A 143,668-nucleotide genomic window follows, 5' to 3' on the forward strand; every position below is an offset into this window, starting at 1 on the left:
TAGACTTATATGATGCAAGTTCCCTTTGAGTTATCCATGTTTCTGTAAGTAAGTACTCACCCATACTCCTATAAGGAACCTCAATCAAACTTTTAAAAAATTATTTATTTATTTATTTATTTATTTATTTATTATATGTAAGTACACTGTAGCTGTCTTCAGACACTCCAGAAGAGGGCATTAGATTTCATTATGAATGGTTGTGAGCCACCGTGTGGTTGCTGGGATTTGAACTCAGGACCTTTGGAAAAGCAGTTGGCACTCTTAACCACTGAGCCATCTCACCAGCCCCCTCAATCAAACTCTTTCACCAAGTTGGACTGTCATTATTTGGTCTGTAATTGGTTCCCACTCTAGGATGGGAAAATGTTCATTTGACTTTCCCCAAAAATAGTATCATACAACACAATTGGTATCCATGAAAGGGCTGACAAAACCAAAGATTAGCTGGAGAGCTGGGGGCAATGGTGGTGACTTCGTGGTTCCTGCAGTAGATGCTAAGACATACAACTGAGGCAGTGAATGTAAAGGTAGAATGCCTGTGAGGGAAGTCCTCAATATGGGGACCCTTCCCCCATGGGGAATGGAATGTTATGCCTCCTTAATGTAGTGGTAGATACATGGTAATTAGATGTTCAACAGGATAGGCAACAAGGCTGGATTTATCTATGACTGGAGTGTTTTGGAAGGAAATCCAAGGGTACCATCTTCCTCTGTTTGGTATGGAATGATGTCTCCTCAATGAATGGGGTCCACCTTATCCCCCCTAGGGATTGGGGATGCAGAGTCATCATGACAGTAGCATCATTGTAGGATGAGGAAGCAGATGGATCAAAGGGAATATTTATAAACCATGGAAGGCTAAATGGGGCAATGTCACTGTACCCAATTCTTTTCTGACTAAACAATTGATAAAAAGTCATGAAATCTTCTTAGACTATATTGGGCTTTGCAACCTTTTATTTTTTAATCATCCCATTAGTTTGGTTTAGCTGACCAAAGCTAACTAGAATTTTTTTTTCTAGGATAGATGGTGGTGGGCTTTTAGAGATCCTGCAACTCTCTGTAAAGTCTTTGTTGCTAATGCCAAACCTTGAGTGTCTCATAGATTTATAAAAGAGCCGTAGAGGCAATTGTTGATTTTAACAAAGACACAGATATGTCATCTAATGGGAAGGAGCACTCACAGAAGTTGAAGGATCATTGAGTAGAAAGCTCAGCATGGGAAATCATTGGCCAAGGAGGCCATAGAGAGGCCTCAGTGATATCACTGTTACTGTTGTTAGCTGCATACCAGAACTGGATAATATGACCCTATGGATGAAGACAATGCATGATGATAAGACACAGAGAAATAAGGCTGGGACTGAATTTAATATTCTGGCTTGTTCTTATAATGTTGGAAGGTACACTATAGTCTGCTAGGGGACAGTTGTCACCAACAGTCTTACTTGGTGGGGACCTTGCAGCTACACTATCATAATGTTACGAAAGATGTGACTATAGGAACAATAGTGACATGCACTGTTTAGGGTTCAACCGACAACTTTCTGATTGGATTTAAGGCCCACCCTACAAGAAGGAATTCATGTCTGATTCTGCAGTCTAGGGCAAAAACCTGAGACTGAGTAGGTGATAGTGGTACACATCTTTAATCCCAGCACTCAGGAGGCAGAGGCAGACAGACCTCTGAGTTTGAGGCCAGCCTGGTTTACAGAGAGAGTTCCAGGATAGCCAGAGCTACACAGAGAAACCCTGTCTCAAAAACAAACAAACAAACTAACTAACTAATAAACAAAACCCTGTGGCTACAGAAGTCCCTATAGGGAAACAACTGCTGCTGTTTTTTGTTACATGGATGTGATATGGCTCTGTCAAATTTCTCTCTAAGCATTTGTGCTCAGGCCCAGCCATAAAGCACCGTTGTTGTGACTGTAATTGGTCATAAAAGGTTGTTTCCTTTACAAGAGAGGGTAGGTTGCAAAGATTCATAACCACCAGTGAAGGGCCTGAGAACAAGAGGCTGTTGTGGCAGATTAGCCCAAGGCTAAGTCACCACTCAAAAGCTCAGAGAACACAATGGAAGGAGAGCAGAAAGAGCTGGAGGAAGGGGTAGAGTACTGTGTAGCAACTGAAACAATGCGTCCTGAATAGAGTCTCATTAGGACTTGAGAGGTTCTAAAGAGAGGCTTCTTAAGACTCTGGAAATAAACAACTCATAAGTCTCAGGAAGTCCCTGAAACTTAATCAGAGTTCTAAAGCTCCTCCCTCTCCAATGTTATATTATAAGAGTAGGCTGTCCTACTTGTTGAGTTGATGCAAGCTACCAAGAGATGGCCAGGGTTCTGGTTTTCATGAGACTACTCACCTTGGAATGGGCTTTTGGTAATGTAGCAGCCTTTGAGTTACCCATATTGTTGTAAGAAAGCTCTCACTCATATTTCTCCAAGTAGCCCCAATAAGCTCATTGGCTCACCAAGTTGGACTTTGATAGTACCCTTACTTTGGTCTGCTATTGGTTCTATATCTGGATTGAGAAGACTTTTGTTCACACTTCTCCATAAATAGTATCACACAACAGCTGCTTGGTGGCCACTGTCAAGGTGATGGTGCTTCTTGGCTGAACGACAGATGTCTAATGATAAGAAGGTAGAAGTAAGGAGACAGGAAGAGGGAAGACCACTATGAGGAAGTTAGGGGCATAGGGACTGAGAGCAGAGGCCTCAGCATCTCAAGAGGATAAACCTGCACTTAGAGGTATTTGACTACATTCACAATACTGCCTATATTCCTGTCAAATACCTTCCTTAAAAAATGTGGAAAAGATCTTGCTTGTCACCCTCTGTCCCTAGTGCTATCAACAAAGTTCTAAGACTTTTCTAAGTGGGGATCAGGCCCGCTCATGGAGAGCAACCAAATGCAGGTAAGCAAGAGAGCTGGAGCCATTGGCTTTGCAGAGGCCCTGGATGCTTCCCCACAGCGATTCTTGCAGGGCCAGTGTCATGGGGGCAGGTGTTTAACACGGTTTCAGTCATATCTTCTTTGGCCCACCTGACATGCTCAGGGGCTTCCTGCCAGAATTGGACTGCAGTGGGAAATGAGGCCATAGTGGGAGAAGGCAGAGACCAGCTAAAGAGGACCTGTGATCCTTCCAAACCCACACCTGAGCCCTTTGACAGGGTATGCACGACTTATGGAGGCCTGTCACAGAAGCAAGGAGCCAAGCTTGGGGTGGCAATTTAAATGCTTTTATTAATAATCTTCTTACATTACAAGGATAATGTGACAAAAGGAAAGACGCTGCATACAGATTATAAACCAGCATAGCTCTATTTGTATCCAGTGTTCTAGCCCCAACACACAGGTACTAGAAAGCACAGTCTGCCAAATAATAACATTGAGAATTGTTTTTAATAAAGAAAGTATTAACATATTAATATGTATGTGGTAATAGGCTCCTAGGAGTCCCCCCCCACCCCCACTTTTTTTTTTCTTTGTGATTGACATGAAAAATGGTTCAGCAGCTTGGGGGTGGAGAGGAGGAGAGAGATCAGGGCTGAAAAAGATTACTGGTTCTTCCAGAGAGGCCAAAGGGTAGACTGAGGGATGCCCTAGGACAGCCTGGCCTTTGTCTTCTCGTGAGCAGTATTGTGAGCCGTTGCCTCCTCTGCATGGAGACTGGTCCACTAGATGCCCTGTGGCATGCTCTCTCTCTCTGAGGTACAGTGCATTGTGGGATTGCTACTGGGAATGCCTATCCCCTGGCCAAGCTCTGACCCATTGTAGTGGGAGGAAGGCTTGGGCCATTGGTCCTGAACTCTACTGAGCCAGGCACTAGGAGGTGTTCAGCCCAGTTGGCAGCTAGCTGTGGCTCAAGGAGACGGGCATTGGCAGAGCAGACCTGGTCTCAACTGTGGTATGGGACTGGTCTGCTGGAGACTGAGGTCCGTTGGTAGGATGGTGAGGAGAAGCAGGGAGAGACCTACGAAGGCTCGGTATGGGAAATGAGTGTGTCTGAGGAGCCCAAAGGCAGGCTGCTCCTCGAGAGCAGGGAGGGCATCTGTCATCAGACCCTGTCAACTTCCAGGAGAGAGAAGGGAATAGAGGATGCTGGGAGCAAGCTGACTGGACTTCCAGGGACCACAGACATCCCTACCCAGCTTGAGGGGGGAGGTGTTGCCTGGGGACAAGCTGAAGAAGATACCCTCCCTAGAAAGAGTGGGTTTGGGTATCTGGTCACAGAATGAGAACAGTGTTTGTGAACTAAACCTAAACCTGCTGACACAGCGGAGGTGGTTGGGCTGCTTGGTTGGTTTGGGAAGAGGGGACAACATTGTCCTGAGTACAGCCAGCAGCTGCTGCAGCTGTGCAGAGTCGGGTGGGCCAAGGCCCTGCTCCTGAATTTGAGTTGCCATTGAAAATGTCAGTGTGCAGATATATCTCTTCCACCAGGTGGGGCCTTTGGATGGGGAAAGGCATCAAGTGCACCTGAAGTGCACGCCGCCCTCCCCAGCTCCCAGTGCTCTAGAGACAGTGGTTAAATGGGTGAAGGAGGCCAGGACTGTGTGTCAGAGGCTTGGCCTCCAGGGGGTAGGCAGGGGAGGCTTGGCCTCCAGGGGGTAGGCAGAGGCATTGGGAAATGGGACTGACATCGTTCTGGACCACGGTTTGTCCCGGGTGCCCCTTTCCCGTTGCCATCAATGCTGCTCACTCCTGATAGGGGCGGGTATTGGGGAGTTTGTGCAAGAGGTCCCTTCACTGGGGGTCAGGGACCAAGTCCAACCCCCTACTGCTAAGCAGCAGTGAGCAGCTAAGTGCAGGCTGGTGGTGCTGGGAGGTAGGGTACTGCAGTTGCATGCAGCTCAGGGCTATCTCCTTCCAATCTCAGCCTTTGCTGGCAGGAAAGGAGAGAAAGTGCATGGAGAGAGAGCCCAGGCTCAGCCACCCTCCTCTCCAACACCCCAAGAAAGATGCCCCCATCTCAGTGGCTAGCAACCCATTCTGATGCGCATTATCCCCACCTCCTCTCCAGAGCCCTGTCTCCTCCCCCCAAGCCCAACCCAGCACCAGGCTTCCCCGCCACCCTTCCAGCTCTATAGACTATTTTTATATCTATTTAAAACATAAAAATGTATAAATATATAGGATATTATTTATAGATATATAGACGTGATTTACTCTCTTACTCTGCATGTATACGTACTGTATATGTCCGTATATACAATTGATATGCCTTAGCATCAGTATGATACACTGCACATACCCCTGCCTCCATGCACAGCCTCCTGGGGAGACTGCATTGCATAGGTATTTCTAGGGTGATACCATTTGAAGGGATGGGGGGAGGGGAGAGAGTGCTAGATGGGAGAGGAGGGCCAGACTATTTTTCTCTCCAGAGAGCACTTTTCTCCCTCTCACTAACATGCAAAGATTACCTCAAAGACTCTTAAAGTGACCCTGACTAACAGAGGAGTAGAAAAGAGCATTCCTCCGAGTAGGAGGACCATGCACACCCGGCACACATTCCCCACCCCCTCAAAGAAGGGAGGAACCGTCAGGCTGGAATCCAGGGCAGTGTGTAAAGGGGTGATCCCACCCTAACTGTCGGCTCTGCCCTCCTTTCCTCACTCCAGAGGCCCTGTTCTCCCTGCTTCCGTTGCATGCCCAGTCTGGCTGGGCTGCTTCTTAGAGGAGATCCAGGGCACACATGAGCTCCAGTGAACCTGGGGCCTGCAGCCAAATGAGGTGCATGGATCACAAAAAGAAAAAAAAAAGCACAAATCCGGGTTAGAATTTAACCCAGACTATCCACTGAAAACAGGTTGGGATGCCTTCCAAGGGGGCAGAAATGAAAAAACAAAGGAGTGTTCTAGAAGACTTCAACCCATCCGGCATCTCCTGGCCCCCATCACCTGGCTCCAGGTGGGCAGCAAAGGACCGCCAGCTCAGGCTGGGTAACATCTTAAAGTCCATTTCTTCCTCTCTTCGGCCACACCCACCCTCTCCACACCTTCCCCCATCCCCTCCCCCTTCACACAAATGAAAGGCATTTAAAAGGTGCTTCAAGTCACTCCAAGGTCCTTGCTCAAAATCAAAGATCTGACTTGAACAAGTCAAACAGAAACCTCAGCAAAACAACGCAGGCTGGGAACACACAGCCAGAGCAGAGGGCAGAAGCTCTGGGACCTCAGATTCAGGGCTCCAGGCAGAACTTAACTACACAGAGTCCCGGAGCTGAGTGCACTCTCCTTCCCCAGTGAGGAGGGGGTAAGGCAGCTGGAGATGCCACAAGCAGACATTATAAAACAATAGCTCTGGCACCTCTGATGCCCGCACTCTGATGTCTCTGGAGGGATTCTAACTGGGCAGGAGCTGCCCACGCAGCTGAGTGGTCCACCTGTCTCAGTGGTCATTGTTTTCCTTTGCTGGGGGGGGGGGCACACTGTAACCCTGTGTTTCAGCAAGGTACCCATTTGGCACAATGGCCACAAGCCTCAGTCTTCAACACTGCCTCACTTCTTACTCTCACCAACGTGAACCAATGAAAGCCACTACCAGCCCAGAGAGAATAAGTCTCAGCCCCTCAGATACATTTCATTCTATGCCCGTGACTACCAGTTCTACTCCAGAGACTGAATTACAGTCCCTGTCCCATCAGAAATGACTGCATATACACTCTAAGCCCTACCTTCCCACAGTCTGTTAACCCAGCCAAGATATGGGGTGAGCCAGGCATATGGTTCTCGGGCCAGACATGAAGGGTGGGCAGACCCAAGCCCTTCTCCAAGAGGAGGATAAGAACAGGTCTGAAATCACAGGGCATCACAAATGGAACTCACTGGGCAGAAGCCCTGACCCTCCCAGGGAACATCCAAGCTGACTACAAGGGGTTCAACCTCAGTGTCCCTTAGTCATTCAATATCCCGAGGCAAAGTGGCCCATGGTGCATCTGTCACAGCCCTGCTTGGCTGCACAGTCACCAGCACCCAGAGTTTCGGAGACTGAGCAGAAGACACGTGTAGAGCTCAGCTTCTCAGTGGCTCTGAGGCAGAGGTCATTGCAGCAGAGGACAGAGGTGGGGTTGAGGAGACAGAGGACCAAGGAATGGGTGACTCTGAAGCCACATGATACTGCCAGAACAGCTCATTCTTCTAGGCCTCAAGACAGGTCCACTGATCCTGGGTATCTTGAGGAGACTCAGGTAACAATGGCTTGGCCTGGCAGAACCTGTCTCTATGGATGAGGACCTGAGTTCACTCAGCTATAGCTCCTTGGGAGGGAACGGTCAGTCCTGGTTTTACATGTCTGGCTTAGGACCATCTGGGAGAGCTCCCTTCCTGGGTGAGGGAGCCCCATGCACTGGGAAGGACAGATGTAAGGCAACTGTTGGCAAGAAGGAAGGGCCCAGGCCACGGTTTATGCCTACAGGCTGCCCATGAGAGACCAGCCTTGCCACCCATCCCTACTCTGAACCCACCTCGGCCTATTCAATTTTCAATAAAATTGTCCCAGACCAAAGTCTGTGTCTGTGAGGAGATGGGGTCCTGAGGCAGGAGCGAGGCAAGTGGAGACCTTGTGCTTCGCAACAGCTGCCCGTGTGGCTCCAGCTAGGCTTGGGCCGGGGTAGGAGGGGCAGCTGAAGAGAGACACAAACTCAGCGTGGGCAAGGGTGCTGAGGCTGGGGGATTCCCAGGCCTCTGCAAGGGGCTTTGAGTTTTCCTACCTAGTTCCTGCTAACTCTCCCTGCTCAGAGGGTGAGGGGTTAAGATGGGGACCAGAGTGAGATGAGGGGTGAAAGTCACCAGGTGGGGTGTATCAACTTGTTGAAGAAGGCAGCATTAAGAGACCTGGCAGTGGGACAGTTGGAAAGACCCAGATTTTCGTTTGTTCAGTTTTGTTTCTTGTTTTAACATGCTACATCACTGTTGAAAACAAAAACATTTCAAAAATAATATATAATATATATATATAATATTTATATCATGAAAAGCTATTGGCTAGCAGCAATGATTCTAAATTTATCTTAGCACCAAGACCATGGAGGCAAAGGGAGGCTCTGAGGGAGGACGGACAGACTGCAGAACCAGGAAAGGGTAGCAACGTGTTCAGTGTTAATGACATTTCTGTTAGGCCTCAGAGGTGAGACAGACCCAGAAGGAAGGAAGCTACCATAGCTGCAGGCCCCACCAGGGAGGTTGAGGGTACGGGGGCCTTTCCTTGTGGTTGAACCCCCAATACTCCACTGAAGGAGAGGGACAGTTCTCTGCAGAACTGACCATGGGCAGGTCCTTCAGACCTTCCTCCCTTCCCCAAGACAACCCTGTATCCACATTCTGAGATCTGCACAGACTACACAGATCAGATGTGGAAATTAGAGAGAAGTTTTTAACAGCTCATGCACATTTCTGAAAACTCTTTGCGAGGTATACTGGTAGATAAATGAACATTGGTCAGACTCCTCTAGTTTAAACCACTCTCTTCCCCGCTATGGGGGGAGGCGAGAGGCATTTCTAAAGCTTATATGTAGTTGCAAAGTGTGTGTGGTGTGTGTGCATGTATGTGCATGTGGTGTGTGTGTGTGTGTGCATGTGGTGTGTGTGCATGTATGTGCATGTGGTATGTGTGTGAGTGGTGTGTGTGCATGTGTGTGCATGTATGTGCATGTGTTGTGTGTGTATGTGTGCATGTGGTGTGTGTGCATGTATGTGCATGTGGTGTGTGTGTGTGTGTGTGTGTGTGTGTGTGTAGGTATGTATACATGCTTGTACCTTGAGAATCCCACCTCATTTCCTGTTTTCTCCTATTCTATAGGACATCTCAACTCTACTCAAAATAAGAAGAGTTCACAGGCAGAGAAGCACTGCCTGGTGTCCTGTGACCTTCCTGCAAGGCTGAGGAACACATTATCAGCCTTTTGCAAAAGGAAAAACCTCTCTAGGCACTCTCTGAGTTCTGGGTAGCCCAGGGCATGACTTTCGTTGATTGCTCTGCCCTTGAACTACAAAACAGCTGCTCCTTGGTTATGAAAAGAAACACAAATCCCACAACACATCCCATAATTATAAAGATGAAAACAATGTGAAAGTTGAATATACACTTTTCATTTTACCTGTATTTAGCCAAAAGAATCATGGTCCTGTTGGGAGTTTAGATCTCGTGGCTCATTGTCTCCCCAACAGCCCAAGATATGAATGGAAGTATATACTTTATCCTCCAGCGGCTGGAAAGGGGGAGGCATAAAGCTTACCCTCCCTCCACCCCCAAGTTTCAAGCTCGTATGTGAAAAAAAAAATTACGTTCAGTGTAACAGCTCATATCTTTAAACTCCAGAGGCCTGAAGAAGGGAACTGACAACCTAGGGTTGGCAGAGGTGACACAGGGGAGCGGCGACATGGGGGGGGGGTGGTGGTGGAGGGGAACGCAGCTGGCTCACAGCGGAGGGAGGTTGATGCATTTGACCATTTGACGGTGGGACAAGGGAAGGAATCAATCAGAAAATGAACAAAGAAAGATCTCCCAAGCTGAAGTCAGGTGAGGGGAGAAAGACCAGATAGTCTAGTCCAGAAATCCAATTCACCCTCATGGAAACCCAGATGTAATGTAACTGGACCAGGATGCCAATGAGGAGACCACAAAGTTCACCCCCCCCCCCGCCCCCGCCACAAAACCATACCAAAAAAGGAGAAGGCAGGCACCCAACCCCCAGCCCTCTACCAACACATGAGAACAGAAACAGAAGAAGCCACCTAAAAGTGACAAGAGAATCATCATTTAGCTTATGCCGCTTTGACTGTTTGGTGGGAACACGTGTGGCCCCAGAACACGCTCGTGTAAGTGAGGATGAGTTGCCGTGGAGGCTGCAGCTGCCAAGTGCGGAGACAAGAGTCAGTTGCCAACATTGCTCCTTTCTGAAAGCTGCCAGTGGCTTCTGGTGGACATAATTAACTTAGTCTTTAAAAAAATTTCAGTGTAGGTTTATATATATATATATATGTATATATAATATAATATATATTTATATAATATATCAAAGCTTATGAGTATAGATTAAAAAAATATTCACCGGCTTTGTGGCCTCTGGAGCTCAGGCCCCCTACATGTCTGGGTAGAACTCAGAGCCATGGTCCACCACATGCAGCATGGGCTTCTGCTCCAAGGCAGACATCCTACTGAGGACCTCGGCTGACAGTGTGTAGCTATTGCCAGACTTCTCCTCAAACCAGCTGTCCAGGGCTCGCTTGGCATCAAAGTTGGCGATGGGCGGTCCGTTCACAGCAATTGTCAACAGGTCACTGAGCTGCTCCAGGGTCAGGCGGGAGCGGTGGTTTTTGCGGACCCGCTGGAGGGCGCTCCGGCCTTTCTCGCAGCAGGCTGTGGAGGTGGGGAGAACTTTAAGGACCTGAATGATCTTGTTCAAGAGCGGAAACCTCTGCTTGTACTTGCAGATGTGGCTGAGGAGGTCTTTGAAGCCATTTTTGGTGTAGTAATCAGCCTTGAGGTCTCTCCACTCCATCAGCAGGCTCCCCCGGGGGTCCGTCCCTTCGCGGCACACATCCCGGGAGAAGGCAGGAATGGCTTCCAGGTGGTCGAAGATCTGAACCATGTCCTCCTTGCCAAAGCTCAGGAGCTCCTCGCTGTTCCTGGGCCAGGCCGCTAAGTCGAACACCTGGCAGGCCTTCACAAAGACCCGGCTTCGGGAGTCAAACCTCTGAGCCAGAATGACCTGTGTCTTCTGGCAGATCTTCTCTCTGATGGACTGGAACTTGGCTTCTGCCACCCTGAGGTTCTTCACGGCGATCCCATTGAAACTCTCTCGGAAATTCTCCTCGAATTCCTGCAGGTACTCTCCCGGGGAGTCCGCAAGCCGGCTGATCTCCTGGATTGCCTCCTCGATCTTGTCATCCACCTGTGACACCAGGAGGTACTCGCCCTGGAAGATGTAGGCCAGGCGTGACAGCACAGCGATCACGTCCAGGAGGAAGTAGATGAGCTTCATGGATTGGTAGTCCATGAGGAACTGCAGCAGGGCCAGGGCTATGGCTGAGGCGTCAGCCCGCTGTGTCTGGCTGCTGACATCCTTCAGGTGAGCCACCACTTCCAGGTAGTCCTTGATAAGGGCGTTCAAGACATTCTGCTCACCAATGATCCACCTCACGGCACGGATGTCCCCCAGGAATTCGGTCTCCTCGCACAGGGTGGAGGCCGTGGAGCGCAGCTCACACATGAGGCGTGGTGAGTAGCGGTAGAAACTGAGGAGCTGTTTCAAGTTGTTCTCCAGCTCCTCTAGGCAGGGCAGCTCTTTCCCACTGATGGCATCCAGGATCTCCAGGTGGGGCCGGTGCACCATGAAGGGCAAGCACAGCAGCCACGGAAGCGTCTTGCGGATGGTCATGAACATGCTGGCGCGCAAGCTGGCGGTGATGTTGGCCCCATCCACTCCCAGGCCCACAGTTGGCTTCTCGTCCTGTAAGCGGATGCCCAGAGCAGCAAAGGCCCGGTCGAGTGCTTGGAGATAGCTTTCTGTGCTGGAGAAGCCTAGCTCCTGCAGGGATAGGAATTCTGTGGCTGGGGGTCCATCACTGCTGGTATACTGCACATAGACGGCCACTGTGTCAGCCAGAAGGTCGTCACTCTGCCCATCCAGGATGATGCTGAGGCAGGGCGACTGACGGATGCGCTCCACCAGGTCTTCTCTCAGTGCCCGGGCGATGTGATGGATAAGGATCTGGCAGTCCCCCTCATTCATATACTGGTCCACCACCTTGAGCTCGCACTTCCGCAGCAGCTCTGCCAGGGGCCGGAAGTCGAGGTAGGGCCTCCCCTCCAGCGCCAGGTGGTAGGCGGTGTTGAAGAGCAGGGTCATGTTGCGGCACATCTCCTCAGTCTTCTCCGGGTGCATGCGCAGTTTGTACAGCTGCAGGCATTTCTTGTGCAGGTTGCTCTGGCTGTGCAGCTTGATGGTGTGGATCTTAAACTGCTTGGAGCCGATGATGAAAGCGGAAGTGCGTGAGGACTGAACCGTGTACTGGCGGCACACGTGACACCACATCTCATTCAGGGTCGGGGAGTACCGTAGGAACCAGAACTTTTTCAGCCACTCCTGCTTGAAGCGCCGGATGCGGCGTCCTGTGGCAGAGGACATCTTGGAGGGTTCATCGGTTGCCGTCATCACGTCGTTGGAGACAGATTCATCTGCAGAATCCACTTCCTGGTCATCGTCCTCCATGATGGCGGGGCCGGAGACCATACTCTCTGAGGCTGGAAAATAAGAGGGGAAGGAGAAGTTCGCGTGGGCTGTTGACAGCACAGACTCAGCAAGGGCCTCTGAGGGAGAGCGGGCCCCACAGAGATGGAAGCCCAGCCTGGAGTTGAGTCAAGGGTAACTCTACTCTCCACAGTGAGGTTACCTCCCCATGAGTTGCCCATGGTGTTCTTGGACGCTACTCACTATGCTCCATGCTGCCTGCACCTGAGCTCAGTTTTGATTTGTGGGTGCTTCTGGGGTGGAATGTTTTAGAAGAGGCAGAATGTTTGATGTCACACATTCAGGTTACACTGGAGGACCTGGCTCTGGAATGCCCACCGCTATGGTCAGGGTGAGCATGTGGCTCTTAACTGCGGGCAGCCTCGATATTGAGGCAAAATGTGGTTTTTACGTCCACCCCAACCCATTCTGAGGGTGGCTGAGAAGGGAAACCTGAGGGAAACAGCCAGGCTTAGCTGCAAATCTGCACAGAATCAAACCACAGTTCTTCCTTGGTCCAACAACTTGAAGAGATCCAGGCAGCCAGCAAAAAAGGACAGTCACACAGCTGTCGGCCCCAGGTTCTCTGGTTCCTCATCCTTCTAGAACTCCAGGCTGGGAACAGAGCACCATGTGGGTGGGACAGAGTCTGGAAGAAGTGGACGAGGCTGTGCTCCTGGCCTGAGTTTGGGGAGCTGTAAAAGCTCCCAGCAGAGACTGGGGGAAGAGAAGTTGGGTCAGGGGAGACAACAGTGGGCCCCGCCCCCAAGAGAAAACACCAGGTCAAGAACACAGCACACAGCCCTCCTGCAAATGGGACATATTTTATTGACAAGGAGGATATACAGGTTGGCACATGCAATGCCCTCCCTCCCCCGATCTTCAAGCCAGCCTGCCTCTGTCACCTGAGGGACTGGGCTCCCACCCCAAGAGGGGGCTGCCTCTGCTGAGTTGCATTCCTCTGGTCTCCTGGCAGGTGGTTGTGACAGAGCAGAGCGCTCTGGGCCACCCTCCACACAGTGCGCACGAGTGGCACTGCACACTCTTCCCTTTAACAGCAACCTCATCCTGAGGAACTTACCTGCAGGATCTGAGAACTCTGGGAGCTCAAGCACCTGTGGTGGCAGAAGGGAGGGCTCAGGCAGCTTTCCAGACTTAAGCATGTCTAGCTCCGCCTGCAATTCCCGCACTTTCTTTTTCAGGCGAATGCAGTTAGGACAAAAGGAGGTGGTAGGCAGCTCATGGGGGTCAGATGCCAGAGAGGCCTCTGCAGGGCTGTCAGCCTTGAATGATGTAGGCTCCTCCTCTTCATCTTCCAGTGGGCCCAGCTCTTTGGCCACCCTTTGAGGGACCTTCCAGTCCCCTTCCCCCGGGGTCCTGCAGATGCCTTGCGTCAGGGCAGCTCTACCATAGTCATCGTCCTGGTACTTGGGGACTTTCCGGATGACCAGGGAGGTGCTCAGGGCCAGCTGGCGGGCTTCCACGTTACCAGACTCCAGTGAGGCCTCTAGCACATCCTTGAAGATGAGATCTATTTTCTTCTTCTTTGCCTGAGGGTGTATGTCTCCCTCATCAAAGCTGCGCTTGTAAGGACTTCTGCCCTGCTTCAACACAGGGAACTGAGTGGGACCCCTTAGGTCTTCTGGGTTTTCCAGGGCTTGCTCAGCCTTCTCTCTCTGCAACCTCTTCTCTCCTAGGAAGGAAAACCAGGGTGTGAAGATGTGGGGGAAAGCCCCAAACAGAGAAATTGACAGGGAACAGAGCAGGCCTTCTGCGAGAGGATTGCCTGACACATCCACCTGGATCTGACCATCTGGGTCAGGTGAGACCCAAATGGAGAGAAGAACGGATCGTGGGCTCTAGAGTCACAGGACCTTTACAGAAAGGCCTCACATGGATAAATGCTACACTTGTGAGTTGGCATATGTCTCAAGCGGAGACTGAAAAGGAGTCATCATCCTATGGGGATGGGGCTTGCCATACTATGACCCCAGGAGACAGCATCTCACTCCATCTGACTAATGCAACAGCTTTCAGAGCTGAGTGTCTGTCTGCCCGCTATGGGACAAGCTATCCTTCAGACCTAGAGACTACACGGTGGTTGCAGGGCCTCAGTAGAAAGCACGGGGAAGCACAGGCCCTGCCTTCCTCCATGCTCATGGGCCCAGAGAGCCAAGGGAAACAGCCACCCTACAGCTGCTGCCTCTCTATTCTCCCAGCAGTCTAAAGATAAGAAATACACAAAGAAAGATGGGTCAAAGTCTTGTGGTTCTCAGTCATGGCTAAGGTTGAAAAAAGAAGTGGGGGTGCCTTGGGAAAGATTCCTAAACATACCAGAGTATCAGCCTCCCTCAAGATTAGGGCAAGGTAGTTGCGAAACCCAAAGTATTCTCAGATACAGCCATTTCCCCACCTGTCAAAAGATGCCTCTCTTTCCTTCATTTTTAATTACCTTGAAATGTTGGTGAGATCACCAATAGTAAGCTATTTTAGATCCTTTAGTGAGGCCAGCACAGACTGCTACAGAAGTGCTGGGATGCCCAGGGGGTGACATGCTGAGGAGAGTTGTTTCCCAGCCTTCAGAAGGTTCTGCCAGCAGAACCTGTGGGGTTGCGCAATCTCAAAGGCCACCTGAATTGGGCAGGGTCCTGGTGCTGCAACCTTGAGCCTCTGTTCAGTGTCCAGGCTTCTGTGAAAGGATTTGATAGGCCCTGGGTGAAGGTCAGGAGGCTCCATGCTTGGCCTCCCCCAGCTGCTTCCCTCACGCCTCTAGGCTCCCACAGAAAACAGCACAGCAGGGTTTAAGCCACTCAAGTCCCTATTCTGTCCTCACAGGCGCTGCTTAAGCAACAACCTCATCCCGGACTCCTGGCACTCGGGCGGCTCCCAGAAGCCCCTGTATCTGTGCCAGCAGAACTGCAGAAAGCTCGGGGGCGAGATGGAGCCCTTTAAAAAATGCCTTTTGTGAGCTGGAGAGACATCTCAGAGATTGGAAGCTCTGGATGCTCTTCCAAAAGACCTGAGTTCAGTTCCCAGCACCCACATGACAGCTCACAACCCTCTGTGACAGACTCTAGTCCCAGGGTACCCAGAAGATACCTCAAAGGGCAGCTGGCATACATGCGGTACACAGGCATATATGAAGACAAAACACCCATTACATACACTACATAAATCAAATTCAATTTTAAAAATGTAATGCAAGGTATTTGTGTCACAGGACAGGTGGGGTGCTCGCCAAGCTGAATCTCTGAAAAGTCAAGGGTGCCCTATTGCCTCGTCTTGGGCTCCCCAGACATCAGACCGTTGAAGATGCTGGGTGTTACATCACAGAAGACTCTCATTGTCTCTGTAATGGAAGATAAAGTCACCCATGTTTTCTAGGCTGAGCAGGAAAGCCTTCTGAACTTGTGGCTTCCATGTAAAATCCCTGGTCCACGGACAACCTTTAATAAAGGTCACCATGACTTCTATTCCAAATCCTCCACGACATTCATGGATAAAAATCAAAGAAAAAAATTTATAATCCCCACACAAATCACACAGATCACCTAAGTGTGTCGACTCGTATCCTTCAAAGATAACCACAAAGGAATAAAGAATATCCTCTCCAGGAGCTCTGGGCTCCACACAACACTCTTTCATTAAAAAAAAAAAAAAAAAAACGACAATAAGTACGATCTGGCTAAGCAGCCTCTGACCATGAAGATGCTCCTCTCTCTAAAAGCAAGATGCAGTGGTGCCCATCAATGGCCCCAGTGCTTGGGAGGTAGAGACGGAGGCTCTGGAGTTCAAAGCCAGCCTCAGCTTCATATGGAATTCAAGGCCAACCCGGGATAGATGAAACTGTGTCTCACAAAGGGGGCGCGGGGGGACTGGCAGATAGCTCAGCTGATAAGACGTTTGCTTTGCAAGTATGAGGACTTAAGTTTCAATCTCCAGAATTCACATTTAAAAACAACCAAAAAAAAAAAAAAAAAAAAAAAAAAAAAGCTCTGTGTTGTGGCAGGCACTTGCAATCCCAGTGCTGGGACGGTGGGTTCAGGTAGACCCCTGAGGTGCACTGACCAGCCAGCCTAGCACATTTTTCAAGTTCCAGGTCAGTGAGAGTTGTCTCAAAAGCAAAGCGATTACTGAGGAATGACACATGAGGCTGATTCATACATGCATGCACCTGCATATGAACACACATATGCACATACACAAACACATGTACACACACATGTACACACACGCACACACATATACATGTATAGCACATATACATATACACACACATGTACACACACGCACACACATACACACACAAAGCTAATATAGCTGTAATACCTTAAGTGACTGGGCAATGGGGACCTTTCTAAGCAGGGCTGATAGGTCATCCAAGACACATTTAAAGGTCTAGAACTCTGTACCTAACATCTAGCATGCATCCATCAGCTGCCAAGTCCCACGGTCACTCTCAAGGACCACTTCCATCACAGCTCCTGCTGGGTCCACTGTGGTTGCTGGTTTCTTCCTGAAGCCTACAATCCAGCCTGGTCACGGGCAGATAGATACCTTAATCCTGTATCTTCCAAGGCTCGCTCTCTCTCTCTTCTCAATCTTCCTGTGAGCCTTCATTTCCCCAAGCTCTCTCCTCTCTTTGAGATGTCCCTGGGTCTCAGGTCTTCTTGAGGATGATTCAGGTTGAGGTGCTTTGGAGAAGACAGGAAGACATATTCCAGAAGAATCCAAGATGGTGGGAAAGAGATGAATCTGTGCCACAGCAGCTGTGACCCATCTTGGTTTTCTTTTCTTTGGGTAATGTGATTCTTCTGGAACCCCCCTGGCTGTTTTTGTTCACTTCTGCTTTTATCGATGCAACTGAGGTTCACCAAACACTTCTGGAGGTTCCGAGGCCCACAGGAACCCTTCTGGAATTTCAGGAAGAGGCCAAACAGTAGCCACCCTTTATCCCAGAAGCATGCCATCCCAATGAAACCAGCATGGCCCAAGCTCAGCTCCAAAGGAGTCAGGAGATAGGCTTACCCACAGGTCTCTCAGCTCGCTGGCAACTGCCAGATGCTTTTGACTAAGTCAGACAGCTTTTGGGCACCCCAAGACCTGTTCTGCTTTGTCTTCCTAATCATCTTCACCTCAGTGAGTCATCTGCTCCCATCTCCTCCGCTCATCTTCTAAACAAGGCTATCCAGTGAAGAGGTTAGTTAAGATGACGGCGGAGAAGACGTTGGGCATGGCTCTGCCTCCGAGGACCAAATTGACTCTGGGTGTGTGAATGTACAGCTTCTGTGCAAAGATGGCTCTCTTGGAAAAAAGGACCTGGGTGCACCTGTGTACCCTGGCCAGGCTGAGGATGGCATCTACAGCTGGAGAGCCAGAGGCAGGGAGTAAGCCAAGTTCCTTTTAAATGAGCCATTCCAGTGGCACATGGATGGACAGCCAACCCACTATGTTCTCCCAGCCTGAGCCCATCTTCTCCTGTCCACTAGCCTTCCTCCGGTAGAAACCATTCCTTCATGCTGTGTATCATTTTGGCTCCCAGGAACAAGATCAACAACACCAAGGCTGGCTTTGTCTGGATAAAACTTAGATCCTCACTTCAGATGCCTCAAGTTGGAAAGCTGGCTCTGTCCTCATTAGTCACGTGACCCTGGGTAAGTCACTGCATTTCTGTAAAGCTCAGTTTGGACAATTGTACAATGGTGGAGCTGATGTCACGAAAATCACTGGTCTAGAATTTTACAGCCAAGGACTTAGTGACAGTCGAGGTAGAGATTGCATCAACGGTGGTAAGTACATTGCTCCACGGACTCTCAGAACATCTTGGCAGGTTAGTTCTCATTACCTTGATCCCATGGCAAAGTGAAGGCAACCCAGCTAGCACACAGGAAGTTATCTATTGAGGTACTGAGTGAGAAGTGTCTTTTCATCAGTTAGTGTTGGGGTAACAAGATTGGTGTTATTCAACTGATTTATTTGGTTGGGATTTGCTGATCTCTCAGGACTGCACACTAGAGAATTCCCTCGGGGTGGCCACTGGCTTACTTTGCTGAGGTCTTGCCTGTCCTGGCTCTTTGCACTGCTCGATACTGCATTCCTCATTGGTTTGCTTGGAAGGTTCCCAGAGGTGCTTTCTGGGCTTTTGTGGTTCAGAGTGGGTGTAACCTTTGCTGGTTGACATGGCCTTAGCCCCGTGGGCGTGGTCTTGGTCCTGTAGGCGTGACCCTAGCTTTGTGGGCGAGTCACTTCACAATCAGTACTGACCTAGACTTGTGGACTTAGCATTATGGGCATGTCCCTGGCCCTGAGGGCACACTCGCTCCTTCCCATGGCCATACTCACCCCGGGCTAAGTTGCGGTGGATGGTTTCCTGGGACATGCTATGCAGGCGCTTCATGTAGTCCTCGCTGTACCAGACCCGCAGCCGCTCTCCTGGCCGGATGTCTCGGCATGCCCGGAAGTAGATGCGCTCGCTGTGCTGGAACGCCAGGAGGTTCTGCTCCCTCTCCTCCCGGGAAATGACCACGTACCTGGTGGGGAGGGGACAGGTGAGAACCATGGGCCACACCTGGTTGAGTGCCTTAGGTGCAGGGCACAAGAGCTTAAAGTATGTGGGCACATAAGAAGAGCTGCTGTCTCATCCAGAGACAGCCAACTATAGAGCTGGTCCTCCTAACTTACATCTCTATTCAGGATCATGTTAACACATTCTCTGGACCCTAGGAACCTGTTTAATCTGAGACTGGAAATTATATCTGCCCTGCCAACCTTGAGAGTCACAGTCAACCCCAGACTCAATAGCAGGTGGCTATCCCTTCTCCTCTTTATTGACCTTAAAAAAAAACTTATTTTATTTTAATATTTTGTGTGTAGGGGTGTTTTTCCCGCATTTATGTCTGTGTACCATATGATAGAGCCCTCCCAGAGGCCAGAAGAGGCCATTAGATCTCCTGAAAGTGGAGTTACAGATGGTTGTGAACTACCATGTGAGTGCTGGGACTCAAACCTGGGTCCTATGAAAGAGCAGGCTCTTAAGCTCCAGCTCCACTTTCACTGACCTTTAACCTCAGTTAGGGCAGGGGGAAGCTTTGGGCTGTTTCCATATTTTGCTAGGCTTAGCAGAAATAACCGATCCTCTAAGAGTGACTGATGATAGCTCAGTTTTAGAGCAGCATCCTTATAGTTGGCCCAATAAGGACAAAGGGGGAATAGATAAAGGAGAGACAGCAGAAGATCGGCAACAACAGAAAGGCTTGGAGAGGCTGAGAAACTTGTCCAAAGGCACAGCTAATGATGCAAATTTGTGGCCTATCATTCCCTGAGCTACAACTCACAGTTTCCATGTGGGCCCGGAACGCATGGACTCAGCAATGCCCAAGACACCAATGAATCCACACCCCTCACCCAGTTTCCTTCAAATGACACTTCCAACATCCTGGAATCACCTTACCCAACTCCAAAACAGTGTTGCTGTGATGCAGAGTGAGACAGGTTGGAGCCAAAGCCAAGTATACTGTGCTCTAACAATGTGTCTCCCAGCAGAACTGCTTGAAGTCAACACACCCGTGTTTTAACCAGGACGGCCATCACTTTGGGTGGATCGTCTCTGGAATTGTCTGTACCTTCCAGGTTTCCTCAATAATGTTTGTGCTGCTTCTCTCACTCAAGAGGCAAAGAGAAAACATTCACACAGATGTCAGATTCTTTGCAAGGTGACAATGGGGGGCTGACAGCTCCAAGAACTTACACTGGAGACCGCTAGACCTGTGCCTGCAGACCTCCTATCCCATCTGCTCTTATCTGGACAGGTCCTGAAGAATCAACTTGACTACCCCAGAGGAGGCTGGCACCTTAGAAACACATCCCCTGGAGCCCAGTTAACAATCCATTCTGGCGACAGAGGACATTGTAAGCTGAGGGATGAAGACCCAAGCAGTGGGAGAGCAAACACCAAGCTCCTCCAATCTGGACAAGATCAATGGTGCTCACAGCCCTGGGTCAGCCGTCTTGCCCAGGGCCTTAGCCTCAGCACGCTTGCATCCCCACCTGTATCTTACATGAGCATCAGAGAGCCCCCTAACCCCATGAGCTGTGAAAATCTCATGAGGCTCTCCAAGCACCCAGCCACAACATAGTCAGCAAGGACAAAAGGCAGACCCCAAGACTGCAGCAACCATGCTCAGCCTTATTGCTCCACTCACAGGACCAGCCTCAGCTCCAAGTTTCCAATTTAACAAGAGTCTAGGATTGGTCCCAAACCATCCAGTGTAATGGTCAGGAGGACCCAGAATGAATGTAGCTCCAAGTTTTTCTGTTCCAGACACATCTGGAAGGTAGAAATCCCATTCTTGTGTTCTCTGGGGAACCACTGGTTCACAGAACACCCAAGAGCACCTTCTCCCTTCTCCCTTTCAGTTTCTGGCCAGCCATTCAATATTAAATGCCAGAGAAAAGGGTACATGGGGAACAAGTCACTATCACGATTTGCTGATTCAAAACAGCAATGTCTGGAGTGGGTCTAACCATTTCAAATGGTTTGCAGGCATTTCCCTTCGTCCCCCCTCCCCCTGCAATGTGGTTCTACCTAACAAGAGCCAGCATTTAGAGAGAGCACTCTCACTCAGTCTTGATACAGATCACAAAGTATTTCCAGCATCAGATCAAAATGTGTTGAGCATCTTGCATTTGGTTGTTTTAAAACTTGGCTTTTGAAATGAGATACAGATGGCAACTGTGGGTGAATCACAGTCACCGAGTCCCAGGACTTAACATGTTTATGTGACAGAACTTTCAAGAGAAAGTTTACTGCATCCAGCTAAGACTCAGGACCCATCACCTCTAATGAGGTCCCCTCCCTTTACAGTGGCGACACTCAGTGGCTTGGCACATTCTCGGAATTCTGCTGTGCTCATTCTTACGAAATACTGTCCTGTGTCACGTGGCCAAGGACCCCAGGGTTTCCAGGAACTGTCTCCTCCTTGTGGTCAAGACCAGTTGTCTACCAGGGGGTCTGAATTCCTAGCTCACACTCCCTTGTTGGGAAAACAGAGCAGGGTGGGAAACACCCGGGTCCAGGCTGTCCTGTAGAGACTGAGTTCAAGTCTGGCAGTTCAGAGTCAGGCATCCTAGAAATAAGTAGGTGACTGACAGTGGTGGGAAGGGCAGGGGTTCTGGACTGAATCTTCCCAGAAGATAACACATTGTTTTGAGTCCTGTCTCCTCACTAGCCTTGGGTACTGGACAGATAAGCACCGGGAGACAATTCTCAGGCCTCACCCACTGGGTCTTATCAAGTGCACCATATTTTCTAGCTGGGTCAGGAAATGACTATGGGTTCCGACTCAAGAAAGAAAATGGCTCAGGGAGTCGTCCACTTTGTTTAATGGGACTGACACAAGCCTGTCATGGCCAACGCAGCTTTCTACCAGAAAGGAAGTTGCCCAGGAAGACAGAAATGGGAAGACTGGACAAGAAGCTGGGCTCTGTGATGTCACCGGGTTAGGTCTCTGATATCCAGGCAGTTGCCCACATATGCTATGGGCTTCCTTTCAAGGCTTCCTTTTGGGAAGAGCTGGGACAGGCTCCCCATTCATTTCCTCTTCCTATTGAATATATTGAATATATTCTGGCTTCCTGGTCCCCACTGCCACCAAGACACCAAAATGGAAACCATTTCCATCTCAAACTGACCACTGTCCCTGGACTCTGACCTTGGTTCTTGTACACAGCCTTTAATGTGGCCTCTTCTTCCCCAACACCAGAAATAGAGGCCAACCAGTCTCACAGGTCTTGGGTATTAGAGGAGACCCAGGCCAGCTGCATCTCTGTATCTCCTGCCAACTGCAATCTTAATTTCCATGGTTATGCATTTTGGTCAGGAACTTAAGAGAATGATCTGGATTCCAAAGCCAAAGGTAGCTAAGAACTATTCAGAAAGTACATCATAGGCTACCATTTGAGGATTCCTCTCACGGAAGCTCTCTCCATGACAGGAGGTTAGCCAGGCTGACGGGTCAGAACACAGCTCTGTGGTGAGGCACACTCCAGTGAATCCAAGAGGAAGAACTCTGGTTCTTCTGAGGAGTCTTGGTAGGCAGGGCCTTGCCTTTCACAGGCAGCTACTGAGGTCAGTGGAGATGTAGCCACTACTGAGGAGTATCCCAGGATAACCCCTAATGGACAGCCAGGAGCCTCTCAAGTCTCCAGCCAGAAACTATTTCCTTCCCTGGAAACTGTAATACTTTGGGGGAGCATAAGGTTAAATTTACTTTTGATGTGCAGGAAAAATTAAAAGTTGACATCCATGGATGTTCAGCTGCCTTTGGCCTACAAGTCACTGCCTTTCGTTTGGAGGGCCAAGCATGGGGTTGAGCACGCCCCTAGGGAGTTTATGGAATCCAGAATATGCAAGGTCCACAGGGACCTCTTCCCCATACACTTTCCATTAGGCATCTAATCCCTGATTTGGAGGCTCATGGGGGTTCCCTGGGATAGGAAGAAAGAGAATACACACCAAAAAAAGATCCTGGAGCCTGGCTGTGTTCAAAGTGTGACATCTGATTCATTTTATTGCCATCTTAACAAAAAATATTTGAGAAGGCCAACTTGGGTTCCAGCATGGACAGGCGGGGCAATTCCAGGCACCAGGCTATTACTAGACAAGACAATATGCAGTCTGATGGATGGGGCAGGAACCACCAAAGAACCACAGATTGAGGCAATGGAGCCCAGGGCTCAGGGGCACAGCAGGTGCCATCCGTCCATCATCTCATGTAGGACGAAGCATGGTGTGTGTTTATAAACAGCGCTAGCAACAGCCTCAGTGAGCACTGGGTCCAGTAGGCTTCCAGGTCCACTCTGTTTCTTAGGGAGAAAGGGTAGGGTGTGAAAGGTCTGCTGGGGTCAGCCTCAGGCCAGGGATCGAGGTCAAAGCTGCACCTAGGTCAGAGTGAAGCCTTTGGCTTCTTTTCTCCTCCCTCACTCAAAGATCCCAGCTCTCTGACTGGGCCCCCTAAACAAAACTCAAAGCTACAAGTCTGTATGGCTAGGTGAGTATACAGCCCAAGCAAGCAGAGGCAAGGCATGCTGGGAGCTGGACAGGACACAGTCTCATTGGTTTCTGGCCTTATTAGGAGCCAGTGAGCGGACAGTCTGCCTGCTGGCTCCTGAGGCCAGGGCCCAGAACCTCCCCTTCATTGGCTGTGAGACTCAAGGCCATCACAGGCTGGCATACTCATCTCCACGCTGGTTTTGTTCCCTCTTCTAACTGTAGAAGCTGAGGCAGAGCTTAGGTGAGGAGCAGGATCCTCATCTATTATTAGTACTCCAGATCTGGCCTCTTGAAGAAAGCAGGCCAGGTCCCCACTATCATGGCTGTGTCATTTCTGAACCCTGAGATGTATGACAATGACTGGAATGACCAGTAATCAGTGATTGTAAAGACTGACTTGGCTTCCTGAGATGGCCTGCCATGTGCAGGCTCGGGGGGGGGGGGGAAAAGTTTATAGTATGCTAAGAATGCAAAATCATCTCTTTCCCCTCACCAGCACATCCCATTCTTCTCCCCCCACCAACCCCTCCCAAAGGCAAGCACAGCAGCCGAGCAACGCAGGGCAAGCACAGGGCCATGGCCGGGCCCCACCCACCCAGCTGAGCCAGCCCCGCCCACCCACAGCCCCGCACCACCTGAGAAAGGGCAGAATCAGGACCTGGGAGGTCAGCTCTGCAGCAGCCCTGAGTTGAAAGCAAGATTCTGTTGGATGCTGCCCCCTGCCCCAGCAAGGCCTGCTCCATAGGATACAGGATACAGGCCACGAGGAGAGCAGCCTTCTAGGCCAAGCAAGCATTCAAGCAGGCAGCTTTTCTTGTGTCTTGAGTATCTTCCTGAGATAAGGGGGTGGTGCGCCTGTACACCCGCTCGGTGAAAGCACAGGAGACTGGACTGCACCAGGTGAAGAGACGACTGTGCCCCACGGTCATCAGTCTTGTTTCTGGACACAAGAGACTCCCCCAACTCAAGGCCAGACACCACCGGCATTGCTTCTCCTTAGGCAAACTGGCCAGGTTAGAAATTGTGCTTTCTCTTCCGAGACCTGGTAGTCCGTATTGGGGCTGGTTCTGGGGGTGCTGGTGTAGGGCCCAGCAGGGGTGCCTGAGACTGGAAAGTGTGGTCCATGGGGGCTGCCCCTTCTGGCCCACGCTGAGATGCCTGAACTGCATCTCGGATCTCCATAAGCGTCTCACACATCTGACCAACACGGCTGTTCAGCTCAGCCATGGCCTGGCTGATGACATGCATGCTGCCGGCCATGTCTCGGTGCACAGTCATCAGCTCCTGGCAGAACTTCTGGAACATTTCAGTCTGATGGGCATGGGCATGCAGGAGATGCCAGTCCAGGCCCAGGGTAGGCGAGCTGGGATGTGGTTCTGGGGTCCTGCGGGCCTGGAGTGAGGGATGGGGCAGGACCTCTGGCTTAGGGTCCAACATCTTGGATGGGTCTGAGGAAGATGAATAGAGCAGCGTGGGCCTGGCCAGGGGGGCCTCTTCCTCTGGAGGACGCAGCAGGGGCATCCGGAGAGGCTGCTGTGAGGGCCCGGGAGCTTCCTCGTCTTCATCATCTTGGATCAGACAAGGAGAGAAGGACAGGTGATTACAAAAGGGTGGAGGGGGCAGCCCAGGTCACAGGTCACAGCTTTGAAAAGTCCCTGCTGGCCACCCGTCAGCCTACACTGGCACCACACACAGAGAAATGCCAGCTTCTAAGTCCCTGGGACGTGTAGGTCCAGCATCGGTAGAAGGGTGAGCGGGAGCTGGTTCCCTTCTTCCCACAGAGGCAGCTACATTCCAGGAAAGGATTGTCCAGCAAAGGAGACCCCAGCTCCAGTGGCAGCCATGCCAGCCTAAGGGCTCATGACCACGATTGTGCCATTACATTTCACTACCTTCAGAGAAACAATAATGACTGCTCTGCTGAACCCCCGGGGCCCCGGCTGGGCTCTTAGTGGGGCTCCCAGACCCTACGGTGTATTGCAGAGCTGAGAGAGCTACCCATCCCTGTGAGAGGTTCTAAGCTGCTCTCTTGTGAGCACTGGTCTCCACAAGGGAGGGACTTTTCAAAGTTGCTTGGGGCCACCTTGTGGCCTTGCTGGAATCCTAACAAACCACCACAGGGAGATGCCAAATGGCTGGAGATGAGAGGGAAGGGCTGATGCAGGACTCAGGATTATGTGGGGCGAGCCACCAGCCTTGTTGTCCCCCTGATGTGGGCTGTGAGGTCAGGCACATCATGGCCCACCCGTGAGTGCTTGATCTGACCACACTGATCTGTGGGTCTCCTGATGCTGGCGCAGTGGAGCCTACTGCTTCCTGAGCATACTCCATAAGTGGCAGCCAACCTCTTGGGATGCCAGAAAGGGTAGAAAGGAGCACTCAGAACGGCCATTACCCTTTCCCCAAGCCCTGAGGCCACTACGGTCCCAGCCAGGCTAAGCTTGTGATTAGTTAGTAGATTTGGGAGCCCCTGCAGTCCATGTTACCTCTGCTAATCTCATCATCTTCGATCTCTAGGAGACGGAGGGGTGAACAGGGCAGGATTCAGGAAATAGGCTTTTCCAGATGCTGCCCGCCCCGAGGTTTTAGCAAACCCTGGCAGGTCCAGGCCCAAGTCTGGTTCTGATGTCTCAGGGCCACCTCCACTTTCTGGAAGACTGTTTGCCTCATCTGGTTAACAAGGAAGTCACCCTCATCATGACCACTCTTTTCTACTCCCGAGGCTGACTTTGTGAGTGGCCACCTGTCAGAGACCTCAGCCAAACAGGAAATAAGCAGATCCCCGCGGCAAAGGGCCAGGGAGGAAGTCGGACTTGGTGAACCACTCTCCCGCTGGCTGAATGCTCGGCCCCACAGCCTCCTTGGATCCTCCTGCCCTGCTCACAGGACTCCACTGAGGACAGCAGATGAGGAAGGGTATGGGTGTGTGAAGAAGTGGGAGGGAGGGGATAGTTCTTCAGGGATGGACTCCGATGGCTCCCCCTCCTGGTGAACACAGCTAGAACAGCTAGAACCGCTAAAAGTCCCAGGAAGCAAGAAAGCAGGGGGATGGGGGGATGGGGAGGATGGGGGTGGGGTGGAGGAGACCAGCCAGTCCCAGGTGAGCACCAAGAAGCAGGAGCCAAAGAGAAGTGGATCAAGCTCAGAAGACGGGAGAGAAGTGGACAAAGCAGACAGAGTCACGGAGAAAGGTCTCTCCCCGGCCCAGCCCAGCCCTGCCACTCGGCTGCTGTGGTGGTGCCCCTCCCCCTGCCGGCTGGCTAGGATGGGGCTTCCCTGGCTTCTGCAGTTCCTGGAACGTGCCAAGCGCCTTCCTGATGTGGGCCTTGTACATGCTGTTCCCAGCCTGCTCGCCTTCCCCTCCCCTCCTCTGCGCCTCGCACCAGGCCTGGTTAACTCTTCCTCGCCCTTCAAACATCTTCCTCAGCCAGCCTCAGGCCTTCTCTACAGCTGCAGCCCTCCATTCATGTGTGTCCCAGACCCAGCCCAGACTGCAGAGCAGCAGGCCCAGGGTGGGAGGCCTGGAGATCACACAAGCTCAAAGCTGGAAATCTGGGATGTCCTGGACTGGGTGAGCCCTTATCCTTCCTCTAAGGTGAACAATAATCTAATCCAAGAAGGCACGTCTAACCTTTTGACACTGTAACACAAGGTCAACCACAGTTTCTGCTCCAGGTACCAAACAAACCAACAAAACACTTGTACTGTTTTAAACAAGGTTATGGTTTGGGTTCGGCCACCTTCATAGCTATGTGCACGTAACCCTTAGGCCACAGGATGGATCCACCTGGGGCTTATTTAGTCCGACAAGTGTCTGTGTAGGTTTTAGATGCAGCCCTGTCCTTCCTGCTCCCAAGCGGGCTTCTGGCACACAGTGGATGAGCAAGAAGTGGAGGCAAGACAGAAGCGAGATGGGGCCATGGAGAGAGTCAGGGAGACAGGCAGGGCTGAGAGCTAGCATGGGAATAAGTGCACACGAGGAAGCAAGCCCCACACTCGGCATCGATACTCACAGCTGGTAGACGGGCTGTCGGTTCCGTCCAGCTCTGCCCTGGGGAAGCCATGCCCGGCCCTGGTGGTGAGCAGTGCTGCCTCGATGGCTCTCTCGTGGGCAGCGAGCATGATGGGGTAGGTGTGGCCCCCGATCCCTGGGCCCGACAGTGACTGCCGCATGAAAGCCAGCTTGTCCTTGGTCCTGCGCTTCATGTCATCCCACCTGTGCTTAATGTCCTTGATGGAGCGGGGAACCTGGCTGACGGAGGTGATTTTCCGAGCTATGCCTTCCCAAATCTTGTCCCTGTCGGCATGGGACAGCCGCATGGTCTCTCTCCCAAAGAGAACGGCTTCGTGACGGGTCACCTCTGTGACCAGAATGTCCAGCTCCTCCTTGGAGAATTTTGGCTTCCTCTTACGCTCGGCCAGGGGCAGCACGTTCCTTGGGTTGAATATCCCACAAAGCATAATTGGGTAAATGACCGTTAATGAGGATGGTCCTCCTTCCTAATCACTGGCCCCATCTGGGAAGCCAGGGGACATCTGGGGCCACCAAGGCCCCACCACACCCTCCTCCTACAGCGATGCCTCCTCAGAGGGAAGGCAGGAAGGAGGTAGTAGGAGCCCAGTGACTGCAGGGTAGGCTGCCCTACCTCTCATCAGCCTTGAGCACCAGGAAGTTCAAGTTCACTCAGCTTTTGCTGCCTCGTTCTCCCCGTCCAGACCAGTTTCTGAGGGTTCCATCTACGTACACGAGCTTTAACCACTTAAGGGACTGGAGAAGCAGCTCAGGGGTTAAGGACATTTACTACAACTCTCTGCTGAGTATTAGAATTTGGATCTCAGAAATCACATCAGGTAATTCACAAATGCCCTTCATTCAAACTCCAATGGATCTGTTGCCCCTCTCTAGCCTCTTTGGGCATCTTCTCACACACACACACACACACACACACACACACACACACACACACACATACACACACACATCAAGTGAGTTTAAAACACAGCCTACAGTGGCCTGCAGTGGCTGTGGCACTGGTTGCTGGTGTCCATCATGTTGCAACCACAGAAAGCTTATTCTGTCACCTGTGACTTGTCTCCCATCTTCCAGTGTCTCTCATGTCCCTACTTCTGAACATATATGTTCAGAGAAGAACAATCTCTTCTCCCTCAGGGGCACCACCACAGGCTCCTTCCTCATGGCGTGGCTGCTGTGGTATTCTAGTTAAGATGCGAGGCACCCGTGAGCATCCACCAAGAGACATGCTACCCTAGCAAAGGCACCAGGATAACTGATTCTGCTGAGGTTCTTCAACCTGACCTTGCTCTGGCTTTAGAATTCAAAGAGCATTCCGGTTCTACCTGCCTTTTGCTATAGTTTTGAAACAAGAGTTCCACCCAGGAGGAAGCAGGGTGTTGAGGCTAACTCGGATCCCAACCCACACCTCTGGATGCTTCCAGAATCACAGAAGCCCCAGCAGCTCTCGGTTCCTCCACCCTTACTTCTGAGTCCTTTCAGCCAAGCGCGTGTAATCAGTCAAAGGAAAGCTCGCGGCTTCGATACCCAGCTCAGGACAAAGGCCTTGAGCTCAGACAGACTTGAGACTATCCCTGGGGACCACAGGGCCTCTATAAGACTAGAGTGAAGCCTATAGGGCCCTAATTACGCCGCCATGGGAAATCAGAGTCTGGGTCAGGAGAGGAGATTACTGTACAGTGTAGAATGTTCAATAATACACTTACCTTTTACTCCTGCAAAACCAGGAGTACCCACGCATGAAGCTGTGCTTACCTAGAACGTCTGAAAGCACTGCCCATGCGTCCCAAATGCCCCAGGCTGAGACTTACTGCATGCAGAGCACCTAACACAGAGCTTGCACAGGTTAACACTCAAGACATGAGTACCTTTGTACCTACTCTTTACTGGGTCCACCAGTAATTTCATAAGGATGTCGATCTACAACATCACCCCCAAAGCCCTGGGGTGACAACACAACTAAGAGTCTGTAAATTAGCAAGAGCTCCCAAAAGCAAAGCCACACACAAACACAATCACCAGCTCCTGGAACCTTCTTAACTCAGGACACGTCAGCCAAGACCACCCAGAGTCATCTGGGGTCAGGACAGGCTAGGGGTAGCAGGACAGAGTCATATTAACAAAGGTGGAGGAAGCAGCAGTCTCCCACCCACGGAACCCACCCACAGTCATAAGGAGCCATGCTCTGCTTGGTCCCTTGTATATTATCAGAAAGAACTGTGGCTTGCAGGTCTAGCTAGAGACACAGGACCCCAGGCCTCATTTTGCCACAGGTGACATGAATGTGAACAAGACTTTGCCCTGCTCTGGGTCTCAGTTTGTCACTGGGGCATGACCACCAGCACAACGGCTGTCAGCCTGAGCGGCCACATTGGAATCACCATCAAGAACTTGCAGAATCGTGATGCTCCGGACCCATCCCCAGCCAAGTTACACCAGCAGCCCTGCTGTGCTAAACAGTGGCCAAGATGGTTGAGATGAGGCACTATTTTCTAGGGGGCAGCGGGAAAACCCTTTGCCCAACCAAACAAAAGCTCAGAAATGGGAGGACACATGGGACAGGCCAGCTCTCTAAGCCATAGCTTCTGGAGCTCTGCAAGTAACAGTGTCACAGGATACATCAGGTTCACTCTTTCAGCAAGCCTGGACCTGACTGTGGTGACGCATGCGAAGGCCTAGCCCAGGGCTGTGCTGTCCGTCAGCAGTCTTTCTGCAAGGTTCATGCCCACTTGCTCCAGCTGTCCTCAACAAAGTCCTGGACCCTCAGAAGGCACATATCAAAGGCTCCTCCCTATTCCATCTGGACCCCCACACAGCACATGTCTGAGCCTCTCTGGCATTTATGCAATAGCAGGCATGCCTGTAGAGGTGCAGAGAGCAGAGGAGGGCAGGGCTGACCTGGCCTACTCTCATATGTTCCAATGTGACTGAGTTGACGAGATGCCCAGCATAAGGGATGAGACACTGCCAAGCTGACCTGGACCTCAGGGCAGAGAGAGAAGACGGCAGCTAGGAGCGTCAAGTACAACTTCTGGTGCCACTTTTAGGATAGCAGACCATCTTGTAGAGGAGGAGGCCACATGTGGGCGCTGATTCTGCACCTGCCTGCCGCAGTGGAAACAGCTGCACTCTCAATAAGAGGATGAGCCCAACTGTCCTGCAAACCAGCCGCAGCCCTGAGGTCATACAGGTGTCAGTGAAGCCACGGAGAAGGACACAGGGGACCTCCTCATGACTTTCCACTTCCAACCAGGTCCTCTTCATGTGCTCAGACATCCTGAGGCATCTCTTGCTGCCCCCATCTCTCACCTACCCATTGGTTCCCAAAGGTCACCCATCTGCTATCTGAGATGAACAGAACTATACATGATAGGGCCTCGATTCATGATGTAGCTGGGTCTCTGGTCCTCAAAGGTCTTCCTTTCTTCTAAACAAATCTAAATGCTCCATCGTTGCCCATGGATCCAGGCCACCAAGTGGTACTGGAGTTAAACTGACTTTTTTCCTAATACACACCCACTGGTAGGACCCACACATACCACACAGGCCAGCTCTGAGCATGGATGCCAACTCATTGTGGCCACCTGGGAAGTGACCCTTGTTCAATTCTCTGCTCTCTCTGGCTAGACTTTAAGGATGCTTCTGACACACAGTCCTAGGCCACAGCCTTGGCCAGGGTAGACCCATGCTGGTCAGCAGTCAAGTTTAATGTGAGCCCCATAGGGAAGGGAGCTGGAGATGTTAGAAACCTTCATTCCCATAAAACCATAGGATGACTTCTGGGTCTTCCCTGGAATGATGTCATCCAGACAACAAGAATCTGCCCTAGGATAAATGTTAGTGGTCCAACCTAGGTTGGGGACATTTTCCTCTTTGCAGGATTCTACTGGGAGTCATGGCATGCAGCCCGATCCCTGCAGCCTGCTGGTCTGGCCACAGGCTCTTTAGAGCCTCTGATGGAAGCCTGGGGAACAGAACACTTCTTTCAAACCCTGTCAGCTGCAGTTCTGGAGCAGCCTGGAGAGCTCTGAGATCCTGGAGGCCCAAGATACTTCCTGGGCCCAGCCCAGAGGCTGGTGAGGCTCACTGGAGCTGGCAGGGATGGGACTCACCTCATCCAGTTGGCCTTGGTCTCATCCGACCCATCTATGGACTTGTAGCGGTTGTTCTTGTCCACAATCTGGAAAACAGAGAGACTGTCTGAAGTGGGCCATTAGAGAAGGGGCTCGCACGTGCCTGGGCTCCCTACCTGAGGCCCAGGAGCCAGCTCCATCCTCCCATCTCACCTCTTCCCTCTGCCCTCCTACATGGCCCCCACCACAACCTCAGCCGCTGTCTAAGTTTCGCTGTCTCCTCTCCACCCATTCCCATTGTCTTAGAGACCCTGGAGACGACCTGAGAAGGGACGCCACTCTCATCCGTGCTGACTGAATCAGGATCCTGGGTAACCTGGCCCAGGGTTGCCACTCCATACAGGTGCCAGGCTGTTGTGACAAAAGCTGAAGGCAGCCTCTTTCTCTGCTGCGTGTGTAGGAGGTGAAGATCGTCACTGGGGCCCAGGCACGAGTGACCTGAAAGGGTTCATCCTCTGCTGAAATCTCAAATGCTCAAGACCCTTGGGGTTTGGGGTGGGGTTGTGTCCAAATGTCTATACTCTACTATCATTTTGAGTATCGAGATCCATGGAATTCTAGGTTGTCCCTTACTTTCTTTGTGGAGGGCAGGAGCCCTTAAAAGGCATTTCTGATATAGATTTTAAGCTTGAAGTCTAAAGCAGGAAGAGAGATACACTCAGAAAGGAATATTCACCAGAGAGCACGGGTGTCAGCTTATCTAATGGTGTCTCTAGTTCTTTCCTGACCCAAGTTATAAGCAACCTACTGTTAGTCTACTATGGATCTTTTGTAGGTGATCAGTGTATAGCCTTTCGATTTGTGTACTTGGCATCATTTTGCATTATTTGTGAAGCAAAGATTATAAAGTTCTCTTCACTCCTTAATGAGCACGTCCACATTTTACTTCCTGGAAATCCCCGGCTTTTGTGTTTTTCGGTACAACCTCTCCTTCACACCACTCTCCTGCGGTAGAATTTCTATTAAATAAACAGAATGGCTCATTCAGCCCCCATGCCTTTTAGCTGCTTCTCCATAGTTTCCTCTGTCGTTCGGAGCCGTGTCAGGGAACATTTCTCTGCTCTCTTTCAGGCCACCAGTGCTTTCTCTGCCTACTCCAGTCTCTTCCATCCATCGGGGTTTTTTCCTTTCTTACTTCTCTTGCTTTTCTGATGTTTTGTTTTCGTTTCGGTTTGTAAAATTTTGGGGGCAGCCCTTCACTCTGTACCTAGGCTGGCCTTGAACTTTCAATCCTCCCACACATCCTCCTGGGTGCAGAACTGCAGGCACTCACCACTGTGCCCAAGGCTTTGCTTCCTTTGTAATGAGTATCTTTCATTCAATTGATATTTTTCACTTTCAGTGTTACTGACTCTTTTTGAAGATCTGTCTCTTTTTCATTTGTCTCCTTGGGTTTCACAGTGACATGATCCTTCCTCTTTGTTTCCACAGCTTAGTTGAGGTATAAATTGCATACAACACACACTTGATTGTGGAAACTTTTTAGATCGAGGCTGGTTCCCTGAGGACTTGGTGGAGCAGAGCAATCACAAGCCCCTTGACACTGGCGCTAGCATTCCGCCATTCTCCTCAACAATGGCAGAACAAACTGTTGTCAATTGTAATCAGACCATGTGACTCATGTGATCTCAAGGTTTTATCCATTGAGCTTCTGATGAGATTCATTTCTGGTCAGGTTTGCACGCCTGAGCCCTGCCCACCTGTCAGACTGACTCTGGCCTGTTATGGTCTGAACATGAACTGTGGACATCAGGCTCCTGTGTCTGTGTTGAGCGCATGCTTTTCCGGATGACGATGCTTATTTTAGAACACCCCATTTTTGAAACATGCGTTTTCCTCTCCCAAGAACAACAGGAGATTCCGTTTTGAATTCTACTTAGAGAATGCTGTGAAGAGTCCTTTCCTTGCTCTCTGCCTGATTGTCCACTGTGAGGTGAACACCCTCCTCCACAGGCTCCTACTGCCGTGTTCTGCCTCACCACAGGCCCAGCATTAATGGAACCAAAGACTATGGACCGGAACCTTCTAGACCATGAGCCAAAATATCCTTTCCTTTGTTTAGCATTTATGTCAGGCATTTGTCATAGTAAAGAAAAAAGTCAGTATAATGCAGCCTCTGTGTCCCTCAGTCACTGTCGCCTGCTCTGAGGGGCGATCAGCCCAGCTTGGGACGACGCCTAGAACCTCCTTTCCATAGCTCAAGTGCATCACACTCATGAAGCATTTCAAATACGCAGAAATTATAAGAGGATAACGTAGCTGACCGCAAGCGCCGACAAAATGCACACCAGTCAATTCCAGCTCAGATCTTTCCCTTTGCTCCCCCAAAATTGCTAGTTGAGACAGGAAGATGACTCAGTGGGTATAGGCGCTAAGACTTGGGCCTGACAAACTGAGTTTAATCCCCAGATCACAGATGCAGATAGGAAAGAACCAGTTCCTGAAAGCTGTCCTCTAACCAACACACACACACACACACACACACACACACACACACACACACACACACACTCCAAATAAATAAACATTACAAATTCCAAATAAAGACCCTCTCAGCCTCCAACTCCTTTCCACTTTTTCCCTGACAGGACATACTCAGCACATCCTGGAGCCGGAAGATTCCCCCACCCCATTTTTGAGACGTACATTTTTCTCTCCTAAGAACAATATGCAATACTAGATCTTTTGCAAAACTCTAGAAAATATTACAGTTTAGTCTTGACTGTTCCCTGCAGGCTTGTGCTTTGACAGTGTGGTTGGTCCCCTGCTGGTGCCACTATATTTGAAGACTTTAGGGGCCCAGGTGACAGACTCTGGTTCCTGCCCCTCCCTGTGCTTTAGACGTGAGACATTTTCAAGACCATACACTCTGCAGCACTTCCTTGCTACGATGCTCTGAAATCCCTCTGAAACCCTGAGCTAAAATCAGCATTTCTTCCTTTCCTCTTTTCTACTGGGCATTTAGTTACAGACATGCAGTAGTAACTAATGCTCACTGAAGTGGCCTCCAAGCGACCACACATCCTGCTGTAAGCATTTCCTTGACGAGCTGTGGGGACCTGTTCCCTTCTAATCTGTGGGACTGAGACTAGGCCACCTCTGCAGCTCCTGGTTTGAGCCACAGCCCTGGACTCTCAGGATTACTCCCATGACACCCATTACTTCTCTCCAGACCCTAGTGATAAAGAACATTTCTGTTGATGGTGTGTTGGTTAGCTCCGAGTCTCGAGAGGCTCCCTCACCAGGTCTAAGGAGTGGAGACAAGACACAGGGCTCTGCCATCCCCGGTAGCACCCCCACTGCCTTTCTTAGTGTATATACATGGTAGAATCCTGGTTGATTGGAGGGTGATGGAACAAAGAGCCTTTTAAGTGAAAAGCAAGGGCAAAAACCCACCCACAACGTGACAGTGTTGACATGTTAGAAAAGAAGGGATGAGTGGGTACACCAGGACAGCCTGTACCAACTGGGGCCAACAATTAATTTGCTAGGCTTCCCTCAACCAGCTGTGGGACACAACCCTCTTATACCTTACAAGGCAACACAGTTCACATTTTTAAGAGGTACCACTCAGAGCCAGGCATGATGGCGCTCTGGAGGCAGAAGCAGACTGTGAGATCAAAGCTAGCCTGGTCTACAGAGGGAGTTCTAGGACAGCCATGGCTGTTATACAGAGAAACCCTGTCTTGAAAAAAAAAAAAGAAGAAGAAGAAGACAAAACCAAAAACCAACCAAACAAGCAAACATAAAACCAAAACCAAAACCAAACCCCTCAGAACTTTGGACTCTTCACTGCCTTACCACACTGCGGAGTGCCACACAGATCCTCCGGTCCTATTAGCACGGGTGTGTGGTGGGTGCTGGTGTGTGACCCCCTGCTGGTAATGGCTGTGCAGCTTGCATGCATTACATCTGTGTATATTAGACCTGGATTGTCCCCCAAAGACCCTGAGTTAGTAACTTGGCCCTCAGTGTAATTGGAAAGTGATGGAACCTTTATGAGGTAGGGCCTACTGGGAGGTCTTGGGTCACAAAGACATGACCTTCAAGGTGCTTATGGAAGGCCAGTCTCTTTCTAGGGGCCACATGGTGTAGCAACTTGCTTCCTGGTGCTCCCTGGCATAATGTACTGCCTCACAGCAACCACAAAGCAAAGCAGTCAGAGTCAGGGACTGAAACCACTGGAACTGTGAGCCCAGGTCTTACCTTGACTGGCTCACGTATTCTGTCACAGCTACGGGCAAAGGAGCTGTGAGCCAGGTGTATCAAGAGCATTGACACTCCACAATCCAGCATGTATGCTCCACTATTACCAGCAGGTGGTCACCAGCACAGAGCTATGGGGACCCAGGCTGCACTCTGCCAACATTCAACTCCGCTTTATTGCTAGAGGAGGAGAGAGAAGTGGGGTGCTCCTCACTTATCTGTATGAGCCTGATCTGCATTTGTGCTTTATACTTCTCAGTCACAGGGTGCTGGGAAGATGACCTCATTGGTATCATGTTTGCCATTCAAGCGTGAAGACCTGAGTTCTGCTAGTCTCCAACCCTTGGACAAGCTGCTGAGGTGCCTGCTTAACATATCCATGCTAACCTGGCAGTTGGGCTCTCCCAGCATCCCTCAGTCCCTACCTGGTACAGGGTATGGCTGGCATACCCCATCCTCTCCCATGAGTTCTCCAGCTCGTGGGCTGGGTTGTCCTTCCTTGTATAATCCAGCCATTTTAATTTACCTCTCCTCTTTTGGATCTCCTAGCTGTTGTACCTGGCTCTCCTCTTCCCTCTCCCCTCATGGCCCAGCTCAGTCTGGCGATACCCACTCTGGACTCTCCTGGATGTCCCTGCCTCTGCTCTCCCTTTTATCTACATTTTCTCCTCTACCATTCCCAGGCGCACACACCCTTTCCTCTTTCCTTCCTTCCTTCCTTTCTTCCTTCCTTCCTTCCTTCCTTCCTTCCTTCCTTCCTTCCTTCTTTTTTTTTTCTTTCTCTCCCATTCAGAACCCAAATAAAAGAGCTGGACATCGTGATATAACCTTGTAATCCTAATGCTGTGGAAATGGACAGAAGATCTCTGGGGCTTGCTGGCCAGCCAGGCTAGCCAATCTGCACACCCAGGTCAGTGAGAAACCTTGTTTCAAAACAGAGATAAGAGGGCTGGAGAGATGGCTCAGTGGTTAAGAGCTCTGATTATTCTTCCTAAGGTCTTGAGTTCAATTCCCAGCAATCACAAAATCTGTAAGGGATCCACTGCCCTCTTCTGTATGAAGACAGCTACGGTATACTCATATACATAAAGTAAATGAATAATTCAAATGTGCACACAAGTACACATGTTTAAGATATTCAGGTCATATGTGTTGCAGCTCAGGCCCCCTCCTCCACCAGTTCCCAGGTGACAGATGCCCTAGTATACCCGGGAGTTCCGTCCTCACACCAACACTGCACACCTATGTCACACCTCCACAGTTTAGGACATGCATGTGTGGCCTCCGGCAAGTTGTCTCGGTAACACCACCTTGCAGCCTTGCAGCCTTGAGCATAGCAAAAGGCTAATGGTGGGTATTAGCATCATGACTATGACTGCCATTGAGGAAAATTCCCTGTTGTTAATTCTAGGTTGAGGCGTGGTGTATGCGAGTCAACACAGAGTGGTACTAATTACCTTTTGGTTCCTTAGCGCTTCAGTGGAGCGGAGGGATCTAACTGCGCTGGGAAGGACACGGAAGCAACCCAAAGCCTCTGTGGCCTCTATGGTGGCTGGCGCAGGCCAAAAGGCTTCCTGGGGGACGTTCCTGGCTTAGCTTTACTGCCATTTAGGATTTTCTTTCTTTCTTTTTAAAGATTTATTTTATTTATATGACTACACTGTTGCTGTCTTCATACACACCAGAAGAGGGCATCGGATCCCATTACAGATGGCTGTGAGCCACCATGTGGTTGCTGGGAATTGAACTCAGGTCCTCTGGAAGAGCAGTCAGTGCTCTTAACCCCTGAGCCGTCTCTCCAGCCCCAGGATTTTCTTTATTCAAGCTTGTTCAGTACATGCCATCAGAGGAGCAGCTAGAGTGACAAGCTTTAGGGACAAAATGGTGAAGACTTAGAAATCTTAGTCCCTGTTCTACTGCTTTGAAGAGACACCACAATCTAGGCAACTCTTGTGAAAGAAAGCATTTAACTGAGGGCTTATGGCTTCAGAGGTTTAACACATCATCATCAAGGTGGGAGGCATGGTGGCATGCTGACAGGGGATGCTGTAGCTGAGAGCTATATCCTAATCCATAGGCAGACAGAGAGAGCCATGCTGGGCTTGGCAGGGCTTTTGAAACCTCAAAGCCCACCCCCTTTCTCCAACAAGCCACACTTCCTAATCTCTCCTGTCCTTTCAAATGGTGCCACTTCCTGGTGACTATGCATTCAAATATATGATCCTGGGGCCATTCTTATTCAAACCACCACATTCCACTCCCTGGGCCCCCATAGGTTTATAGCCATATCTTAATACAAAAATGCACTCAGTCCAACTTCAAAAATTCCCATAGTCTATCACAGTCTTAACACTCTTTTAAAAGTACAGTCTCTTCTGAGATTCATGCCATCTCTTAACTGTAACCCCCTGTAAAACCAAAATCAAAAGCAGATCACCTACTTCCAGCATACAATGGCATATAACATACATTATCATTGCAAAAGGGAGCCAAGGAAGCAGCTGGGGTGGGGGGGAAATACTGGGCCAAAACAGGACCACAGCTCAGCAGAATGAACTCCAAATTCTGCATCTCCTTGGCTGAGGTCAAAATGGTCTTCAGATCTCTAAATCCCTTCAGCTTTGTCCACCTCAACACACTTCTCTTAGGCTGGGTCCCAACCTAAGAGGTTAGCAGCTCTCCTCTGCAAGTCTCCCAGGACTCTGACATAACCAACACCTTGGGGATCTCCAAGGCAAACCCAGGCTTCACCTTCACAGCTACACACAATGGTCTCTCTAGGCCTCCATGTAGGGATACCCCTCACATATGCCTGGCCTTGGCAACTTTCCGTAGCCATGAAAGGAGATTCTACAACCCCTTTCTTGTATCCTGAACTCTAAAGCCAGAACTATGTAGCCAAAGCTGCCAAGTTCTGCTGCTTGCTGGGGCAAGCACTTGGCCCTTCTCAGAATGGCAGTGTATCAGCTCTGTTGTGGATGCTTCCCTTCACTGTTGACGCTTGCCACTGGTTCCTTCTCATCCGTTAGGACCTTGGCTGGATGGGGTCCTATCCTCAGGTCACCAAGCCCTTTATTACTTTTAGCATCGGGTTTTTCTTTACACATTGTTCCCCCTGAGCACAGATCCTGGCTCCAGTATCACGTTTCCTGCTGCTCCCTCTCTCCTCAAACTGCATATTTTGGATTTCTGGTTGTACAGTTTGCTCCTTCTCCTTATGGGTCTGCCAGAGTGATTACTAATAACTCATACATACAGTGAAGATTCACAATCTCCTCTGCCAGTGCCATTAATCCAAAACTCTTCAACTTAACCTTAGGCGGATTTTTAGGACAATGATAACAGCAGCTACAATCTTTGCCAACATCTTACAGGAAAGGTTTCTAGGACACTTGGTAATATGCTTTCCCTATAAAACTTCTTGATCTAGGCCCTCACAGTGGCCCAGTAAGCCCCACGTAAAGCATCCAAACGCTCTCCTAGCCCAAAGGCCCAAAGTCTTCTATATCCTCCAGCAAACAATATGGTCGTGCCTGTCACACCGACACCCTAGGCCTCGGTACCAACTACCGTCTTAGTCTCTGTTCTATTGCTGTAAAGAGATACCACGACCAAGGCAAATCTTATGAAAAAACCATTTAATTGGGGCTTGCTTACAGTTTCAGAGGTTTAGTCTATTACCATCGTTCCAATGAAGCCATGAGGACTTCCTTTTACTGTTCTAAGACTGCTGTTGATAAAATTTGTGTTTGTAAAGTCAACTTCCAGGGGTCTGTCACACCCACTGGAGTTCACTTGTAACAGTCTGCCCTAGAGGAGTCTGGGAAGAAGTGCACACCTTGATACATCAGCCCAACCCATGCCCGACCTACCTCTGCCTTAGACCATTGTTCCTGTGACTCCATGAATTATCCACACTGCCCTCGGCAGCCCTGACACAACACTGTTCCAGGCCCTGAGCTCTACAGTGACCTCGAGGACTGTCGTCTTACATGAGAGACACTTGGTGCTTTGCTTCCCTGTAACTCAGCCCTCGGCAACTGCCAGACTCTCTGCCTCCGCCTCTTAGCATTGGGTGATTTCTGATGCTTCCTAGAACTGTTGGACTGCTGTGGGGTGGATTTTCTTTCCTTCTGTGTATTCATTGCCATAAACGCACACACACACACACACACACACACACACACACACACACATATAAAATATTGCATGTGTGTGTGTGTGTGTGTGTGTGTCTGTGTGTGTGTGGCCCTGGAGATGTGTTAAATGAGGCCTGTTCACACAAACCCAGACCTTATATCCAATCTTACATACTTCATCCTCTCTCTCTCTTCCTGAAGCCACATGAAGTTAGCCAAGGACAATCAAAGCAGCCTGTCACCTGCCCATCACCACAGGCGCCAGGCTCACTGAACATCAATACTTCTAGCTCCCTGGGTTTCTGTCTTCCAGAGGCTGTGTGCTTGTGTCACACGTTGAAGCTAGACCACTGAGAGAACAGATGACAAACTCAAAGCCGTACTTCCAGCCAGTTGAAGAACCAGGATCTGAACTGTCCAGAGCCCTGTGGCCATGTCAGACAGTGCTCCCCCTTAAGGGTCCTATGGTTCTGCCTGGGAGGGGCACCTGATCCCACGGACCCAGTATCAGTACTAACCACCTACCCCTTCCTCAGGGTGAGGAGTAGGCTCTCCCAGGGAAGCAAAGGGCATCATCAGGTCCTACAGTAGACCTTTGGAAGTGTAGGAGGTGGGACTGACAAGGATGGCTTGGAGCAGGAAGAACCTTGAGCAAACCTAGAAGGACCTGCCTGCCCTGCAGGTGACACCAGTGCAAGCTGAAATGGCCAGGGGAAAAAATCAAACAATGGATGAGGATGCGAAGTACCATACCGTGCTTTAGAAGGGTTTCCAACAGCACCGAGTCACATCCTGGCACCCCTGCAGTCACATGGGACAACTGATCCTGCACAGAGCACTGTGTCACACACAAAGCTGGGATGCTGGGGAGAGGAGGTGACCTGCGTACATTCTGGGTTTAGCACCATCTCAAGGACATCTGTCCTTGCAAGAGACACTGCGATCCACAAAACGGGATAGTTTCTCATCTTGCCCATTACAGAAAATAGCGATTGGCTGTGTTTCCTGACATTGAGGTAGGTAGTGTCACACAAGAGTTGACTATGCAATATCAGTTATCACTACTTGTCACTAGACAGTGACAGATACTCATTGTCTAAGTAAATAAAATCTTCCTTCTGGCAAAGCTCCCTGTGGTGGTAACAGTAATCAAAGTCAGGGACAAACACGGGGAAAATAAAGAGATTACTGGGGCTTGGTGGATAAAGTGCTTGCTGCACAGGTGGAGTTCATGTCCCCAGACTCTGTGAAAGCTGGGCAGGTGTGGCAGTACTCAGGAAGGCGAGCCAGGGAAATCCAGGCAAAAGCTGGCTACAGAGTCAGCAAAAGGTCTGCCTTGATCAATGTAGTGGGAGCAAATGAAGAAGACACTGAATGTCTGCTTCAGGGCTCCATAGGCATGCACACATATGTGCTCAAACACACATGCAACATTACACACACACATGCATGTACGCACCCCCGGAGACTCTAACAACTTCACCCGAAACACTACCTGTGAAGCTACGGTGTGTCATGTTCAAATGATTTTGTTGGTCTCAACTGTGCATGGTGGACTCACTCAAGTCTCTTTATTGGTGAATTCATTTTTACCGCCGTCTTCTCCCCCCAATACCCCATAATGAGAAAGACTCGGCACTGCTGTTGGGAAAGTGCATGATCAGAGCTGGGAGGAAGTGAGGAATGAGATCAGTGGAAATGGTGCAGCATCCTGTGCACATTCTATTGGCCCACACGCTCTAGTAAGCATCGCTATCAGGAAGGAGAAAGAGGAGGCGCAGAAGCCCTGAATGTCTCCAGGGGAGACCTTCGTAAGGGCATTACTCTCCTACAAGAGACATTGATGACAGCAATGAACACAAGAGACATGCCTGGGGTAATAACCCAGAGTGGCATAGGCCAGGCCAGCCAACCACTGATGGCACATCCAGCATGTCCCCACCCCACTTCACATATCCCTGTGAACTAAGAACGGCTCTTGAACCTTTAAAAAAAAGAGCGTTTTTAGAATGTTTTTTTTAAATGTTTTTCTTCACGTAACTTTACTTCTATGGTTTTTCTACACTTATATGAAATTCAAATTTCGTTTGAAATCACATACAATCCAGATTTCTAGACCCTATATAAAATTTTACTGGAACACACTTTGCACTCACTGATCCCCAGGTCATCTGGGGCCGCACCACAATGGGCAGCGTGCAGGAGCTGGGCTAGAAAATGAGTGCTTCGCGGCTTCTAATGTAAAAAATAAAGACTGATTTTAACATGTGTATAGGCCATGAGTATGAGGTTGTCTGAGGAGGCCAGAAGAAGGCCCTGGAACTCAGGGAGATGGAGTGATGGACAGCTGTGAGCTCCTGTTAGACTCGGTGCTGGGAACTGAATTGCGGTCTTTTGGAAGAACAGCAAATGCTCCTGAATGCCAAATCATCTATCCAACCCACTAAAGTACTTCATGAAAGGCTTGGGCTGTACACACACACACACACACACACAACTATAAATACAAGCATAAATGATATAAGATGTAGCAATGGGTGATCCTAAGAACAAGATTTTTGGTGTGCTTGGAGGTTTGGGTTGGGGTTTTTGTCAGACAGGATTGCAATATGTAACTCAGGCTTTGGACTCTGGCGACTCTCTTCCCTTAGCCTCCTGTGTGTTCAGAGTATTGGTATTCATCACCACACCAGGCTCTTTGAAGCTTTCATAGTTAAGAATTAGTAGAAATTAAATAACAAGCACACACACACAAAAGCACTTGTTCAGGACAAGGGGACTCAGATGGTCACATGAGGCTGCGGACCTTGGTTTGAATCTCCAGGACCCACAGAACCTGCAGAAGAGCTGAGCATGGTGATGGAGCCAGAAGGAGGGTCCTAGGACACAGTGATGAGCCATTCCAGCCCATCGGTGACCTCTGGCCTCAAGAAGAGAAAACATCGTTTCAGAACATAAGGTGGAGAAAGACCAAGGAAGACACCCAAAGTCAATCTCTGGCCTCCACAGGCACACACAAAAGTGCACACAAGACACTCACACATACACAATTGCATGCAAAGCACTTGTTCACCTGTATACACCCATACACACATCCCAATCTCTCCAATGTCCTTACTCAATGGACAAGCCTGAGGTTCTGTGCTTTCCTGAAGCCCCTGAGACAGCAGACCTAGGCTGCCAACTCCTGGCAACATCGTGAGACTCTAGGCTTGCTTTTCTTTCTTCTCTCTCAGTTGTAATACCCTACTGAGGTCTGTTTTACACACCTTGCTAGGCTGCCCTAAATCCTCTCTGGAACAAAACATGGATTGCATGAAAAACTTAATATAGAAACCTTTTCTAGCTCCTTTCTTCTGCCTCTTTTCCAAACCACAGGGTTACACAGTGGCTCTAAGCACCTTGTGCCTGCGGTGCAGCCCTAGCCCGCAGCATCTGGTGGGGATGTGGGGGGTTAGGGGGGCTGGGAGACTTTGATCCATGATTTACAGCATGATAAATTCCATTGGGCTGAGAGAGCAGAGAAAGGGGCGTATCTTGTCTAAGCAGCCAGAACTGAGCACACAGCTCATGCTGGGGCAGCTAGGCCTTCTGTCCCTGTGAACCCAGGCCCTACCAGTCAGCACACAGTAGGGCCAGCTCGCCTCCAGCTTAAAGAGAATCAGATAGAGAATTGATGCTGGTGAGGAAGGAGGAGGAAAGATCCAGTCAGGGAAGCAGGAAGGAAAGGTACAGAAGGAAGGGAGGTGAGGAGGGCCAAGAGGTGAGAGGAGGCAAGTTCTGCAGCCAGATGGCAACAGGCCTAAAGCCTAGTGTAGCTCCACCTAGCTGCTTAGTTTTCTATGCAAAGGCAGATTTCTCCCCTCCTCACCACTCCCAGCAGAATGACAGCACACAGGGTTACAGGAGGAACATGGTAGAATCTTCAGAGCAATGCTGTTAGTGGCCAGGTGTTATGTGGCTCAATAAACACTAAGGGTTGTGTTTACTCTGATCAGGCCCCATTCCATCTGGAGTGCCATGTGCACATATCATTGAACTGTTGTGCACAAAATCTGTGTGTGTATGTGTGTGTGTGTGTGTGTGTGTGTGTGTGTGTGTCTTTGAAAGCGGTGCCTTTCCCTAAGACGACTTCACTCTTTTCTTTTTTCTTTTTCTTTTTTCTTTTTCTTTTTCTTTTTCTTTTTCTTTTTCTTTTTTTTTTTTTTTGAGACAGGGTTTCTCTGTGTAGCCCTGGCTGTCCTAGAACTCACTCTGTAGAACAGGCTGGCCTTGAACTCAGAAATCCACCTGCCTCTGCCTCCCAAGTGCTGGCGTTAAAGGCAAGCGCCACCACCGTCCGGCCAGTTTTCTTTTGAAAGAGGGTTTCTCTCTGGCGCAGAGCTCACTCATTTGGCTAGAGTGGCTGGCCAGGGAGATCCAGGGATTTGCAGGCCTCTAGCTCCCCGCTGCTAGGGCTGTAAGAGCTCGCTACCACAGATGCTTTTCGACATGAGTTCTAGGTCTCAAACTCAGGTCCTCATGCCTGTACGGCAAGCATTTAGTGACAGAGCCATCTCTGTAACTTCAAACATGTCTTCTTGCATGGGACCAGGGCTTCTGAAACCAGGAAAAAAAAAAGGACGAGGAAAAGATAGTAACCAGGAAAGCTTGGGAATGGGATTTGGCCAATGAGTGCGCTTTATTTATGATCAGGGTTTCCAGATTCTGGCCCCAAATCAGCATCATGATCCAGGTCTTTTCTTTCCTTTCTTATTTGTCATCCTAGTAGGCCAAGCTGCCCCCTGGGCTTGCCAGTGAGGTCTATAGAGCCATCCCTGACACACACATACATACACATACATAAACATACACACATATATACACACGCAGACACACACATACATACAGATACACAAACATATACACACACAGGGAAAGAGAGAGGAAGGGAGCAGGAAGAGGGAAGAGAAAGAGGGAGGGAGGGGGAGGGAAGAGAGAAGGAGGGAGGGAAGGAGGGAGGGAGGGGGAGGGAAGAGAGAAGGAGGGAGGGAAGGAGGGAGGGAGGGGGAGAGAGAAATGAGAGAGAGAGAGAGAGAGAGAGAGAGAGAGAGAGAGAGAGAGAGAGAGAGAGAGAAACTTCTTGCTACCTTGAGTCTTTCTGACCACCCATTCTCTTCAGGCCTCTAGTATCGCTCACTACTTGATATTCTGAAGGCCCACTATGTGGCCTAGCCGCCACCCTCTGTCACCTTCCACATTGTAGCAGATAGCCCTGACCCACAAGCCTCCTCTGTTAGTCTAAGTCTCCTATTGCTGAACTAACTCTCCTTCTCCCTCTCTCCCTCTCTCTCTCTCTGAACAAAGCCAATGTATTCTTTTACAATTCTGCAGGTCAGACCTCTTCTGATCAAGAACCTGTCTTGTCACGTCAATAGGGAGCCAGCATGCCTGCCTCCTGGATGAGAAGACCAGAGAGGACAGGGTGCTCCTAAAGGGCTGAGGTCTTTATTATACATACAAGGGAGAGCACAGGCAGGGGCATCCGGAAGGGTGCAGACTGAAGCCAACCATGAGAAAGGATGGGGAAGAGAGCCAGAGAGGAAGAGAGAGGCTTTGAGACCTAACACTTCCCAGTCCCTTCCATTTCTGGGAGGTCAACAGAAACCATTTTCCCCACATCTGATTTGACTCTGATGCTTCCTCCATGGAAGAATTTTGTAATTATCTTGAACCCAGCCAGAAAACCTAAGATCATCTCCCTGACTCAAGATGTTCATGGTAACCACAGATGCTAGCACCTTCTGCCACCGAAAGACAGTCACCAGCTCTGAGGACAAGAATGGGGACACTGTGGGACCTATCTTAATCTCATTCCTGCCATAAAATACTGACAAACCCAACTTAAGAAGAAAGGGTGGGGGCTGGAGAGATGGCTCAGCGGTTAAGAGCACTGACTGCTCTTCTAGAGGTCCTGAGTTCAAATCTCAGCAACCACATGGTTGCTCATAACCATCTGTAATGAGATCTGATGCCCTCTTCTAGGGTGTCTGAAGACAGTGACAGTGTATACATATAAATAAAATAAAATGGTCTTTTAAAAAATTAAAAAAAAAAAAAAAGAAGAAGAAAGGGTGATTTGCTCATAGCCCCAGTGTCTATCATAACGGGGAAGCCACATGGGCAGGAGCACTAGGTAGCTGGTTGCATTACACCTGCAATCCAGAAGAAAGAGGGATGAGTGCCTATGCTCACCTCACTCCACTGTATACAGTCAAGCATCCCTGTCTAGGGAATGCCACCACCCATGGGTCTTCCCACATCCATCAACCTATCAAGACAATTCTCCCCACAGGCTCAACAATCTCCTGGAAACTTGTTTCCTAGGTGACTCCAGATCTTGTCAACTTGGCAATGAACACTATTAATCTTCAAAGAGCAATTAATTAGTCTACCACACCCACCTACCCTGGGCTGTCCCTTAGGTGATGGAAAATGTGCTGAGCCGCCCCTTTCCATACTCAGCGGCTTCTGCAGAACCTTCCAGACAGAGGTGCTACAAATGCATGTATGGATGGTGTTCTCACCTCATCCTCCTGCTCCTTTCCAAAGCCTCTTCCTGCTGGCCCTAAGAATGCTTTCTTGCTAGTACCAGCTCCCCTTACCCTCTAATCACCATCCACCTCTCTTATCTCTCTTTTTCACTTCTGAGCTCTAGCCAAATTCTGAGAAGTTGTTCTACAGGCCACCTCTATGCTAATCAGGTGCCCAGCTCCTGTACTCTCCTGCAAGGGGCTCCTGATAAGCCTTTGTTGTAGGCTGCAGTTCTAGGCAGTACAAACCACTTAAACCTGGCCCCCAGCCTCTGTCTTTAGGTACCAGTAGCATGCCCCCACCCTGAGCTGTCAGCATGGCCAAAGACCATAGGAGCTCAAGATCCCAGGTTGGACCTACCGTTCCTCTGATGTCACAATGCTTTTGTGGCTACAATATCAATAGACACTTCTGAGCTCTGTCACCCTGGGCTCCCCATTAGCATGAGAGGCTAGAGCCTTTGTACACCTCTCTTCTTGCTATGTGGGCAGATCGCTCTCCTGGCCTGCCTTCGCCCAGTGCCGCTCTCTCCCATGCTTCCTTCTGGACTGTTAACTTTTGAAGTCCCTTGACATTGAGGCTAGGCCCCATCCACTTCCACTAGCCACCTACGAACATAAGTCACATCTCTACACTCCTGCTGCATGGGCCAGGACGGTACATCCACCTGTCTGCTGACATCGCCATTCAGCAAGGCCAACACCAGAATCCCAGTCACTCTCCACCTTCTCTCCATCCAGCAATCCTCATTTCAGAAGTGCTCGGTGGGAGGCAGGGAGGACCTAAGCTGGCCTTGATACTTGGGTCCCTTACTAAAGCCATGCCATCCTGACTGGCCTTCATCCCCCATCTCGTCCTCAAGTCGATCCTTCAGTCTCTGTCTCTCTGTCCCTGTCTCCACCCACGCCACCTCCATTGAAGGTTTGGAATTACATTGACTACCGGCTTCCTAACCAGTGCCACATCTCTGCCCCAGTCAGCTCTAAAGGCTGCAGCCAATGTTGTCCTTTCAAGACATTAATGTGGGGCTGGGGACATGACTCAGTGGACAGTGTTTGCTGTGTAATCGTGAAGAACTGAGCTGATCCCCACATCGCAGGTAAAAGCCCAATGCCGTGGCGTGCACATACTATCCCAGTGCTGGGGAGGTACGGGGATCCCTGGAGGTTTATTGGTCAACCAGTCTAGCTGAATTGGTGAGCTCCAGGTTTAGAGAGAGACCCTGTCTCAAACATAAGGGAGAGAATAATTAGACACACACATAAACACACACACACACACATCACCACCCTGAACACATATACACACAGCCAAGCAAATAAATAAAGAAACAAAAGTTATCTGGTCATTCATCATTACTTGAAACAATTACCTGGAAACTTCCCAGCATCCTTCACAGAGTAAAGTCTGCAGAAGACCCCTCCCAGTCCCCACCTCCAGGCCTTCTCCAGCCCCACGTTTGCTGTTCACATATGCTGTGTGCCCCTTCCCACCACAGGGCCTCTGCTCAAGCAGATCTACTGATCTGATACCCCCTCACCAATGTGTGCTTTGGTGATGTGATGGCTATTCTTAATTGTCAACTTGACTGCATCTGGAATTAAGTAAAACCCAAGAACTGAGGGGGACTCCTGCAAAGGATTTTGTTTTTTTGTTTTTTTTTTTTTTTTGCTTAACTTGACGTGGGGATCCACTTCTTTTTTTTTTTCAAATTTTATTGAATAAAGTGTGTCATCACAATATCTGTCGTTGTGCCCCTCCCCCCCCCCACCACCATTCAATTTTAACTTTGTTACTTTGGATATTCTCTCTGCTTTTTTTTTCTTTTTTTTTTTATTACGTATTTTCTTCAATTACATTTCCAATGCTATCCCAAAAGTCGTCCCCCCCACTCCCCTACCAACCCATTCTCATTTTTTGGCCCTGGCATTCCCCTGTACTGGGGCATATAACGTTTGCCTGACCAATGGGCCTCTCTTTCCAGTGATGGCCGACTAGGTCATCTTTTGATACATATGCAGCTAGAGTCAAGAGCTCTGGGGTACTGGTTAGTTCATAATGTTGTTCCTCCGATAGGGTTGCAGATCTCTTTAGCTCCTTGGATACTTTCTCTAGCTCCTCCATTGGGGGCCCTGTGATCCATCCAATAGTTGACTGTGAGCATCCACTTCTGTGTTTGCTAGGCCCTGGCCTAGTCTCACAAGGGACAGCTATATCACCGTCCTTGCAACAAAGGCTTGCTAGTGTATGCAATGGTGCCATTGCTTGGAGGCTAATTATGGGATGGATTGGGGATCCACTTCTAATCTGGATCTTTGAGGTGGGAAGTCACACCTCTAATCTGGGGCCAGAAGCCTATAGAAGGATATGGAAGTAGGGAGATTTTTGTTCTTTGCCTGCTTGCTCTTGCCTTGCTATCAAGTTCATTCCTTCACTGGCATTGGAGCCTGCTACTTCAAGATTCTCGTGTATCCTGAAGACCAGCTGAGACATCCAGCCTCATGGAATGAACAACTGCTTGATTCATGGGACCTTCCTTCCATTCACACACAGCCACTGTTGGATTAGCTGGACCACATTCTGTAGGTCGTTCTAATAAATCGTAGATAGGTAGGTATGTAGGTAGGTAGGTAGATAGATAGATAGATAGATAGATAGATAGATAGATAGTCAGTCAGTCTAATAAATCATAGAAAGATAGATAGATAGATAGATAGAGAGATAGATAGATAGATAGATAGATAGATAGATAGACGGATGGATGGATGGATGGATGGATGGATGGATGGATTCAGTTATTGTGGAGAACCCTAACTAATACAGAGGACCATGTTCTTCCTTCAACCCCAGCTCAGCATCTGTCGGCCTCTTCTGTCCTCTGTTCACATGGATTCCCCTGGTTCTTCACTTCCTCCTAGCTTCCTATCTCATCAACCCCTGCCCGTGGTTTTATGTGCATTTTCATTATTCTTTGGTTAGCTCCATCTCCTGCCCATGAAGGTAGGATTTACACCTGATCTGGCCTGCTCCCCGGGCCTGGCACCAAGGAGATGCTCAGGGAGAGGCATACATGTGGTATAAATGGTCCCGCTGCTTTCCTTTACCACTCCACTGCCCCACCAACTGTCCATCTCTCCCCCGTGAGCAGTCTTAGGACTCCCTCCTTATGTTTTCGAAAGCCCCTACTCCTCACTTTGGCACCCTAGCTGTCCCACCAGCCTCAGGGCTCTCCCTCCTGAATCTCTCAGAGTCACCCACCTCCAGACTTCAATTCAAGCCATCACCATGCTCATCTGACATGAACCTTCTCCCCAACCTCCTCCCCGAGATCAAGACTTTCTGTGCCACAGCCTGACTCAGCCACATTTCTGCTTGGCCACATCACCAGCTTCCCTGAGTCCTCAGTCTTGGGAAATTAATCACGCACAGTCCCCGCCATCCTCTCTGCTGATCTCCATTGCTACCACAGCCGACTTCTTCTCCATCTCTCCTGTCTACATGGAATGAGGGTCTATCCCCTCCCAAGACCAGCTGCACCTCATTCTCCAATTCTTATTCTGAAGGAACTCAGCCTTCAACCAGGCCAACAGCAGTAACATCAAGCAATGATAAATGCTTTAGTGACTGAGAAATCACATTCCCAAGAACGGTGCCAGGCCACCTGGAGTTATCTTCACCGCAGCTCTTATTAGCCTGTGTCGCAAAACAGGCCCAGAGAAGAAAGTGATACACTCAAGGCCATTAGACTGTAGACAGTAAAGCTGGCTGACATTCCCAATGCAGGCTCCAGGTACCACAAACATAATGTCCCAAAGTATGCTGTGCTCCCCCTCTGGTGGCAACAATCACATCTACATGCTTGCTCGCTGCTCACTCTCAACAATGGGAACCGTGCCTGTCTTGGAAGGCCTTCCGTCCAGTCCCTTGCCTGCCCATTTTCTGAGCAGAACGTCATGTTCTATGACCTTGCAGCCCCGAGCTATAGGTCTTCCATTTTAGAAGACGGGTTGGCTGAGGTCTTTGTAAATACCACTGAATGGACAGCCACATGCATACACACCCACACAGGAGGACACTTGGGAAAATCAGCCTTACCTATTACCTGGTGATGACTCACCTGCTTGCTGCTGAGGTGGGGTCCCTTCAGCATGGCCTTTGGACACCAAAGGACAAAAGCCACATGGCTGGACAAGACGGTAGCAAGACCCGTCATCCACATGTGCACAGAAAAGCACTTGTGCACGCATAAATTATCACCTGACTGTTTCCCTCCCAGTCCCTTGTCGACCTCTCCCAGGGAATGAATGGTACAGGGGACACTCACCAGCCATGAGAAGAAGCCAGCTGACTTGTCTTGGGTAGAGATCTGCCCCTCATAGGGGCCAAAGATGTGGCCCTTGGGGATGACCTCGTTTATACACCGCACGTCGCTCTCCCCGCCAGCATCCTTTACCACCTCCATGCCCTGAGGAATGGTGAGGGCTGCCCGATCTGGGATGCCCACAGGCACTGGCGTGTCAGACACAAACACGGGGGGACCGTGGTTCGGGCATTCATCCACGAAGTACTCTTGGCAGGACTCACAGACTGGAGGAATGTGAAGAAGAGGGAAAGTTCAGTAGAGGTGGGATATAAGAACCGCCGCCTTACTGGCTGGGGAAACAACTGGGGGCCACTGAGGATCAGTAGAAAATACTGTGCATGTAGCTCAAGCCTACCAACCCTAGATCTGCCCAGCTAGCTGCAGTCCCAGGTCCATCAGAAGCAATAAACCATGATACTTACTCCCTGGAGGACTGAAGGACATGCTATAATGTCAAGGCTTCTGTCTCAAATTTGAAAAAAATTGGGTTTGGGGTCATCTGTGGACTCTAAGACGCAAGACAGGCTGCTGAGCCCTGGTGTGCCCCAGGTGGATGCCTCTCACTGCGACTCTGGCACAATGACCCAGGGGCAGATGGGATATGGGGTGAAGGGAGGAGCCACCCAGAGAGCCTCAGCTCTACTTACACCAGAAGTCCACTTGTTGGAAGCTTTTGGTCACAATGAGGTCACGCTTTCCCTTCAGTTTCTTGGGTTCAACTTCCATGGAAGATGGCTCCAGTCTCCGAGAGCTGCTCCGGGCAAGGGCCCACAAAAAAAAAAAAAGGAAAGCAATGAAGCCATCAGAAACAACCCAAGGGGAAGACAGACTGGACACCTGTCCAGGAGGCAGAGAGTTGCAGATGGGCAAAAAAACTCCAACAGGCTGGCTGTTCACTGTAGGAGCAGTGGAGCGCGGGAATTCCTGAGAGTTGGGCTCTGGGAAACTCTGCCCCCATCCGTCTAGTGCCTGCTCACCTCTGACCCCAGAACTGTCCAACAAGGAAGGCTGGCATCCAGTAAGAACATCCCCTGGGTCCCCAACCAGCCCAGCATGGCCACCCACCTCCCCTCCTCAAGTCACCACCCAGGGGCCTCACCAGGGCTGGCCATACTCCTGGTCCCGGAGTGGTGAGCAGACCTCTGTCTTCACTACTGTCACCATGTCCCCTACAGCCGCCTTGGTGTGGGCCAAGCACTCCTTCATGTTCTCAGTCATTCTGTCCTGGGGACAGGCAAGGGAGGCGGGACCAGCACAGGAAGAAGATGAAAGAGACAGGGGAAGAGGGGTGAGTGGCTGGGAGAGAGAGCAGGGGTCCCTAGGAGTCTGGTTACCCTCCCTGCCATCCCAAGAGGAAGCCTTGAGAACTCAGACAACAAAAACAGCTGTAGCCTGGCCAAGAGGAAATGCCATTTCTATCCCGGGCTGGTCCTGGGGACGACTGGAGCCACCAGCCTCATGGGGTCAAGGCCCAGGGGCAGCTCAGGCCAGGAGGCAGGCCTGAGAAGCACAGCCCGGACACTACGTCCAAAGGACACAAGGAACCCCCAAGAACCTGACAAACTGCCAAAGTGGGCAGGAAGGGGACTCCACAAATCCAACTGGGCCCGAGGGAGTGGAAAGCTGAAATGAGCTCTGCATGGCTGGCTGTGAGGCCCCAAGCGAGGGGCTGCCAGGAGGAAGAAGCCGGGCCCCTTGGGCAGCTCACAGCAGGTACAGGCGGGGCTGGGGAGCTGGTTGTGTGCCAGCCAGGGCTAGCCCTGCCCTGACTCCAAGCCCACCTCTCTCTCCAGGGGGGAGTGTCCCCAGAGCATGCTTACCGCCCTGACCACAGAACCTGGCTGCAGCCCCTCCCCACGGTCCTCATGCCAGACCCCGGGACACTCTTCTTCAGAGGGCTGTGCAGTAGCTCGGCCTTGGGACCGTGCTGGGCCCCGGGACTGGGCAAGCAGTGTGTGTGTGTGACTCACTCCCCGGGGCCCCCGCTGGCCACACCCCTGCTCCTCGGCTCACCAGCCCCCTGCTCCCCACCGGGGGCCCCAAAGCCCGCGGCGGCGGGAGGGGTGGGGGAGCGGCACGGCCTGCCCCTCCTGCAAGCCGGGACGCGGGGGGCGCGCACAGGGGACCGCAGGGGACAGGGCGCCCTGCCCCCAGCCCCGCGGCTGCTGTTCGACCGCGTGTGTGGCCCGCGGGGAAAGTGTGCAAGGGGGCGGCGCCCCGGCCGTCACCCACCTTCGCGGCGGGGCGCCGCGGCCCGGCCCGCCCCCCGCCCGCCCGGCAGCCCGGCATTCCTTGCGGGGGCATGTGGCTTCTTGCCGGCCCCGGGGGCACGCAGTTGGCTGGCGGCCGGGAGGGGCGCGGGGCTCGCAGGACACGAGCGGCGGGGGCTGGGGGCCGCCGAGGGGACAGCCCCGGGTTCACGCGCGGATGGTCGCGCGCGGCCCGCAGCCGCCTCCGCAGCGCCGCCGCCGACACCCACCTCGGCCACCGCAGCCCGCGCCCTGCACCACCTGCACCGCCCCGGGTGCGAGCGCCGCGTTTTGCTCCACCTCCCGGCCTTGGCGATGGCTCCCTTGCCACCCGCGGAGAAAGGGGGTGCGAAGGGCTGAAGGCTGAGAAGGGACTGGCCCAAGGTCACGCAAGCTGACTGGGATGCAGTTGCAAGGGCAGGAGTCCCACAACTGCGTCTAGGAACAGCCTTCACTCTGAGAGTTCAAGTCTCAATGACGCTGCGCAGGCATGGAGCAGGTGTTAGGAGCCCGAACCCTTTGTCGCTCCCCTACATTCAAGTCCTAAATCCTAATGACACTATTTGGAGAGGAGGCAAAGACTGGATAGGTGTTCAGGGTCAGGTAACCTCATAAAGAAAGGTGACACAGGGCTCTCTGCCTGTGAGGATACAGTAGAAAAGTCCCATCTGCAATGTAGACAGCCCTCATCTGGCTGAGTGCACCTTGGCCTTTGACCTCTTAACCTTCAGAACTTGGGAAGTAAAGCCATGTGGCCAGTCTGTGGTACTTGGCCATGGTTGGCAAGCTTGATAATGAAGGTGAAAAGGTCAACTCAGGAATTTTGGGAAGGTCGGGGAAACACTCCGCCCTTCCAGAAGGTAGAGGCTACTACTAGTAGCATTTCTCAGACCACACACAGGGCAGGAACTGCGGGTGGGGGACACATTCGGCAGGACTGACCATTGCTCACCTTCAGACAAGGGAAGTCCTTGTCACCTATTCCCTAAAAACCAATCAGTTTAAAGGATGCACTGTTCCACCAATCATATTGTGCCTAGTTGCTGATGCTCTATTCTGCCCCTGGAAACCATATAAAACGCAGCAGAACTGGTGCTGGGAGTCGCCGCCCCTCCTTTGGGTCTGGGATGACCCCAGTGCACTGGAACAATAAATTTCTCTTGGTTTTTGCATCGATCCCGACTCCACGAGTTTCACTCAGGGGGTCCCTGGTAAGCTAAGGCTCCCCAGAGTCTTACAAAGGTTGTCTGACTTCCCTACCTTTTCATTTCTCTCAGTAAGTCTATCTAATGTGTGTGTGTATGGGGGGGGGGGGTTCATGAATGTGTGGAGGTCAGAGCACAGTTTGTAGGAGTCCACTCTCCTTCCAATGAAATGTGTCCAATGACAGATTCCATCAGATGTGGTGGGTGGCAGGGACAGAGATAAATGTGGAAGAGGCTACAGCCCCAGGATAGAAAGCTGATCAGGAGCCACTTATAGTGGTGCACACCTTTAACCCCAGAGTTCAGGAGGCAGAGGCAGACAGATCTCTGTGAGTTTGAAGCCAGCCTGGTCTACATGGCAAGTTCCAGGACAGCCAGAATTACATAGTGAGACCCTGACTCAAAAATACATAGATAGATAGATAAGGTAAAATGAATAAAAATAAGAAACGAAGAAAAAAGACAGCTAATCAGAAACACAGCCAGGCAGCACCAACAAGTGCAGCTTAGAATGCTCTCCACTAGGTTGTTGAGTTTCTCTTTTTTAGTCAATCACTGACAAACGCTGGCTTTCTGGGACCACACAGCTTGGGGGCATTTTGTAGTGTTCCCCTTCTCTGGACCCTGTCTACTCCACCAGCCACAATGCCTGGGACCCCCCCCCCCCACACACACACACAATATATATATATAAAACGGCCTTTAGCTAGCTTGCAACTGTAAGCTCCCAGAAGGCGGGACAAATGGCTTTCCCAGGCTCTCAGGCTTACCACTGGTGTCCCAGCACCTGTAACGGGCGCCAGGAAATGCTTGGAGGCTGGGAAAGCACACAAGGACTGGAGCATGAAATGGAAGGGACCTCCTCCATTCCCAGGGAGTCTGTGAGGCATAGGAGTGGACATCCTTCAGTTCTGCACTCTGAGCATCTGCTGTGTCTCACCCTGGTCTCGGGCCCATCCCACCCCGGCCTCGGGCCCATCCCACCCCGGCAGAACTTGCATCTGCCCAATGAACTGATGATCAAATGGCCCAGGTCAAAATGCACTGTGTCGCCTGTGTCCCACCGGCTCCACAGACACTCAGCTGTACAAGAGACTTCAGAAGGAGAAGCCTTGTGGGTTGTGTTTGACTCTCCTTCCCCATATGGCAGGGCAAGGTGCGTGTCAAGAAAGATGACAAGGCTGACATTGAGAGGCTAGCGCAGTGACAGGCACAGCTGACTCAGATTATAGAGCTGGGAGCCCAATTCTTACAGTACGTCCTTGGTTCACACGCTCACGTGCAGGCAAGGATGGCTAACACAAAACCGTAACCTTACTTAAGACATCATGAGATTTTCTTTTCTTTTTACATGTTTTTTAATAGGGGCTGAAGAGATAGCTGAGCAGTTTTGTTGCTCTTCCAAACAACCCAGTTTTGATCCCTGGCACTTGGCAGGCAGCTCACAACCATCTGTAACTCCAGTTCCAGAGAATCCAACACCCTCTTCTGGCCTCTGTGGGCACCAGGCATGCATGTGGTGTGCAGACATACATGCATGCAAAACACTCATACACATCAGATAAGAATAAATAAACTTACAATAGTGTTTAAAGCTTTTTATTGATTTAGGTCTGTCTGTCTGTACATGTCAGTGGAGGCGCCCATGGAGATCAGAGAGGTTGTGAGATCCCTTGCAGCTGGAATTGTAGGTGTTTGTGAGTCACCTGGTGTGGATGGTGGGGAGTGAATGCGAGTCCCATGACAGGGCAGCGTGAGCCTCTGTGCCATCTCTCCAGACTCTGCTTTGTTCAAGGTCTGGGGTATGAACATTGTAGATGACAGCATCAGCAGCCACATCAGAAGGCCGTGTGCTAAGCCTTAAGGAGTCTTCATGGGTAAGTCAAAAATGATCATAGCTGCCAGAGCATCTTATGGGAGAATTGGGATACAGACTGAGGGGAGGACTTGGAGAGCTGAGTACCAGGGCTTTACAAGGGCTGTATTTCATTGGCTGCCCAGAGACAAGGGCACCCAATGGGAGGGAAAGAGACACATGGCTAGGAACTAGAAGAGACACATAGACAATCCAAAACAAACAGCCACCAGACAGCACCTCCACCTCCGAGTAGAGAGGCCTGTGGCTTTCACATGTGCATTTTGCATGTGGTTCTTCACGTTTTTCTTACAGAATCACACTCAGGTAACATGACTTTTATCTGAGATGTTCCACCAAAAGTGTTTCAGACCTGGCAGTGTCCTGGCACTAGGATGCTGGCATACTCTTTACCAAATCCCAAAGCTCCAAAACTTGATTATCTGTTGAACATGTCAGATTTTGACATACATTGGATTTGGGTTTTCAGACAAGGAATAGTTAATCAACTTGTACAAAGTAGGATGCTTAGGAAACAGAGTGTCAGATATGACGAGCCTGCCCTGTCTTCTATGCTCTTCCATGTGGCACCCAACAAATTATAATAACCTGTTGTTAGATGGTTAGTGATGGGACAGCCAATCAGTTTGAGCTTCCCGGAAAACAAAACAAAAAGGGTGCCCCTACTCTCACTGTCCCTGACATCTACTCAGGCCTCTCCATTCTCAGAAAAGCCCAGCTGCCTGGAGGCCATGGCCAAGCCTCACTTGTCTGAGTGCTGTGCGTTTGAAGCCTGAAGTGGGTCACAGGAACCTTTACTCTGAAATAGACCCTATCTCAATGGAAGGCTTACAGGAACATGCGTCAGAATATGATGTGACTAAGTGAACTACCGCTTGGGGCTGGTGACCCTCACCGGACTCCATATCAGGGGAAGGCACAGGCCAGGTGAGGCTCTAAAAGCCACTTCTTCTGTTCTCCTTGCCCAAGCAGAGGGCAGCCTCATGAAGCTCTCCAAGCTGCTGGCACTGATCCCTCCAGTCTGGCTCCTCCGAGTCTGCACTCGCAGAGATTAAGCCTGGTGGAACCTCCAGCAATGAGATGCAAACCCAAGAGGAGGGGCAGAGAGTGGCCAGAGGCCTGCAGCTCATTTTCACCCTTGGCAGAGAGCCAGGACCCCAGATTGCCTGGCAGCCAGGAGACTGGGGCATCAGGAGGCTGTGCCCACTTGGCTTCCTTAAGTCTGGCCCCCGGAGAGTTTGCAGTGCTGTTTGGTATCCACCCTGCCTGTCCCCTTGAATATCTAAAGGACTCAAGGTCAGATGTATACCTGGGCGCTTGGTCTTGTTTGTGCCATAAATTGAGACATTTTCTACCTATGTTCTAAGCCTCAGTTTCCCCTTCTTGAAAAGTCATTTTCTTTTAAGACAGGGTTTCACTATGTAGTCTCAAACTTGTGGCAATCCTCCCGATTCAACCTCCTAATCTGTACCCCATCAATTAATGGTGTTAATCAATAGACCACGGGAGCGGGAGCGGGGACATTTGGGAAGTATTAGAAGGAATAGCTGAATTTAAAATTATATTTTATTTGTATATGTGTGCACATGTATGTATAGATGTGTACACACATATACCAAGGTATGTGTAAATGTGTGTGTTCATGGAGGCCAGAAGAGAGCATCAAATCCCCTGGAACTGGAGTTACAGGCAGCTGTGGGTCACCCAGTGTGGGTCCTAAGAACCACACTTGGATACTCTGTAAGAGTAGCAAATGCTCTTAACCCCTGAGCCATCTCTCCAGCTCCTGAATGGTTGAGCTTATGTGCCCAGCAAGCACTATCTATGGGGAGAATGATCAATATTCCTTGAATTTACCTGTAAGATACGCCTGCAAATGCAGGTAGCTGCTCCTAGGGCATGCAAAAGGCAATTTAAAAAACAAAACAAAACAAAACCTATTACCTACTTTTTTAAGAGTCTGAGCCAGGTGCAGTGGAGCCCACCTTTAATCCAAGCACTGGGGAGGCAGAAGTAGAACTCTCTGAGTTCTAGACCAGCCTAGTCTACATAGTGAGTTCCAAGACTCACTAAGATAAGAGTCTGGCTAATTCATAATCCTCCTGTCTTCCTCACAAGCCAGGATTACTAGAGTGCATCACCGTGAGATAAATCTATTAAAACATGTTACAGAATTCATGGGACCCCACCCTGCTTTTAGAGACAAGATCCTTCTACATAGTCCTGACTGTCCTGAAATTCACTATGTAAATCAGGCTGGCCTTGAACTCACATCTGCCTCTGCCTCCCAAGTACTGGGATTAAAGGTGTGAGCCACTACAAACCAGTTAATTTTATGGGAGTTTTACACCAGCATACATTCTGTCACCAATACCAGCATGGTCACACCCAGGCTTTGACAAATGACCACTTGTCATCTTGGCTTCCCATTTGTTTAGAGGGACTGAGTATCTGCACATTTCTGCTTCGCAGGTCAGGTTTGCGCACACAATGTTTAGTCCCTAGTAAATACTTTATTAACAGTAGTTCTTACATTTTTTTGAGACAGGGTTTCTTTATTAACAGTAGTTCTAATGTTAGTTAAATGTTAGTGTCATTTAAAAGTATCATAAACCAAGCCCAGCTGCTTGGGAGGTTGACAGGAGAGTCGCAAGTGCAAGGCCAGCCATGGAAACTTAGTAAGATCATGTCTCCAAAAGAAAGAAAGAAAGAAAGAAAAGTATACGCATTAAAGGGAGCCAGGCAGTGGTGGCGCACGCCCTTAATCCCAGCACTTGGGAGGCAGAGGCAGAGGCAGGCAAATTTCTGAGTTCAAGGCCAGCCTGGTCTACAGAGTGAGTTCCAGGACAGTCAGGGCTATACAGAGAAACCCTGTCTCGAAAAAAACAAAACAAAACAAAACAAAACAAAACAAAACAAAACAAAAAGGGGGGGTTGGAGTTGGCCTGAGAATACAGGTCAGAAGTAGGCCTTTTGCCAATCATGTGTGAAGCCCTAAATCGTACCTTTAGCACTTGGATGAAGAGCTTCACAGCAGTTACTACACTCAATAGAAAAATACTTCTCCTCCAGCTATCACGATGCTCAACTCAATAGAAAAATTTTGAACATTTTATAAAAGAAGTGATAAACACTAAAATGCTCAGTGGAAAAGTGTAAAATCTTATTAACACTTGGGCTCTGGGTGTCAGAGATGATGAGCACCTATAGTCTCCTATAGTCTCCAATGTGACACGCATGGCAGACATCACTCATCATCAGAGTTCTCATCCTTTCGCGGCTTGAACTCGACCTCGGATCGGGATCTTTCTTAGTCCTAGGCAGCCCTTTCCATTGTACATCTCCATTAGTAAACACACAAAACCTTAAACTCCTCAAGCCTTTGAAGACTGCCCAGAGCGAGAAGTTTTTACTCAAATGTTAGGGGCTGGAGTGTGACATTCGTGGGAGAGTGTTTCTACAGGGTGAGTCCTCAATCCAAGGGCCAGCTCTCTCTGCATGAGAGATCTCCCCCTAGGAATCCGCTGTAAGGAAGCAATAGGAAGCAATCGTACAGGCGATGGCTCAAGCAAACCCGGATTTGCAGAGCTGTCCCCTACATTGGGATTTATGCTCACCAAGACACAGAAGTGCTTTAAACTTCCAAACCAGAGAGAACCTGGCACAGAGCACGGGCTAGAAGGCTGGATGGCAGTTCACAATCTGCTGGGCGACTCTCAACACACAACACGTGCTCCACACATGAAAGGAGAGTGGAGACGGTCACTGAGGAAATTTGTGTATTGCACGGCTACCACTGTGTGACATTCTGAGAAAGGACACCTGTGGGGACAGTAATGGGGGGGGGGAAGCAGCAGAGGACTAGACTGCTCAGGAAGTGACAGACACTCTGATAGCAGACACATATCAGCACCCAGTCACCCATTTGTTTGGAATCAGAGAACGCCAATACCAAGAGGGACTCCCATGCCAGTGGACTTTGACAATGTTCTCGCTGTAAGGTCACCAAGTGAAATAACACACATGCTCTTGTGGTGGTGAGCGAGGAGCGGGGACATGGAACTGTTTTGCGGTGAGTCTAAAACTGCTATACAGTGTGGAGTGAGCCCAGGAGTGGCACAAAGAGACACAAAGTAATCCCATTGGAGGATCTGGGTAAACCATGTGAGGTTTGACCTCAGCATGAGAGGGGAGAGGAGGGAGGGGAAGATGGGGAGGGGAGGAGGGGGAAAGGGAGGAAAAGAGGGAGGGGCTCAGAGAATTAAGCACTTAAAGCAGTGTTTCTCAGCCTTTCTAACACTGCACACTTTAATACAGTTACTCACGTTGTGGTGACCCCCAACCATAAAACTGTTTCCACTGTTGCTTCATAACTGCAGTCCTAACATAAATGTCTGACATGTAGGATGATCTTAAGCAACCCCTGTGAAAGGGTCCTTTGATCCACGAAGGGATTGCAATCCACAGGTTGAGAACCGCTGCTTTAAAGGAATTCTTCCCATCTGTCAACAGACTCTTAGATCGAACCCCGGGGTGGCAAAGGGAGGGATCCAGGTTAGAAACTGAGTACAAAGGGGGCACTGGGCACATACGTGATGGGTGAGGGGCCCACCAATGGAGCAAGGCAGCCTGGTATGTTCACCATGAAGCATCCCTGGGCTTGTCTTATGGTCCTGCTCTGAAAGATTTGCCTGCCCGCTGCATGCATTCCCTCCCTTCACACCACACTCAGGCTATGTGCCAATCAGATCAACAGGCTGGCGAGCGGTCAGCATCCTAAGCAAAGGCCCTAAAGGACCATGCACACTCACTCTGCCCTGCCTTCTCCTGAAGCATGTGTGGCTCAGCAAACTTCCTGGTTTTGATTGTTTTGTTGTTTTGGAGACAGTCTGCTAAAGCCGAGTCTAGCTTTGAATTCTTGATCCTCCTGCCTCAGCCTCCTGAGCTGAGATGACAAGCATATACCAATGTATTCAGCTTCATGTTTTAAAATAAAACCAATCAATGGATAGAATGCAATGCGGGAAGGGGAGTATTCTAATCACAACTATATGAACACTATGGCTCAACCGTAACCCCTGTGGGATTTGATTTATATAAAGAAAGGGAACAAACCCAGGACAGCTGTAGTGTGAAACTGTTTCCTAGCCCAGTTCCCTCCCAGGCTCAGGGTTTGAGAAGTTAGTCCCCGCTGCTGACACTGTTTGGGGAAGGTGTGGGAACCTTTTGCACTAGGTTCCAGCAGGTAGAGGAGAACCCAAAGTCGGGGCTTACCGGTTCCCACTAAGGTCTCTCTGCAGCATGGCCTGTCACTGAGAGGTGAATAAGCCTCACCCCATCTATCACAGGTAGAGTTCCAGACACCACCCCTTCTCACCACAATGGTCTATATCCCCCGGACCATGAGCCAAAATACAGCCTTCCTCCCTCAAATTGTTTCTATCAGGTATGTAGTCACATCTACGAGAGGAAGTAAAGTAGGGGTCAAGTTCAGAGTTATTCTTGGAGCCAACTGGAATAGGTAGAAAACAAGAGTCCTAGGGTGCTAAAATCAGGTTTGATTTCTCAGCCTGGGTGCTGGTTCCATGGGTATATTTGTGGAAGTATCTCTTGTCATGCTTCTGTAAGGTGTGTGTGTGTGTGTGTGTGTGTGTACTTGTATGAACTAGCATGCAAAGGCAAGACCTAAGGCAGGGGACCCAAAGGCAGGAAACACCATAGGCAACTGTGGAACTGAGCTCTAGTCAGCTCAGGGCTTCCTGCTGTGGAACCCAACTGTTTGGGCCTGTCGAACTGTGCTCCTCCTAAGGTGCTCCCTCTGGGAGGACTTCTGAAATGTACCACATGTTCTCTTCTGTTGGTAGGACTCAGAAAGGCAGAGGTCAGAACAAGCCCTGAAGAAGCTGTTTCAGAGTGGCACTATTTTTGTGGGCTTGCATCCCACTGTGTTTGACAGACTCAGGTGTCACAGCTCCCTTCAAGCACCAGCTGGGCCACTCTCAGCCCCAGAAGCAGGAGCCACCGTGTCAATCAATGGTACACCTCCATGGTCTTACCGGCGACTGGACATGAAGCCTGGCCTTTTTTTCTTTCTTTTCTTTTCTTTTTTATGATTGGTTTTACTTTTTATTTTATGTGAATTGGTGTTTTGCCTGCATTCGTGAGTGAAGGTACTGGGTCCCCTGGAGCTGGAGTTGTGAGCTGTCATGTGGGTGCTGGGAATTGGACCTGGGTCCTCTGGAAGAGCGGCCAGTGCTCTTAATCCCTGAGCCATCTCTCCAGCCAGCTCTCTGGTTTGGCTTTAGTTTTCAAGAAAGAGTTTTTCTGTGTAGTCCTGGCTGTCCTAAAACTCATTCTGTACACCAGGCTGGCCTCGAACTCACAGAGATCTGGCAGCCTCTGCTTCCAAAGTGCTGGGATTTAAGGCGTGCGCCATCCCTACCAGCAAGAACCTGGTGTTTAAGGAATATCATTACACACGATTTCTCTCCTCTGCAGCTGACAGCTGACCCACTTTGGGGTAGTCAAAGTGAGTGAAAGGTGTTTATTTTGTGACTTCAGTGAGAAAGCCCGCAGCCAAGGCAGTCAAGGCAGCCAAGCTCTGCAGAAGGCTTTGCAGGGCACATCCATGAAGCCAGCCAACAGAGCGGAAGGACATGGGTACAATAAGAAACATATTTGACCTTGTCCTTGGTTTCTGGCACACTCTCTAAAGGGAATATCTCTTGTTATTCCTCAGAAGCCCTTTGGCCAGCACCTGAGTTTACTTCTGTGGACTCCAGAGAGCTTCAGGGTGGGGCCAGTGCTAGAGCTTTCAGCCTCACCCACTGAGCTCTGAAACTGGGGAACAGGGGCTGGAGATTAAGCCCTACTTCACATGGCTGGGGTATGATTCTGAGGCAGAGTGCTTGCCTGGTATGCACAGGGCACTGGATCCAATGACCAGAGCCAGAAAACTAAACTAAACAATTTTTTAAAATATGGGCTTGGGGAAGTGCTCAGTGAGTAAAGCGCTGGGCTAGCACAGAGACTGAGTTCAGTTCCCAGCACCCACACCCAATCCGAGTATGGGGTCCTGTGGGGGAGGGGACAGACAGAGCTTAGGGACTTGCAGGCTATCCAGTCTGCTGAAACAGTGAGCTGCAGGTTCAACAAGAAACCCTGTCTCAAAAGGAAGGTGGACAGAAATGGGGGTGGACGTCAACCCCCAGTCTTCACATGTGCATCCCAGAGCACAGATGTATGTGCTACGTATCACACACACGCACACAGACACACACACACACACGCACGCACGCACATGCATGCACACACCATTCCCTATGCAGCTCTTCTATCTGGCAGTGTCTGGCTTGGGCCTTTTCTATAAGCCAGGAATGGTGAGAAACACCATTTCCTTCATTCTGTAAATCAACCCAGGGGATGATGGAGAGAGACTGAGGAAGGCTCGGAGCCTTGATCTACAGTGGTCTGAAGCATAGACACTTAGGATCTGAAAAAAATAGTCTGAAGTGGACGTCCCGTGAGACTGAGCCCCAGTCCTCTGGAGTCTGTGCTGAGCCTGGAAAGCCAGTGTGGACAGGTGAGGCTGGAGGATCTGAGAACTGTTTGGTACTGGACACACTGGAAGGGGGGAATTCGATGGGCAAAGCTGGAGTGCCGGTCAGCAGATGGGAAAGCCAGCCCACCTCTTCACTGCCTGGAAGCTTCTCTCTCTCTCTCTCTCTCTCTCTCTCTCTCTCTGAAGCCTCTGAAGACAGGGTCACCGCTCTGATCAGCTGTCACCCACCCTTGCTTTGCCCTGCCCCACTGCAGGTACGGGGCCCCTTCTGACTAGGCTTGTTCCTGGTGGCTTCAGCTCGCCGTCTGGGCCTTGGAAACCAACTCAGATGCATGCTCTCTGGGTTGGGAGTTTGCACTGGGCACTCTACGGAGAGGGACCTGGTACGGGGGCCTCTTCAGGATGCACAGAACCTGGATGTGATACCTCACACCTTCACCCCAGATCTGGAACTCAAGGGCAGCCCCTGCTACATAGTGTGATCTGATCTCACACCACGAAACCAGGTAAAAGTTACACGTGGGCTTCCATGCCACCATTTCTCTCCTTTTCTCCGAGCTTCCCTAGGGTTTGGGAGCTCCGTCACATCAACACATCAGGCAGCTTTACTAAAGAAGGAAGCTACTCCTTCCCAGTGACTCTTCCTGAACTCAGCTACTCACACATAGCAGCCTCCCCAGAGTGGCGCCCTACTGGGCACCCACAGTCAAGGCGAATCTATCACCATGGGGCCCCTTGCTTCAAACCCTGCACAGTGACCATCTCATGCAGAGCAGATTATACAGGACACCATACCCATTTCCTGCGACCTCGTCACTCATGGTTCTTTCTCCCACTACCCCTAGCATAGCCCCAGGAGCCTGCCCTCCCTCCCACATGACTTTGTGGTGGCTATTTCCTCTGTAAGGAGTGCTCTTTCCAGAGGATGCGCATGGCTTGCCCCTCCCTCCAGGCTTCGACTGATGTCAAATCTCTGGGCATTCTACATTAACTAGTACCCCTTGCTCTTTCTCTCCTGCCTGCTGTACTTTCTGCCGACCACACCGTTATCCAACCAATGTGCATGGTATTTATTTATAAGATCGGCCCGGTCTCTCTCCAACTAGAATGTAGACTCCAGGAAGTGAAGATGCTTATCTATTCTGTCCCTTGCTGTGTCCCCTGCAGCCAGAACAGGGCTTGGTGCAAAGTGGACACTCAACAGGCTCTGGGATGCACGGCCTCCTCCATGGTGACAGCAAGACCTGAAACAGAATGGCTGATGAGAAGAGCATTCCATGATGCTTCAAGTTATTGTAGTGCGACTGGGGAGGCGCCTGAATCTCTCTGGGCCTGTGGACATGGGCAGCATCTACTTGGTAAGGTTGCTGTGTGAAATGTACTCAGAGCTCAATGAGTTAAAAGCCCTTCAGGTCCTTCTTGCCAAGCCTGATGACTTGAGCTCAATCCCCAGGCATAACATAGTGGAAGGAGTGGACTGACTCAAGTTATCTTCTGACCTCCACACATACACCATGGCACGTGTGCACCCACACACACACACACACACACACGTACACACACATAGACAAAGAAATCCATTTTCAAATACTTGATGCCATTGGCAGCACATATAGAATGGCTCTGATACTCAGATGTACTCGCATGTACCGAGCGGCTCTGGACAGCTGGTGAAGTGAGGTGAGAGGTGAACTCGCTGGTTAAACAGAACCCTAGGCTCCACCCCCGACTTCCTGACCCACAGTCTGTCTAACATGCCTGGTTTAGGGGACTGTCCAAGTGCATGCTCAAGATGGGGTAGGGCTGCCCGCCTGAGTTCTGGGCATCCTTGCAACATCTCCACAGAGCATCTCTGGCTGTAAGGGCTTCCTGTTCTCTGGCCCCCAAACCATTTCTGCCGCGGGTCACATAGTAATAAAGTAGGTCAAGGGGACTTTGAGCATGTACCTGATGGCTTCCAGAAGACAGACATTGGCTTCTCTGTTTGCCCTGGAAGGTGCTGAGCCCTCAACCCTGGGCTCTTCCCCTACGCAGCGACCCACTGTATGCTCATCACATTCTTCCCTGTGATTTGAGGGCAGGGTGATCTACCTGTCCTGCCAATGCAGTTATCTGCCATGCAGGGGGAGCCTACTGTGCGCGGAGCTGCTGGCAATAAAGTTGTTCTGATCCTTTGTACTCTAGTACAGACACTATGGTCCTGGGATTCTTCTATGACTCTTGTGTGTGTGTGTGTGTGTGTGTGTGTGTGTGTGTGGTAGTCATGTATAAACACCAGAGTAAGCAGTTTTTCCATGAAGGTGGAAGGGCTCACGTACAGATCCATGAGTTGGCAGAGATCCTGGCTTGGCCCTGCCCTTTCGCAAGCACCTACTCTACACATGATCTCACTCCTCACTGTTCCCTTCCTATGGGTGACAGGGCAGGAGCTCTGCTTCAAAAGGACAAGCAGCGTGGGGAGCTACTGAAGCTTACAGATGAAGGAGACCAAGGGGGATGATGTCGGCTAATAAACCTGCGTATGTATGGTGACACGGGCACTACCACTCGTAATGTCTGCTTGTCACACCTGTGGGACAGACTGCGGTTGTGGGACTGCACTGGTGGAGCTGACAAGCTCAGAAGGAAGAGGCTCTGCAGAGCAGTGACACTGCCAGGAAGGTGACCTTCCTCACGGGCCTCCAGGAAGGAGGTGGGAGGGGGGACGCTCTAATGTGACAATGCCCTGGCAGAGTGGGGTGTCTTCTAAACCCAGTGGAGGGCACCCATTCCCTCCCTTGTGGCCTGTCCTCCTGCAGTTCTGCATGCCAGCACTGTCCTACCTGCTGGGAATCCAGAGAACAGGGTTCCTGTCCTCATGGGTCAGCAGCTATGCCTATGGGAATGCCTTACTGACCCTTATTTTTTCTGGCACCGACTGTCTGGTGTCTTGGGGACACTTAGGTGTGTGATTGTGAAGACCAACCAGTCAGAGCCTGGATCAGCAGTCCTCAGTGATTAGTGCACCTTCCTTCCTATTGCCTCAGGGTGGACAGGTAGGAGACCCAGCCAATGGATGAAGGGGTGGAGTGTCCCAGGAGACCACTGCGAAGAGAAAAGGATGCAGAACAGCTGTGCCTGCTGCCAGGCTTGTGCCTCACCCCCACCCACAACCCCACCCCAGTGGCTGCCTGTGAGGAGAGCCAGTACAGAAGAAAGCAGAGAAGGCTGGACGGTGTCCTGAAGACACTGTACGAGCCCCTGGAGCCAATGCTGCCTGAAGCTCTCAGGATCCTCTTGGACCTCGAGCTCAGCCACATGCATTCCATTTTTGCGTGACGGCTGAGTTTCTGGCAGGTGGTGATTCCATAAAGTCCACGACCTTGCAAACAGTTTTCCTTCGCTTTTCAGATGGAAGTTCAGAGAGGTTAAGTGGCTTGACCAAAGCTGCACAGCAGCCATATGCAATCTTACCAGCACAAAGCCTACCCTCCTGCTACTATTCTCAGGTGGCACCCCTGTAGGACAGGTGATGAACTGCAACTAAGAGAGGAAGGGATTCTGTCCAGGACAGGTCTTCCTGAGAGGATCCCACAAGAAAATCACTGTCGAACCTGCTCCACCCTGAGGCAACAGGAAGGAAGGAAGTATATGTAGGTGGCACACTGGCAGCTGTTGCTATCTCAACTTTTCTTTCTGCCGGTTTTAAAGAAACAGAAGAACCCTCAGGAAAGCCTGGGGTGTCTGCTCTCTACAGTCAGACAGGCTGGTCACATTGCGCAGGTGGCTCCACACAGTGGCGGTGTGCTGGACGCAAGTGGGAGCCCTGCTCAGATGAGCCAGCCTCCCCAGCTCTGAAGGCAGGCAGCCAGGCAGCCAGCCTCTGAGTTTCCTGTGGTGGCCTCCGAGCTGGTGACCTGTATGGCAGACTGAGGACCTGGGATGCATCCAGCTGCCAGCTCGACTTCCTCTGGACTGCTCCCTACCCTGAGCCCCGCAGACTCGGAGCTCAAGTGGATGACATCTTGTGCTCCCAGAGGTACAGGAGGCCGGAAATGAGAGCACAGGCAGCCAGGTCCCTGCAAGGAGCAGCTCAAGTAGAATCGGGGAAGGCAAGTGGCAGAGGGACACGCCCTGCTGTGATCAGAACTAGAGAAGCCTCCCATTGTCCCTTTATAAAATGAGACAAGTCGGGCTGTGCTGCTGTGAGCCTGGGACCTCTTCCACTTAGGCGCTGAGCCCCACTCTCCCTGTCTGAACAATGAGGCGACTGGGCTTCATTTCCTTCATTACCTGCTTGCTCTGGCTTTCTGTGACTACAATGTAGGGGTGGGATGGGGTGGGGGGGGCGCATCCAAAAACTCACAGCACTGGACCAGCAAGTGACAAACACCTTCCCATCAACCTCCTTACTCTACCACAGAAGCCAACATAAGCTATGGTAAACAAACAAACAAACAAACAAACAAACAAAACCCTGATGGATTCCAGCCCTGGGATCCACTGCACCATTTATACCAAATCATGACAGCCCAGGGGAACCCCACACGGACACAGCATGCTAGCACCCAACTAGCAGAGTCCTTTCCATTTCTCTCACAGGTCCCCGAATGGGAAATGAATCATGAAAACCACGAAGGTAAAATTAGTCTGCCCTGCCAAGGAGTAATTTATGCTGTGACCAGCCCCTGGAGAGAGGACTGTACATGGGCTTGGGTTGGCCTCTGGGGTTGGCAGAGGGCAGCCTGGCCATCTGGAGCCCCTGTCTCCGGGCTCTTCTATTTCTGGCCTCTGCTTCCTGGGCTGTTGGCACGGGCTCTAGAGCTTTCCTAAGTCCCTCCTTGTTCCCTCCCTGGCAGCAGACCTCCAGCAAGCAGACATGCCTGGGTTCCAGTGAGCTGCCCATTCTGCTGCCCTCCGAGTTCACAGGTGAGGGAGAGTCAGCTCCGAGAGGATACTTGGGCAACTACAGGGATGCGACGAAGCAGGATCTGAACCCAGACCCCTTGATCTCCAGCCCTCAGGTGAGTGTGACAAGGGGACACTGGCAGCCCTCATACCTACTATGTGTTTTCCAGTCTCAGACCCAACAGCAAGCCCTCCATGTTCTATCCACTGGCAAGGTGGGGGGAGATCCCTTACTGACCCAGGGAGTGGGGCTTACAAAAGGCCACAGAGCAAGTGTGAATACCATTGTAGAGATCCTGCTATTGGGCTATTTGTGCAGAGTAAACGTGGCTGAGGGAATGAAGGATTCCCTGCATACAGGGGCCTATGTGGCTGTGTCACTCATAGAACTAACCAGACCCAGTAGAGACCCTGGGTATAGCTCTCATCTAGGCAGCTGTTTCTATTTGTGGGACCCATGAGGAACACAGGAGCCACTGAAGGAGGGGTTCATCTGAAGGCGAGTGAGTCAGGTAAGTTACCAGACCTTCCTGAGCTGTGTTAGAGATAGGCTCAGTGGAGGCTTGGGGCGGGGAGGGGATTGCGGGGGGTGGGGGGGGAGCGAGCACTGTAGGCTGAAAGAGTTCAATGGCAACACAAGTGTCCTGTATGAAGGTGGGCACACTATCTGCCCTCTGTCCCTCTGGTCCCAGAGCACCAGTAACACCCACAGCCGCCCTTGCAGAGAGAATGTACTTCCACTCCAGGGGCTGGCAGCTGAGCGTGTGTATGGCCAGCTGGGAGAAGCAGCACCTCCCCGCTAGGATGTAGCTCCAATCAGCTCTGCTGCAGGTCTCCCAGAGTGAGCACAGCTGCTGTGGCCGGGGCCCTGGGTACAGAGCTTTCAAACTGCACTGCTGGGCCTCTTCCCATCAAAACTGGCGTGCAAAGAGTCCACGTAACTCCCGCAAGACCCCCCCAGTCACCACTGCCTCCCAGAAAAGCCCTTATTCCACAGTCTGATGGCTCCCTTGCTCATACAGCCTGTGCTAGAAGACTGGGATGGGGCTAGCCAAGTTCACCTGTAACTCCAGCACTTGGGAGGCGGAGGCAAGAGAAGCCCTGTGAATCTGCGGCCAGTCTGGGCTACGTGGTGAGGCTTTCCCAGCTACACATGGGAACTAACAACAGCGGCCATCATGGGTTATTCTGAGGAGTAGTTGGCTCATCACAAGGCACTGAACATCATCTAGCCATAGGTAAGCGCTCAGTACACAAGCGATGTGTGAAACCCGTGTACAAATCCCTCTGACACTATGCTTACAACCTTCACTCTGAGCAGGGCCAGGTCAGTACCTTCAGAATGAGGTGACAGCAGACCAGCACGAGCCAGCAGCTGGACAGAGGGGGCAGGCAGATGCCCTACTACCCACCAGCACCCTCTAGCCCACTAGTCTTTCGGAGACTTACTTTTCCCCGTTGAAAACTGGCCCAGTGATGGCTTTTCTGTGCTTCCCTGGGAGTCCCCAGTGTCCTCCCTCTAACAGGGCAGAGGACCTTGGAGCAGCGACTCTTCAGCTGGCCATTTCAACCACCAGGAGGGTGTATAGCTTGGTGCTGGGGAGGGCTGGGCTGGGGCCAGCCACACACTCCTCTGCTTTTAAAATGTAATCCCAGCTGTCTGCACTCGCTGACCACACGCCACTGCCCGGAGAGGCAAGGCTAAGCAGGCCGCCCGGCTGGCCACCCTCTGCCAAAATGATCACATTGGGTGGCCTTGTAAGAAAGGAGTGAATAGACAGCCAGATGGCCTGGCTACCACTCCCAGCCCTGCCAGTGGTCAACCATGTGGGTGGCTTTGAGACTGTCATTTAGGAATCTGTAACCTTGGTTTCTCTCCTCCTGGGCAACGGCCACAACCGGGGCACCTGTTTCACAAGGCAAGCTGGTCAGGCAGGGCAGACTCTGCTGCTTGCCAGGGCTGTAAGGAAGAGTCAGAAGCCATTCTCTCAACACGGAACCAGGAGAATGCTGTACTCCAAAGGCTGAGGCAAACCCTTGCCTGGGCCAACATGGTGCTAAGACACCCAGCTCCCAGGGGGCAAGTCTGGCCCCACGCTGCTTTCTTCTCTTGCCCACCATGCAGGCCAACAGAGATCAAATCCACAGCCACAACGGCCCCATTGAGGACCAGTAAATGTGTCCACGGTGTGGGGTTACATTAGGTGCTATGCTCCTGGCCACCTCCTCAGAGCAAATGACCAGGACAGCCACTTTCCCTCTCTGCAGGCCCCAGTCCAGAACCTTCAGGGCCAAGCAGGGTAGAAATCTGATCACCCGTTGCATTCCCAGGCAGCAATGTCCTCTGGGACACCCACTGACCGGGGAATGGAGGCGTCACAAAGGCGAGAGCCAACCCAGGCTGCTCACCAGGGACGTGGGCTCTGCGCCCAGTGAGGCGATGGTGAACGAAGGCAGAGGCGGGACCCCACTACAGGGACACTGCTGGCTGCCTACCCTTTGCCTGGCCAGCCCTTTGCACTCAAGGCTGCTCAATGACGCGAGTGCTGTTATTTCTGGTTCACAGTGGATACAGCCAAGCCACAGAGGTGCCACAGTTCTAGAAATGGTGGCTCTTGGAGGAGCTGGGTCAGGATTTCAGCCTGGGCATTCCGATTCCAGAGGCTGCTGATCTTCTGGACACCCACCACCACCGCGCCTCCCTGCGGCTCCCACTAGAACAAGGACAGCAGAGGAGACTGAAGGAGAGGAGACACTGGGGTCAAGGATGCAGATTTTCCATCCAGCTCAAAAGAAGTGAGCCTGGGATAACTGGCGTCCATGGGAGGTGTTTGGTCCTTCACCAACTCTTAACGGACACATTTTAAATATTGGATAATACATTTTTAAAGCACAGCAGGTTCCCATAACCCAGCAAGAGCAACTCCAGAGAGGCCCAAGGAAGTTCTGGAATAAAATCATAGCTAACCTCCATGTCTATCGGTAGGGGAATGGCTAAATAACAATGACTTCCAAGCACTATGCATTAGTGTCTTTAGAAAGATGGTAGGTCTCCATGTGAAGTCAGAGCCAGACTAGCTCTGATGGCTCAAGCCCATAATCTCAGTATTCAGAACACTGAGGCAGGAAGACCAACGAGCTGGAAGCCAGCCTGGGCTACATAGTAGAGAGGGGGGCTGGCGGGGGAGAACAGGAAGACGGCCCAGTTGGGAAAGTGCTAGCTGTGCATAAGGACCAGAGTTCAAACCCCAGGGATGTAAAAATAAGTCAGGTGCACCAGTGAGTTCCTGAAATCCGGGGAGGCAGAGAGTGTCCCTGGGCTTGCTGGCCAGTCAGCCCAGCCAAATCAGAGAGCTCCAGGTTAGGAGAGAGAGAGAGAGAGAGAGAGAGAGAGAGAGAGAGAGAGAGAGAGAGACCCTGGCAGCCACGCATCACAACGTGGAAAGTGACCGAGGAAAATATCCAGTACTGACCTCTGGTCTATAAATGCACCAGCACATGTATACACACACCCAACAAGTGCAAGCACACACACACACACACACACACACGCACGCACACACACACACACACACACACACCCTACAGAAAAGCCAGATTTTTCTAGGTAGAATGTTGAAAGTTAATGTACCCAATAGTCAATACTACAGGCAACTCTCGCTGTCTGTGTCCTACACACTACAAGACTGAATCCAGAAAGAACTGTGCAGGACCACGGCTACTGTGATGCTAGCCTTGTGGAAGAGTCAGGAATGCCCCGTCTGCTAAGGAACGCCTTATTTGTCAACATTCCACTTTTACAGCAAATATATAGTTGTATGACCTTTATAGGGTTAAAACTCAGCACCACAAATTTTAAAAGACACAAAGATCTGCCTTGGGAAATGGTGGTTCACCTCACCCCACAGCAATACAATCACCTACAACAAGGCTGGGAGCATCAGAGAAAAGTCTAATGCCCCATGGACAGCTGGATTGGGTGTCCCTGCCGAGCCTGGTTAGGGAAGCAGGGACCCAGGGCCTATCTACCCACATGTGGAGTCCTTTGAAAGCACTGTGCACAGGATTAGATCCTGGGGAGGGGGAGGTTGGGTAATGGCGGTCCCATTGTGACTTAAGAAATGGCTTAGGCAGTCAGAGGTGAACAACCTGGCTACTGAGAGCGGCCCACCCTTCCCTACACCCCGCCCCCCGCCCGTCCCCCCGTTCCCCCCCCCCCCCCCCCCGCTTCCACAGTGACCTCAGCCTCCTTACCAGAGGCTGCCTAGCTCCTGCCCAGCTTCTGGGGTGTTCCAGGATAGAGGGTGCATCTGAAAGGAATGATTCAAAGGTGAAGTTCCAAAAGGAGAGAGGCAAAAGCAGACAAACATCTGAAGTGTTCATAGGCTAAGTACTTGACGGTGACACTGTACCCAGGCAAGGGTCCTAACTGTCCAGTGAATCCTAACCCCAAACAGACCGAACCCAGCTAAACCCCAGGTCAGGACCGTGTAATAGTCAAATACTGATGACATCACTACTTCAAGCCAACTCCAGTGTAGACAGAAGAGCCAGGAGGAGTAGACCTGAGCCTCAGCTCTGCCCTCAAGTACCCACACAAGACCCTACCATCTTCACTGAACTCTTGGGAGCCTCAGTTAGTCCATCTGCCAACTGGGTCAATGGCACAACTCCCAGGCTGGCTATGAATAAGTTAAGATCAGCTCACCCCTCTGTGAAAAACAGTGGTTCCAGTAACACGCGCTGTCACGGCCACACTCTAGGGAGACCCAAGGCACCAAGAAAATAAATGGGCAATGACTGGGCTCCAAGACAGTTAGACTTGCTGGGTGTGGTGGCATGTGCCTTTCTTTCTAGGCAGAGGTAGGCAGATCCTTGTAAACTTGAGACCACCCTGATGGCCACCCTAGAGAGTTTCAGAGCAACCAGGACTACATGGTTGGACCCTGTGTCAAAACAATCAAAGCAAAGACAAGAGAGGAGCGGGGAGTTGCTACTGGGGCATACTAAATGGTGCCTGAGGCAAACCAAGCCCTTGACTGAGCCCTGACTCCTGGGTGCAACCTAAGAGGATTACATTGGGGGACCCTGCCGAGCAGGCTTTGGATGTCCTTTGAGAAACAGGACTTAGGCAGTCCTGCATGACATTAACCAGGGAAGCTGCCAGCTTCAGGGTGGGCAGGCAGCAGGGGGAAACCTGAGACCACCGACCTAGGATCTGCTCCTCACCCCCTCACACACACACACAGAGCGCCACTCTTCCAGTGTGACCAGAGCCACGTCGAAACCAAGGCACCTCAGTGACTCCAGGCTGGTTGGCCTGAAGCCCAAGCTGGGTCAGGTGAAGAAGGCCTGCCCTGCCCCACCCCATTCTGCAGGAGCGCAGACTCCCCTGAACAGCAGCTGCCCAGCCTGCGGCTGCTGCAGGACCCAGCTGGTCTGGGAGCCTAACAGAGAGAGTGAGCCAGGGGCACCCTTAACGGGGCCCCAAGGAGAAGGGAGAGGCTGGTGCTAGTGGGAGGGGTGCTCTCACAGTTCCCTCCTGGGCAGCCCCCCTCCTTGGGCTTGTGGCCACATGCAGGCCCAGGCACACCTTGGGTTCTTCCCAGAAACCAAGGGCAAGGTGGGTCCCTCAAGCTCAGAAAAGAGCCTAGGAGAAAGCTGAAGGAGTAACCTCGTCACGGTACGCTGTGCTCCCTTGAAGTGGCACAGGCTGGGCCTAGCTTCCAGGTGTGGCAGAAATGCTGGCCTCAGACCTGGCCATCAGGAAATCAACATGGGAAACAACTGCAGGCCACTGTCCCTTCTGACCCCAGCTCTCCAGATGGTAGGCCACAAACCAGGGTAACCCCAGTCTCTACAACAAGCCCCAGCTTCCCTCCTCCGTGCACGAGCCCCACCAGGCCGCAAAGAACCTGGCCACTCCACTGGCTGCTCTCCAGGTCAGACCCTGCAGCTCTAGTGTTAGAGGTGGGGGAATGAAGCTTCACCCACAGCCAGCAACCACAAGCTCAGGACCAGATCAGCCTAGGAGGGCTGTGGCCTCACCCTAGGGGCCTTGCTGGCTCACCACCCCAGGACTGCCCCATAGAATGGGCAGATAGCTCCTCCCTGGCAACTCACTCCACTGAGTGCAAGGACAGCCTCCCAGACAAGAGAAAAACAAGGACCGCACCCCAGGGTGGTCTTGTCCCTCCTCTAACCGTTCCAAGCCTCCTGCTGCAGGGACAGAAGTTCTCAACCTAAAATAAAAGCTCGCTGCATCTCACCTCTACTAAGGAATGATCAAGACCTCCTCAGTAGCTCCACGCAAGTTCTTCCAGTCTCTAGGGTCATCCCCTCCCCTCTCTCAAATGCCAAGACCTCTTGTCATTCAATGGCTTTCTGGCCTTCCCAATGCTTACCTACACATACCTGTTCTCAGTGCCCAAATGCCCTTCCCTCCCCTCTCCAGACACACTTCTGCTTTTCCTGAGGGGTGCTCAGCTGCTCCCCTACCTCTGGGAAGTGAACCTGCACTCTCTTCCCCATTGCCAACGCCAATCCTCACACTCCCTGCCTTCACTTATAGTCAGGATGGGAGCCAGAATGGCTCAAACTACCTGTGATTAAAAACAACAACAAACAAAAAACCCCAAAACAACAACAAACCTCAACCACCTTGTTTCAGCTTCCAAACAGTGGCCCTTGGATGCGTTTGCAAACTACAGTGAAAATGGCAGGGGGACCTCACGGTGCAGTAAGAGCTTCTTGAGTTTGTTCTCCAAGTCCTGTGACACTCACTCCCTTGATGGATCTGTAGCAGAACAGTAACTCGCAGCTGCTCACCTAGGGCAGAGGTCCACCCAGCATTCCCAGCGTGGCATGGGCCAGGCTGCTGTCACCCTTGCCTTCCAAGGAGAGCCATCCAGCAGTGTGCTTGAATTCCCAGACCCCAAGGGAATACTGGTCAACTATATGATGGCAAAGTGTTAGGTAGATAGGCCCAACCACCCCACAATGCAGCTGCACTGTGCCAAGAGTCCTCCATGCCCCAGACTGGCCTGGGCTACGGTTCTTCATGGTCTATGTTTTCGCTTCACTACCCTGCAGCTCAGGGGTGAAACGGGAAAGCCACCAGTCACCCCGTGCAAAGATCCTCAACCCAGCCACCACCAGCAGTGACCCAGAGTGGGTGATCTCGGCTCAGCCTTTCCTATCTGTGTGACTCTGGGTCACTTCTTCTTTGGGCTTCCATTTCACCTTTACAAGCCAGATCCAATAACATGGGCACAGTGGGGCAGCTGAGGCTGGCAGGGCTGTGCACACGCATGTGCCTCCTGCAGGCATGGCTGGTACTGGGGCTCAGTATTTCTTGGGAGGGATTAGTCCTGTTCTCTCATGCACTAAGTCACAAGTCTCTTCCCTTTCCTGAGGTAAGGGGCTTCTCGCTCTTCATCACACCTTCTGGCTGGGACACTGAACCCTTGGCAAACATCAACCTCCCTGGCTTCTCTGACTTGCTTCCTGGAACCCTGCTAGTCTGCACAGGGGCTTTACAGGCACACAGATATACAGGGACACATACAAGACCAGTCACCCTGACTCTGCTGGGGTTGTGAGGTCTGAGCCAGGTCAAATCAATAGCTCCCCACCCTCCAGGTCACACCCTATCGCAGACAATGACAATGCTGGGTCTACTGTAGCTCGGTCCCATGTGCTGCCATATGACAAGCTCTCTCATAACAGGCCCCCTCGCTGAGGAACTGAGGGTCTACTCAGCCTCTTTTGTACCCCAAGCCAGCCACTCCATCACCGAGGGAAGCTGGCAGCGGGACCCTTTCTTAGCCCTCATCCTTTCCCTCTAGGAAAGTTCTAGAAAGGGGGAGATAACAGACTGGGAGCTCTGGGATTGTATGTGGGGTGGGGGTGGGGGGTGTCTCCACATCTACCTTCTCAGATATGACCACACCAGCTCAGCTCAAGGTTAAGTCACACCATATACCACCCGTAGCCTGCTCTCCTGTGTTCACTAACAACCCTTTCCTGAGTATGGACACTGGTTACTACAAATACATCCAGGAGGGAGAACCTTGGGCACAGAGGAAGGCTGGATTTGGAGTCTGGCCTCTCGAAAGCAAATGATTCCTATAAGGTCTGTTCTGCTCTCTGAGCCTCAGTGTACTGGGTGGTTTTGTGTGTCAACTTGACACACAGGCTGGAGTTATCACAGAGAAAGGAGCTTCAGTTGAGGAAATGCTTCCATGAGATCCAGCTGTGGGGCATTTTCTCAATTAGTGATCAAGGGGGGGAGGATCCCTTGTGGGTGGTGCCATTCCTGGGCTGGTAGTCTTGGGTTCTATAAGAAAACAAGCTGAGCAAGCCAGGGGAAGCAAGCCAGTAAGTAACATCCCTCCACGGCCTCTGCATCAGCTCCTGCTTCCTGACCTGCTTGAGTTCCAGTCCTGGCTTCCTCTGGTGATGAACAGCAATGTGGAAGTGTCAGCTGAATAAACCCTTTCCTCCCCAACTTGCTTCTTGATCATGATGTTTTGTGCAGGAATAGAACCCCTGACTAAGACACTAGTTTCTTCAATGGCACAATGGGGTGTCCTGTGGGGTAGCCAGCCTGCCTTGGGACTTTGGATAAATGTTTTGAGAAAAGGCAGAACCTGGAAGAGAATGCTGGGTTTCCTTCTGTGTCAGAGGGGAGGGAAAATTCCACAGGCCACAGAGAGCTCCAGAGGTTCAGGTGTCTCATTGAAAGATAGAACCCAGCCCTCCACTGCTACTCTACTCTGAAGCTGATGCCAGGAGGCAGAATGCCAGCTGCCCATGTCTGCTCCCCTCCCCCATCATCACTTCATCTGAGACTCTGGGTCTAGCCAACTGTGACTCCATGTTCTGACTCTGAGGTTCCCAGGGTGGAAAAAGGTCCTGACAACATCTGTGCCAAGACCCTACCTATCAAATCGTTTTTAAAGCGCCAAAGTCGCCTGCTGGGAATTATTAGATAAGACATAAAGCCCTCCTTTGTGATGTAGCTTTCACGGGGTGACTGGAAAGAGTCTAAGCTGTGTGCCCTTCAGCTGCTCAATCAACCTCTCTGAGCCCAGGTTCCATAAATGGATGTGAAAAGCACTGTTGTCAAGGACCATGGTACTTAAAACATGTTCCTTCCAGCAGCCGACCCCTCCTGGGGAGCAGTGACTTCAATTTGGTACCAACAATATAAAGGGATTTTTTTCCACAGAATATGAGGCGGGACTGACACCCTTATCTCTGTGGCCAGAGGACACTGGAGCCAGACAGGCCTCAAGCAGCATTCAGTGTGTGGAATGAGTGCCCGAGGGTGTGGCCTCTGTCCATCTCTTTTCAGGTATGTTGTCCTTGGTAAAGAATACAAGATTGTGTCCATGCCCAGGACACGCTTCCCTGGTTCACAGAGGAAGGTGGCACAGGTCCTCTGCAGGACACAATGCCAACCCCACCAACCTGGTCCCTTCCCAACTTCCCACTCCCTGCCGGGCCCCAGATCCAAGTCCTCCCGAACCAAACAACGAACACTAGGATTCTCTGCCCACCTGAGCTGAGCCTTTACCTGTCCACTCCAACCTGTAATCATCTCTTCTGCTGGCTTCCTCCTCATTCTCTATCACTTCTGCAACCACTTCTATGCAGCCTGTGCACTCTTGACCAAGGATCTGGTCACGGTGTCTCATAAAATCCCTCAGGGGCTCCCTGCAGCCCACCAGTGCACAAACTCCTTCTTGGCCAGCACAGCTACTCCAGCCTAGCTGGCAACTGGGGGTTAGGTAAGGCAGGAGCCAGGTGACCCAGCTTCAAGTCCCAGCTGCACAGTTTACCAACAGTGAAGTCTCTTCCCCTTGCTGAGCCTCGGTGTCTCAAACCCTAGGCTGGGGAAACACTTTTTTTTCTTTTTTTTTTTTTTTTTTGAGACAGGGTTTCTCTATGTAGCCCTGGCTGTCCTGGAACTCACTCTGTAGACCAGGCTGGCCTTGAACTTCGAAATCTGCTTGCCTCTGCCTCCCAAGTGCTGGGATTAAAAGAATGCACAACCACTGCCTGGCTGGCAAGTTAAATTTTCAATGGATGTGTTCATTTAACTTAAGCTGTTGCAGATTAAACTAGACGGCATGCAGAAAGGCCCTAGCAGAGCCCTGGAGTATGACTGGCTGATGTCAGTGGCAGGGGTCTCACAATATTAGACAATCCGCATAGCTGACGGTTTGTTCTTCTAATGACTCCAACTTTCCAATTTTATTTTACCCTTATACGCAGGTTGTGAAGGGTGAATGCTCCCCATTCGTTCACAACTTCACACAGCTTCCAGGCCACAATCACTAAAACCCTACACTGTTCACAGGGGTAAACCAAGTGCCAGATACAGGGCTAAGAACAGCGAGGGAGAGAAAGACAAAACATGTAAGGAAGGCGTAAGATCTGTCATAAAGAGAGAAAGCAGGAAGCTGAGACAGGGAATCGTGCGGGCTGCAATTCTAAACAGGAAAGTGTCCCAGAAGGCAGTAGTTTTGGCAGCCCTGCTGCTGAAGACAGAGCCAGTCCAGAGCCAACTGGGAGCAGTACTCTAGGGAGCCCATGCCCAAGGGCAGGACCAGGACACTGTGCTCTGATATCCATCCCACCCTCCTGCACCAACACTCACCAACCACAGACCATCTTTCCAAGGCTGCCCGCCAGCCCTGACCCACTCAGACGCCTCTCTTCTTTCTCTCTCTTCCTCTGCGTCCAGCCCATCCTTCAAAGCCCATCCTGAAGGTGTCCTCCACTGAGGAGACTGCTCCTTGAGTGGGATTGACAGCTCTCCCCTTCCCCATCAACTGTAACCCTATGACCACCTTTCCTGGTGCCTAGCTGAGCGCGGGCCTATGAGTTGTGTAAGACAAGGGCTGGGTGGCCCCAAGCCTAGCACGGCAAGAATATATAAGCTTCAGGTAGGAACAAAGGGCAGGATGACACCCAGGCCCAGGCTTCCCCTCCTGCAATCCTTTTTTGGGGTGCTGGGCTGAGGGATATCACTAGTGTAGGTACACTGTGCGTGTGAACATCAGCCCCCTTGGTATCAGCAGATACAAATCTGCAATAGGAAATAGGCTTTTTAAAAATAACAACACACATTTTTTTTCTTCTGGCTTTTTTTTTCTTTCTGCACGGCTTGTTTTTCCGCCATGGCCCCTGGGCCAGCTGCCGAGAAGCCCCTCCCTCCCTGGCCCCACTCTGAGAACATGAGGCTCTGGGGCCTCCAAGGACTTGCAGGCTCCAGCCAGAGGTGGAGATTACCAGCCAGCTTCATTCCCTCAAGCCCCACTCCCAGGTACTCCTGGGCCAGGCACTCCTCTGCTCAAAAGTCTATATTAGAGGGGTGTCCAGAACGGTCACTCACCCCACACGACACTTTCATAGAGATTGCTCTATGATATACCCTTTCCACCCTCTCACACCCACACACACTCACCAGCCACTGCCTCTCCAAGGCTGGCCACAGGTCCCTTCTCCACATTGATGCCTCCCCCCTCCCCTGTCTCCGTGTGTGTGTGTGTGTGTGTGTGTGTGTGTGTGTGTGTGTGTGTCTGTGTGTGTGTGTGTCTGTGTGTGTATGGACCCTATCCAGGGAGCTCCCAGGGTCCTCTGCCTTTGCTCCAAGTGGCTGCTTTCAGGTGACATCCCACTTTCTGATCCTGACTGTGCCATAAGCTCTATACCTCTCACCCCACCTCTCAGAGCCTCAGTTTCCCGATCTGTAAAAACTTGTGGGTATCTCCAGAACAGGGATGTAGTATGGAGTGGCTAGCACTTGAGTGTACCCTAGTGATAATGGTTCACATGTTTAAAGAGGCAGGATTTGAAGACATGGGGCCTATTAGGAGGTCCCTGGGTTTCTCTTTCTCTCTCTCTCTCTCTCTCTCTCTCTCTCTCTCTCTCTCTCTCTCTCTTTTGTGTGTGTGTGTGTGTGTGTGTGTATCCTTAATGAGACTTCTTCCAGACTCTTTGTCTTACCATGTGATCTCCCCTGTCACATGCCCCTCCACTGTGCTATCCAGCACAATGAAACACTCCAAAGACATCTCCCTGGAGCTGGGGCCATGCTGTTTGGACCTTCAGATTCCAAAACTGTTAGCTAAATGAATGCCCTTGCCTCAGACAGTAAACGGCCTCAGGTGATACACAGTCTTGAGAAACTGACTTATACAGGACAGAGCTGCTTAGTGCCTGACAGGTGTAAGCCCTCGGGGACACTAGCTGATATCACCACCATTCCTTTCCCACCCTTGCACTGAATCACCCCTTATGTCAGCAGAGATCTCGGGGCCTCCCATCTCATCCTCTATCTCTCCTGGAATTGCCTATCATAGTTCTCTGGAGCTCAGTGCCACTGGGTCCAGACACCTGCAAAGACCAAGAGCTTTGCATCTGCCCTCGACCAGTGACTTACTGCTGCATCTGAAACCTTCCTGCTGGAACTGCAGCTCAGGGAGGCTCGGAGCACACTGCCTGTCCTCAGTCAGGGCCAAGTACTCACAGAGGGCATTCACCCAGCAGCTCTCAGACACAAGCCTCTTACCTAAAACAGGACCCATGGTCTGGTGACGATGAAAGATCATCACTAAGTAACAACAGGAATCCAAGGAGACGAGGATGAGACCAGAAACACCTGTAACCCAAGTTTAGCCTAACCCAGAAAGGCTTCCTGGAGGAGGTGACATAAGCTATCCTGTAAGAATAAGCCAACCTGGGTCTCAGTGGTTTCAAACAACAAAGGTCTATCCCTCAGTTGTACTGCACATTTATGGTGGAGCACCAAGGTACACTGCTCATGGAATGACACAGAAGCAGTTCCAATTCTGCTATCAGATGCCACACCACCAAGAAGGAGATCTTAGGAGAGTCTTGCATTGACAGCTAACTGCTTTGAGCCACAATCAACTCATGTCCCAGACTCACCAGCTAGTCACATGGCCTTGACCTAGAATAAGAGGACTGAAGGCAACCCTGTGGTATACCTGGAGCTGCTGGAAATATTTTTAGGAGGGCAATAAAGACCACCAGATACAGGGGCTGGAGAGATGGCTCAGAGGTTAAGAGTACTGACTGCTCTTCCAGAGGTCCTGAGTTCAATTTCTAGCAACCACATGGTGGCTCACAACCATCTGTAATGGGATCCCATGCCCTCTTCCGGTGTTGAGTGATTGTGTGCTCACATAATAAATCTAAAAACAAAAACAAAAAGTAAAGGCCAGCAGACATTTCCACACCACTCTGCCCCTCACTGTCTTTCATTCATTCATAAATCCTAGGTCAGGATCCAAGAGAGGCTGGCCAGGGCAGGCTGGGCTGGGCTGGGCAACAGAGAGGTGAGAAGGGCAGGAGATGAGGCTGAAGATAAGGGAGAGTCATGTTATAGGCTTTACAGTTAGCAACAATTTGATCCTTTATCAGAAGTGCACCAGGCAGACTGGAGGGGGAGCGGGAGCAGGAACTAGGGAGACTGAGGTGACCCCAATTGTACCACGGGGAACAGGGCAAGAGCAGGTGCCTTATCTCAGACCCTAGCAGTTGTCCTGGGAACAGGAAGTACTGTTCCCCAGTGTGCTAGTGGGGAGAAATTAGGAAGCCAGGATGGGTTGGATTCACTAAAGAGAGCTCCCTGGGCTTGCAGATGGGTGGACTGACTGGATGAGGCAGGCAGGGACACACTGAGATCAACCCTGGAGGAAGCTTATGGAGGAAAGCCAAGTGAGAGACCACAAAGGCAGCATAACTCCAACCCCCCAACTCCTCTTCCAATAGTCTTTGCCTCTTTCAGGCTTTCTGATAATCCCACATTGAATCTAAGTGAAGAGTAAGCCAGATGAAGGACTCTCATCAGACACCTCGGAGAACCAACCTAAGAAACATTTGGACCAGAAAGCTCCAGGCTGGGGGTGATGGCCGTGATGACAGAGCAAGGGCCCCTGGGACAAGTGTTCCTCATTTTTGAGACGGATACTCAGAAGGTACCACACCCTGAGAGCATCTGCTCCTTAGGGGCACTGTTAGTTAGGGGCTGGGTGGAGCAGGCTGGGGTCTGGCAATCGTGATTCCCAAAATGGTTCACAGAGCATCGCCCAGGATCACAGCTCTAGATTCTGAAACCAGGAGTCTGACCCTGGGCCAGGTACTTAATTGATCCTATCTCAATGCTCTCCCAGCTGACTCCCACACAGGCTGTACTGGACCCACTGCAGGGAAGGAGAATCCCCTTGAAGAGATCAACTACAGCCCTGCAAAATCCAAAGCCCCGTGGGAAGGATCCTGAAGATGTCCTTTCCAAGAAACTAAATAAACCAGGGGGTCTGGGCCATATGCCCAGAAGGTTCCCAGCAGAGACCATACTCCGCTCCCCAGGGATGAGGGGGATATGGGACTTCTGACCCATACACCCTACACCATCAACCAAGACCTAGGAAAGTCCCTGCCTTCCTCTTCGGGGGACAGGGGTGCCACGGGAATCACACTTCATGGAAAACTATTCTGCTTCAGATAGACAAAACTCCCAAAGTTTATAGGGTTCTCAAGATGAAAAGAAGGCTCCCTTCACTGCTCGCAGTCCCCACGCACAAAGGACTGGGCGTGCTTCTTTCTGATCACTCTTAATCACAGACCACGGCTGTCCTCCACACGAAGCCATGGTCAAAAAAAACAAAAGACAGACTTTCCTTCTCTAGGTCATCAACTGATTCTAAGGGTCTGAGCTCCAACTCAGATGGGCTCAAGACACTAGCAACTTTTTGCCTTATTAGCCCAAGGCTGCTCAGTAGTCCCTGCAGCGACTTGCCTAGGGCACGCTGGCCTTGACAGAGGAAGGTCATTGGCCACCAAGTTTCTGCAGTTTCTGCATCACATAGTACCTTGGGGACCGGGAATGAGGAGGTGGGGGGTGGAGACGACACTCAGGGGCGAATTCCCGAAGAGTCCGTGCTGCAACCAAGACTTAAAATAGATAAAAGGCACGCCCTCCCTCTGCCGCCCCAGGCCCGCGGCAGGTCACAGAGAGGCATGCGGTCCCTAAGCCCCCCAGCCCGGCCCCGAAGCACCGGCGACCGGGTCCCTGCAACTAGGCCAGCGGCTGCATCCCGCCCTCGCCCCGCCCTGCCCCCTGTCTACGCGCTCTCTTTGCGAACGCCGGGCCCGAACAGCCGCTCCCATTGGCCGGCGGCCGCGTCCGTCAGCGCGCGGCGGAGCCGAGGAAAAGGCTACAGTGGAACAAGGCGGGCGAGTGCGCGGAGGAAGGAGGCGGAGGCTGGGCCGCCCGAGGCCCGCGTCGGGCGGTGGCGACGACCTGCGGGCCCGGGCCACCTTGAGACCCGCCCCGCTTCCGGTGCTCCGGTCCGTGCCCCGTCGCCTGCCTGCGCCCCCGCTCCCCAGTGTCCCCGCGCGCTCTTCGCCGCGGCCCCCGCGCCGGTTGGCGAGCCGCCCAGCGTCTTCCGAAGCCATGTTCACGTTCATGGCCACGGTGGCCACCGGGCCCACTCACCTTCGCGGGCTCCCACGCGGGGCGGCGAGCCGGGCCGGGGCCGGGGCGGCGGGACGCGGCGGGACGGGGCGGCCGCGCGCGGGGTCCCCGGCCGGGCAAAGTTTCAGCGCCAGCGGCAGCGCGGCGGCGACTCGCTGCTGCTCTCCTCCCCTGCTTTGACCACCATCTTATTAGTACAGGAAATGACATGGAAAACGGAAGAAAGCGGCGTTTGGGGCAGACGCGGACCCCCCAATTCAGGGGGCCGGAGCCGAGCCTCGCTGAGCCCCGCGTCCCCCGAGCCGGCCCCGCGCGGGAGCTCGCGCGTCCCCGCCGCGCGCCCCACGGGGAGGGCGACGCTGCGGAGGAGGAGCGGGCTGCGCCAACTTTGTGCCTGGGATACTTTCTGGGGGTCGTGCTAGAAAGTTGTGGCGTTTGCGCAAGCCCATCCGAGGGTGCCTCCTGGCTCTGCCCGGCTTCGACGTTGTCGGTCTACAACCCAATAAATAGTCAGAGGGCGATAAATGCGTTTATAATTTTAACCCTTACAGGGTCCTCTTCCGGGCCCCTTTAACCCTTTGGTTGCTCAGCCGTTTGGAAGTATCAACTGAAGTTGGGTAACATGCGTCCCATAGAACACCAAGGGAAAAGGGCCCTGGGGCCTGTGAGAAAAATTAACTATTTACGTGGGGACTAAAGGGTGAGTGTCACTTGCTGTTCAGATCAAAGTACAGTACCAAATCTGAATACAAAGCTGGAACGGGACTGTGTCCTAACTTAACTTGCCTAGTGCCTCATTGTATCCATCTGCAAAATGGCACCCAGCAAGAAAGATAGTGAAGGGATGTAGTAAGGCTGGGGTGTTTAAAGGAAGTGTGAGTGGTCAGAGGGAACCAGAACAACCCTACCCCAAGCCCTTCTTTGTAATGACCCCAAGGGGAGGCTGCTGCAGGGTGGGTTCCCTGGCCGAAGGAGGGCCTCACCTTAGGCTGGAAGTTGCCAAAAAGGATTCTACCTGAGTAAGAGATCTTGGAAGGCCTGCCCAGTGCCAGGTAGTCCAGGAAGGTCCAGATAGTCCCAAGAAGGTGTCACCTCAGGGGAGCCGATTACCCAGGGAAAGGAGCTTCCACCAGGGCGATCCCAGAGGGCTTTCCAAGGTCAAGTACTCCTGAGGATGCTTTGCTTAGGAGACCTGATGGGGGCTGGGACAGGAGGCAACTTCTCTTATTTCTCTTGACCTTGGTAACATAAACGCTTCTTCGGCTCCCTTGTCTGTCACTTGCAGTATGACCTTGAGTGTCTGTAGCTATGACCCTGTTTCCTCTTCTTGCAAAGCTGTAAAGGTCCAGCTGCCAGCTCTAGGGTGAGCCCTGAGGGTGTATGTAAAGAGCCCAGAAGCAGCTGTAATGCTATGGAAATGGCTAGGTGCTTGCTGTGTGTCCACAGTGTAGCTTTCTGAAGCACCGGGTCGTGTGTGGGATATGGATGAAGACCTGGATCTGTGTATCCCATTGTGGCTCCAGCCCAGTCAGAAGTCTGTAGGACTACCTCAAGTTCTAACTAACACCTGGGAGAGGGCAGGCTCAGGAAGAGAGGCTGAGGAATTAGCCACTTGTCCCTTATGAGGGGAAGAGACCATACATGAAACAACATCAGGGGTGGGCCAGGAATCCACAGGACCACATGCCAGGAAGGCAAACAGTGAAGACCCAAGTGCCCAGGGGTTGGCACAGGGCCTGCAGTGACTAGTGCCTGCTGCAGAGAGTGGGTGGGACGAAGAAACTGAGACAGACCACAAAGAGGCACAGGAAAAGAAGGGTATGGCCAATGGCCCGGAGGATGAGCAGACCTTGGAGACTAGTTTCCTCCGGTCTGAACCATTTGGCAGGGCTCGTGGGACCCCCCTAGAGACATGTGGCCAAGGCAAGGTCAGTGTGTGTCTCAAGCTTGCCTCTCACTAAGTTGGGCCGGAATCCCAGAAATGTGGGTGAGAGGGTGCTCCCTGGAATTCCCTGAGGACCTCAGGATGGGAGCTAAAGTCAGTAGGTGCATGGCATCCACGCACACACATCCCATGCTTTGCCACTAACCCGTTTCCCTTCCAGTCTTCCAAAGCAAGTATGGCTTTTTTACCAAGAGGCAACATGCTCAGAGATGTTCAACATGCCACAAATCACACAGCTAGTTGGGGGCACGGGGAGACCCAAGCCAGCCTGCCTCCCTCCATCAGACAATGTCTTCTCTGCCACTTCCAGTTAGCTGCCCTTTCCCACAAAGCAACTATGGATTTCTGCTGCTTTCTTCCACAAATACTGCACACACAGAGTTTACCAGTGTGTTGTGAGAGGAAGCCAGGTTCCTCTCTTGCCTCTCCTTGCAAAATTGTCCCCATGAAGTCATCGAGATGTGACTTATGAATAGTCTTAGCTCTTCAGGAGGAAAACTCCATGTGAGATCCATGAATAGTTAGATATCCATCCAGGAAAGCCAGTGCTACAGAGAGAGACCTTGTCTTATAAATAAATAAATAAATAAATAAATAAATAAATAAATAAATAAATACTAGTAAAATTTAAAAATAAGAATACCCAAACAAAACTGTCACCCAGTGAGCTGCATGGTGGGTGCCCCCAGGTCCCTGGAGAGTCTTTTTGATACTTACTATAAGACAAGCATATTATTTATCCCATCAATTGATGATATCTCTCACATCCTCAAGGGAGAAATTTGACTCAGGATTTATTGCCTGGAAAATCTAAAACTGGAACAAATTACATCTCCCCCGAGGAACCAGCAGGCGTCTTCCTTGCTAATGAGAGGAACTCTGTAACCGATCAGGCTTCCCTTTTTACTTGGGCTGCCAGGAAGCTCAGAGCCAAATTCCAAATTCATTCCCAACAGCATTGGCAGTTGTTTCCTTCTCATTTCTGTTTCCCCATGTCTAATCCTACTGGCCAAGCCTTGCTTCTCTGCCTTTCATTAAAAAAAAAAAAAAAAAAAAAAAAAAAATGTCTCCCTTTGTTAATGGCAAGACATAAATCTTTCCAATGACTCTGCTTTTGGAAGAATTGCTGAAGTGACCCGGATCCCATGGGCCATCTTCCTGGCCAGGCATGGTTCCACTCTTGCCCACTTGCCCAACAGCTGAGGGATCTCTCTCTTGGAAGGAAAGAGGGACTGGCTTAAGACCAAGGGATTGCTCACACAGCTGCCGGCAAAGGCTAAGATCAAAGGGCCAGGGTCAGGTCCTCTTGCTCTTCTGTAAGCTACTGACAGGCAACTCGCCTGACTCCTGCTAGGTCCCCAGGAGCACAAACCACATCCCCAACTCAACACCCCAAGTGTCCCCTAAGGATCCATTCCATTGAGCAATGCAAAAGACAGCCCCTTCCCTCTGGAGGAACCATGGTCAATGGATTTCTACTGTGTGACAAGCAAGGAGAGGCAACAGGGTTCAGGTGGGAGGTGGGGGTGGGGGGCCCAAGCACTGATGACTATTTTTAGACCGGGGACAAGCTCTCTGAGGAGGTGACACTTTGGGGCATGGGGGATGTGCTAGGTGCACACATCAGTCTTGCCAAGAGAAGAACGGCAGAGTCTCTGCAGGGCACACAGCCCCTGTGAAGACACTGTGGCAGGAAGGAGGACACAGTATGGGAGGAAGTGGCAAAGATGAGGAAGGTGGCAGTGGGGTCCAAGCCCAGCCTCCCCAGTGAGATCTGTGTGAAGAGCAGGAGCCGATGAGCCCCAGAGCTGAGAGACAAAGGCTCTGATTTGTGTTGGCAAGAGCTCGCCTCACTGCCATGGGATCATAGCTTCTTTTCTGTTGCCATGAGGAAATAGTCTGTAAAGAAGTGACATGAGGGAGAAAGGGCTTATTGAAGCTTGAGATTTTAGCCACAATCCACAGTGGCTAGAAGGGAGAACGGAGGGAGCTTGAAGGAGTTGGGTCTCACCGAATCCAGAGAGGGGGAGGGATAGATACATGCTAGTACTCAGCCTGCTTTCCCTGTCTTACACAGTCCAGGAACGGCCTCAGCAGTGATCAAGATGGGTTTCCTACATCAATTCATATAAGCAAGATAATACCCCACAGGCATATTTAGTTCCTTTTCTTGTCAACCTGATGCCCAAACATGGATTCACGCCATAAACTTCTACACCCTTCCTCAAAGTCTCATGACATTGTTATACTTTAAAATACACCCAGTCCAACTTCAAATGTTCTTTTAAAAAAATCTATTGACCTTTATTGTATGGGCATTGGTGTTATGTCTGCATGGGTGTCTATGTGAGAGTGTCAGATCTTGGAGTTGTAGACAGTTCTGAGCTGCGGTGTGGGTGCTGGGATTTGAACCCAGGTCCTCCAGAAGAGCAATCAGTGCCCTTAAGCACTAAGCCATCTCTCTAGCACCCCCTCCCCAGTCCAATTTTAAAAGTCTCCATAGTCTTTAACAATTTGAACACTTTAAAAGTCTAGAGTCTCATCCTTTTTTCCAACTTGAACCTGGCAGGATGGCTCCCACAAAGAATGGTGGCAAAAAGAAGGGCTGTACCAGCTGGTTCTGTGTCAACTTGACACAGCTGGAGTCATCACAGAGAAAGGAGCCTCCCTTGAGGAAGTGCCTCCATGAGATCCAGCTGTAAGGCATTTTCTCAATTAGTGATCAAGGAAGGAGGGCCCAGCCCATTGTGGGTGGTGCCGTCCCTGGGCTGGTGGTCATGGGTTCTATAAGAAAGCAAGCTGAGAAAACTAGGGGAAGCAAGCCAGTAAGCAGCACCCCTCCATGGCCTCTGCATCAACTCCTGCCTTGTGTGAGTTCCAGTCCTGACTTCCTTTGGTGATGAACAGCAATGTGGAAGTATAAGCTGAATAAACCCTTTCCTCCCCAACTTGCTTCTTGGTCATGATGTTTTGTGCAGGAATAGAACCCCTGACTAAGACAAGAGCCATTCTGCCATCAATGAGGTAGTGACCCAAAGATCAAAATCTACAAGTGCACCCATGTGGGCTTCAAGAGGTGTGCTCCCTGGGTATCCAAATCCAGAAATTTGCCATGAGGATGGGGATTCCAGATGTGCACATTGAAATGAGGTTCAATAAAAACATCTGGACCAAGGGGATAAGGAATGTTTCTTATCTTATCTGTGTACATTTGTACAAAAAAATAAATAGATGTAGCGAGGAGGAGGACTCACCAAACAAACTCTACACAATGGTAACTTATGTGCCTGTTACCACATTCAGACAGTACATAAGGGTGAACACTAAAGTGCTGACTGTTAAAGTAGTAGAACTTAAAAAAAAAAAAGCTGGGAGTCCATGGGCTGGTGAGAGGGTGGAGCAGTTATGAGCACTTTCTGCTTTTGTAGAGAATCTGGCCTTGGTTCCCAGCACCCTGTCCAATGACTCGTAACCACCTATAATTCTACTTCCAGAGGATCTGATACCCTCTTCTCCTGGCCTCTGTGAATACCAAATATACATGTGGTTCATACATATATTTGCCAGCAAGTATTTATACACACAAAATAAGAATATATATATATATATATATATATATATATATATATATGTGTGTGTGTGTGTGTGTGTGTGTATGCATATATATACATACATATATATACTATATATATCCTGAAATTAAAATGCACGCAACATGTAATGGCATAGAACAAAACTTCCCATCCCAAAATTGAAGAAAGAGGATATAACAAGGAAAAAACACCCAAAAACAAAACCAAAATCAAACAGGGAAAACATCAAATCCTGAGCTCCATGTCTGGCATCCGGAGCTTGTGACAAAATCAGCTGGGCTCCAAAAGACTAGGATAGCATCAGCCATTCAGCTATACTGCCTTCACACACACAGGTTTTCTCCTGGGCTGGCTCCAGTCCATGTTCACAGCTCTCACAGTGTGTGTCCCTTGGTTCTGGCATCTCCAGTATTCTGTGGTCCCTGCTTCACATTGGCCTCCTTGCAGGGACTCAAACCCCATACACATTACCTGGCCTTAGCAGCTCTCTGAAAATATTCAGCAAGATTCCATGAGCTCCTCCCTCAGCCCTGTATTTTTCCATACTCGCAAAGCCAGCATTATATGGATGCTGCTGCTGAGTTCTGCTGCCCCCTTGAGATGAAGCCTGCCTGCCTGCCTGCCTGCCTTGTGCCAACAGCTCTATAGACTCCTGTGTGCTGATCCCAGGGAAACATTTTTTCCAGAAGGGAATCCAGTCAGTGCATCTTCACAAAAGAGAGCTTCTGATGGTTTTGTCCTCAGGATCCTTCTCCCAGTAGGATCAAGAGGTTCTCCACAATAGTGCGAATATCTGCTACAGTTAGAGCCGCTTCCCCAGCCCGGGTCTGAAAGCTCTCCTGGCTTGAAGTTCTTCTGCTAAACAAGTTAGTCTGGTACCTTTACATTCAACTTCATTCAGGTTCTAGGAGGTGGAGGGCTGGGTCAGAATGAAGCCAGACTATGTGGACAAAACATCACACAAATGTCCTCTTACCGGTTCCTGACAGAGGTCTTGTCAGAAACCCCTTGAGCTGGCCCCACACTCCACATTTCTTGTCTTCTCAGCTCCCAACAGAATTGCCCAGTAATCTCTGTGTCCAGTATTCAAGAGCTTTTCTAGCCCAAGGTTCCAAAGTTCCGATTCTTCTGTAAGTTTCAGCCACAGAACAGTTCCAGTGGCCTAAGAAACGCACGAGCAGGCTTATCCAGCAACGGCCCCAGTTCCCGGGACCAATTTCTGTCCTGGTATCTTTTCCTGTTGCTGTGCTGAATTACCCTGGCAAAAGCAGCTTAATAGAGAAAGGATTTGTTCTGCTCACAGTTCTCGTTCTGCCCCTCAGCCTGGTCTGGTGATAGCTCAAAAGAACTGCGCTATGCCCCCGGTAAAGCTACTGAAGCAGGTTGGATAACTGGGCAGCATCTGACCCCTCTTCCGACCCCGTGATTGGAGAGTCACTTCCCTCTGCCTCCTGGGACTTGCTGTAAAAACATTCTAAAGGTTGCAGACAAACAGTATAGTATGTATGGATCATTTTCAACGCACCCTTTTGTCTCACAACACACCATGAACACCTTTTCAAGCCCTTTTTACAACTCTTTTTTTTTTACAAGCACTTTTTTAGCTCTAAGATGATTTTAAATGGCTGCACTGTGCACAGCCTATTGTGACGTGTTTGGGTGTTGCCAATTTCTGCCATTATAAATAATGGCATGGTAATATCCTCATTTGCTCTGAGGGAAAATTTTCTAGGAATGAAATTACTAGGGAAATCATCAATGCCTTGTGTCTTAGTTAGGGTTTTACTGCTGTGAACAGACACCATGACCAAGGCAAGTCTCATAAAGGACAACATTTAATTGGGGATGGCTTATCGGTTCAGAGGTTCAGTCCATTATCATCAAGGTGGGAGCATGCCAGTGTCCAGGCAGACATGGTGCAGGCAGAACTGAGAGTTCTACATCTTCATCTGAAGGATGCTAGTGGAAGACTGATTTCTAGGAAGCTAGGATGAAGGTCTTAAAGCTCATGCCCACAGTGGCACACCTACTCCAACAGGGCCATACCTCCAAATAGTGCCACTTCCTAGGCCAAGCATATTCAAACCATACCACCTTTTTAAGATTTTCCTTAAGTTTCTCTCCAGAACTTTCCATTGATCTGTAATGCTGTCAGCAGAGTCTGAGCACACACATACTCCTGTTACTGCTACCAACTTGCTTAGTGAGCACACCATTTGTACCGATGGAATGGTAAACTTTGTGACCTTGATCAGGTCAAGAAATACTTAGGGTCATCCAGGGAGCACACCTTTGGGTTTCCAGAGAGGATTAATGAATGAGGCCGGGACAAACCCAGTGGGATCCTGGATTGAATAAAAATAGGACAAGGGAGGTGGCAACTAGGCAGGATGCTCCTTTCGCTTCCTGATCTACTGAGATGTGAATGAGCGGTTTCACATTCCCGCAGCCACAACCAGGACCTGAGCCCTCTGCTTCCAACCCTCCCATCCACAGTAACTGGATCCCCTCAAACTGCAAACCAACAGGTATCCTCCTTCTGTTCATGCTTACCAGGAATTTGGGCTATAATAACTGCAACTGTAAAGTCTCACTCTCAAATCCTGAACATCACTATGCAGTCAACACTGAATTGTGCAACAAAGCAATTGCAGGCTCAAGACTTGCATTTTATACAGCTGATACCCCAGAGGCAGCCTTTGCTACAGCCAATCTTGAACTTCATATAGGGAAATCATATAGTCCATAAACTTCCAGGTTTGCTTCTTCTGCTCATTGTATATGTGTGGGATTCAGCCACCATACTGAGAATAGCAGACATGTTCCTCTTGTTGCTGTATAATATTTGTATGAACATACCATTGTATGAACACATGGTGATTCCTTTTACTGCTTGTAGACACTTGGGTTGTACCTAACTCCTGGCTCCTTTAAACAGACACCATAAGCGCTAGGCACATGGGTTTTGATGGATGTGTGTATATTAGCTTTCTCCTATTGTAGCTCAGGATTCAGGTTACTCAGTGATGGGTGGATGTACGGTTAATTTCATTTTTGAAAGTTGTAAACAACTTTCTAGAATATTTGGTATTTGTGGATCTCATAAAAAATGAGTTTGGGAACATGCATTTAAAGGCTATCCTCTCCTCACTAATTTTATTTTGCCAAAAATCAATCAAGGGAGACAGCTCAGTGTGTGAAAATGCCTATTGATTCGTGGAGCCCATGTAACCCCAGCTCTCCTATGGCTAGAGGGAAATCAGAGGCAGGAGAGTCAGCCAGAAGCTCGCAGGCCAGCCAGCCTGCAGCAACACAGCAACAGAGAAAGCAGAGGTCCTGCATCATCAGGAGGAAGGCTGAAGCTAGATGTGTTGGTAGTACACACCTTCAGTCCAAACAGAGGATCGCTGTGTCCAACCCAGCCAGGGCCACGCCGTAATACCCTCATCTTAAAAGAAGGTAGGAATGGAGAACCAACTCCTGAACATTGTCCTCTGACCTCCATACACATGCCTGCCATTCCCCTCCCAGATTATCAGCCCACTTCATATATGTGCCCCGCACATACATATCAACCAACTCTACATGTGTGAGTCTATTTGGAGTCTATCTTACTCTGTTTGTGCTGGCTAGTTTTATGTCAACCTGACACAAGCTAGAGTTATTTGGGAAGAGGGACTTTCCATTGAGGAAATGCCTCTATGTGATTGGCCTGTAGGCAAGCCTGTAGTACATTTTTTTGATTGATAACTGATATAGAAGAATCAGCTCTCTGTGGGTGGTGCTACCCCCGACCTGGTGATTCTGAATGATAAAAGGAAATGGGCGGAGCAAACCTATAGTAGAGTAAGTTAGTAAATTCCTTCACGTGGTTCCTTCACAGTCTCTGTATCAGTTCCTGCCTCCAGGTTCCTGCCCTGACTTCCCTGGGTTGATGACCTGGAACATGTAAGATGAAATAAACTCCTTCCTCCCCAAGTTGCTTTTGGTCCTCATGTTTTATCCCAGCAAAAGTAACACTAAGACCCCATTCTCCTAGCCAAAGCTGCAGGAAAGCTACCTCCTCACTGTAGCTTTAAATTTAGGGTTACTGTCTGGTGAGGCTTGGCAGTCTGGCTTCTCTGAATTTCTGTGCATGTAGAATTAGATCTTTGGTTTGGTGACAAAGTATCAAGTCCTCCAGTTGATACACATGTAATCTTTACTTTTACTGCTACCCAGCTGGTACTCATAGTATCCAGGGTGTATACCACTTATTCGTAAGCATTCAGCATTCGATTTTAACAGTTCAACTGCAAATGAAAGGCCTTCCAATTTATTTTACTTGTTTATAGAAATACAATTGATTTGGAAGTCACCATGTTTAAACAACACATCATCACCTTTTTAAAACAACACCTGAAGGTTTGCCCTTTTTTAAAATTCTAACAGTTTGTCGTTGAATCCTTTAGGATTTCCGGCATTCATCATCATTCACCATGTGCGAAATGATAGTGCGTTTATGCTTTTCTCTCAAATCATATGCTTTTTCTTCTCTAGAGCACTGGCTACAGTCCTCAGCACAGTGCTGCAACAGAAACACTGACAGTAGCTTTGCATTCCTTAACTCCAGAGACAGGGGAGGGAGAGCACATTTGCTATTGGAACATTAAAATACAAAGTTCTCTAAGGGTTTGTCTAGATACTTGAGACTAGATGGGGGACGCTCCTTTCTGTTCCTGTATGCTATGAAAAACTGCTGAATTTTTGTCTCACGATGTTTCTGTGTCTCGAGTTGATTTTGTTTTTTTGTTTTGTTTTATTTTTTGTTTTTGTTTTTTCTCCCCTGATAGGTTAATGTGGTAAGTTACATTGAAAGATTGTTTAAAACAATCCTTAGAAAAAATTGATGGGGCTGAACAGATGCTCAGAGGTTAGTGGAGCTTGCCAAGGACCTGGGTCAGGTTCCCAGCACACACATGGGGCAGCTCTGTCACTTGTAACTGATGCCCTCTCGTGGCCTTGGACACACCTGCAAGTACATAGTGGACATGCAGATAAGCTCTCTCTCTCTCTCTCTCTCTCTCTCTCTCACACACACACACACACACACACACAAACACACACACACATACACACACTTGCACATGTTAACCTTTTATTTAGTTTGATTTGTAAATATTTTACATACAACTTTTCTATTTATATTTATGAGACAGATGTGTCTAAAATTTTCCTTTCCTATAAAAATATAAGGAAATGTCATATTTTGTCACAAGGAGTAGCTGGCCTTGCAGAACGACTTTGGAGTTATTTCCTCTTTCTCTATTTTCTGAAAGGATTTATGCAAGATTAGCACTGAAAATTCCCAGCACAGCTATCTGACCCTGAAACAATCTAGTCTGTTTTATATATGTACTATGGAAAGACAAGCAGACAGCCCTTCTGTAATTCTTCAGAATGTATGCCAACTGGATAAAACTGGTTAACCCTGTCATCTCTGTGCAGGACTGTTTTAATTTAAAATACAGATTGCATTTTGCACCTCTACCACACTGTCACTTTATTTATTTATTTATTTATTTATTTATTTATTTATTTATTTATTTTGCATATACATTCACATGCCAGAAGAGGGCATTAGATCCTATTATAGATGGTTGTGAGCCACCATGTGGTTGCTGGGAATAGAACTCAGGACCTCTGGAAGGGCAGCCAGTGCTCTTAACCACTGAGCCATCGCTCCATACTGTCTCACTTTAACTTCCTTTCATGTGGCAATGTCAATTTTTCTTCTATCTTTCTTTCTTTCTTTCTTTCTTTCTTTCTTTCTTTCTTTCTTTTTTTTGAGACAGGGTTTCTCTGTGTATCCCTGGCTGTCCTGGAACTCACTCTGTAGACCAGGCTGTCCTCAAACTTAGAAATCTGCCTGCCTCTGCCTCCCAAGTGCTGGGATTAAAGGAATGCACCACCGCTACCCGGATGGCAAGTTAAATTTTTAATGGATGTGTTCATTTAACTTAAGCTGTTGCAGATTAAACTAGACGGCATGCAGAAAGGCCCTAGCAGACTGGCTGATGTCAGTGGCAGGGGTCTCACAATATTAGACAATCCTCATAGCTGACGGTTTGTTCTTCTAATGACTCCAACTTTCCAATTTTATTTTACCCTTATACACATCTCATGATTCTCCCTATCTTCTCATTCCAAGTATTTCCCAGTGTCTTTGGCATGGTTTCTTCTTGAACCCATGCGCTATATAGCAATATGCTGGTTAATTTGCAAGCATTAGAGATCTTGCTGTGCTTTTTCCATAAACTTCCCCATTTCATTCCACTGCTGTGAGGGAGCATAGTCCACAGAATTCCAGTCCTTTGAAAGGTTCTTTAGCTAGTGTGCTAATATGGTCTATGCTAGCTGCCAATCTAGCCTGTTTTATATCTGTGTCATGGAACAACAAGCCCTTCTGATAGCCCTTTTGAGTTATTCAGTATGACAATGAACAGAAGCCACTGGTTAATCCTGTCCTATCATAAATTGAGAATAGTGTAAGTCTCCAGGTGTGGTAGCAGATACCTCCTAGCCCCAGCACTTGTGAGGCTTAGGCAGAAATATCACCCATTTGAGGATAGCCTTGGCTACACAGCAATAAATTCAATATTCCACATTCACCGATCTGATCGAGGTCATGGACTGTGGAGTGGAAGGAGGCAGAGACCAAGTTCCATTTCCATCACATTGTGCCAGGAATCTCTCTTGTCAATATAGCTTAGGGCAGACCTAGACACCTGATGGGAAGGATCTACCAGGTTCCTCATGGTAACACCATCCTCCTCCACGCTGTGCACACTCCACACCAACAAGCGGGGCATAGTCCTCCAACTAATCAGTTAGCCGGGATTGTTCTGTGTGAGACCCTCCCCCTCCCTCTCTCCAGTTCCTAACTCATCACAAACTAGTTGATCAGTGTGCACACTAATTGATCAGTGTGGATTGGGGAATCTCTGTTTTATGCTTTCACTTTAATCCAATAGCGCCCTGTTGATTTTATTACTGAACTGTTCCAGCTTTAACTTTTATATTTCTATCAGTTGGTTCCTAGTCTCCTTTGACTAATTCTTCACCTCGTGAGATTTCTATTTTTCTTTTAACTACAAGCCCTCTGGTTTTATCTTTTATATTTCCTCCCCCAGTGATAGACTGAGGAGCCCCAATTCCTTCATTGGAGTGTAGTGCCCTGTGCAGGGGCATCTGAACTTCTGGCAGGGTTATGTACGAGTAATCCCATAATAATCTGAACATATTATAAGTCACTGTGTGAGATGGCAGGTTGTCTGTGATCCCAGCACTTGTGAGGCCGAGACAAGAACATCACTGGTTTGAAGACAGATTTGGCTTCAAGCAAGACCTTGGTCTCAGAAAAGAATCTTGAAATAAGATCACTTAAGGGACTGGGAAGATAGCATGTTAGGTAAAGTGCTTGCCACACAGTGTGAATGAGGAAGGACCTGGTCAGATTCCCAGCACTCGTGCACAAGCGGGCGCGCGAGCGTGTGCACACACACACACACACACACACACACACACACACAAGCCAGGTGCTGAAGTGTGCATCCGTTCACATCCCAGCACTTCTGTGACAGGGGTGGGGGCAGAGATAGATGGATCCCTGGAGTTCAGCCAAACTGGTAAGCACCAGGTGCTGTGAGGAAACCCTGTCTTTCTTAAAAAAAAAAAAAAGTGTAGCAAGGCACTTGGGCTCTGGCCTCAACATACACATGTACCTTTACATACAAACAAGGACACATGCACACACATACATACATACACAGACACATATATACACACATACGTATATACACATACAAACAATATATACTATACATACATACATACATACATACATACATATATACATACATACACACACACACAGAGACACATACACACACACACACAAAAGGTCCTGCCATGGTGGTACTCACTTGTAATCCCAGTATTCAGGAGGTAGATGCAGGAAGACTGAGAGTTTGAAAACATTCTGGGCTACATAATAAATTCAAGGGCAAACTAGGTTACATAGTAAGCCTACCTATCTTTATCTCTATCTGCCTATCATCTATCTATCTATCTATCTATCTATCTATCTATCTATCTATCTATCTATCTATCTCATCTGTCTTGTCTGCTAATAAGCTCACCCTACCTTACACATGCTTAGAACACATTGGCCTCTAGTTGGGCAAGATTTTCTGACACAGTCTGTTTTATAATAAAGAGTTGGAGCATGGCCTACAAATTATTGATTATCAATATGCAAAATTGCTGGCTGCACAGTGTGGGTTGATCCCCTTCATAATCACATGACTGACTGGAGCTGTGGCTCACTGCTATCAGGGGTGTTCTACCTCCTACAGGGCTAGCCAGGCTAAGTTACAGAATCCTGACTCAGAGTGTGATTTCCACTGAGGTCCTGCTGCCTTAGCAACATTGTAATATCGGAAGATCCTGAGTCAGACCATCATCTGTAACAGTGTGGTGGGGCTACTGCCACACAGGAGGACAGGTTGGGTGTCTCTCCTCTCATCCCAAGGCTGAAAGTCCTGAGCTCCATTTTAGCGGCTTCTCTCACATTTTTGAATGTTGTCCTGACCTTATTGTACAGCCTCAGAGATTTTATAATCATCTCTTTGATTGTTTCTTTGACTGGTACACCATTTAGAGGTATGTTGTTTCATTTCCACATGGCTGTGGAATTTTCTAGATTTCTTATGTTATTGAAATATGAATATTTAATTTTTTGTTTTGTGATAAACTTTTTAAATAATTTCAAGATAAAGAAGTATAAACAATGGCACAATATGCAAACTACTAATATGGACTATCTAAAAATACCTTTGGTAAATGGTTAGGCAGACAAAATAATTTTATGTAAAATAATAGTTCATGTTAAAAATTTTCAACAATTCTAAAATTCAACATTCTGTATGCATATATTAGTTTTTCTTTTTAATAAATGATTTATTTACTTAAGCTTCTGATTATTCATTAGTAGTATAAGGCAGTTTCATTTAAATTATTACTGACAGAAAACATAGCTTATAAGATTTCAATAAAAAATTAAGACTACTTAAATAGGAGTAAGAACTGTCTATATGGTGATGAAACATGCTTTTAATTCTGGCACTCTGGAGTCAGAGGCAGGTGGTCTATAGAGCAAGTACCAGGACAGCCAGGGCTACCCAGAGAAACCCTGTCTCAGAAAAAAAAGTTCTATACATATGAACACATATGCACAATAATCTAGTGTAGTCATATATATGATAGTCTGTACATGACAGCTAGATGAACACTGTGTAGCACAGTTCAGATCTTCTGAATTTTAGCTCCTCCTTGATCTGTTCTATCATTTCTGAGAAGGTGGTTGTAATGATCAGTATTAATTGTCAACTTGAAAGAAAATCTAGAATCACATGGAAGATGGACATCTGGGCATCCTTGTGAAGGACAATCTTGATTGATTACATAAGTTGAGCTGGGAAGACTTGCCCACTGTGGGTGGCACCATTCCCTGGCTGAGATCCTGGAGAAAGGGAGCTGGGCAGCAACACGTATTCATCACTTTCTCCACCCTGACTTGAGATGTGTGACCAGCTGGCCCAAGCCCCTCTTGTCTTGATTTCCCCTACTGTGATATACCTTGAACTGTGAGCCAAAACTAGCCTTCTCTCCTTTAAGTTGCTTTTATTAGACCATTATATCCCAGCAACAGAAAAGAAACAAAGAGATACAGGTTTATTACAGATTTGGTAGATTTTGATTTTTATATTTATCAGGTTTATTGTCATGTAAATCAAAGTTATAGAGGAAAGTATACATTCATAATTGCACATTTTGATAAATTGGTCTTTTTAACACTGAATTTTGAACATTTATTCATTTTTTAAAAAGATTTATTTATTTATTATATGTAAGTACACTGTAGCTGTCTTCAGACACACCAGAAGAGGGAGTCAGATCTTGTTACAGATGGTTGTGAGCCACCATGTGGTTGCTGGGATTTGAACTCAGGACCTTCGGAAGAGCAGTTGGTTGCTCTTACATGCTGAGCCATCTCACCAGCCCTTTATTCATTTTTTTAAAGACTTATTTATTATTATATGTGAGAACACTGTAGCTGTCTTCAGACACACCAGAAGAGGGCCTCAGATCTCATTACTGATGGTTGTGAGCCACCATGTGGTTGCTGGGATTTGAACTTGGGACCCTCAGAAGAGCAGTCAGTGCTTTTAACTCCTGAGCCATCTCTCTAGCCCCCAGTAAATTGGTCTTCACAGTATGCTCTTCATTAGTAGCTACTGCCTGATTTAAGATGATTGAATCTGATGCTTTTAAGATGTCTCACTCCATCGTATTCCTGTGTGCATTGCGCCCAGCCCAGCTATTGCCTTTGGAGAATACACCTTAGCGTCCAGGGAATGTGTTGGGCCACACAATATTTTTTAAGCATGTTCAGAACATTTACCTAATAGTTTTCCAAAAATAGTTTTCTTCGCTAGTGTCCATTTTCTCTCTTCTCCAACTTTAATATATATGTTAGGCCAATTGATCCAGTCCCACAGTTGTTTGAGCCGCTGTTCCAGTTATTTCCAATTTCCCCGCCTTCAGATCGCCCTGCTCCAGCCCTGTGTTCTGAGCTTCAGGTTCGCGTTTTGGCCAGATCCTGTCCACTCTCGTGTACAGCGTGAGTTTTTGTTTTATGTGGCAGTGTACTTGTCTAGATTGTTTTTAGCTATTCTTTAGGACTCTCACTTTTCTACTGTTTTTGTTTGGTCATTCATTGAGAACTAGTTTCCTCTGAGTCTTTAAGCGCATGCGCACTATCTCCTGTAAGCGTGGTGCTGATTCTAAGGTCTTTGTCTCTCAACCTTGTTACTATGTTGTTATTCTCTCGGTCTTCTCTTCTGATGAAGTGTTGACATTTGTTATAGCAATCAGTGAGTTCAGCCTGACCCCAGCCCTGAGCTGTTTTCTCTTGATCGGTGGCCACCAAAATCTTTCTCTGTCTTTCCCTCTCCTGCTCTCGATACTCGATGCTCGCTTGCTAGCTGCCTCCGCCTCTCTGAGGTCAGCTGTGGATTTTGTAGTTTAGATTCTGTTTTCCTGGTTCCATCCCTTCTGCAATTTTCCCTCATGGTCTGTTTGCTCTCCGTGTTCTATGCTGTGTTCCTTGAGCCCCGCCCTGCCCAGGCCAGGGACCTGTGTCAGGGGAGACACCAGCGATGTGCTTCTTAAACAGCGCTGTTTCCTCAGTCCCCTGCTCAACACCACTCCAATTTTTGACTCTTTTGATACTTTCATTTTCTCTCTGATACATTCAAACAGTATAAAAATCTCGTTCAAAGTGTGCAGTTATTTATCAAGACGGGAGTTTAGGTCAGTTAAACCAACTTGCTGTCACTGGACCTGGAGCTAAATCATAATGCACCTGCAGCCATGGTTCATAGTCCTCTGCATCCTCACCCCTCAGGCTCCCTACACTCTCATTACTTTACTGACTACTGCGATTTTAAAAAATTCCTCAGGCGCCAGACCTAGAACTGCAGCTATCAGCTACTCAGGAGGCTGAAGGGCTAGGATCTCACATCCAAGACCTGTCTGAGCTGTAGAATGAGTTCAGAGCAATCCTGGGAGACTTAGTGAGAGCCTATGTCAAAATACAAAGCACTGGGTTGGCAAGATGATTCGATGGGGAAAGGTGCTTGGGACTAAGCCTCTGCGTTTGATCCCTGAAATCTACATGGCAGAGAGAATTGATTACTATAAATTGTTCTCTAATCTCCACACAAATTCAGTGGTATGCATACACACAGAGGCATAGATACACACTTGCATACACACACACACACACACACACACACACACACACACACACACAAATGAATGGATGGATGGATGGATGGATGGATGGATGGATGGATGGATGGATGGATGAATACGCAAACCGCTTGTTTGGATGCTTTGCTGCCCTCTGGTGGGCAAATGGAACACTATTACAACTATGGGGACAGCAGCCCCCAAGCCCAGGGTACCCAGTGTATATATACTTCAGGTGAGGAAGCTATGCCAGTGTCCAGCCCAGCATAGTCTATCCTCCTGGACACCATGACCAACAGACCAGGGGACATCTAGTCAGATGCCTAAGACCCAGCATATGTGTGGTGTGATGTGTGTGTGTGTGTGTGTGTGTGTGTGTATGTATGTATGTATGTATAGCTTTTAGGGTCTTTCTGCAGCCTGGTCTCTCTGAAGATGGGTAGAAGAAAATCCTCAACATTCTTCTTAGGACCCTGCATGATGACACATGTCTTCAAGACCAGCACTGGAGAGGGAGAGGCAGGCGGGTCTCTATGAGTTCAAGGTCAGCCTGGTCCACAAAGAGAGTTCCAGGTTATCCAGAACTACATACCAAATCCATGTCCTAACACTTTCCTCCTTTCCAGTTTCCAGGCAATCCCATTCGGGTCTGGGTTGGCATCCAGACTTAGAGACGTCTATTCTGCTAAGGCTGTGGGCACAGTTTTAACTCTGTAATACTGCCGCATTTCCAGTCTGATTCCACGAAACCTAATCTTTCTTGGAAACCGATTAAAACTGCCTCTCAGACTATGGTGAGAAGCCTTCATCGTCCTGAGTGTGGGCCCTGCTGCCAGCCTGCACTGTAGATGAAGCCATTGATGACCCCGTCTTTCTGGAGCAGCAGCGTAGTGGGTAATAGGGTCTCGAGGTGCTATTTTAAGGCTTGAATAAAGCAGCAAGACTTTGGACTAGAAAGCATCCAAAGCAGGACCTGGGTCTATTTTTGAGACAGAATCAAGACTTTAAAGGAACCTTACACTCCAGGCCGGTGGCCTGCAGTGAGAATGCTTATCTTCTCTCGGTGCTAACAAGTGCTTTGGGAGAAAGTGAGAGAGCATTGTGTGGAGAGTCTCCACTCACCACAGGCAGGCCCATGGCCTAGGGTGTTCAAAGACAGCCACTGTGGTGGACTTTCTATAACCAGACTCCTTCCTGCCCTGTGCAAGCACGCATATCATCTCATGGGTGGGGACTCACGGCAAGGGTGAAACCTCCTCAGATTCCAGCCCCAGGCCATAAGCCCAAGTCTGAATGAGAGGGCCATGGACTTGCAGAAAATGTGAATGGAGAAGAGCAGGAGGCGCACGCTGGCTCCTCCATCATCCTTTCATGGAGCAGTGGGTGTGAGCTCAAGAATTGACTGTTGAAAATGGAATCCCAGAGGCTCCTGAGAGCAGCAGAAAGAAAAGATCCTAGCCTGGTGCCCACAAACAGTGCTGGTTACACTTCCGGATCACAGTACCCGAGGTGCTGGATTGTGGAAGGTGAGAGGGTCCCACATAAGAGGTGGGGGTTACCAGGGCAGTGGGGAACACTTGCAGGGCACAGATGCAATGGAGAACACTCATAGGGTGATGAGGAACACTCAGTATTTAAGAGCAATGGGGAGCACTCACAGGCCGTGGAGTGGTGGGGAGCACTTGCAGGATATAGAGACAGTGGGGAGGCATACTACATATACCAGGGAAGTGGGAAGCACTCAGAATTCTGGTGCACCCTGACACATTCTAACATTTTAATGACTCAAAGAGCCACCCCAGCTGAAAATCTGCTGCATATCTGCCCCCATCAAGCAAGATTCAAACTCAAACTTAGCTTTTGTTTACTGAGCAGCTATTAGGAACCGGCAACTACCTGGAGCCTCCACAGGAGGGGAACTTGCACACAGTCCACGACTTCTATTAAGATCATAGAGGACTGACACTAAACAGAGTTGGACAGCCAGCTGGTAAGCCCAACAGATTCAGCATCCCATCCTATCCACCCATCAGCAGCAAGTGGGTATGTTCTAAAAGGCAGACACCTACTGCAGCCTCCCCTTTGTCCCATAAACCTTGTTGGTGTGCCCCATGGGGTTTTAAAGAGCATCTCTGTCTGTAGCAAGTTTTCTTTTACATCTGAGATAGATGGACTCTCTCAGCTAAAACTATCCTCTGTCATAGAAAGTAGCATGCAGACTGTTCGAGGTCATGGTCATGCAGATGAGGTAGTGATGGCCACCCCCAAACCTGGGAGCTTCTGAGCCAGGGCCTGGCATCTGCCACTCTGCCATTTTCTGGGCTAGTGTGTCCATCCTTTCCAGATATGTTCCTCTGTGTGCAGTACCACCTTGGTGATATTTAGGCATCACACCATGGCTTCTGAGACCCTGGTGAGCCTCTCCAGGTGAGAGCCCTTAGCTGGTTGGGGGTCTCCAAGGTGGGTGGCTGCCTGAAAGTGGCACATGGAGGGAGACAGAGTCCTACAAGTCTGTGGACACAGCCAACCTTGGGCCAAGGTCAGCAGGACTGAAGTGAGCCTGAGGCCTATGGGGCACAGGTAACTTTTCTAGTTTGTGCAGTTCCAGAGGAGGCCACCCAGTTCCAGGACACCTTCAAGAGAGCGTGGAAAGACCTATGAAAGGGGATAATCCCATATACACTTGACTCGGGGAGAGACCTCTATCAAGTTCACCCTAAACTCTGGGGGTGGGGGGGTTAATGCCAGGCACTTTGGAGGGGGTTCAGAGACTGTGTATACCAGAATAAAGGACTTTCTGGTGAAGGCTGTGAGCTCCTGATCCCCCAACTCCACCCCGTTTGTCTGCCCCATGGAGAGGGATACCAGAGAAGGGCGCTTTGTCCTGACATTTCTCAACATGGCCCCTAGATAGTAGGCTAGGCCATGTCTTTGTCTAGAAGGGCTGTCCTTCAGGGAATCTGGATCAGGAGAGCCAGTTTTCTCCAGCTCTGATGGTGTCCTAACTAGAGAGACACATAGTAGAGTCAGAGGCACCCACAGTCCCAACCTCTGAGGCCTGGTGTCCCAATAAGTGATGCTCGGTGGCCTCAAAGAAGCATCTCTCCTCTGAAAAACAAGGTTTGCACTAATTGGGTCCTGAGGTGGTTGTAGGCTGGGTGGCCTCAGGAAGCCATGGGATGCTGTAGTCTGGCTAATACATTGGCTCCTACTCACTGATGTGATGGAGTCAGGAGGTGGGGCCTTCCAGGGTGAGTTAGATAGTGAGAATAGAGGTCTGAAATTGATGTTTGTTAATCTGAAACGTGACCAGAGAGCTGTTCCCATTATAGCTCCTGAGGACATTGCAAGATGGCCCCATGAGAGAACAAAGTAGTGGATCTGTTCAGTCATCAAACCATTGCCTTGACTTGTCTTCTAGTCCCCATGGTGACAGAAAATAACTGCTCAACTGTAAGCCTCCCTTTGAGCTTCACTGTAGCACCTGCACAGACCAGCACATGGGACTTGGGGCCATGAAGGATGAGAGTACAGGGGAGGAGCCAGGCCTGAGGGTCCCCTGGAGGAGGGCTGCTTAGAGAGTGGCACTGTCCCAAGGACCCAACCCAAAATCTGGTCTGAGTCGGCCTCAGGTGGCAACAAAAACCCTGACCCATGAGTGTCTTTGGCCACACCCGCTGTCTTGCTTACTCTGTGTCCCTAGGTTTCTGGTCTGGCTGTAGGGTCCCTTCTCATCAATGTCCCTTCTTTTCTGGGTTATGTTTATTCTTTCTCTGGGCTGAGGTCTTGGGCTGGAGGTAGATTGGAGCTAGCCTGTGATATCTAAGACTCAGTTTACTTGCCTGTAAAATGAAGAGGCCCCTGTCTCCTTGAAAGGTCAGAAGACAGATGGAGGGTCCTCATCTCACACCCTGCTTATCTCTAAGGAAACCCTGAATGGCAGGAGGAACACATCTTGCCCTGTGTAACCAACACACACGTGAGAAGCACTTGACCCAGGTCACACAGAGGAACCTGAGCCTATACCGAGCTCTGTTTGCCTCTTCCCTCCCATTCTCTCCTATGCTGCCCTCCATTAGCATGGCTCTTGTGCCCTGCTACCTTGGATCTGGCTGAGTCTGGGACCCAGAGAGCAAGGCAGGCCCAGGTGGAAAATTCTTGGTTCTGGAAGGGACAAGAGGGACATGGTCTCACTGACTCCCAGTCCCTCTGCTATAAAAGCCAGCCAGTTTACAGACTCTGTGGTTGTATTTGAACATGCTGGGCATCCTTAAGGTAACCATGGCCCTCCCTCTGTCATGGTTTTGTACCGGGTTCTGAGCTAAAACCCTTCTTTGCAGATCTCACAGCTCCCAAACCTGCCACAGCACATGGTCATAGGAACCTGCCACAGCACGTGGTCATGGGTTACTTTTCTGAGTTGCGTATAATCCTCAGTAGGTGACAGGATGGAGGGCTCTGTAGGAATCCCCCTGAGATGCTAAAGTCTGCACGTGCTCAGTGTTTTCTAGAAAATCCTTTTGTAGATTTTTTTAATGACCTCATGGATTATTTGTAATAACTAATATGAGCTGGAAGCATGGCACTCCTGTGACCCTGGGACTCAGGATGTGGAGGCAGGAGGAGTGCTTAAGTTCATCCTGGGCTACATAATGAGCTCCGGGTCAACCTGAGCTACCAAGTGAAATTCTGTCTCAAAATGCCAAGCTGACTTCGTATCAAATGGCTATAGACTCAACACATGGGAGGTGGCGACAGGAGGATCAGAAGTTCAAAGCCAAGTTGGGCTATGTGAAAGTCTGAATTCATGAAGCTAAGGTAGAAGTGTGGACTATTCAAAGCCTGGGAGACACAGTGCATTACAGAAAGGCCTGGGCTACAGACTGAGACTCTGTCTCAACACACCAGGCTGGGCATGATAGCACACACCTAGAGGTAAGGGTGGGGAGTTCACTGTCTTCCTGTAATACCCAGGAAGTTCTAGGCCAGCCTAGGCTACATGAGAGCATCTCTCAAACATGCACACACACATACCACCCCTAAACAAAACAAAATAACAAAACCCCTGTGCTTTGAACATAACTGTCCCACTGTGCTGTGCTGTGCTGTGCTGTGCTGTGCTGTGCTGTGCAGTGCAGTGCAGTGCTGTGCTGTGCAGTGCAGTGCTGTGCTGTGCTGTGCTGTGCTGTGCAGTGCAGTGCAGTGCTGTGCTGTGCTGTGCTGTGCTGTGCAGTGCAGTGCTGTGCTGTGCTGTGCTGTGCAGTGCTGTGCTGTGATGCGCTGCGCTGCGCTGCGCTGTGCAGTGCAGTGCTGTGCTGTGCTGTGCTGTGCTGTGCTGTGCTGTGCTGTGCTGTGTGTGCAGTGCTGTGCTGTGCTGTGCTGTAGTGTGCTGTGCTGTGCTGTGCTGTAGTGTGCTGTGCTGTGCTGTGCTGTAGTGTGCTGTGCTGTGCTGTGCTGTGCATACTGAGGACAAAAGGTCTGTACATGGCTGATATGGACATAACTGTTGCCAGCTTCTCCTAGAGCTGATGCTTGATTGAGTTTATTTATCCACTGTTCAGCTCAGAGGTGGTGATGGCCACACAGTCCTATGTCTGCTAAGGCCTGGGCCAAGACACCTTACCTCTCTCACAGCACAAAGCAATCCACAGAATCAACCCAACAGGTTTTTGTTTTTTCTCTTCCTCTGTGCGTCCCTCATTCACAAACTCCCTTTATGGGCCAGTTGTCATTTTACAGACAAACCACCAGATGGTGTCAAAGGGCCAAGTGTGGAATGTAGGTCCTGGAGTCTGCATTGGGCCCAGCTTCTGGGCTTTTGGGGGTGACAGGCAGGGGATAGATAGCAACAGATTGTCATTCTGGGTCTGGTCCAGCAGATATAGCTGGTTACCCTGTCTCAAGATCTGTCCAGGTAAGAAATGAGGATAGATGCACAGGCTATTGTGTAACTCAGACATTGACGGATCCTGAGCTGGGGAACAGAGACTTGTGTTACAAGTTAACCCTGCCACACTCTCTAGAGTCACCTTCCTGTTAGCCCCAGTGACACACTGAGCTCAGTCATCACCAGGAAACCTTCCCGGACTGTCTGAGCTCAGACTTTCCTAGATTCTCCTCTGGGTCAGCTACCAGCTTCCTATGGGAAAAGCCCACTTTGCACTTTGGGTATCAGCTGAGGCTCCCAGCATGCATCTGTGTCCTCATGTGGATGGAACAGACAAATGAGATCCAATGAACCAGTGGAATGGGCGAGGAGATGGTGGCCTGACTCAGAAGGGAAGCCTGCTCGACAGACAGTGGGGCTTCTAAGAGCAGCTGGATGGACCCCCCGACCCCAACTCTTGTGCTTTATCCTGTGTCAGCCCATGGAAAGTGCATTAAGGGCTGGGCAATTCTCCCAGCTGTGTCAGCTTGCAGCTACAACCACCACTAGTATAGAACTAGGATAGGAAGAGACCCCTGGGACCGCGGCTCACATCCAGCCAGACCGGAGTGACTCTCAGCCCAGCCGACAGCCCAGCCCATGGCTCAGGAAGGCCCCACAGAAAACCCTTCAGGGTCTGAAGGGTTGTAAATCTCTGCTGTGTAGCCCGTCTTCACCCCTCCTTGTCAGGAAGTTCTCCCCAACATCCTCCCATGGAGTAGGTATGTTGGGTCCCATCAGCCAAGCTGGACCTCAAGGACCATCAGCTGGTATAGGGTCTCTTATTGGCCTGGAGCTTTGTGACAAAGGCCAAGCTCACTGCTTCACAAGCTCTTAGTGGTCAGCATGTCTCCTGTCATGTCAACATTGCTCTGAGCACAGGTGCACACCACCATGTCTGGCTAATTACATGAGCCCTGGTGACCCAAACTCAGGTCCTTGTGCTCGTGAGGCCAGCGCTTTAGTAACTGGACCACCACCCCATCTTCTTCATTTGCACTTTGGGTAGAAATAACTTTTGAAGATGACAAATTCCCTGACTCTATTAAGTACGGTAACTCTGTAAGCTGCGTTGATACTTCTAAAAACTGAGGCCATTTCATTGGGTTTTCTCTTTTAAAGAAGGTCCTGATCTATGTGTCCGCTCCTTTCTGCACAGCTCCTAATAGCAAATCTGCACTGCTGTCCAGCTGCTGCCTCTGCCTGCCAGGAATTGTTTGTAGGAGTCGTATGTAAAGTAAGAGCAGAGGGGTCTGAGCACTGTGGGAGAGCATGCACGCACGCACACACACACATACACACACACACAAACACACACACACACACACACACACACACACACGGAGCCTGGCTTTTTACTCTGTTGTGAGGCCAGGACAAAGCAGGAACCCTGACCCTGGGACATGAGCTTCTCGAGTGCTATGGCCGTCCCTTACACACCATCACACCATCCTATCACAGGTCTTCCTTCACTGGACCTCTGCTGGGCTCACGACCCACTGTGGTCACTTCCAATCATCTACCTCACAACACAGCCCTAAGCATCACTCAACACACACTTCAGGGCTCCTCTGTAGAGCAGCAGATTCAAGATCAAAATCCCTAGCTTCATGCCATACCCCCAAGGGACCACCTTTCAAGACTCCTGGCCTCATCTTTGCCACTCTGTCCTTAACACCCTCCCTGTAAACCTCTCCTACACCTACCATGGGGTACCAAGTTCCTTAGACCGCAGTTCTTCTCTTCTTTCCAACTTCCTTGCTTTTCACTTTACAGAACCAAGATGGGCTCAGGGCTCTGTCTGTCTGTCTGCCTGTCTCTGTCTGTCTGTCTCTTTCTCTCTGTCTCTCTATCTCTCTGTCTCTCTGTGTGTCTCTGACTCTGTCTCTGTCTCTCTCTGTCTCTGTCTCTCTCTCTGTCTCTGTCTCTCTGTCTCTCTGTCTCTGTCTCTGTCTCTCTCTCTCTCTCTCTCTCTCTCTCTCTCTCTCTCTCTCTCTCTCTCTCACCTCCTCATCTTAGCAGTGGTTAGTCAGGAATCCTGACTCCAGCTTCAAGACACAGTCCCCAGCTACTCCTCCGCTTCACGGATTCAGGAGCACAGACAGACCATGGGCCCCATTAACTGGTAGGTAAAGAAACAGACTAAGGAGTAGAGGAGTAGCTACCATCCCCCTGTCCTGGGTCAAGCTTGTAGTGCCTGGTGTCTGCTAAGCAGCAAGTACAAGCTATTTGTCAATTTTTGCTTTCTAGCCTCCAACATTAATTAGAGCTTTACAAAAAAGACCTTGATGCATCTGCACCCTTCCTTCTGTGGTGTCGGGGGGGGGGGAGGGGAGAAGACACACAGTGGTCACCTCAGTGTCACCCAGAGTATGATAATATGTGTCAAATTCTATTCTGGCTAGAACAACTCTTACACTCCAGTGAGGTTCCCTGACCCATTGAACTACAGGCTGAGTCGGGGGTGGGGTGGGGTGGGGAGTGGAGCACAGCTCTGCCTTGTGCCTTGTGTTTGTTGAGGTGCCTGTAGAGTCAGGAGCTGTGAGCATTGGGAAGGAGGCGGGCGCTGTCCGCGGTGCTGAAGCGCGCTCTCAGTGACTAATTCCTCTGCCTGAGCTGGCCGCTGGGAATTGAAAAGATTTGCTTGGGGCAGCCAGGAACGAATTTTCATTTTCGGCCTCAGCCAGCACACTTTGTTCTGTCATTTACCTGGCCCTCTGCCGGTGATGTGACGTTGGCTGCACAGCTCTTTCCCCTGCCTGTCCAATCCCTTGGACAATCATTCTGCTGTCCCCTTCCCCTCCACATCAGCAGGCACCCCCAACTTATGAATGTTTCCCCCCAGAGCTGTGGATAGACCAGACCATATCACAGGCCAGGATTCCCACTGTCTGCTAGCCCTATCCACAGTCTCTGTATGCAGCCCTGGAAGCTTCCTCATGGCCCCATCACAGGGCAAGCGGAGTGCCAACCATGGATGGGGAGAATAAAAACTGTAGCCTTCTGCATTCGTAGGAGTTAAATGGCTCAAGCTCTTACCTGAATTCGATTCCCATCATCCCTGTGTGACTTTGTGTGATTTTTTTCCCCCATCTGAACCTCAGTTTTCTCATCTGGTAAATGGAATTAATGGCAAAGTCCTCATTGCATTGATGTTTGAATATCTGCCTGGTTCAGGACAAAAGCCCAGTGAAGAACCACTGATTTTTCCTTTACCAAAAATAAAAGCCGAAGAACTTCAGACATTGAAAGAATCTATGTACACTCCCAGTTTGTGGGCTGCCCACAGCATGGAGATCACAATTTTTTCCATTTTGTTGAGAGGCATACCCTTTATTGGAGCCCCCAAAAGTTCCCATCTCTTCTCCTTCTGCTCCTCTCTCAACCACCTTGCTATGTTGCTATCCCCAACACTTCACTTTCTATATGAGAAGTTGAGGCTCAAAAGACCTTGGAACTTGGTGCATGGTCTCTAGTGTCTCCCTGTAGGCTTGGTAGGTTCATGAGAGATGAGAAGATAGCTTAGATGCCTGCCTGTCAGGGGCATGCTGGGAAGGGGCAGCACCCCCTTACCTGTCTTGAAGAAGCCAGTTCCCCATGACCCCTCTGATTCTCTCAGGCTTCAAGAAACATCTCAGAGAGAGAAGATGAGAGATGCTGAACATCAAAACTAGAAAACTGGTTGCTTAAGAGGTGAAGGGGAGTTCAGGCCAGTGGGAAGGTGCGGGGGAGAAAGCCTAGCAGGGCTGTGTAGAAAGAGCAGGGCTATGGGAAATATAAGATGTGGGGCATGAGTTGGAAAGAAGGACCATAGGGTGTGAGAGGAGAGAAGAACTGTGCACGGTGTGAGGTTTTAGGGATGTAGTGGGGAGAGAAAAGGCTGAGTAGGAGTACTAGGGACCTGAGGGACACTTGGCTATCTGAAAGCATCTTCAGGTCTGGCTAAAGCACTGAGGTTCTTCGGATTCTATCCAGGGCCCTTGAATTCAGGTCTCAGCCCCACTGCTCAGAGCTCTGGGCTTAGTGATGGGGGTGGGGGTAATCTGACCTCAGGACTCTGTATCTGAGAACTGATCTGAGGACAAAAAGAGAGCTAGGGTGAGTCTCCTTGAGTATCAGCACTGGCTTAATCAGCTTGTGGGCCTATCTAGTCTTTCTGGTCTACCTGTATCTATTAGCCAAGTCTTTGTCTGTGGACTTGGTGTGCACCAGGTTCTTAAGGCTAGGTGGGAAGTCACTGTACCCAGACTCATTTTACTAGGAAGAGTCATAAAAAGAGAACCAATGAACAGGGAAGGGGAAATTTACTTATTAGCAAGTGCTATAAAACAAAAACAAAATCAAACTTCTAGAGTTGGGGATGTATCTTGGTCAGTAGTGTACTCGCCTACCACTCGCAAAAGCCCCAGGTTTGATCTCCAGTAATGCATAAATATGAGCATAGTGACACATGTTTGTAATCCCAGAGCTTGATTGGTGGAGGCAAGAAAATCTCAAGTTCAACATCATCCCCACCTAACAAGAGAGTTGAGACCAGCCTGAAACACAAGATGCAAAACAACTCCCAGCTTTATGGTTGTGAAGGGAAGAGCAGTAGATAGTCAAGTCTCAAGGAGAGTTGGGGGACCTTCCTAAGGAGCTGATGGTGAGCAGAGGCCTAGGTGCAGTTAGGGAGGAGTGGTCTAGCTGAGGAAAGTGGGTGTGAAATCCTGTTCTGGTCAGGAGCCTGGTGCCCTGGAAAGGAAGTCAGAGAAGCTGGAATATGGAGGGAGCTGCATGGGTGGCAGAGGGGAGCAGGCTTCCTCAGGCCGAGCCTTCTGGGCCCCTGTGAGGTGCATTTAAGGCCTTTCCATTCTCTTGTTCATCTGTGAAGTCAGCGCCCACCAACCTTAAAACATCAAAACAAGCAGGGCCCTCAGAGGTGCCTGGAAGTGGGGAATGTCCACTGTTGAGAGGTCAATGGAAGTCTAGAGACAGAAGATGACAAGGACAAAATCATACTGCAAGCTCAAAATGTTGCCATGTAAGATCACGACTCTATGCAAGTGATGGAGAACACTGAAGACAGCATCATCCTGAGGCAGTGGGGGCAGTGGGGGCAGTGGGGCAATGGGGCAGTGGGGCAGTACTACCATCACTGGGCACCCCAGTTCCTTCTAATTTGCTTACTACCAACTTCATGACTCAAGATGGCTGCCCCAGCTGTCCTATCCTTTGGGAAGAGACATGCCCCAAGAGTTGTAATTATATAGTGTTGGCTGAATTTAGTCATGTGATTATACTTAGCTGCAAAGGAGGCTGGGAGATGCAGTTTTAAATCTGAGAAGCGATATTCCTCACCCAAAATCAGAAGTGGCATTCATCAGGAAGGAGAGAAGAGGCAATGAGGGAGAGATAGCCATGCCCACCATGGAGATGGGCTGGAATCCTCATGTCATTTCACTGCCTAGTCCCTCTGTCTGTCCACAGTGTGATCAGCAACTGGCAGGGAGTAGAAAGAACCAATGTGGGGTGGTTCTGGGGAGAAGGCCTGAAAACACTGAGGACTAGAGGGAACAGAGAGGGGAGGTGGACAAAGAGGGTCCTGGCCCTGAGCCTGGGTCAGGGACACATCACCGCTACTTCCTTCTGGGGTGGGGAATAGTGACCTAGCCCTGGATGACTCCCTATTGATCCCACAGTGGTGTGATCCCACTGTGTCAAAGGGTGAGAGCAGGGGATGCCAGCCACTGGAGAGCCCTGTCCAGTCTTCATCTCAAGGTTTCCTCCAGCTCTGCACTGTCAGCTAGACAAGGACAATGTTTCTGGTGGTCCTGACTTGATCACTCTCTCTTCTAAACGGCACTGAGCAAGCAGGGCTTGTCTTCCTCGTCATCACCCCTCCATCCCTTCCTCTGTCCCTCTGTCCCTCTGTCTCTGTCCCACCCTTTCAAATCCTTCAAATGGCCTGTCTTTCCTGCCCTCTCTCCTTCCTCCTGCTCCTTCCTCTTCCTCTCCCTTTCCTGAAAATTCTCTCCTTTGCCATTTCCCTCTCCTTTCCTGAACAACTCACCCCTCAATCTTCTGGTCCCCCCACAGGCCAGACCCTTACTCTCTGGGAACCATGCTAAGACAGAGGAGAGTGGAGGACAGCTTGGGCAAGTCACCTGTGCGGAGGTCACGGCACACCTTTTGGGTGGTGAGCACCTACCTCTTGTCACCTGCACCTGCTAACCTGTGACTCCAGCACTCAGATGAGCATAAGGATCTGAGCTTCCAAGCTCCGTTTGCACACAGCCCCCTGTCTTTATGTGGACTGAGTCTCCTCCCTGACCAGCATCATCTACTGTTTAGTACCATGTCAGAATTGTCTGAAATTGACTGGGTGATGGTCAGGAGAACCAGCTTCTGACTGTCTTGTCTGTCCTTGACCTGCTCTGGCTCCAAGCTCCTTGACCCTTGGCTCTCTGGTCACCCCCCTGCTAGGTGACTCAGGCTAGTGCTTCCTGCAGGGCTTAGCAGGCAGGCCTCAGCCAGCTCCCCTATAGCTCTGGCTCTGCAGCGGCTCAGCTCTTGGGCTGCTAGGCCTCCACTCTTTAAATAGCCTCCTGTTGCTCCCCAACCACAGCCCTGTACCCACAGATGCTCGCCCACAATGGAGCACCCAGAGCACACGTGACCTCCTACAAGGCTGTGGGAGTGTGGAGACATGGACAAACCATGCTGTTGTGGTGTAGAGGCGATGGAGATGACAGAGATGTGGTCTGGACACAGCCCCGGGGGTGTGGTTGTGGTGGTGGTGGTGGTGGTGATTCCCAACATATTGTCCCGCAGTGTAGACACAGCTGACATAGATATCACAGGCAAGCTGTAAGAAATAACACTACTAACACTGAGCAAGATGAGACCAGCTGACAAACAGCCTCCGACTAGACAAAGGCCTGCCACCCTGCAGCCCCCACCCCAACCCCTGACTGAATGTCCATCTCTACTCCCTTTCCCAGAAGATACTGCTCCTCACTGCCAACCTGGAGCACTCAGGACAGCATGCAGAAAACAGGCTTCTTGGGTCCCCGAGCCTGAAAAATGCTGCGCTGGCCTCTATGTTCACAAGGCCTTCCTGGCGACTCGAGCGCCTCCTAGTGGCAGCCATGCACTGGTGCTATCAGCTTTCTTTCCCTACAGAGGTAGCCTGCCTTTGTGTTTGGGCAGCTGGCTGTTCCCGTACTGGACTGACCGGTGACCGACTGGGGCAGGTCACAGGGATTTGGAAGGTGATTGTGATGTTTCTCATGCTGAGTGGAGGGGTGCAAGCCTTCATCTGTTATTTCAGGAATCAACGTATTCTTTAAAATGTGCCTGTGTTGGCACATTCTTCTGTATGTTCCTTTCCTAATAAAAAGTAAAAAATAGCAAAGTGAAGTTCAAGACGGAAAATAGAAGCCACATTCCTGCTGACCAGTCAAGGCGGCACTCTGGCTTTCTTCCTGTACAAGTTGGCAGACAACCGAGGAACAGCCCCAGGCCTGACGGCCCTGTGAGTGGGACTTGGGGTCTCAGGATAAGGCCTTGGAGAGTCCATGGTCTGGATAGACACCCTGTTTGTCTCCCCTTTTGGGTGCCTCTAACCTGAGCTCTGTGCTCCTATCCCCGGGGGCAAAGGCAGTGGCTTAGAGTGCTTGTTTAGGGACAAAATCTCCTTAAATGGCTGTTTAAAAAAAAAAAAAAAACATATTTGCCTTGGGCTACCCTCAGGCTCCCAGCCTCCAGAGCCAACAGCTGCAAGTGGGCAGGCTGGCCAGGAAGAGTTGGGAAGGGCAGACCTCCAACAGCCTGGAGTCTCCTCACACTGTGCATGTTGCAATGTGAACAGAGACAGAACACAAAGGGTTATGTGGCAAAGCAGCAATCCCAGAGTGAGCCTGACACTGCAGACATTGCTGTTTTCTTTGGGACAGGGTCTCACTATGTAGCCCTGGATGGTCTAGAACTTGCTATGTAGACCAGACTGGCCTCGAACTCATAGAGGACTTCCTGCTTCTACATCCTAAGCACTGGGATTTAAGGCATGCACTACCATGTCTGCCAGGAACACCCTTCCTTGTTCCTCTGGCGACCAGAAGCCTGTATTTTCCTGGAAAAAGCCCCATCTTCCAAGCTAGGCTTTCCCTAACCTTGGAGTATGGAATGCACCCATAGCATGCTTGCCCGCTTGCCGTCCAGGACACCCTCAGAGAGCAGCATGGTGCACACTCTGGGACACACCATCATCCTTCTATGGAGAGATTCCTTCTCTCTGTTTCCTTTTATGGCTACATCAGAAAATGCAGCCCTGACTCCTGAGCTGCAGCCCGCCACTGTCATTTATATAGCATGTGAACCACCCATCCTTCATCAGGTTCCCGGCGACCCCTTGAGCACTCGAGACCTTTTCTAGAGAATGTATGATTTTCCCAGGAGACTGAGTTTCGCCACTCTGCTGACTTTCCCTCAATGAAGCTTGGGAATAGTTTGACAGTCATGAGCTTTGATTTCTGGCCCTGTAACCTTTGGGCTTATAAATAAAACTGGAGTTGCTTTTGGACGGCATAGAAGTTGAAGCAACTCAGCTTGACCACTGTGAACATGCAGGGTGAAGTAAGAACTTACCGTGCTGACCACTTTCTTAGTTTCGCTATCACCAAGAAAAGTAGCTCAAGACCCATCATGCCTTTTAATGTCTGTAGTGACATATGGATTTAGCAAGTCATTATTTACAAGATGTCAGGAAAAAAAATCTTTCTGTATTCCCAGAGGAGATGTGCACAGCTGTCACTCAGTTAAAAAGTGCCCTGAGACTGCAGTCAGTTCTTGCCCCGCTCAAAGCTCTTGGCCCTGAAGCCAAGCCTGGACCTTGGAAGAGGCAGGAACCCAAGTCCTCCAGTGCCGAGCTCCTGCCTCCTGCCCAGGGCCTAGCCTGTCTGCTGCCTGCTCTTATGCTGGGAGCTCTAGGGCCATCCGTGGTTCCTGTTTCCCACCTGAATGCTAGCATTTGCTTCCCTTCCCAACCCTGTCTATACTGGGCTTGTTCTGCCTCTCTACTGACTTGCAGTTGTGATGTGGAATTCTCCAGCAAGCTTTCCCTTGTGCTTCTGAAGGAGAAGTCAAGCTCGCTCTCGAGTGGAAGCTTCTCACCATCTTTGTCTATCGGAATACTTGGCCCATGGCCGGAAATTGGGAACCTTCTCGAGGCACTGTCTGCTTGGAGAGACTGAGATTGTGTGCATGCTTGATGCTGAGTCCCTGTGGTCAACATAGGTCAGAAGGGTGGTAAGTGCACAGCTTGTGCCAGGGGAGCAAGAGAACACCGGCAGACTCTGACTGAGGCCTGACAGGCCCAATGGTAAAGCATTCAGTCTGTCACTCATGGTCTGTTAGTGCCACCTCTAGCACATGTTCATCTTAGTCACTCCATACACTTACAGTTATCCGTCCATCCACTTACCCACCTAACTGTCCATCCATCATCTTATCCTTCCACTCCTTCACTCTTTCCTCCATCCACTCACTCACCCATCCATCTGTCCATTCACCCACCCACCATCCCGTCCATTCACCCACCCTCCATTCCATCCATCCACCCATCTGTTCACCTATCTACCTATTTACTTACCCATCCACCTGTCCACCAAACAATCTACCAACCCATCTGTCCATCCATCCATCCATTCATCCATCTATCCATCCATCTCAATCTATCTCCCCTCCTGTTCACCCACAATCTGAATATCCATCCACCCATCAATCCACCCACCAATCTATCCATCCATCCATTAATCTATCCACCCACCAATCCATCCATCTATCCATCCACCTACCAATTATCCATCTACCAATCCACCCACCAATCATCCATCTGTCGAACCATCCATCTACCCATCAATCTATCCATCCATCCACCAATCCATTCATTCATCTCTCCATCAACCCACCTATTTCTCCATCCATCACTCACTCACCCACACATCCACACAGGCATCCACCTGCCCATCCCCAGTCATTTGTCTACTCCGTCCATCAATCCACTTATCTATCCATCCTCCCACACATCTCCCCACCCACTCATCCATCCATTCATCCTCCAAGTATCATGCATACACGTGTGTCCGTCTGTCCATCCAATTCTTCGGCATGGAGGAAAACAGGGAGACTGAGCTTACAGTGACTCAGTTTTAGGAGGGAAGAAGGAAGGCAGGGTTTCTGGTGAGAATGTCAGATTTGATGTGAGGGGATAGATCAGTCTCCAGAGTCAAAGCCATGTGTGGGCACTGAGGCAGGGAGTGGAGCTCAGGGTGGGGATGAGTCATCAGCAGGAGCTGAAGCATTGTGAGCCTCCCCTTCAAGCTGCAGCCCACGGTGTCTCCTCTCACTTCCCCTCCCCCAACACTGGTCTTCTACAGAGTCTTCTCATGACCCTCCCCCAAGCCCAGCCCTCTCCCTAGTATGTCTGCTCTACAGACCCTACCTGCTTATAGGGCTCTGGGACTGGCACAGAGAACAATCCAGAAGATAAAGAGGAATTTCAGTAGAGAGGCTCCCTGAGCCTCTGTGCTCTGACTCCCTGAGGAAGCAGCAGGAAGGCTACAAGAAGGAGGGGAGATTTGAACTCGATGATTGCGTGGGGTTTGGATATGTAGCATGAGGAGAGAACATTCTAGAAGGAAGTCATCAAAGGATAAGAGACAAAGGACAGTGTGCACCCGGGTGAGTCCGGCTGCAGGGCAGAGTTGGCAGAAGGAATGGAGAGGTGTGAGCAAGGTGGGGGGAGGGGCAGCGTTTAGTCACTCAGCAAAGAATCTGGTTCCCAGCTACAGACATGGCACTGATGGAGGGAGACACTGTCATCAGAGAGCAAAAGGCTGCCATCACTCCTGTGCAAGAGTCACTCCAGGGGTTGGGGCTGAGGAGGGGCCTGGTTGCATAGGCTGGGTTCCATAACTCAAATAATCTTTATATACAGGGTCTCCTTGGTCCCCATGGCTACTTCTTCCGCCTTGGACCTGTGTCCTTTTCCCTGGAGGTCACAGTAGCACTCAACCTGCTCTCCTAACCCTGTCCTCAGTCTCCCTTCTCTTCCAAAGGGCAATGGAATCACCAGAAGGAAGCACATTGTGAGGCCCTTCCTTTGCATAAAACCATTGTCCATGGCTCCCCATGGCTCTGGGCATAGACTCCAAGCTTCTGATTCTCAGTTATACATATTTCCTCCCCAAAGACTCATGGGACAGGTCTTCCAAGTCCTTAAAGGGGCCTGAGATTTTTTTCTTCCCAATTCTAAGCAGGCTTACCCTAAATACTTCTTATTGAGAATGAATTTTAGCCCCTGGTGATACTTTCTGGGATCTCAGTGTCTTACTTGAGTTTCTTTGCTCTGATAAAACACTGTAATCAAAAGCAATTTGGGAAGGAAAGAATTGATTTCATCTTCCAGCTTGTCGTCCATCACCCAGGGAAGTCATGACAGGAACCTGAGGGCAGGAACTGCTGCAGAGGTTGTGAAGAAATGCTGCTTATCTGCTCGCTCCCCAAGGCTTACTTGACCTAGTCCTACCAGAACACCCAGCACCCCCAAGCAGCCCAGGGGTGGCACCGCCCACAGTGAACTGGGCACTCTCCCATCAACTGTCAATCAAGAAAATCCATCACAATCTTGCCTGCCGATCAGTCTGGAGGGGGCATTTCCTGGGTTTAGGTTCCCTCATCCTAAATGACTTAAGCTTGTGTCAAATTGACATAAAACTAGCCAGCATGCCTGAGCTCTGTTAAGTGTCTTCTCTAAATGACTCCAGCTGTTGTCTCCGGTTCTGTAGATCACTCGGGGCTGTGAGCTCACCAGCATGTTGTCTGCACAGCTCACCATGGTGCTGCCTTTGTGTCCCCAGCTCAGGTGAGAACAAAGGGGGGATGACAGCTGGCCTTAGTGGAGTGGGGTGCCCTTACCCTTACACTCAACAGTGGGGAGACTCCTGCTTACTTGGCAGCTCCCCAAGAGCTCAAGACTTCCAGGACCCCTGGCAGATCTGCTCCATGAGACTGGCTCCAGTGGCTTAGAGGAGAAAGCAGGTGCACTCTGCCAAGTGGCCGACAGTCCAACCAAGAGGTCTGTGCCTAGCAGACTCTTGGCCAGGAAGCCTGCAGCTTTGACCTCTGCCCTCTAGAATGACTGGCCTTTCTGCCTTTTCCTCTCCCCTGGGAGCCTCCCCTTCAGCTACTCTTACTTTCTTCTTCTTTTGTTGCTTGAGCAGCCTTGTGGCTTTAATTGGCCCATTTTCTACAAAGACAGTTTTTTCTTTGGCTGAGGCACATCCCATCCTCAACACATATCACTGCTCATAGACGCTTGAGAGAGATCTGCCCCATAGAGAGGGAGGTGGCCCCGCAGCCACAGGGCAGAGGAGCCAGGGTCTTGGGGGAAGCTGAGCTCCTGAGATCTTTGCTTCTCTGGACCTCCATCAAAGTGTGTGTGCATGTGTGAGTGCGTTGTGTGCATGTGTGTTTGTTGAGAGCATGTATGTGTGAGCGTGTGTGAGCATGTGTATATGTGAGCATGTGTGTGTGTGAGCATGTGTATATGTGAGCATGTGTGTGTGTGAGCATGTGTATATGTGAGCATGTGTGTGTGAGCATGTGTATATGTAAGCATGTGTGTGTGTGAGCATGTATGAGTATGTGAGCATGTGTATTTATGAACATATCTGTGTGCAGGCACATGTGTGTGCAAATGAATATTTACAGGCTGGCCTTGGGAATTGTGAGCCAGAACTTCTGGTAGTTTTGTCAGCAGCAAGAGTGGCAAATAGGAGTTGCCATCCTGTGAGGTTAGGTTTACTGAGACTCCTTCCTCCTGAGTTTGAACGTAGGCTAAAGGATCACATGAGAAACCAGAGCTTAGCACACCTGTTTGCTGTTTATTTCTACAAAAAACCTCTAGCAGCTACACTGAGCAGACTCCTCTCTGGGCACTGAGGAAGAACAGTGACAAGGTCAGGGCTGCTGCCCCAGCTCAGGTCCTGGCCTCTGGGCTGTCCTCAATGCCAGGGAAAGCTCAGCCCCACCCACCCTAGTGCTTCCAGAGAGGGTCGCTACACAGTTGAATGACAGGCTGGGCCAGTGACTGAGGAAAGGCAGCCAGCTGGGAAGCAAGGCCCTGGGTCAGTGGTGTGCATGTGCCATCCCGGATGTCCCCCTGGCCTGTCCCATTATCCCCAGCCACAGAGCCCTGGTGAGAGACCTTGAAGAAGTTTTTCACTCAGTTAGTTTAGGGCTGTAGGACATACATGCTTAATATGTCATATAAGGAAGGAAGCTGGGGATAGACAGCAGGGGGCAGGGGGTCTGAGACAAATTGGGGTGTGACTGGAGGAGACAGGTCCTTCAAAAGACAGGATGTTGGTCAAACAGTACAGCTGAGCAGGTCTATCCCCAGCAACCACTGATGTGAGCCCTGTGGTCTCGTCCTGTAGTCCATTTCTCAGGGAAAGAAGGGGAGGTGCAGAAGAGAATAGTCAACCCACACAGGCCTGTGAACCCATGTTCCTGGGAACATTAGGGAAACTGAGGCTCAGAGTGGTGAGTGGTGAGACCAAGCTCATACCGCTGCTTCTGCTGAGGGTGCTCCTTTTAGGAAAATAACTCAGACTGGGGAAAAGCTTGGAGACTGGGAGCCAGCTGCGCCTTGTCTGAGGACAGCTAATTGATGGTAGAGGGAGGGGTAGGCTCGGATCTGGGATGGGGCCTGTGGAATCCACACAAGGCCAGGCTTTGCCAGGGAAGGCCTGACAAGCAGCTGCAGGGTGGGAAGGCTCAGCCTCAAAGTCTCAAATTCCCTTGGCTGAGCCTCAAAGGAGAGGTCCTGATGAGCTAGACTTCAAAATACAGCCATGGTACCACAACACCCTCTCTCCTGCCCTTAGGTCTCCCACCTTCTCAGTTGGGAGGCAACAGCCTGGCTCTAGTCAATAAATTTCCTGGAGTGTACGGGCATCCCTAGAGCCTGGGAATGGCCAGCAGGGATCATAGACAGTGACTTTTATTTCTGAGCCTCGGTTTCCCCCAAACTTTCTTTTCAGCTTGTCTCCTCCCTCAGACAACCACCTCATCAACACACACCATTATAATAATCTGTATGCAGCCTTTTCCTGGGAAAATAGAGGTGAGGTGGGGATCACGGGGCTCACACTAGATCCTCCTCAGGGACAAGCCTGGCCAGCTGCTTTGTTTGGCCAGCTCCCTAGTTTTTCGAAGGACACATCCTCCACCCCTCCTCCCCAGGCACAGTCCAATGTGTCCAGGCCCATCATTAGGACACCCTGCTGTTCTGTTGACAGTTCTGTAAACGTGATACTTACACCTTCACTCATCTCTTTCCATTGATGCCTGAAAGTTCCCAGGAGCCAGAGAGACCAGCCCTTGCTAACCTCTGTGTTCCTGATGCTGGACACAGCTTTTGAGTTCTGTGAGTACTGAACACTGTTGGTCAATTCTATGGTTCCTCTAATAGATTAAGAGCCTTGACCGGGCGTGGTGGCGCAGGCCTTTAATCCCAGCACTCAGAGGCAGAGGCAGGCGGATTTCTGAGTTCAAGGCCAGCCTGGTCTACAGAGTGAGTTCCAGGACAGCCAGGGCTACACAGAGAAACCCTGTCTCGAAAAACCAAAAATAAAAAGAATCTCTGCTGTCTGGTCTTCAGCATCTTCATTTTGATAAGTGTAACCTAGCCCAGGAGACATGTTCAAAATGCTTAGGTAGGGACCTGGGAATATGGCTCAGTGTTTACCTAGCATGCACGAAGCCCTAGGTTCTATTCCAACACTACATAAACCAGGCATGGTGGTGCATACCTGCAATCCCAACATCCAGCATGTGGAGGCTAGAAAGTCAGAAGTTCAAGGTCGTCTTTGATAACACATCAAGTTCAAGTCTGGCTTGGACTACATGAGACCTTGTTCCAAAAAAAAAAGGAAATGAAAATCTGCAGGTATACAAAAGTAGGTACATCACTGGTTGTAAAGATCGAGGGAAGATAAGAAGCAGAGCCTTCTGGACAAGGTGAGAGGCAGAAGCAAGAGGCTGAAGAGTGATTGGCTTCTTGAGAATGCCTGCACGTCTGTAAGCATGTGTTTACACGTAAGGCTTGAGTGGTTGCACAATGCAATTGCAGAAGATGTGAGTCCTGTGTCTGTTTGTGTGTGCAAGCCGATTGTATGTCTGTGCATGCAAGCAGGTTGTGTGCTGTGGTGTATAGTGGCCACAGAGCCACTGTAAGTCAGTGTTGTATGCCTGGAGGCTGGTGTGGTCTGAGAGCGTGCAGTTGTCTGGGTGTTCATGGTACATGTGGGTGTTCTGTCTGTGTGTGTGAGTATGTGGGGGAGTAGTGTTGTGCCATGCTAGGTTGGAAGATGAAGTAGGAGGAGAAGAAAGAAAAGACACAACTTGGGATTAGCAAATGCCAAGTGCCAAGAGCGGGGAGCTCAAGATATTCCAGCGGGAGACTCCATACCCCGCAGCTCCCACCTCTGGGCCCCAGCTCCATTCATTAACCCATCCCCCATCTGTCCATGGTACCCAATGACTGAGTTAGGCTCTCTGCTGGTGCAGCCTGTGGCAATCACCCTGATCCTCAGAGCTCCACGCCGGGCAATCCAGATGTGGCTCAGCCTGCTGTTTAAACACCCTTCTTTCTTTACTGTCCCCCGACCCCATAGCTTTTGCTACCTTCTCCAACAAGGTCCCTTGGAGAAGAGAACCTTCTAGGGAAGGAAGAACCACCGCCTCGGGTGAGAGTCCTCGGGCAGTTTGGGCAGGCCCACCCAGACCCTTCCTCCCTGTGGAGGAATCCCTGGCATGAGGCTGTGTGAAAGAGATCATGCAGATGTGTTGGCTCCACAGCCCACCGTGGAGAGGCATGTTGTTTGCTGAGCCTGGCACAGGAAACAGGTTAGCAGAGAAGGCCCTGGGGAGAAGAGCCTGGGTTCCTGGTGTTCATGAGATGTTAAGTCCTTGTTTATACGTTGGCAGCCTCGGTTCTCTTTCTGTTTTTATCCCTTTTCAATTAAGAGAAAGGCTTGGCAGAATAACTGACAATGAGCCTGGAGCTTGAAGGTTTTCAATTCCACTTAGCACCTGGGCACCTCCTGCACAATGCTGAGCTGCAGACTGATGGTGTGGGGGTGCCAGTTGGGGCCAGGGAGTCAAGAAGACAGCATCTGTGCACCAACCTCAGCGGGCTGCTCTACTCACTGGCTGTGTGATCTTGCAAGTTAACCTCCCCTCTCTGTGCTTCAGCTTCCTCCTCTTTAGAGAGGGCTCCTTTCCTTTCCCAGGGCTCCTGTCAGGATGAAATGAGCAAGTGCCTGGTAAGCTCTGAGCCCACAGCGAGTGCTCAGCAAGCAGACTGCTGCTGCTGTTTAAGTGAAAACCAGGCTGGCTGGAAGTCCCCCTGCCTTCTGTCTCCCTGCCTTGGCAGGGATGCCAGCTTCATGGGCCAGTCTCTCTGGAAACCGTGGGAGCAAATGATGAGGAGCCTTGGGAGTGTGCCTTCCAAACAGACATGGCTTGCCTGCGGTGGAAAGGCGAGAGAGAAGGCTGCCAGGGAGAGCCTGCCTGGGTGTACTCAGCTGTGCTGGGCCCACAGGTTGTCACGGATTTGGCCACTTGCCTATTCTGGCTGAGCCATCTTCTGTGTAGGGGGACTCTGAGGCTTCAGGAGCCTGTTGCAGTGAGCAAGCTAGGCGTGGAGGGTGGGGTGACAATGGAAGTGGGGATCAGCAGGGAAGCCTCCTTGGAAGGAGCAGGTCTCCATCAGGACCACTCCAGGTTGAGGTCTCCATCAGGACCACTCCAGGTTGAGGTCTCCATCAGGACCACTCCAGGTTGAGGGCTCCATCAAGGACCACTCCAGGTTGAGGTCTCCATCAGGACCACTCCAGGTTGAGGTCTCCATCAGGACCACTCCAGGTTGAGGGCTCCATCAAGGACCACTCCAGGTTGAGGTCTCCATCAGGACCACTCCAGGTTGAGGTCTCCATCAGGACCACTCCAGGTTGAGGGCTCCATCAAGGACCACTCCAGGTTGAGGTCTCTATCAGGACCACTCCAGGTTGAGGTCTCCATTAAGGGCCACTCCTGGTGAACACTGGCCTGCATGGAAATGAGCAGAGGAAACAAACCCAGCCCTTGAAAGGTTTAGACTCCTCTCTGCCCTGGCTAAACTGGAGAAAATGCAATCTAACCACAATACCTGTCCCCACAAACCCAACTCTAGAAGTTTCTACTTGTTCTCATTGCCATTGTTTAAGGAGTCACAGATTCACTTCACACTGACGTTAGCTGGGAATTCAAATGTCCTCCTTCCCGAACACTCTCCAGTTCCAAATTACCTGAGGTCCCACTCCTCCTCTTCCTCTCTCCGCATTTTCATTGTTGACTCTTGAATTATTTTTTGAGATGGTCTTTCTTTGTAGCCCAGGTTAGACCAGAATTCTCTATGTAGCTCAAGCTAGCTTCAAACTCAAGATCTTCCTGCCTCTACCTCCTAAGAGTTGGGTTAACAGATATGTGTTACCATACCCAGTGCCTGGCTATTTAAAAAAAACTGAAGAGCTGAAATGCCCACCTGTCTGAGATCCCACATAACCTCCCTTAAATAATCATATGAAAGACCCCTTTCAGGCCAGAGCCAAGCTAGGTGGGTGGAAGGGGAGTTCATGGTCTTCCATGCTTCCTTGTTAATAGAGCTTTCTGCTTCTCCACTGGGCCTTACAGTTCACTGACTCCTTCTGGCTGTAGCAAATGGTGCCTTGTGAACTTAGAGCAGATCCTAAAAGCCTGCAAGAGTTGCAAGTTCCTGAGAGTGCAGGATTCCATTCACATCAAAAGCCCTTGTGTAGTTGGTTTCATGACCAGTTGGTACATGAGGGACTGAGAGAGGGAGATCAGTTGTGTTCATGAGTTCCAGACCAGCCAGGGCATTACAGCAAGACCTGCTTTCAAAAACATAAAAATCATTAAGAGGTGCAAACTCAGGCTGGGCGTATGGTTCAGTAGTGGAGTTCTGGTTTAATCTGTGGAAGTATGGGCGGTTGACCCCAGGGACATAAAACCAAAGTCAACACAAGTTCCTGTGGTCAGAGTTCTTGGGGCACGGTAGGTGCATGAAAGAATGGAGGTCCCTGCTCTTCACCAGCATCCAGAGACTGAGCCAGCTCCGGGGAGATGCTGTCTTTTGGAGCATAAGAGTCAAAATCATTAAACAGGGTCTAGGAAGGCTCCTCAGGTTACCAACACACACCCAAACTGTCCTAAGATGCCTGAAACATGGCACCTCATCTTGTAGTTTCCCCTTGGGCAGTTAGTTGACCCTAGTTCCCAGGGGCAAGGTTTCCCCAGTGACTCACACGTCCTCGCTTTAGGAACATTCTGAGCTCTGTGTAGTTGGGTGTGTAGGAGTTGAAATGAGAAGATCTCACTTTTTCATTATCTGCTCACCGGTAATGCAGAGATAGTTTATCCTATTACAGAGAAGACCTAATTATTCTGATTTAAAACGCAATTGAGTAATTAACTTAGATGTGTGCGTTTCCGATGAAATCCTACGAGGCTCACACTTACTAACCAAGTAGCTGGGTTACTGTACACGGATGGTTCACTTACTAGATGGAAGGAAATTATATTTAAAAAAAAAACACAAGTGAGGAAAAAAGACATATCAGAAGGCTTTTACATGTACACGAGGTTATGTCATGACCTGCAGAACCCAAGAACCATGCCAGTAACTGTAAACTCCTGAGGCTCCCTGCCTCAAAACATCTGACGTGAAGAACTCCAGCTGAATTGTCGCAGGCAGGTTTAATTCATTATGTTTGTAGATGGAATTACATTTCCTTCCAAGGCCTCCTCAAAGCGGTTGCTGGGAACCTGCTTACTATAAACAAAAAAAGATTTGTAATTGAACTCGAAACTGGAGACAGAACCAAGGTTGCACTTCTACTTAATAATTTGAACTCCGGAAGCCTGGAATGTAGTTCAGTTGGTAGAACGCCTGCCCAGCATATGTGAAGCACTGAGTTCTCTACCCAGGATCATATAAACCAGCTGTGGTGGTGGGCTATGCACTCTGGAGGTAGAGGGAGGCGAATCAGAAGTTCAAGGTTATCTGTGGCTACATGTTAAGTTGCAGACCAGCCTGGACTCCATGAGATTCCATGTAGTGGTTTGACCGTGAATGGCTCATTTATGTGAATGTTTGGTTCCCCATTGGTGGACGGTTCAGGAAGGATTAGGAGGTGTGGCCTTGTTTGAGGAGGTGTGTCGCTAGGGATGGGTTTGGAAGTTTCACAAGCCCATGTCAGACCCAATCTCTCTGTCTATAACTTGTGGACCAGATGTAAGCTCTCTGCTACTGCTCCAGTGCCATGTCTGCCTGCTGTCATGCTGCCTCACGTGGACGAACCCTCTGAAACTGTAAGCAAGTCCCAATTAAATGCTTTCTAAGTTGGTCATGGTGCCTCTTCACAGCAATAGAACAGTAACTAAAATAACCCATCTTTTAAAAAATAAATTGAGTTATAATTGCTTAAACGCAAAGTAAACTTTTGCATCACCTTTTGGGACATGGCAACCACTAATAAAATGGCCACAATCTGAAATGAACATGCAAATCTGGTTTCAAAATCCAGTCCTAAAGGAGATTTCCCAAAGTCATGCTCAAAGCCATAGGCTTTGCCAGCCTTTGCTCTTTTTCCCCCTTAAGATTTATTTGTTTGTGAGTGTGTTAAATGTGTCTGTCTGGGTGTGGGGTGTATGTGTCTGTGTAAGTGTATGTACACATGTGTGTGTTGCACCTATGGAGGCCAGAAGAGGACGTTAGGTGTCATTGATCATCTTCTATGCCCCTCTGAGTATCCCTTTGAGGCAAGTTTTCTCCCTAAACCTAGAACTTTCATGCTCTCAGCCACCCTGGAAGCCAGCAAGCTCCCATAGTCCTAGATCTCTAGACTACTTGGAGCTGGGGTTTCAGATATGAGTGGGATGCTGGCTTGCTATATGGATGCTGAACTCTAGTCCTTACAATTTCATTGAACATGCTCTCAGCTCTTAGCTCCCTCCCTCCTCCTCCTCCTCCTCCCCTTCCTTCACCTCCTTTTCTTTTTCTATTTTTGTATTGGAGACAAAGTTTCACTCTACCAGCCAGGCTGGTGTTGAACTTTCAGTGATCCTTCTGGCTCTGCCTCTTGAGTGCAGTGATTACAGATATGCACCACCACACCCAGTTTGCTCCTTTCTTTGAACAAAGTGAAAGTGCTGACGGGTACCTGGAAAACCTCAGGGCAGGGTGCTGTAGCAAACCTGTGTGTTACTTTGAGTCAGCACTCTAGAATAGCCAGTTATGGGCCAAAAATCCCGCATTTCAGGCACAAGTGGTGCGCATTTTCAAACTAATAATCCCAGGCTTTCCAGGGATAACTAGGAGGGTCATGGTTGGTTTTGCTCCAATCAGCATTTGGTCATTTGCATAATGGAGACAGAATGCTTTTACATTGTGCACTTGGTTGTGTAAACACTGTAGCCCTTGGCTGAAGGTGCTACAAGCACTGCCTGGCTACAGTGGTCTTGTTGTCTGAAGAAACTGCCAATTTTACTGGCTCAGCTCTGGAAAGCGCATCTTGGGTCCCAGCTCCCAGCCGCTTGGTGGTGAGCTGTTTGCTCCGGTCCGGGACACACTCCTGATACCCCCATCACTTGTTGGACTTGGCAGGCAGGAGTAGGATGTTTGGAACAGGGAGGGGTAGCTTGCTATTAGAGAGTGGCAGTTGGTCTTTTTGCTCCTCCTCCTAATGCTAAGGCAATTTGTTTTGTCCACGGTTCCAACAGCATCCTGTAGCCCTGGCTGCTGGCAGATACGCATCTCAGCAGCATCCAGTGACTGGTGGAGAGTGTGTCTCCCCTTGAGGTCCTTTTAAAATGACTTCTTCCAGCCAGGTAGTGTGGCCAATGCCTTTAATCCCTAGCATTCAGGAGGCAGGGGCAAGCAGAATTCTGAATTTGAGACCAGCTTGGTCTACAGAGTAAATTGAAGGACAGCCTGAGCTACACAGAGGAAACTCTGTTGAGAGAGAGAGAGACAGACAGAGACAGAGACAGAGACAGAGACAGAGACAGAGACTCTGTCCTAAAAAAGACAGGAAGGAAGGAAGGAAGGAAGGAAGGAAGGTAGGTTAGCTCTCCTTCCAAAACCAGAGAGCCCCCACTTCTCTTCCTCCTACCTTCTTCCTCTTCCAGCCCAGACCAATCATACACCCGGCCAGTAGCTCAGTCCCCTGAACCCTTCCTCAGCCTTACTGACTTGTCTCACTTTCTGCTACCTCTTCTCCCTGGAAGAAGAGCTGAGGGGGCCCTGCAGAAGATGCCTTCTTCTAGCCCAGTGTCTCTATTTGAACCCCTGATTTCCCTTCTGGAGTTCCTAGAATGCTTCAGGCTGTAGGAGAAGTGGCTGCTCCTTGACAATCCTACCTGTCCAGCATACGAGTTCCTTCTCTCCAGCCCAGCTGCCCCCAGCAAGCAGGAAGGATGCAGAGTCTTCATAGCCTTCCATGTCCTCTGAGACCTCAGACAAACCAGCAGCCTCGAGCCTGGCGTGGCTTCTAAGAGCACACCGGCCTCACACTGTGGGGAAGATGGCTGGGGTCGGTGGGGGGGGGTGTGGCGCGGCAGAATGGGACCTATCAACAGGTCCTAAGACCCTGTCCACCAAACCCAGCAGTAGGAAGGTAGAAAAGGCCTCTTAACCAAAGGAGCAGGACCTCTTCATGTCTACCCTACTCCTGCTCACACAGTCTGGCCTGCCCCTGAGAGGAAAGGATGGAAGAACTCCACATCTGGCCTCTCACCCTGTGCCAATGCCAGAGGCAACTCTGGCCACAGTACTCACTCCTCCCCATAGCTGGTTGAGACCTGACCTGCGGGAAGGGTTGGGTTATTCACTTTGACCTTGTTTCCCTCTCGGTCCCCAGGGAACTCCATAGTCTTTAAAAACACTAATCATCTGGGACCGTGAAGAGAATTTAAGTTTCGGCTCAGACAGGCCTGGGTTTGAATCTGGCTCTGTCAGCTCTCTAGCTGTGTGACTTTGGGGACATCACGTAACCTCTCATCTCCTATCTTCTGTTCTAAATGAGACTGGTCAGGTTGTTCTGTGGGTCGTTACATTCACAGACCAAACAAATTCCCTGATGTACTCTTTTGCTTGAAACAGGGTGGTCCTATCCCCCTCCCCTCCCCTCCCCTCCTGTGCCTAGGTATGAGAAAAGGTCCTGGAGCTGCAGGGAGCCTGGCTGACGGGCTCTGCAGCGGCTGCTTGGTGGAGCATAGCAGTGGATGAGGTCCCAGCTTGGGTCTCCTCCAACCATCAGCTCCCAGTGTTTCCACAGCTGCAGAGGCTCTGGCCCCAGAGCACAGCAGGCAATGGAGCCTCCTGGACCCACTGTGGGATGCAGCTTGACTGGCAGAGTCCTGGGCCTGGGGCCTGGGGCATTGAGAATCCCACTGGGGGCTGTCATCCTGTGAGCCAAGCTGTCATTAGTTGTTCTGTGCATAATTGGGCTGTAATCACCCTCTGGCCTCAGATGGGGTGTCGCTGTGATTGTGTGTTATTAGCCTCTCCGTGCCTCAGACTGCTGACTGCATGCTGTCCCTGGTGCCCACTCTCTGCAGCCCCACCTCAAACACAGGGACAAGAGCCTCCTCATGAGCCCTGGACAGCATCCTCTCACCTCTGCTTTATGTGCAGAGGAAATCACTGCTAAGCCTGGAACCAGACACTATTGAATCACACTGGTTCTGAGCTGTAAGTTCCAGCCTGCTCCCATCCTGGCTAGGAAGAGAGTTGGCCTTCCTAAACTAGATTGCTTTCAGCCAGGTCAGCAGGGCTAGGGGCTGGAATCCGAAGAGAGGCATGCAGGCAGATCTGGAGCCCACTCTGGTCTTGGGTAGATGGTGAGAGCTTTCTGAGCTTCTCATACCTGGCAGTGAGCCAGGCTCGTGAGCAACAGTTAGGACGGTAGGTCCATAGAGCAGGTCCACAGGGCAGGTCACAGGGCAGGTCCACAGGGCAGGACAGGTCCACAGGGCAGGTCCTCAGGCAGGTCCACAGGGCAGGACAGGTCCACAGGGCAGGTCATAGGGCAGGTCCACAGGGCAGGACAAGTCCACAGGGCAGGTCCACAGGATAGGTCCACAGGGCAGGGCAGGTCCACAGGGCACTCAGCCCACTCTGAGCTCTCCTGGTGCCTAAGCTGAGCACCTGTGCTCAAAATTGAGAGAGATGTTCCCATTCCAGGGACACAGAAAGGGGCCTAGCTGGACCAGCCTGGCCAACAGAAAGGACAAGAGGAGAGCATAGTCCAGAGCCACCGCCCAGCACCCTGTGATTCTCCTTGTCAGGCAGGCCCCCAGTGACTGAAGGGCTCCAGGAGCAAGGGTGTGAGTTTTTAGTTCTCTCTATATAGGGAACGGGCCACAGGCCAAAGACTCGATCCATTCTTGACCAGCTTGGTGGAGCAGTGAGTTCACTAGGATTTCTTACAGGAAATGTGAGCACTACATCACGAAAGAGCCCATCCTTGCACGGGAAGCACAACAGCTGCATCCCCAGACCTTCCTACGTGTGCATAGGCAGCTCCCATGCAGAGTCCCTCCTTCCCAGTTACTGCACTTATAACCTTAAGGAGAGGCCTTGTGAATCTTGTTCACTTTCTGAGCTTCCTGGGTCTAGTAAGTTTCCTTAACTTCCTGAGCCTCAGGGCCCTTCCCCAGGGGACAGAACATTCAATCCCCATTAAAGAGTTAGCCAAAGAGAACAGCCGGAGGAAAAGGCTCTACCTGGTGAAGTTACCAAGGACTTCTCAACAGAGGCTTGAGCTAGACTTCACAGGATGAGTATATCCAGCCCCCCTTTCCCCTCCTCCCCTCCCTTCTCCCTTCTGCACCCCCTCCCATGGCACAGACCCTCTCTGTGTCCAGGACTGGGCTCAGTTTTCCTTCCTGCCCGCTCCAGCCTCTACTTGCTTGGGCTGTAGCAGCCACAGGCTGATCAGCTTCTGACCCTCCCCACACTGTGCCTTTCCCTCCTCCAGTGAGGGCTGCCTGTCTCCAGCTCTCTAGGTTCTGACCCCTCCTGGTGTTCTAGGCACATTGGCCTGTACCCGAGGTGCCACTTGTCTGTCACCTGACTTCTGCAGCGTGGCTTCTAGTTGGACACTGCATCAATGTTTGTTGTTTGTTGTTTGTTTTTTCCTGAGACTTTGGGTTGCCCTCAAATCCCTCCACTCTAAGCCTCACAAGGTACAGCTAAAGGCCTCTGAGCTGGCTATATCTGAATCCATCCTGAGCTACTTGTGTCTACGTGGGGCATCACATGCCACCTTCGGCTTCCTGTGTCCTCGTCTCTGCATTTCCTCCATCCATAAATCCATCTGGTCCAACCTGGACTTTTCTTCAAGTAGACACAACAGATTCGAGTCTGGCTGGTTCTGCCCTGCACCTGATTTGGTCAAATCCTTGAGCAGAGAGCAGGTATGGGGTTTGGCAGGGGCCAGGAAAAGTAGCAGGGCTTCCCAGTTACTGTTTAACAGTGAGGGGCAACAGACCAAGTAACTGGGGAGCCTATCCCTCTTGGAAATAAGCCTTCCAGGTGGCAAGGCCCAAAGCAGGAAAGACTGAGGTGGTGTAGGGACACCCTGGCTTGCCTGCCCTCACACCCAGGATTGTGGAGGTCATATAGGAATCAAACCCATTGGTCTACCTATTCAGATACGCCCCTGGGGTTTCCAAAGCAGCCTCTGCCCATCCATGAGAACGTGGTGCTAAGGCCAATGTGGCAATGCCCACTGAGCCACACCCCCTTTCTTCTGGCACAATATCCCTCCTCCTTACTTCCCCACGGGGACCTTAAAAGGACAACTTTTGTTCTCCCTGCCTGGACTCACTGTTTCCCTGGGACTCCATGGGTTCTGTTGTCTGCACTAACAAATGTTTTGCTGGATGAGTGGGGCGAGGGGGTGGGGGTATGTGGAGAGGGGAGGAGAAGAGAAGGGAGAGAACACAAACAAGATAGCTCATAGTGCAAAGATCTGACAACCTTCTCTTTCTATCTGATCTGACAACCGGGATTCAATTCTTGGGACCCTCATGATGGAAGGCAAGAATCGACTCCTGCAAGTTGTCCTCTAACATCTACATGTGTGCTATGGCATGTACATATATACGTACACACACACACACACTGGAGTGTGCACATGTTCACATACATTCACATACACACTCATGCATGTATACACATGCACACCCACATACACATGCAACATATAAATGCATTTATTTATTTATTTATTTGTGTTTTGAGACAGGGTTTCTCTGTGTAGCCCTGGCTGTCCTGGAACTCACTCTGTAGACCAGGCTGGCCTTGAACTCAGAAATCTGCCTGCCTCTGCCTCCCAAGTGCTGGGATTAAAGGCATGCGCCACCACTGCCCGGCTGATAAATGCACTTTTTTAAAGTTTGGTGTTTTTGTTTTGTTTTTTAAGAGTAGCTCTCCTTTTGTTTTGCAGAAGTAGGTGAGCAAGCCACCAAGCTGTATGCATAACAGGCAAATGGAAATGGTCATGTGACAGGCAGCTTCAGGGAACTAAACTTGTCCCTGACAGTTAACAAGGAAACTGTGGCCTCAAACCTAGAGCTACAAGGATAACCCTGCCCCAACCTTCATGACTACAGGCCTGGCCACCTCCAGAACTGCCACAGTGTGAATATGGAATGTCCCCCACAGGGTCATAGGTGGAAGGTTTGGTGCTAGTTGGTGGCAATACTGGGGAGGGTGCGCAGACTTTGGGAGGTAGGGCATAGGTTGAAGAACTGAGTCTTTGGGGACAGGTCGTAGAGAATATTTTGTCTCTGACCCCTTCATGGTTTGTTCTATTTCTCTCCACAAAGCAGTGTAAAGCAACCTCTACTTCTGTGTTAGTCAGGGTTCTCTAGAGTCACAGAACTTATAGAATGTCTCTGTATACTAAATTATTGGAACGTCTTCTAGTCTGCAGTCCAACTGACCCGACAGTGAGCAGCTGTGAGTGGGAAGTCCAAGAGTCTAGTAGTTGCTCAGTCCCACAAGGCTAAGTGCTCCATCTGGTCTTCTGTATAAGCTGGAATCCTGAAGAATAGGTTCCAACAGATGTGCTAGCTAGTAGTACAAGCAGGAGAAGAAGGAAGCCTTCCTGCTTCCATTGTCCTTATGTAGGCCTCCAGTAGAAAGTGTTTCCCAGATTGAAGGTGTGACCACCACACCTGGATCTAAGCTGTTATTTACTTGGAACTTGCTCTGTCCCAGGATGGCCTTGAACTCAGAGATTTGCTTGCCTCTGTCTCCTGGGGTTAAAGGCATGTACCACCTTTGCCTGGGCCTAAACTTTTCATGGCCACTATACCTCAAGATCCTGATCAAAAACCTGTGTCTTCCAGACTCAAGATCTTGAGCACAGGTGTTCCCTCCATTTCTGGATTGTAGTTTATTCCAGAAAGAGTCAGGTTGACAGCTGGGAAGAGCTGTCACAGCCCCACACTCCTACCACCGAGGTGTTCTGCTCCAGGTCATGAGGCCAGGTAACCGAGGGTCAAACACTTTGGAACAGTGAGCCAAAATAAGTCCTTCCTCTTTTAAGATGTTTGTGTCAGGCATTCTGTCACAGCTGGGAATAAAAGTACCCAACAGAGCCTACAGTGAACCCGGCCACATGTAGAACCACAGAAAGTTGGCCTGTGTCCACAGCGAAATCTCTAGGTGGCAGTGGGCAAGCTAACCTCTTTGAGTGGGGCTCATTTGTAGAGACATGGGAGAATCGCCATGCCTGGCCTTTCTCAGCCTGGTGCCTCCCACCCACTTGGCTCATAGGGATGCAGGGAGAGATGTGGGTAGACACTGCCAAAGACATATGCAAAGTGGGCATATGCATATGATGATGTCATCAGGGTAGCTCTCAGCATCGTCCCTGGAGCCAATCTAATGATCTGGTTGATGGACAGGTAGCAGACTGTTTGCACATCTGACTTGCTGGTGCGTGGGGGGTGGGGGGGGAATGAGGAAGATCCTCATGAGAAGGTGCCACATGCAGCTCCTCCCTAGGACCTCAGACAGACGCAGACAAGAAGGCCATTAGCACTAATGAGGAAGGCACTGCCAAGTTCCATCATGAATGTTTCATCCCTGCACTGACAGCTCAGATGGTGGTCTGTTTGAAGGTACTCAGCATGGGACAGCCATTCATACTGCTGGCAGGGGAGGTGACGTTTCCCTCATCATTAAGCCTAGTTCTTCTCCATCACAGCTCAGAGCTCTGAGTGTCATTGTAGTCAAGAAGGGAATAAGAGAGCATAATGGCTAAGACCTTCAATTTAGGAATCAAACCTGGTAGACACTGGCCCAGCTCTCAGCTATAAAATCTCAACGTATCAGCTAGCTTCTGCTGTATAACAAGCATCCCCAAACATAGTCACTTAAAGCAAAAAAAAAAAAAAAAAAGGTAAACTCATAAGTCTGCTGTCTGGCCAAACAGTTCAGTGCTCTGGAGTCCACCTGCCTGAGTTTAGCAGGGTTTGCTCAGTGATGGGCAGTCAGTGGACTGGCTGGCTACTCACAGGTGATATTCTCTAGTGGGACAGAGATTACTTGGCTCTGATTGCCAGATGCCCTTCATAGTCTCTTAATGGTGTACTGAGTTAGCTCTGGCTATTCACATGGGTAAAACTCCTGCCACCTGCATGATAGTTGGCAGAGCTCAAAAGAAAGAACAGAAGCTCAGATGAGGCACAGCTTTCTTCTTTTTTGATTTCTGTTGCCTGTGTATGTGGTGTGTATGTGTTCACACCTGTGTGCTTGCACCTGGGTCTGGAGACGCGATGTTGACATTTGGTCTCTTCCTCCATCTCTCTCTGCTTCAGCTGGAGACAGTCTCCAACTGAACCTGGGGTTCTCCAGTTTGGCTTGCCTAGCCAGTCAGCTTGTCCTAGGATTCCCCTGCCTCTGCCTTCTGAACCCTGAGATTACAAGTGGGCCTCCATGGCCACCTGGGTTTCACACAGATGATGGATAGTCAAAATCAGATCTTTAGGTTTGCACAACAAATGCTCTATTCACTGAACCAACTTCCCAGCCCCAGCACAGCTCTCTTCGATGGCATTGTACAGGCCAAGGCAACCTTACATCTAGCCCAGATTCATTCAGATCTGTTACACAATGACTTGGACTATACTGACCTATGGGTGCTATAGTGCAGTAGGTGCCTGTGAGCCCTGCTCACAGTGTTCCCAGTCTCTATGTGTGTGGCTTGTTTTGGGTATACTTCCATATAGAGACACTTTAGTGAAATCACATTGTTAACATTGAACTCATCACCAGCAGCACCAAAACACAAACCTGGCTGGGACACTCATCGACCCTTCAGCCCTACTTTACACAAGGAAATCATCAGACTGAAGCAGAAACATCTGGAAAACAGGACACTAGTAATCCTTCAGAAAGGATGCCTGTCAAAGCGATACATGCTTATAGGAAAAGAGCAGGAAACAGGAAGGCGGATGTGCCCTGGCCCACTGCAGTGACAGACAAGTTTCTAAGAAGGCTACCTCCCTGGTTTGTGAACATCCTGGGGCAGGATTCCTTATGGCTTACTTAGTTGCACTTTCCTTAGGTGATGACCTCTCCAAGGGCTCGAAAGTGTTGGATCCGCTCACCTGTGGGCTCTGTGGTCTGGCTCAGCATCTGGCCCCAAACAAGCTCAATCCAGGCTGGCTGGCAGATCTGTGCAGCCTGTGGCCAGAGAGCCTGTCAAAAGTGACCTCTTTGACCCCTTGAAAGGAGTAGAGTCTGCAGGAGGAGTCTTTAGGAGGAAGGGTCCACAGAAGAAGGGGTTTCCAGGAGGAGGAGTCTGCAAGAGGAGAAGGGGTCTGCAGGAGGAGGAGTAGATCTGGTGAGAAGGCACCAATAAAAACAGAGCATTTGCCATCTGCTCCTACCGTGAAGAGGCCCTCCGTACCTAGCATGGAGCCTCCTTGACCCAGGTGTTCTGCCTGCTTCCAGGGTGGTGTGTCTACACATGTTTTTACAGTCCCTTGTGGTGGCTGAGAGAGGTGTGTTTTTATCAGGAGTGTGTGTGTGTGTGTGTGTGTGTGTGTGTGTGTGTGTGTGTGCATATGACTAGAGATTGAACTCAGGTCCTTGCACACACTGGACAAGTCCTCTACCACTGAGCTAGAGTCCTAGTCCATGTTGACTTCCAACTCACTCTGTAGTACAGGATGGCTTCGAACTTTTGATCTTCCTTCTCAGCTGCCTGTGTAGCTGGGATGACAGGTGTGTCCCATCAGGCCAGACTCTCATCAGGATTTCCTGATAGCCCAGGTATCTGCTGCAGCAGGGGTCCAGCCTTGCATAAAACAAAGATATAAACAACAGCCAAACACAACTCCTTGTCAGAAAACTTAATGTTCTTAAATTCTGAAACACACATCTAAATATCCTGCATAGCTTTGTAAAGGATGTGGCCAAGGGAAATTACCATCTTTCTGCCCCTGTGGCCTTCTTTTAGCAACATCTTTTCAGTAGGGTATAGCAGAGTTTCAAGCTCCACCCAAGGACCTGATCACATGGAAAACTTGCTTTTGTGTGAGACACCACCCTATGTCTCTAAGGCCATGGATTTGCAAGGGGCTCACGCCTGCTGATGGTCCTATTAGCCTGGGACACCCTTTGTGTCAACACTGTAGCTCTGACATGTCGGGGTTTGTCTGGTGACATACAGAGGTATTATTATATGAATTTTAAATAAAAATGTAAGGCAGAAGACCACATTACGCATGCCTTGTGTCTGTAATTACAGGAGAATCAGTCTGTGCCCAGTCAAATATGCAGAAATGCAATCAGAGCTGTGCAGGATGAGGCTGCGGACGACATAAGAATAAACATTAAGTCTCTTGCTGAAGAATTAGAGCCAGTGATGGGGTGGCAGCCCCCCTCCCCCCTTGTCTTCCTAAACTTGTTGTAATTTTGCTGCCTTTATGACAGAAAAAGAAAAAAGGCTTTGTTCCCCCAGCACAGCGACAGAAATGACATATCAGAGTTTAACAGCTAAAGTTGCCTCTCTGCCCAGGGCCTGCTGACCCTCCGGAAAATCACCATATTTATCATCATTATCAAAATTGGTGCCACAGGTCCCACAGTGCGTGTGTTCTGCAGAGCGGTGGAAGAGGGTGTTTGGAAGCTTAGGGGGGGGGGAGCTTGGCGGTCTTAGCAGGGGGCACTGCAGTGAGGCAATTACAGACCATTTGTGGCCAGGCAGAAGAGCGCTCAGGGTGCAGGCTCAGCTGCTTCCGGATGGAGCCACGAAGAGGAGGGGGTGATACCGAGGAGCAGGTGAGGGAGCAGTTTTGCATGCCATAAGTCCAGGAGGCCCTGGGGTGCCACTCTGAACTGGGGGCGATTTTAGCATTCTGGACAAGATCAGCTGTCAAGACTGGGGAAGGGTCCTCCTAGCATCTAGTCAGGAGAGGTTAAGGAGGCTACTTGGAGTCCCATGGGGCCTTGGGCAGTAGTGAAGGCCCTGATAAGGAAACAGCCCAGCTCCCACGCTGGTGCCCTTGGAGACAGCTGACACTGAACAGGGAGGCAGCTGGAAAAGTTCCTTCTAAGCCAATTCTATTTAAGGCTTTGGAGGCCAACGCTCACTAGACTCTCTTGGTTTGGGGTGAACCCCTGCCCACCAGGTCACAGAGACTACAAACTAACCTGTGAGCATGCTCCACCTCCTGTCCCCTGTGCTGTCTGCATCCTGTCCCCAACCTTCCCCTCATTCCCTTTCTACTTGTTATGAGGGGGCCATCTTTAAAGGCTGAGGTACTGCTTCCTGCAGAAAGCCTGCCTCGATTTCTTCCTCTTATTTCACTGTGGATAAACTCTTTTTCTCCATTGGGCCAGGGCAGGAAATGGCCTGCTGACTGGATCAGTGTTAGGGCGCCGAGGAGAAGACTCACTGGTTGAGCAGACCCTGTCTCCTGGGGAAGCAGGCTGGCATCCTATAACGGTGCCTTTTGAACTGTAACTAGCCTGGGAAAAGCTCCGTTGCCTCCTGGGGAACACAGTGTCTCTGTATCTGAAACGTAACCAGAAGATTCAACGCTTATCATTTGTCTGCTAAGCTCAGCACAGGGTGGATGGCTGTGGGCTGTCGGTCAAATGAAAACCATGCCAAGCGTTCATAAATATGTCTGGGTCCAGCTCTCCGCATGCTTTCCTCCTGTGGATATCAACACTGTTCCCACCTCCCAGATGAAGAACTATTTAGAGGATTTGTTCCACGAAAAGATGTAAGTGACTGCACCCCCACAATATAAGATCCCAAAGACAAACCGAACCACAGTTTCTTCAGAGTTCAACCTGGGGAACCAGTGGGTTTGTTGGGCTTACAGACCATGGGTGATGGGTTGCTTATAGGAGCATGGAGGACCCCCCAAAACAGCCACATGGAACATCTTCACCCAACATGGACAATGGCTTCCCCGTGGTTACATAGTTGGTGTTCTTTCCACCTGTCATCAGCCTCCCACACTCTTCCAGCACCTTCCAACGGCCCTAAAACCACATGACATTAGGGCAGACTTACATACACATGGCTAGGAGGTACAAGAGGGAGCCTGACTTTCAGATGAAGGGCCAATGACCTTTCCCGATCGCCTTCTTCTCTGAGGGAACATGCAGTCAACAGGCCTGCTAGTAATGGTCTCTAGCAAGCAGGAACACCTGCATGATAAAAATGGTGGCTGTTAGGCCAGGTGTGGTAGTGCATGCTTTAATCCCAGAGGCACGAGGATCTCTGTGAGTTTGAGGCCAGCCTGGTCTATAAATTGAGTCTGGGGGAAAAAAAAAACCAACTGTGGCTTTTTTTTCTCAAAGGACCAGCTTCTACAACAGGGACTGAAACCCAAAGAATGTGAGCATCGCCCAGGTACCTGCCCTGGAAGCAGGCTGCAGTCTTCCCTCATGGATGAATATGGATGCAGGATCTTGCCTGGTCCAGCCTCTACCCACCTGCCTCTTGCACAGCTCAAACAGGCTTGTTTCAGCTCCTCTCTCAAGCAAGCCTTTGTACCCAGCCTGATACTGCTCTACCGTGAGGAAGGTGATTCTGAGAGGCCACCCAGCCTGGACAGGGCAAGGCCAGGTTCAAACCGTTTTCTGCTGTCCTCAGGGCTAACCACACTGTGTTTCCATGTTGACAATGGAGCATCCATCACCAGTGAATTACAGTAACTGTTGGTACATACCTAGTACAGATACTGTGCTACAAGCACTCTGCGGATATCGACCTACACATCCCATTTTTGCCACTGATGTATATAGGCCAGGGCTTTCCCAGGATGCCAGCTATCTTTTTTTTGTTTGTTTTGTTTTATTTTTTGTTTGTTTCTTTGTTTGTTTTTGAGACAGGGTTTCTCTGTATAGCCCTGACTGTCCAGAACTCACTTTGTAGACCAGGCTGGCCTCAAACTCAGATATCCACCTGCCTCTGCCTCCTGAGTGCTGGGATCAAAGACCAGCACTCCTGGCCTTTTTTTTTTTTTTAATAACTTACAACTTGCTAATGTCCCAGGTGCTCTGTCCAATGTGAAAAACTCTATGCTCACCTCCAGGTCACAACACAGAGGCTCTAACAGCTGACTCTGGACACACCATGGTGACAGTTCTACACTGTCTCACTCCAGACTCATCTCAGCTGCTCTCTAATGAGCACCTCTGGAAACAAAGACGCGGTTCCTGTTCAGCTGGGACAAAGACATGAACAAAGATGCATCTCTCTCTGTCCCTTTGTAGAAGATAATTGGCTTCAATTAAGTGGGCTGGGTGGAAGAAGGCATGTGGAGGCGCGGGACTCGGGACGCGGAGTGAGTGGCAATGAAGGTGTGAGTGGCCCTGCTGTGGGAACCGTCCTTCAGTGCCACCCAGGGACAGAGCTTCCTCTCTGGGTTCATCTCTGTGGGGTGGGAAGAGCAAGAGGAATGCCTGGTCTTCCAGTGGCAGTTAGCAAAGCCACGGGGCATGGGCTAGAGTTCTGATGACAGACCCTTCTAGAACCCAGTGAAGCAGCTCCCTCTGACTAGCTCACAGCTGTCCAGGATCTCTGCAGCAAAAGGGAAAAAATGTTTGAATCACTAACTAGAGCCACAATGGCTCTACCCTGGCCACTGGTTTTCCTTGCAGTATGGGGTCTTATAGTAGGGGGCATCCATTGGTCACAGAGCAGGGGCCCATCTAAGTGGGTGGATTTGTGATTGGTCATAGTCAAGTCTCCTGGATGCCTACTTCCTACCATTGTGCACAGGTGACAGAGGAGGTAGTGGCCGCTGCAGTCCTCAGTCACTGAACTGTGTGCTCCAACTCAGTGTCAGAGCTCTCAGGAACCAGAAGCTGTGCCCTGGGGGTGAGGGTAGAGGGTGTGGGGATCCTCCTACAGGGAGGAGATTAGCACTCAGGTCAGGGCCAAAGTACAGTTAAACAGACAGGCCCAAGGATGCTTTTGTGGGAAGCAGGGCACCCCTTGTGGGGATAAGAGTGAGTCAGATGAGGGGCTAGAACTGCCGATGCACAGAGAGATTGAAGAGTATGGTTTGAATATGCTCGGCCCAGGGAGTGGCACTATTACAAGGTGTGGCCTTGTTGCAGTAGGTGTGTCACTGTGGATGTGACCTTTTTTTTTTTTTGTAATTTTATCTTATTTTATTTTTATTACGTATTTTCCTCAATTACATTTCCAATACTATCCCAAAAGTCTCCCACACCCTCCCCCCCTACTCCCCTACCCACCCATTCCCAATTTTTGGCCCTGGCGTTCCCCTTTACTGGGGCATATAAAGTTTGCCTGTCCAGTGGGCCTCTCTTTCCAGTGATGGCCGACTAGGCCATCTTTTGATACATATGCAGCTAGAGTCCAGAGCTCCAGGGTACTGGTTAGTTCATAATGTTGCACCTACAGGGTTGCAGATCTCTTTAGCTCCTTGTATACTTTCTCTAGCTCCTCCATTGGGGGCCCTGTGATCCATCCAATAGTTGACTGTGAGCATCCACTTCTGTGTTTGCTAGGCCCCGGCCTAGTCTCACAAGAGACAGCTATATCACAGTCCTTGCAACAAACGCTTGCTAGTGTATGCAATGATGTCATCGTTTGGAGGCTAATTATGGGATGGATCCCTGGATATGGCAGTCTCTTGATGGTCCATCCTTTTGTCTCAGCTCCAAACTTTGTCTCTGTAACTCCTTTCATGGGTGATTGTTTCCAATTCTAAGAAGGGGCAAAGTGTCCACACTTTGGTCTTCGTTCTTCTTCAGTTTCATGTGTTTTGCAAGTTGTACCTTATATCTCACTATACTAAGTTTCTGGGCTAATATCCACTTATCAGTGAGTACATATTATTTGAGTTCTTTTGTGATTGTGTTACCTCACTCAGGATGATGCCCTCCAGGTCCAACCATTTGCCTAGGAATTTCATAAATTCATTCTTTTTAATAGCTGAGTAGTACTCCATTGTGTAAATGTACCACATTTTTTGTATCCATTCCTCTGTTGAGGGGCATCTGGGTTCTTTCCAGCTTCTGGCTATTATAAAGAAGGCTGCTATGAACATAGTGGAGCATGTGTCCTTCTTACCGGTTGGGACATCTGGATATATGCGCAGGAGAGGTATCCCGAAACTGCATATTTATCGGTTGGGGCATCTTCTGGATATATGCCCAGAAGAGGTATTGCTGGATCTTCCAGTAGTACTATGTCCAATTTTCTGAGGAACCGCCAGACTGATTTCCAGAGTGGTTGTACAAGCTTGCAATCCCACCAACAATGGAGGAGTGTTCCTCTTTCTCCACATCCTCGCCAGCATCTGCTGTCACCTGAATTTTTGATCTTAGCTATTCTGACTGGTGTGAGATGGAATCTCAGGGTTGTTTTGATTTGCGTTTCTCTGATGATTAAGGATGTTGAACATTTTTTCAATTGCTTCTCAGCCATTCGGTATTCCTCGGGTGAGAGTTCTTTATTTAGCTCTGAGCCCCATCTTTTAAGGGGGTTGTTTGATTTTCTGGAGTCCATCCTCTTGAGTTCTTTATATATATTGGATATTAGTCCCCTATCTGATTTAAGATAGGTAAAGATCCTTTCCCAATCTGTTGATGGCCTTTTTGTCTTATTGACGGTGTCTTTTGCCTTGCAGAAGCTTTGGAGTTTCATGAGGTCCCATTTGTCAATCCTCGATCTTACAGCGCAAGCCATTGCTGTTCTATTCAGGAATTTTTTCCCTGTGCCCATATCTTCGAGACTTTTCCCCACTTTCTCCTCTATAAGTTTCAGTGTCTCTGGTTTTATGTGAAGTTCCTTGATCCACTTAGATTTGACCTTAGTACAAGGAGATAGGAATGGATCGATTCGCATTCTTCTATATGATAACAACCAGTTGTGCCAGCACCATTTGTTGAAAATGCTGTCTTTCTTCCACTGGATGGTTTTAGCTCCCTTGTCGAAGATCAAGTGACCATAGGTGTGTGGGTTCATTTCTGGGTCTTCAATTCTATTCCATTGGTCTACTTGTCTGTCGCTATACCAGTACCATGCAGTTTTTATCACAATTGCTCTGTAGTACAGCTTTAGGTCAGGCATGGTGATTCCATCAGAGCTACTTTTGTCCTTGAGAAGAGTTTTTGCTATCCTAGGTTTTTTGTTATTCCAGATGAATTTGCAGATTGCTCTTTCTAATTTGTTGAAGAATTGAGTTGGAATTTTGATGGGGATTGCATTTAATCTGTAGATTGCTTTTGGCAAGATAGCCATTTTTACAATTTTGATCCTGCCAATCCATTAGCATGGGAGATCTTTCCATCTTCTGAGATCTTCTTTAATTTCTTTCTTCAGAGACTTGAAGTTTTTATCATACAGATCTTTCACTTCCTTAGTTAGAGTCATGCCAAGATATTTTATATTATTTGTGACTACTGAGAAGGGTGTTGTTTCCCTAATTTCTTTCTCAGCCTGTTTGTCCTTTGTGTAGAAAAAGGCCATTGACTTGTTTGAGTTAATTTTATATCCAGCTACTTCACCGAAGCTGTTTATCAGGTTTAGGAGTTATCTGGTGGAATTTTTAGGGTCACTTATATATACTATCATATCATCTGCAAAAAGTGATATTTTGATTTCATCTTTTCCAATTTGTATC

The 143,668-nt window shown here is 50.0% G+C and overlaps 1 protein-coding gene and 1 long non-coding RNA gene across 9 annotated transcripts; one reads left to right on the forward strand and one right to left on the reverse strand.

Annotated features, from left to right (window-relative positions):
• Nucleotides 1-3,226: 3,226 nt before the first annotated feature.
• Prdm11 (PR domain containing 11) lies at nt 3,227-84,241 on the reverse strand. Of its 8 annotated transcripts, none has more exons than XM_030245942.1 (8): nt 53,221-54,528; nt 51,841-51,965; nt 51,389-51,492; nt 50,703-50,965; nt 31,440-31,507; nt 18,587-18,774; nt 13,326-13,937; nt 3,227-12,258 (listed from the first exon to the last, which is right to left on the reverse strand). In XM_030245942.1, exons 2-8 carry the CDS (start codon nt 51,957-51,959, stop codon nt 10,094-10,096), a joined length of 3,519 nt encoding a protein of 1,172 aa, XP_030101802.1. In that variant the 5' UTR covers nt 51,960-51,965; nt 53,221-54,528; the 3' UTR covers nt 3,227-10,093. The 8 variants fall into 8 exon arrangements, with proteins under 8 accessions (XP_030101802.1, XP_030101794.1, XP_030101804.1 ...); XM_030245934.1 differs by lacking the exon at nt 53,221-54,528 and adding an exon at nt 52,974-53,205; XM_030245944.1 differs by lacking the exon at nt 53,221-54,528 and adding an exon at nt 52,562-52,738.
• On the forward strand, nt 67,424-71,521 carry 4631405J19Rik (RIKEN cDNA 4631405J19 gene). The gene is made up of 6 exons (NR_110333.1): nt 67,424-67,723; nt 68,214-68,250; nt 68,474-68,635; nt 68,952-69,031; nt 69,542-69,757; nt 71,086-71,521. It is a non-coding gene; the product is annotated as an RIKEN cDNA 4631405J19 gene (long non-coding RNA).
• Nucleotides 84,242-143,668: the final 59,427 nt, after the last annotated feature.

This window comes from Mus musculus, chromosome 2 (genome assembly GCF_000001635.26).
Source record: "Mus musculus strain C57BL/6J chromosome 2, GRCm38.p6 C57BL/6J".
In the NCBI taxonomy this organism is placed as follows: Eukaryota; Metazoa; Chordata; class Mammalia; order Rodentia; family Muridae; genus Mus; species Mus musculus.

Coding starts and splice junctions, on each gene's coding strand:
- Prdm11 (XM_030245934.1), bottom strand. CDS start 53,045: ATGCCCCCGCAAGGAATGCCGGGCTGCCGGGCGGGCGGGGGGCGGGCC. Junction 51,966..52,973: donor CGCGGCGCCCCGCCGCGAAG/GTGGGTGACGGC, acceptor GCCTGTCCCCAG/GACAGAATGACTGAGAACAT. Junction 12,259..13,325: donor AGAGTTCTCAGATCCTGCAG/GTAAGTTCCTCA, acceptor CTTATTTTCCAG/CCTCAGAGAGTATGGTCTCC.